The following is a 144179-nucleotide window of genomic DNA, read 5'->3' as shown; positions in this document are numbered from 1 at the left end:
GCCAAAGTTCTTATGTTGGTTGGCAACATATTAGTTGAGACGTGAGCAATACACACATAAAGAAGAAGGTGGACATAGCCTTGATACATACAGTATGTACAATGCACTCTTCTATAAATACATGACATCAGAGTTATTGTGTCTGACTTTGGAAAGCTACTCCACAGACTTTAAGCAGCACCAAACCCCAGGCATCATCTCACTTCTGTAAAATCCAAATAACCATCAGGGTTAGAAGCGTTCCTTGTTTCAGAAGTCTTAATGCTCTTTGATCATCCATTTATTGCATGTATTGTCTGAATGAAGTCCCTCGTGCTTTAGCTGTGCTCTGACTGCGAGAGGAGTTCTGATTAGTCAAGCAGACAGCCCAAAGACGAGGAGAAGAGTGTCAAGAAGAGTGCCAATCTACCCACGCCTGTGTGTTCCCAGCAGGTTCCTGCAGGCCCAGGAGGGAGCACCTAGCGCCTGGACATCACCTGTCCAATCCCAGAGACTGACACTCTTTGATTATCGATGACGCTTAAAACATATGAAGGGGTGATTTGTTAAACCTCGTCCATTGATACATGTATTGAATTGTATGAGAGATGTACTTTGTATACGTCGCTAAAGTTCAGGTTTTTATTATTTTCTGTCTTTTTCTGCTGAATGTGACGATTAAAATGACATTTTTAGTTTTTAAGTTTGACCTGCACGAGATAAACATTCAGATACTTTATCAATGTACTTGGAAACTGCAGTAGAATAATTTAAATTAATTACTGTACCCTTATATTTATTTGTTTGTGTGTTTTCTGTTTTAATTTCCTTATTTTTAAATACATATACGTTGAATCTACAGTATAATGGTGTTAAAAGGAATCACATTTTCATGCTAAAGTTTCTGTACGTTGATTTCTTCAAAAGAAAAGTACTGTACAGTAACTTCGCCTCGAGCCGTGGATCCCACAAGCCAATGTAGCCAAAATCTTAATGAATATGGGCAGAGAGACAAGAAATTGCAGCCAAATAAAAGAATAATAAAGGCATCTAAACCCTAACAAGTCTGCCTTTGTTCTTCCATTCCACCCACCACAAGTTGGCTGCGTGAAAGACGGCATTGTTGCAGCTTTGAGGGCAGCTCTGAGAGTTCCATGCCCATCGGCCCTCAATCACATGGGATGTCTGAGTTTGACAGTATAAAGTCTTTTTTGGAGAACAAAATAAGACCCCTAAGCAAGAGTGGATGAGCTGTTAGTAACCATGCAGTCCACAGGGAGGTAGACCAAGCATGCTAGTACAGTATACACAAAGTGTTGGTTAGGGAAGAGACAATGGACCAGGAAAAGCATTACTGCATGCTGCAACACTTGTACAATTCTAACATTTACCAACACAAGTAAATAGTGTCTGTTTTGTTTTGACTTGATACAAACCAAAACAAAGTTTATGAGCTAATCTGTTAATCGTAGTGTTAGTTAATCCTTTTTTGAGCTCACACAGAAGTTGCAACAGCTCTTGTATTTGTCCTCTTCCTTGCAGCCTCTTGTCATCCCATGCATTTAGCTTTGCCCATCTCTTGTTTGGTTTGACTCTTAGAAAACATCATCATCAACATCATCACTGAGGAAACACCGAGCTCACACAGCAGCAGTGGGGTAGCTATACGGTCGCTGAGGACTACTAGGTAAGATATTCACTCGCAGGCTGCATGTAAGGATTAATTCCAGCTTTACAGGAAGAGGACACAATCGGTTTCTGCCTTGGCTAAATCAATAGGCAACATTCCTTCCAGCACAGCAGTCAATACAGCACACTTAAGGTGTCTGAGGAAACTAAAGAACACCAAGAATTGTTATTAATGCTTTGGTTATCACCAGGCGTTAGAGGTAGTCCACACCTAAGAGACAGTCATCCATTGCATACTGTACATATCCTACAAGAGAGTTTGATGATCATCTGAAGTGTCTGTGAAAACAAGAATGTTAACATACAAGTTAACAAAGAAAAGGGCGACCAATGTGATCGTATATTACACTGGCAATATCCCTGTGGAGTTTACATTATATCTAGCCTATCTAGGTGTATCTAGCCATGCCAATTGCCTGACTCTAAGGTTAGCCTTGTTGCTTGTTCTACCACTTTGGTCCATTGAGAAATATGTGGATAGAAAGCTTTCAAATGTAGTACATTCATGTTGACCTGATGATGCATCCTGCTGATTTGGTGATTCCCTCACTTCTCCTCTGCTGCCAACATGGAGTTGTAGTTTGTGGTTTTCCTGTCACAATACCTTAAATATCTTAATAATTACACTTCTTTTTTGGCTTTTATTTGATAGGACAGCTGAAGATAGACAGGAAGCGTGGGGAGTAGAGAGTGGGGTATGACGTGCACAAAGTGTCCGGCAGACCGGGAGTCAAACCTGCGATCAGTGTGTCGAGAACTGTAAGCCTGCTCTACCAACTGAGCTAAACCAGCACCCCAACTGTAAAACATTTCTTGATACTTTAATAACAAAGTATTTGTCAAATACGTTGGTAATGACAGAATAGCTACCTGTGAAACTAATGACAGTAGCAGCAGCTGTACTTTGGGTTTAATGTAGATTAGAAAATGTTAGCATGCTAACACGCTAAACTAGGGCTGCTTTCCCACTGGTCAAAAAACCTGCTAACACCCGGCTTTTTGGGTTCATGTGAAAGGTTACAATCAGCATTCAGACCTGGGTCAAATGACTCTGGAATAGGCCCGGGTAAGTATCGCCTCAGCTCTTATCGGCAATGATGGGAACACTAACCTGTGTTGACACGCTAATCTCCGCCCCCTTACCAGCGCAATGCTATGCTACGTCGGTAACTCCTTGTCATCTCAGCTACAAATTCCGCCCGTCTCAGTCCAAGCAGCACTCAAACATCGTTCCAAATTTGTCGGTGCCGAGTTTGATTTATAGACTGAATGAGTAATAGATACGATAAAGACCTAACCACCGTAACATCTTCACTGTTTACTAACCCTGTCTCCGGCGCGTTTGTGAAGTCAGACGGTGACGCAGCAGAAAAGAGACTGACAGGAGAATACTCCACTGGCAGTGGGAACAGAGACAATCGGCATCTATTAGCGGGTCTTCCCGGGTCTGAAAAACCTGCGTCAACACGCTAAATGTAGGTGAGAAAGGCGTATAAATGGTGAACATTGGTATACATTCATAAAACATTCAGTGTGAGCATTTTTGCATACTGTAGTTGCATAGTGAGGTTAATTAGTACTATTACCAAAGTACAATTACAATGTTATAATTTCATTTAGCAGACGCTTTTGTCCACGTATCTGAGAGTTAATACAACACAAGCAAGGACTAAGTGTAGACTGTAGACTCTAAACATCTTCTAATACACAGTTTACTTTGTAGAAGGTCGTGATGGTTAAGTCTTGTTATTGGCGATAAACTGGTGGCATAGACAAACTGATTTTGTTACAGCAAGATCAAAGCACATTGTACCCAAAAAAGTGAGGAAAAAAAGGTTTTTGTATCCAAAAAATAGTAATGATTGATTTTACCTCCTAAATAATCTCATTTAACGTTTCCTGAGAAGAAAAGGTAGCATGTTGCAGGGACACAAAGCACACATTTCTGCCCTACACATTGTATACAAAGCCACTCTATCAGCCAAAGCAGTTATCAAGTGAAGGACAGCTAACAACAAGCATATATTGTCTCCAGTTTCCATCAGAAACCACATGTGGGTTCACTACTGGTGAAGGTAGGGGACTAGAGGAGAAGAGGGGGTGTTTTGGGGGGTATAACATTCAAAATTCAATCAAGTGAAGGCCGGCTCCAGCAGGGTAACAGGGAGTGGAGAGAGGGGGGGATGGGGGGATGAGGGGAAACTCAGCTGAAGTTTCCACTGGGCCTGCTGCGCTCCTAATGCAGCCTTGGATGTAATTGGGTCCCAGAAGGCTGTTCATTATCGGGGGTGAGCGAGGCAACACAACAGAAAGGGGTGGAAAGAGAAAGAAAACGTCTCATTCTTTGCTCGGTGCCGCTGTCCCGGCACCATTATGGGACAAGAGTTAATTAAAAGAGCGGTTGATGCCTCTGTTTTTCTCATCAATCTCACTTCTGCTCTTATTAAGTTTGTAATGACAGCGAGCTTGTCCCTGTCTGCCACCAGATGCACAACAAGGGGGGAGAAGGAGAGGAAAGCGGGCGGGCGGGCGGGGCATTTAATGTGAGGGACAGCTCATCTGAACAAATCTCACAGTGGTCAGCAGCTAACATTCAGCGTAATCCCTCCATCAAATCTGAGGATGACGATATGTCGTCGACATGAGGAGAGCTGGAGTCTTCTTTATTTTGGGTGTGGCAGCAGAGCCCATTTAAGAGGCGTGGCTTTGCACCCTAATCCTGCGGCTCCTATCTGCACCGCCTTGGAGGCCATTTTAATTCCCTCCATCATTACAGGGACCTTCCCTGGAAAGCTTTGGTAAAGGTGACTGCTGACACTGTCATTCACAAGGACTATTTCAAAATGTCAGCCCGTAGCTGAGATTTGTCTCATTAAAGTTGGTGGAGTCCATTATAGCCGTCCCCTCCTCCGCCTGCCACACTCAATCAAGACACCTCGGAGGATTGAGGAGGTCGAGGGAACGCTCATAATCACGCGTATTTGCATGAGGGTTACAGTGAGACACACCATCACTGACCAACAAAGGAGAGCTGCACAGGGATTCAGCTTAGAGGGAAACACAGCTAGTTGTTGCACGCTACATTTAAAAAAAAAAAATCACACGCTTCCTTTTTGTCTTTTCTCTCCAAATTGATGCCAGCGAGTGAGAGCGGTTTCAGCTGAGAGACATCAAGAAATGTCAGCCCGAGCGTGATGAAGAACACCATCCAGCTTTTGTTCAACAGTCTTGTGACCTGAGGATTTACATACAGCTTCAATAAAGCCAAACACAAGATCCACCCACATGTAGCCCGGCTCTTCATCTAAAGCGCATCAACATCTTTACAGCTGAGGGGTTTCAAAGCCCGGGGATCACTCATGTAGATGTGTGACATCTGTGGGTGCGAGTGTGTGAGTGTGTGAGTGAGTGAGGGAGGGACGGACCCGGGCTTTTTGTTTCTCTCTGATCACATTCAGTCGCCTCTGTTGCGAATGTGAAGCTGACAGTGAAAACAACAATTCTGTGAGTTGTATTACGACCGTTTCACTTATGTAGCTCACAGGACTGTGCTGTGTTTGGGTTGCTTCATAGTTACATTGACATATTGTGCGACAAAGGCCCATGACCTCGCTGACCTCAAGGTAGTCGGAAGAAAAAGTTCATCATGAGCGCAACAGTCAACTGTTGGGACTGTTAGGATAAGATGAAGTGCTTTCCAAGCAAGTACTCATTGTCTCCATCATCTATCATTATTTTTGTAAGTTTAGTAGTTAATGATATAATCTCGAAGATCTCAGTGTCGTTCTCTTTCACCAATGGCAATAAACGGTGATTGCAGGAGCACACTTCCCAGATATCCAGACAGTGTTGCATGTGTGACGTCCACGGTTGGCTCCGGTTGTAACTCTTGATTTTCCTCGCTGACGGTCGCTTTCCTTTTTAGACTGTTTGCCTTCATCTGAACATCCAATTTGTTTCTTCTTCTTTGGATTTTCACTTATTTTTGAAGTTGTATCTGTAGTCATCCATCTTTTCTTAGTTTGTTCAGCCATAGTAGATTACTGTTTACTCGCAACACTTGCAGAGACCGGAAAAGCAGCCGCTTAGCTCCGCCTACCCTCTCTGGCAGACCAACCACTGCTGGCTGATGGAAAACGCGTCACTAACTGGGCGCCGCTTGTGATTTCTTTCTGCTAATGTTGCCACAGACGGCCAGTCCGTAATACTGCAAATGCAAAGGCTTGCATCAGTGGGCCATAGGCTCAATCACCATTGTGTTACCTCATTCAGCTATTGATAGCAACTTAACAGACATTTATTTAAATAACTTTAAGATGCTAAGTTTATAGAGTCAGTTAAACATGCCAAACATCATGATTCCAGCCTCTAAAATGTGAGGATCTGTTGTTTCTTTGTTACAGTGCAGTTCTTTGTTGAGTGATGTTTTTGGATTTTAGAGTCCAAACAACAATTAAATCCTCTTTTTATATTTTTGATGATTTTTGAAGTTATTGCCACATTTTTGTGATTTCAGTTTTATTAGTTGTGAGGATGTGTCTTCAAGTTTGGGCAGTTGGTCACAAACCAAGAAAATCTTATTTTTGACTTTAGAGCATTTTAACCTTTTTATTATTTCAAACAAAGTATCAATCATCACTGAAAATCCAATAAAAGCAACCCTAACCTCCTTGGGCTCTAAGAATTTTCCAGTTTCTGAAATGTTTTGGAGGGAACAATTAATCTAGAAATGCCTTGCAGAAAATTATAATTACTTGCACCCCTGAAGTGTTGTCACCGTCTCAGCCAGCTGTAGAAAACATCTGTTGTAAACATGTACGTGCACAGCTCAGAGCTTCTATAGTTTCCACTTACAAGCGTTTTGTTCTCATAGAAAGACATAAAAAACATTCACTGCTACGTTTAGAGAATTATAGCCTGAACTCATTTGCATCACTTTCACTTCTTCAGCTCTCATTTATGCCGCAGCCAAACTAACTTTAAAAAGTGCTGCTGAATGACATAATTATGTTCGGCACTGACAACACACAAAAAGACACATCAGTTTAAAAAATAGCTAACATTTATTTATTCATTTACAAAAGATGTTGAGAGAAAAAAAAAATCCATTAGCAGTCCTCCTGCTGTCTCAGATCCATGTAGAAAAGACAAAACAGAAGCAGTGTCACCATCCAAACATGGCCTTCATAAACTGTTTTGTTCCAGACAGACCGCTCTATCTGAAGCTGCGTGGTATTCTCATCAGCTGAGAGGGCAGAGGAGGGCGCACAACAACAACAAACAAACTTACTCGTTTAAAAGACACATTTGCAAACGTTTGTTTAGAGGAAAAAAAACCACAAAGGAATCTGCTGAGTGCTATTTTCAACACGAGGACCGTAAAAATAAAACAGCTGATATGTTCAATCCAGCGGGTGCATGTTTCGTATGAAGGAAAGCTGTGGTGCATTACACTGTTGGAACAAGGTTAACACAAGGGAGAGAAAGGTCAATTGCCCGAGCCTGCATGAGTGTGTGCGGATGTGTGTGTATTACAATACAACTCTAGAGGTTGAAGATACTCATGCCACAAGTACAGTTAGAAAGGTGCTTCAGTCTGTAGAGGAGCACTTCATGGTGGCACACACGCTGTTCAAGCCACAACAGTACAAGAAGTAGTAGATGCAATGACACAAAGACAAGTCACACTGATATCTGTTCACTATGTGTACCTCTACTGAGAAAATTAAATGTTTCCAGCTCAGATAAAATGGTTTGAAAGACATTTGTAAAAACAATTTTCAGAAATGACGACCTATAAATACAGAATATACATAAACACATTGTTGTCCTTTTTTTCTACATGATATAATAGTAACTGCTCTTTGCTGATAGAGGGAGACGGAGCCTCTTAGAAGGACCTGGCTTCTATTTGTGCCTTATACAAGTTCTCACTCTAGTGGTCAGTAGAGGAACTGCAGGTGATAGTGGCCATGTTGGTGGGGACAGATGGCAGCTGGAAGGGACACTGTGTTAGCTTGTGTTCTTGTGTTTCAAGTCTGTATATGGTGCGTTTGCGTGACGGCGGTCGCTCTACAGTCCGAATCGAGCCGGGGTGCGTCTGGGTGTCATGGGGGCCTCGTCTTTCCTCCCCGGTGTGCAGATTTTCACTCCCCTGAATCAGACAAACAAAAGAACACAGTTTATTTGCTGTGACAGCCTCATTCCTTATTGCTCAGTTTAGTGAAATGTTTAACATCTCCAACATGAGGCTGAAGGTGAAGGGGAAGCTGAGTGTGAACATGAAAGCAGCAGGACCAGAGCAGAGAGAGAGAACAGGCAGGCCGGTGTCTCTGGGACGAGTGTTGGGAAGTAGAGCCTGACGCCGCTGACAGCAAATCTATCATCTTTAATTACAGCAGCGTGACACCCTGACACTGCCCACACTTCCCTCATCTCTCTCCTTCCTCACACACACCTGCAGCAATTACAACCATCAGGCCATAACCCCTTTCTGTCACTGTGTCCCCCCTCTCTCCGTTTCTGTGTTCACTTCAGGAAATATTGTTGCTCTACCCTTCAAACACAAGCTGCTGTTTCATAACCGATTTGGTGGATTTAAACACAGATTTGCCTCTACGGGGTCCATTCATTACAAGGTAGGTGTAATTTACATTACAGCAAACAGTGAAGAGCATCACAGTGCTGTGTTTTATAGAGGAGAATCCAGGGATCAGGTGGTTTTCATTCATGTCTGCTCAAACTAGCTTGAGTTTTGTTATCCACAGTTTATATCAGTAACACTGGCACTCCAGACACAGACAAGTTTATCTGCAGCTCAACTACATTACTACACAACATTATTGTCACTTTGACAGAAAAATGATGCATACATGATGTACACGGTGATGAATAAAATAACAAGCATGTTCAGTGTCTCTGCTTATTGTTCTTTTCTGTACGAGTTGTAAAATCTATCTACTGTATGATATGCACCCATAAAACTGCACCTGTATAGCCTGCTTTTGTTTTGAGCTCTTTGTTAAAGATTCAATCTCGAAGATTTCATTTACGTTCTCGATGGCGGCACCTTTGGTGAATTTTGCGGTGGACAAAATTTTGCGGGAGTAAACTTCCCAATTTAACCAGACGTCCACCATTGGCTCCCTTTGTCACGGTTGTAACTCTTGATTTTCCTCGCTGACGGTCGTTTTCCTTTTTAGACTGTTTGCCTTCATCTGAGCGGCGAATTTGTTTCTTTTTCTTTGGATTTTCACTTATTGTTGAAGTTGTATCTGTAGTCATCCATCTTTTCTTTGTTTGTTCAGCCATAGTAGATTACTGTTTACTCGCAACACTTGCAGAGACCGGAAAAGCAGCCGCTTAGCTCCGCCTACCCTCTCTGGCAGACCAACCACTGCTGGGTGATGGAAAACGCGTCACTAACAGGGCACTGCTGTTTTTTCCCGCAAATGTCGCCACAGACACCCAGTCCGTAATCATACTATATACTGCAAATGCAAAGGCTTTCATCAGTGGGCCATAGGCTCAATCACCATTGTGTTACCTCATTCGGCGATAGATATTGACTTAACTGACATTTATTTAAGTGAAAATCTAAGAGATTATACCTTTAATAATGCTAAAACAGTTATCTTTAATAAACCTTACTTCATGGTTCAACATTTAAGCATTTTAGTCAGACTTCTCAAACACAAGCAGAACTGTCTAAATGAATTACTGTCAAAGTACAAGAAGTATAATTCAATCAAAAAGTCAATACACAGAATATATTTTAAAAAAATAGTAGAAACCTGATCAAGCATTCAGTATAAGCTGTTAGTACTTAATCGTTTTCTTTATCAATTATTCTGCAGATTATTCTCTCGATTAATCGACTAATTGTTTGATCAGTACAATGTCAGGAAATAGTGAGTAGTGAGTAAATAATGGCCTCAACACTTTGCTAGCCAAAATATCTTTTTTTCCAACCAACCGTCACAATGCAAAAAAACACAGTATGACAAATATGTCATGTAAGACCAAGAAACAAAACAAATCTTAACAAATAATGAGCTGAAATCAGAGTAAGTTTGGCACTTCTGTGCTCGTCAACTTGATATTTTCGGCCCTACATAAAAGAAAAGTCCTGCAGTTTGATACACAGAAAACAGAGAACACATGACGGTACTTAGAGAGCTGAAACTTGTCCTTTAAGTGCGTCACATGGAACCACACAGGTCCCCACTTGTAGCTCTAACCACTGATGTGGCTCCAACAAACACTCACTTGTTGTTCCACTTTCATAAACAAAACACCTGACTTGGCTGTTGACTAATTCACACCACTGATCTGTGCTGGTGAGCGGGGAGTCAGGTGCTAAGCGTCCCTGATGAAATATTCCATCCTGGTCACAGTGAGCTCGTAGAGGAGACACTTTAAGGCCTGCCGGAGGACAAAGGCAGCCGAGAGCCCAGGAGAGCCGACGCCTTTTATTATCACACATCCAGCTTCCTCCGCTTAAATCTAATTCTTAATCCTATACCTCGAGTGTGATTATTTTCAACAGATCTGTTACAGACCTGCTCACACAAACTCAGAGAGATAAACCAGCCGATTAATTAACAATAAAAGTCCTTTTTTTAAGTCTGTCTTTATAACCTTATTTCTCTCTATAAAGCTGGCGGATGGGTGTGAAATTAATTTTTTGGTCTAATTTGAAATTGAACGTTCCCCTCCTTTCTCTGCTCTGCTATGGCACAATTTAAATTGCTGCAGTAATGGGGGTCAGCCAGGAGTCAATATTATTTCTTTTTGTCTCGTCTGCGGGGACCAGAGGTGAGAAAAGCTCATCATGAAGAGTGAGAGAGGTGGAGTAGAGAGAGTGGGAGTGGGGGGGGGAGAGAAGGAGGGAGGGGTGGAGATATGGATTGGCAGCGAGGTAGGTAAATTAAACGTTTCTATCTCGGCTGTGTATGGAAAATGAGGGCCATGGGGGAACTATTGTTGGAGGAGGCTCGGGTGCGATGAGGAGGCACAAAGAAGAGAGTTTCTGGGTGACTTACTTAACAGTGCCAGTGTTGCTCTTCTTGTCCTGCTCCTCTCGACGCGCTCGCAGCTGCTCCTCAGCCATGGACATCTCCTCCTCCATGTTGGTGATCTCCTCCTTGGCCCGCCGGCGGTTCTCCTGGAAGAGAAAATAAACAGAAGAGGAATAGTTATAGGAAAATACAAAAAAGAGTAGGGGTGTGTTTGAGTCAATACAGCAGGTGAGGGTGTACAAACACACAGTAAAATATTTGACCAAAAGTATGTTGAGATGCAAACTTTACACCCATATACACTGTCTAACATCTGGCTCCACTATAACAGCTTAAACTCCTCCTGAAGGCTGAACACATGAACACTTTGGAACCTGACTGCAGAGATTTCCTCCCATTTAGCCACAAAAGCAACTTGTCACGGAAATTGGGCAATAAGGCCCGACAGACACATCCAAGTTCATCTTCAAAGAGCAGGCCAGACAAGTTAGACCACACTAAACTGAGAAACAGTTCTTCATAGACTAGGTCTCTCTGCATGAGGGCATTGTTATGTTGAGGAGCATGAAAGGACTATTGCCACCACACTAAAAGTCTGTTACTGTCTCAAACAGCCGCCCACACTGAAAGTCATGAAGAGAAATCTTAGGGTCATCGAAGAAATGTCTAATGTGAATTGCTAAACAATTTACCCGCCTCATGCTTCAAAAACTATAATCTCATAAAACACAGGAACAAAATGTTTACTTAAAGTGGTCAAAAACAGTGGACATATGCAGCCATTGAGTAGGTGTAGCAGGTAGCCCTTCTTGACTCTAAAAACTCACAGGCCAAAATGTTTTGGAACCACAGATATCAGATCAGCTATAGTCTGTTGACAGTATAGCCTCTGGGGACAACGGTGAACATGCTGGGGTGTGAAGCCAGCGGTTAGTGATAAACGACTTCCAGTCAAGACGTCCTTTTCCGCGTGCTGCATTGTTTACAGAAAAATAACCAGTTTGTCTTGTGATTTACTGTAACAGGTCTCACCTTTGCCAAAATTTCAACATCATGATGCAGATTAGTAAGAAGTAAAAATGAAGCTTAGTCAGGTCTGTCCTCAAGAGGAGGAAAAAAACTACTTTTAAAATGCTCCTTTGTCGAACGGAGGTCGGATCGATCCTTTCTGATGCATTCGAGGAAGTCGGGAAATCTGAACTCTGAACGGCTTTTGTGGCACAGCGTTAGGGAATTTATCTCAAGTTGAATTTTAGATCTAGAACAGGTTGTTAGCTGTTAGCATGCAGATGTCTGTTTATAGAGATTACTAAGAAGCTAAATCGTCGTCAGATAGCCGCTGATGGGAGCCGGGATGTCATTACAGCGCATTACGTTCCGCCTGCTTTTTCTCTCCACATGGACTGTTGATACGTGATTGGTCAATATTACGCAGACTACAAGCGTACTACAAACAGAGCACTTGCTGTCCATCAAATCCACATCCCTGTAAATAAAGATTAGGGAACCACTTATCTGAGAGACAACCCCAAATTCAGCCCCAGACCCAGTATACACATAAAGATATGACATCATTCCTACCCTCATAGTTTTGGCTGTTTTCAGAATAACTTAAAATACATTAAACAAGTAGCAGCCTTGTCTTATCTTACCATTCTGCTTCTTCCTGCATGTTTGATGCTGTAAAACATCGGCCCCAGCTCTGCCAGCCACTCTCCATCCACTGCCGTCACACACTGCATGTACTCCTACAACACAGAGCACAAGTTTAACGTTAAAACAACATGTTTCATTATGCGTTTTGATGCAGGCCACCTTCACTGGACAGACTTCTTACCTTGGTGGTCATGACGAGCTCGTGGTAAATGATGTAGTCCGGGGTGTAGCCCATACCAAACAGGGAGCTGGTAGGATGGAGGTGACATGGCATGCCTGTCCTCACGTTCACATATTCACCGATGCCCTGGGAGCAAACACAGACATAAATAACAAATTAAATGTATGACTCTGAATTCCTGGACAGGAAAATGGGACCCTGTGTGTAGTGCGCTGAAGTTTGACTGTGTGTGTTTGTTTCAGTGTGTGTGTTTGTGCATGTTAAGGTCAGAGCAGAGCAGGTCCTCTGGGTTAATTTGCTTCTCCACCTGGCTTAGACAGCAGGAAAATAAATTTGAAGTATATCCAACACTGCTACGATTGCTTGGGTTAGCCGGCTCCCCATAAGTCAAACGGAGAGCCCTGATTATATAGTCATGATTTCAAATTCCCTTTCAGATTTTAGCGCTGTATTAATGTGAGGCCAGGAGGGATATTTCACCGCTCTGTAATTATGCTGCTATAAATCTGCCACAACCAGTTGCCACTAGGCGTAGCATATTAACTGAGGGAAACCCAGAGTGCACAAAGTACCTTGAGCTTGGCAGCCTGGTGGAAGTAAGCAGCACAGATGCACTTTCTGATGATGTCCCAGTCTGACCCGCAGGAAATCAGGTTCATCCTCTGCTGCACCATGATGTCCTTTAACTGGGAACGCACCTCACGCACCTGCACAGAAACAATACGTGTTAGAAAAATCTCCAAGAAAAAGAACTGAATGACAGGTTTCCATCCAGAGGGTGCTGACAGAGAGAACAGCTGAAGCAGTGGGAGTCTGACCTTGCGCATGGCCTTAGTGTGGATGAAGTGCTCGTTGCACCACACGCTGGAGTAGTTGTTGTTCTTCCACTGCATGTAGACGTTCAGGTACGTGAGGTGGTCACTCTCTGGGACTGAGAACTTCTCCCTCACCTGGTCACTCTCCTCCTCTCGACCCTGCAGAGACAAACAGTTTGAGTTTCCATAAATCAATGGAATTTTGCAAGCATTAAAAGTGTGAATTATCTAATAGAGGATTTTAAAAATGTAACGAAAAACAAGCTGTGAACACAACATAGACAGACATTAAGGTACCTGTTTAATTTAACCAGACGTCTACGACTGGCTCCCTTTGATTTTCCTCGCTGATGGTCGCTTTCCTTTTTAGACTGTTTGCCTTCATCTGATCGTCGAATTTGTTTATTTTTACTTTGGATTTTCACTTATTTTTGATATTTTTTATGTAGATTACCGTTTACTCGCAACACTTTCAGAGACGGGAAAAGCAGCCACTTAGCTCCGCCTACCCTCTCTGGCAGACCAACCACTGCTGGCTGATGGAAAACGCGTCACTAACTGGGCGCCGCTTGTGATTTTTTCCGGGAATGTCGCCACAGACGCCCAGTCTGTAATACTGCAAATGCAAAGGCTTTCATCAGTAAGCGATAGGCTCAGTCACCATTGTGTCACCTCATTCTGTGATAGACAGTTAACAGACATTTATTGAAATGAAAAAGTTCGAGATTATTGCTTTTAGTAAAAGTACTGATTCTCCAGGTCAGGGAAAGGGTTGCTATGACACATCATGATTAAATTAACCTACGTGTCATAGCAATCCCTTTGAATGTCATGGAACAGTAATGGAGCAACTTTATCATTCATCTGGAGTTCACTTTCTGGTTACCTGCCTGGCACAGTTTTTGTTCCCTTACAACGCCTCAAGGATATTCAATAGCTCCACTGTGATCACAATCTAGTTGCTAACGCCGTCTGTTTGTTGTTTTGTGCTGGACAAGAAGCATTCAGTGGGTTATTGGAGCTTTTTTTTTTTTACTAAAATCAGCTGCAAAAAAATATATTATTAGAGTGAAAAAGAAGAGTCAATATGCGAAAAACTGAAAACCACATCAGTGCTCCAAAAATGCTCCATAGAGCTGAGCTGCAGGAGCTGCAGAGTTTGATGATAATTCTGTGAGGTCCCTTTATAAGAATATGGACTAAAGTTACTTTATAATTGCATAACACATGATTACAAAAGGGCTCTCTTCCATCTACTTTGCACTGAAACTTGACAAAAGCTTGATATCAGACGGTAGGCGTACCTTAGGTCTGTAGAAGATGGCCGGCACAGACAGCATGGACACAATAATAAGAATGTCAGCACTGCAGCCCATGTCGCAGGACACAATCAGCATCTTAGAGAGGGCGGGGTCGAGGGGAAACTCCACCATCAGACGTCCTGTTGGTGTCAAAGCACCTGAGAGGACAAAAAAAAACACAATTAAAAGGTTACACATGAAGCACTTCAGAGCACATGAGATGTGAAGAACGTAAGAGGAACAAGCACAAGACATGTGATAAGCTTCTTTTCCATCAAAAGCCTGCTGGCGTGATGGAGAATCCGGCATACAGTGACACTTATTTGTCTAACACCGTGAGAGAGGAGGATGAACTGCTGACAGCTGAGAATACTTGTAGAGAAAAAAGGGAGAGTGAGATCAAAAACTTTGCCGGTTCTGATTTAAATGATTAGACGACAGAGTCTAAGAAGCTTATGAGGAGGAAAAGCAGAGAAGCAGAGCAGCCAGTTTGGGGCAGGTAAGCCTTAATCAGAGATAATCTGCTGTTAACACACCATACAGGGAATCATCAAAAGTCCCCCCTTATCCCCAAATCCTTAAATCCCCTGGAATCTGGCTAAGGATGAGACAGAAATGAGACTCGGCCAGTCAAATCAAACACAGGATCAGTTACTAGGCAATTACTCCACTGGCTAAACCTCGCAACTCCGTCCTCCGGGCCTGTTTGCAGCGTCTGCATCAGCGCCGCAGCATCCTCTAAACAGCTAGTCTCCTGCCTGTGTTTGTGGTGTCAGCATCACTGTGTATGGAGCAGTTCAAAGCAGCGCTGAGGGGGAAATACAACCCTTAAATACCCCATATTCTCTGTCACTGCTTCATCTTCATCTCAAAAGGAGGAAGATTTATGTTGTTTGGTCCTACTTAAGAAAAAGATTAGTTTAGGACTTGAGAGGCTACTAGAGGCGGTGGAAAGAAAGCTGATGAGACTTAGCAGAATATTATTGCTACACGATGGAATAGTCGATAAACGAGGGAACTTCTTTTCTGCTAAAATGGCAGAATATCTGTGGTTCCACCTTCATGAATGGCTTTTGCTTTTTTATTTTCTCCTATGATGGTAAACACACTGTTGGTCAAACAAAAAAAGAGACACTTTATGACATGTTAGATGATATTTCACAGAGCAAACAATGAATATTTTTGTTTCCTAAAAATAATACAATAATTGATCATGACAACAGTCGCTGGTTGCAGCCCTGGTATAAATGTACACTGAATTATATGTGCCGAGGACTGACTCTGTAGACCTTATAACGATAACACAGTCACACTGTTAAGATAAGATGATAATAATGACAGATTTTAGCATCTTCAATTTTGCAGAAATTAAAGATAAAGGTGAATTAACCACCTCAAGTGAAGCTATATGTATGTATGTAACTATATGTATTAATTAGGGATAGACCGATTATCGGCTAGGCCGATATTCAGTATTTTGACGCATATCGGCCTGCCTTTTTTTTTAAAAATTGTTCTTCTTTTTTTTTAATCTGACGGCCGATAAGAGTTCATTTCTTTGCTACTTTTATTTAACTTTGTTTTATTTACTTTATAAAACTTCTAAAACTAAAAGTTATTTATTTATTTATTAAAATTTTCAGTTAACTTTATAAGAGATGCTGCTGACCCTGGGAACTCCCTGCGCTTTTTGTTTGTTTGTTTAATAAACATATGCTTAAAGGCATTTAAACAAAGTTAAGTGTTGGAGTTTGTATTATTCGAAATTTTGACGCCAATATTTTAACTTTTACTGCAAATGAATATCGGCTCCAAATATCGGTTATTGGCCTCCTTGACTACTAATCGGTATCAGTATCGGCCCTGAAAAAACCATATCGGTCCATCTCTAGTATTAATCAGATGTATTATGACATTACATTAATCATGTTGCCATTTATTAAATTAAGCATATTTTCTTTTTATTTGCATAAATTAATCACTTTTCATCTACCAATAAATTAACTTAAATTAAGATACTCTGAATCTCACATATTTAAAGTTTATAAAAAATGCTATATTATACATGTAAAGGAAGTTAATATTATATTATGCTGCCTCTGTTAACGAGCACTGTTCACTTCCCACCTGTGTTGTCTAAAGCACCCAGGATCCAGAGCTGGTACATGGAGTTGAGCATGTTGTCCTCCGGAGGTGGATCCATGAAGTGGAACAGGAGCAAATCCTGAACACCCAGAGACTTCAGCAGCAGGACCACGTTGGCCAGGTTGGTCCTCTGGATCTCTGGTATGGTGGTTGTAAGCATCTCGTTCTTATAGGCGCTCTGAGTGTAGAGCCTGGACAGAAGGAGGGCACAGCGAGAGTTTGATATTTAAGGCGTTACACTAGAAACAGATGTTTGTACATTCTTTATTATCCTTACGCTTCTCCGGGCCATAATGTGACACTTCAATTTAATTAGAGAAACATCCATCAAAGGTTCTGACTTAACAAAGCTCTCCCTTCAATTACAACTGTCTGACTTGGGGGTTTATAATTACAAAATTAGTTGAATGTATATGCAGATACATGCAGGTTTTGAGCTTTTGAGTGAGCGCCTGCAGTCACAGCTAAAAGGGGCTTTGAGAGGGGAATTCTCCATGCAAACTGAGCAAACCAGCGTGACCCACTCCTTCTGCTCTCTAGCACATACACACATTATCAGCTACTTGAACACCTCGGCTGTCCTCAGTGAAAGCTGTGCCAAAACTGATTCTTTGTAGATTTGTGTGAGCTGCTGTGGACAGGATTCATTCTGAAACATGTGGGCTTTCATAAGTATCCTAGTTAATTAGCAATGATATGACCCTGTGTGTCTTTGCTTAAAGTTCATGTGGCAAAAAGGAAGGGTCGAGTAAAGACTCTGACAGGGTCTTTTGTGGCACATTTCCCTTCCATAAACTGCATGAAATCCTCTGGAGACTACAGTTCTGGCTCTCTCTGTCTTCCTGCCTCTGTCTGTCTTAAAAGCACGGTCATGTCATGTATTCAAAAGGCTGAGAAAACCATCTGAGGACAGCACCGATCTCAGACGACTGAAGGGAGGAAACACACTTTTATAACAGTGACGCGAAATTCTAAAGAAAAAAAAAAACACCATCTTCAGTTAGTTTATTTTTGATTGTGTACCAAGATTGGGAACACCAATGTGTGGGAGTGGGAAATAATTGTATATTACTGCACTCTAGAGACTGTAAAAAGAATGCCAAGGTTATAAGAAGCCTTACAGCTGAACATGTAACTATTAACCATGCAACAATTCCAGTTAAACACCCCTTTTTGTTGTGTGCATATGTCGGCAGAGAGATGACAACAGCCTGTACCAACCTGTAACACTGCCCTGGTCCTGTACGTCCTGCTCGGCCAGAACGCTGGTTGGCATTGGCCTGGCTGATGGGATAAACCTGTAGAGCATCCATTCCAATGCGAGGATTGAACACCTGTTGCCCGGGGGGAAAAAAAGAGCCACATTAGTTTAAACTTGTACAAAGTGAAAGGCTTTAAAGAACTTCATCATTAAAAGATATAGAGAGAATTTGACGTAAGCCATGGAGTACCTTGAGTTTGCAGTATCCTGAATCTACGACAAACATGATTCCATCCACAGTAAGAGAGGTCTCAGCGATGTTTGTAGCAACAATGCATTTCCTCACACCGTCTGGAGCCTAGAGGAGGAGAAGGTAAAGACAGTCAGCTTTGTTTTCTCACTTGTATCATATTTATTACAAGAAATAAACACGTCGAAATATGAGCAAAAATATTGGCAGCTATAAATCCAGACCTTCTGGAAGATCTTTGCTTGGAGGTCAGAAGGCAGCTGGGAGTAGATGGGCAGCACTGCCAGAGGAGGAGCATTCTCCAAGTCCTCTAACCGCTCAATGATCTGATCAGACGTCACCTGCAAGGACAAAGATGTTCTTTTCATCAATTTGGATTAAAACCATTGACAGTATGTGGCCAGCCGGGTAGATATTCACAAAATACGTTCTGTCTTTTCATAGCTATAACTAATGGTATAGTATGTGACTAATCTTCATAGGGAGTGTTTTACGTTTTAATGTGAATTATTACAAAGCAGCCATGTCTCACCTCAATGTCCTCCTGCCCAGGCATAAAGATGAGGATGTCTCCGATCAACCCGCTGAGGTGGATCTGCAGAGCCTGCTTCACTGCTGCCTCCACGTAGTCCTCCTGAGGAGTCTACACAACACAAAACACACACACAACACATCAGTCCAAAACAAACCCACCGAAATTACCCTGCAACAAACTAAATATCTTTCTTAAAATTCTGACAGAACAGCAGAGACAGTTTTTTATGTTCTACGTCAAAATTAAGGTCACGTGTCTCTTTCTGTTTGTTTCAGAGAGAATATGAATAAATGTGATGCATAATTTGACTGTGCTCATGTCTGTCATATATAATTTTTTTAATGTTAAATACATATCTATAGATTAAGATTATTTACAATGTTTAAATATAAGAGTGTACTTTTTTAAAGAAAATAAATGTTTTACGTGTTATTGAGGAAGTCAAAATGTGACGGAAACACAACGTACCTTGCTAAACAAGATGTCTACTGGAAACGTTCTTCCCGGAATGTGGAATATGGGTACGTTGCCAAAAAATGCAGCAAACTTGTCTGAATCCATAGTCGCAGAAGTAACTATGAGTTTCAGATCAGTTCGGCGAGACACAACCTGACGGGGACGAACAGAAGAGAGAAAATTTAACGTTATCAGGGTTGTTTTCACACTGAAATCAGAAAGAAGGTAATTTATCATTTAGACACACAACAGATGTCACTGTGTGTATGTCCTGAAGATTACAATCTGTAAAGGTTGTTTTGTAGTTGTGTACCGACCTCACGGAGCAGTCCAAACAACACGTCAGTATTCAGGGAGCGTTCGTGAGCCTCGTCCATGATAACAGCACTGTAGTGGTCCAGGTCTGACTCCCTCAGTGACTCCCTGAGCAGGATACCGTCTGTCATGTACTTAATCAAGGTTTTCTCAGACGTGCAGTCCTCAAAACGGATTGCGTAGCCCACCTGCACGAAACAATATTAGAATAAACATTTCAAGATAATATATTACATGAAGTTTAACCTATTTGCTTATACAAATAAAACTAGAGTTTGAGTTAAACTGGTAAAGAAACTCAGTGTTTGCAGCAACACGTCAATGTGTGAAGAGAGATGCTTAATATATAAGTGGTTTCAGTGTTTCTGGCTGCTGTTGCACCTCAGTTCAGACTCTGTTAAACCCCAGGCCAGCAGCACACATACAATTTTCATTTTGTCCACTAGATGGCAGTGTCAGCATTCTGTAAGGGAGCCCTCAGACTAAGGGCCTTTCCCAAACCACTCCCTACACCCTCTCCCTACACACGTCCACTCTGTTTGCACGCTCACGTGGCAGGTCCGCCACATTGAGTGCTGTCCCAAACCTCTGAGTGTGGAGTGGGAGTCGGTTGTTAAACCCTCCACCAGCGAGTCTGCACCGACGCTGACTTACTGATCAGGTGCAACGCTGTGTTATGTTCGTCATGATGAGAGACGTAAATTAAAGTTCCGTGTTATCACCCGTACAAACGAGAACTGCTTTAGGATAAACATGAACTGAATATACTGACCTGAAGTGTTTTATATCAACAGGGACGGCTGTAAAAACTCAGCAGGTCATTTACATGTTTAAAAAATATTTTTAGGCTACAAATAAGAAAAGCCACCAAGGAAGTTTATTTTCCTCATAATGTGGAGTGATTTTAATGACTCTGCCTCACTGGTATTTACATAGCTTTTGTTATTTGTATGACATGAAACCATGGTTACACACATTTCCTGTTTGTCTCAAAGCTCCGTGCTGCATTTAATCCCTTTACCTAAAAATCTCTGCGTCTCTACTCAGAAGTGATGGAGCAACTACATGAGCCATCATACAGAATATCAAAAAGTTCTCATTTTTAGAACATAAAAAAGTATTTAAAATGAAGCCTTTGTTCTCAATTTCAAACTACTCTGACTTAAATTTAAAATATCATTCCTTCTGCAGTTTTACACACAAGCACTTTACTATTTTCTGCCTGATCATTAATACCCAGGACGTCACAGTATTCCCAAATGTAGTGACTGTGTGCTCGAGCAGCAGACGGCTTTCTCACCTCTTCTCCGAGGTTGGTCCCAATCTCTTCACTGACTCTCTTGGCCACGCTCATGGCTGCCACTCTTCGGGGCTGCGTACAACCCACCATGCCGTAGCTCGTGTAGCCGTCCTCATGCAGGTACTGAGTCAGCTGGGTGGTCTTCCCACTGCCCGTCTCTCCAACAACAATCACAATGCTGTTGTCCCTGCAGATGCCAAAAAAAAACACATTAAATAAAGACTAAAGATATAACTCAAACAAAGAATAACTCATCACAGTATGAATGTGATTCTAAAACAGTGTAAATACCTTATGATGTTTAGAAGTTGTTGTCTGACAGCGAAAATAGGCAGGTACTGCCTCTGCTCCAGAAGAGTCTTCTTCTTAGCAAACTCGCTGCTAGCCTCCGTCTTTTCTTTCATGTGGTCAGCAAACTTCTGCTCTGCTCTGTAAGAGAGAAGACAACACCAAAAATTTATATTGCAGGGCAGACAAACTGACATTACAGGTTTACAAGTAAAGGCTGCAGATTATTAAAAAAGAAAACGTGAAATGTCATCTCCATCCAAACTTTGCATAGACAGTCTGGTCACCTGTAGTCCACTTTGCCGTCCTCACCGACCGGTTGGCCCCCAGAGACGTCTGCTTCCTCTTTCTTCTTGATCCCCATGATATCCCCCAACTTAGTGCCTGCCAGTTCCCAGTGTTTGTGCTGTGCCTAAAAAACACAAGTAATCCAATAGTAACATATGAATATGAGGATTCAGTCTCCAAGTTCATACATAGATCGTATTATAATGCACATTCAACACACAAGGAGATGGTGTTGCATTTGTCATGTTATTTCACATCACAGATGGTGGTTTGCAGTTTAAATGTCATCGACTGACCAAGGTAAAGTGATCATGAATAAATCATTTACTCTAGTGATAAAGCTAGACATAGCATTGGCATTTTCAAACAGACAGCTGCACACCATCAAACCTAAGATCATCTCAGCAGGATTTCAGGAAGATCACATCTGCTTTGTAAATGTTGCTTCACTACAACTCTCCAGAATCTTCTCATTTTGAATCCTTGCTTTTCTATCTTTAAAAGTATATATATCGTGTTTTAAATGGGTGTAGATACATTTGAAATGTTTGGGAATACCAGCTATATTTGTTGTTTGGTTGACTTATTAACGTATTATGTGCCAATTTATGGGCAAAAAGATATAAGTTATTTCTTTATACGAGATCAAGGAATGATCTCAGTAATGGATGTTCTAAAGCAATTCTATTGTAAACCTATATCAATCATTAATATATATTATAGAGAAATTGTGGTAACCCTTTTAAACTGCAATGTCAGGCCCCCATTAAACCCCGGTCAGGATCAGGATCAGAAAGGAAGGTTGTATCTATTCACTGAGTGTCTGCTAAGAGTGGCACTCTTAGTTTTAGCTATTAATCCAGCCTACCTTCTTGCGTTCTTTCTGCTCACGATGTTTACGGACAAGCTGGCTGCCTTTGCGAGAGATGATGGCCATGTCAGAGGTAGCATCCTTCACAGGAATGATAGGCTCTGGCTGCAGCAGGAAAAATACACAAATACATGCATTAAGATCAAAATCAAACTCTTTAAGTACAGTCCTGACAAAAATGTGACTTCAACTGTTCAGGTCACCTGCTTAGTGAAGACTATTCTTCCATCCAGAAAGGGAGGAACCAGGTTATGAACAAGCAGGTGAACCTTGGCAGCATTGTCCTCCTCAAAGTCCTCATCCACCTCCAACCTCTGCACCACACCACTGGTGAGCATACGGTTTGTCTCCCACCGCTCGTTATCCTGAGACACGAAACACAGTCTGTTACACAGATATACCAACACAGAGGGATGCACTAACAAGGCAAATACTCAAACAAGACACATAAGTAGTTAATGCCTGTGCATGCAGACACAGTTCTGATCGGGCTGATATGAGGCAATGTGGCGGTACCTCATTGATCTGTCGCTTCTGAGCAGAAATTCTTTTTTGAGTCTGCTTCTGAAGAATCTGCTCTCTCTTCTTGACATACTCTTCAGAGGTGGTGGTGAAAGGGTTGTGGAACTCATCATAGCCTTCATCCATCATGTACCAGTCTCTGTCAGCTTGCTGCAAAACGGTGTGATGAATAGAGATGTCAAAAAAAACTCACCACTAAAAAGTAGTTAACAGCTTCCGTAAGCCATTGATCAGTGATAACTTTTCCACTCACCTTCTGATCCTCCTGCCACTGTTCTTTCTCGTCCTCATTATCAAACATAATTCCTCCCTCACCGTCTTCTTTCCTACCTGAAGCACGGACAGAATAAGAAATGTTATGCGACACACGATATTTAAATCTTACATGATAGCACCACATGGCTTGTTTTTGGATAGTACCTTTTCCTTGAGATAAGCGAGGTGTAGATCCCAAATGCTTTCTGTCATTCGCCCACTCGTTGTACTTGTATGATGGGGTGGGCAGGGGTGTGTCGTCAGGGTAACGGCCTCTGACTGACCTAAGCACACAGACAGAGGGACCGTTTTATGTAAGCATTAGTAACTTAGCAACTCATGTCAAAAGTGAAAAGTATAACTGACAGCAAGGATGTAAAAAGCCTGATATGTGACAATACATTATAGGGGTGTTTGACAACAGTTTAGGTGAAAGGTGTGACTATATGCATCATGGAGCAGAAAATGTGGCAATATAAAATACAAATACCCATGTTGTTAAACACTATTAAACCCATGGCTGTCATTCCATTACATTGGGCATTGGATTTATCGACAAATAATGTGTAATAATACATGTACAATGAAAATAAAATACTGTTTTTACACGTTATGGCAACTATGGCAAGTACATTTTTCAAATAATTATGGCTTTGAGGCCTGTGGCATAAAAATGTTCACAAATGACAGTTCTTTACCTGTCCCTCCTCTCGCTCTCTCGGACAGAGCGATGGCTTCTCTCCGAGCGATCTGACTCTCTGTGTGACAGGGCAGGAGACGGAGACTCCCACTGGGAGTGCCGTGAACTGGCATACCCACTGTCATCCTCTTCCCAGTTGGAGCGTGAGGGTGTGAAAGAATCTATGAAAAACAAAATAAGTTAAGTCAACCACAGAAGTATAAGGTTTTAGATACAATCACAAATAATTAAATTAAGAAGAAAGCACAATGATAAAATAACTTTACCTCTGGGGCGATTCTGTGGTGACTGGGGTTCATCTCTCTTAGTCCCCCGGCTGATGCGATCAGCGGACCAGCCCTCTCTCTGTGAGCGCTCACTCCTCTCACCTCGCTCCGAACGCTCCGCCCGGCTGCTGCTGCTGCCGCGGCTACGGCTGCCCTCTCGCTCATCTGACAGACAAGTGAAAGTTACTCTCAACATCCCAACGGATTGAATATTTTCTTTCCTTATTTTATAAAATACTTTTTACATTTTACAAAGATGAAAACTTTGTTGTTAAATACATAATGAACCCGTGGTCCAATTGCCTGAATGTTCCCAAAACAGAAATGCTTGTTGTTGCTATAACAGCCCAAAAAAACCTAAATGTATACAATTAATAATATCACACTAAAAAGGTAAGCAGATCCTCTCATCTGAATAGCCACCACCAGCAAATGTTTCAATTTATTACTTGATAATTAATGATGACAAAGAAAAGTCTAGTAGCATTAAGTTACAGGTATCATGACATGAATAGGTAACCTGAGAAATCTTTAGAATCACCTCTTTCACTTCTTCGGTCTCTTCCTTTGTCCCTGCTCCTTTCTCTTTCTCTGTTCTTGTCCTCTTTGGAGGAGGCGTAGACTCCATGCTCACGTCTGTCTTTCTCTCTCTGCTGGTGTCTGCGTCGGAACTCTTCACTGACCCCTCCAGGGTTTGAAGGAGTCTCCGAACCAGTCACACGATACTTCCTGCTGGAAAGACTAGAAAGAATATTGTGGTTTTTTACTGACTTTTTTCAATTTCATGTCTTTTTTATTGAATATTGACCACTATGACTCTCTATAAACACGAGTAATTGGTGTTGCATGTCTTGCATTTGTTGTTTTTAACAATATATTCTTCAATCACTTACCTCTCCTTCTTTTCATCTTGGTTCTTATCGTCTTCTTCTTCTTCATCAGACCCAGAGTCACTTTTGCCTTCCTCCCAGTCCTTGTAGGAGGAAACCTTTGACTTCTTTGTATTTTTCTCATCCCCGCTACCATCAGCCTGTTCCTTACTCTCACGTTCCTTTCTTTTCTGGGCTGCAAGCAGATCCAAGCCTAGCAAGGAGGTGCGTGGAGTGGGTGCTCGAAAAACATGGGGCTCTGCTGCAGCACTCTTTTTCTTTACTATCAGTCCACCAACTTGAGCAGTTGGATCAGTCCCTTCCAGCCTATGCATGGACACATCCTCATCCATTATCTGTGAAGTAATAATGAAAAGTGCAAAAGGTGAAAATGTGTAAAGCTACTCACCTTTTGCTCGTGTTTCTAACTTAATAGTTAAGCACACTAGGACTACATCTCACCATTATTATTGATAAATCTGTCAGTTTTATCTATAGGAGTTTAGAAATTGTGATAAATGCTCATCAAAAGGTCCCAGAGTCAGAAGTAACATATTCCTGTTGTTTGCTTGGTTAAACTGTCAAACACAAACCCAAAGGGATCCCAGCTTGAATAATAAATCATTCTTAATAAATCGCTCAAACAAGTAAGGGGTTATCTGTTCGTTGTCGATTGATTTTCTGTTTGTCTATAAACGCCAAGAATCGTGCCAGTTTCTTGACATAAAGTAGCTGTGGATAAAATGTTCTTCTTTCCATAAATCTTACTTTCAGGTTAAAGGGCTGGCGTCTTGAAATCTAAAAAACTCAGAAATAACCCAACAATACACTGACAACTTGGTTATAAATTCCTAATTCTTTTATACATGACATTTGAAAATCTTTCACTGCCAATAGAAGCTACTTTAGTAACCAGCATTTCGTATGTAACTCCAAGAACACAAGTTAGGCAAGGCTTATAAGTAAAACATAAATTAAGTTTTTCTTGTTTAAAACACATAGGTGAAATTAAATTAATGAAACCGTTACGTACGTGAGATAGAGAAGCTAGCGTTAGCTAGCCTGCGAGCTATCAGGTTCTGTCCTGACAACAAGGCCAGGCGGCGAGCTGCGGAAAACTGCCGCGTGTTTGTTTGGGTCTATCAAACAGAAACTCTCATTTGAAGTTCAAGATATGAGATCAAATTATGGACGGGAAGGTAGTTCAGAAGATGAGCCACCCGTGGCTGTCACTGGAAAATAATTAAACCGCAGCTTTCGTAAATACAACGCGTTTGTTTACAGACAAGGGAGCAGCCATTGCAATCCCACAATTCTTAGAGGCAGGCGGCAGAAGAAAAAAAAAACACATCTTAAACTTTATTCAAACAGGACGTGTTGACAGAGGGCAGGCAACATATAACAATAAGTATGATACATAAAGTCGGAAAATGGATGAAATTCAATTCTTCTTAAAATAAAGAGGGGAAATAAAGAAGGAAAATGGAACAGTGTACCAAACATTGTAATCAATCAATTCAAAAATGAAAAATCCCTTAAATGCCTAAAATGCATTCAATGTTTCCATTAAATAGGCAAAGTGCTCCAATTGAGATGCCAGGGCTTTAAGGAGTTAACCATCTTAAAATGTTTGTTTGTTTGCTTGGTTGACAAAAACAGGCATGTAAATTCACAGGCAATTATGTTGTAATTGATGGTTTGTTTGCATGTTTAATCCGGGTTGTGTCACCGAGTTCACTCATTGACGCAGAAGTTAAGACTGTCACATGAGAGGTCAAGGCTAGGCAAAGCATACCTTTAGACTTTAGTGTGGGGTATTAAGGCACTCTGTTCGGATGGGAGTGGGGGGTTGTGAAAGGATCTAAACCTTATACAGCCAACAATTGTTTTTTGCTGCTGTTGCATGAGTAGAGATATTTTATCTTGTGGATTATTGTACTAAAAGTTGCTGCTGAAAAAAGTGTGTTTTCTTTTCAAGTCTCCCTAGACAATTCTTCTATTTTGCCAATAATTTACCTGCATGTGGCAGCAGAGAATAAAACCCAGACTTTACAGGGTAAGTATATGGTTAGCCCTTGCGAAGTACATATTTGCCACTATCGTTTTGTGGTTAACTCTGATCTATCAGTAGCGTACATCTGCTTCACTGGCCCCCTATCAGCACACACCATAGACTGTATGTCATTGGCACACACAGACACATCTGTATTTGTAGTACATAAATAGCTATTCCTGTGTAAAAAAAAAAGAAGCTAAAATTGTTACATTTTATGTAATGCATTTGTCCAACTAGAATTCTGAAAAAAAGATGCCTTGGGCTTTAGGCCAACAAAAGAAGTAATTTTATACTTTTCACTGGATTCAGTTTTCATGTTTGTAGAAAGAGTCTATGTAACCTATGTAACCTCCAAGAAATGTTAATGAAAATGTTGTATAAAATTATTTGATTATTTCTAATAAGTATACTAGATAGGCTATTTTTTTCCTGATTTCTCTTGGTTTTACAGTTTTGTTTACAAATTATTCCACTATTCTACAAATGCAGTTTATATCTGCAATATATTTACAGATAATATAACAGATACTATTGAATTAATTACTTAATTCTGTAGTCGGATAGTGTTACTGTTACTTAAGCCTACATAAAAGTCAAGTTTTGTTTTTTTTCGTCTTTTTTTATCTTCTTTTTTATTATTATTAAACACAAAGAAATTTACAAAACAAGTTAGGGAAGATTAGTACAAATATTTACAGTGTGTCAATTGATAAATTAATTAAGACAAATATCTATTACAAAATAGAGAAGACCTTAAACAAATCATCATCAAATCAACATCAAATATCACCATCAGGGGTAAACAGACGAGAACACAAAAAGGCAAGATAAGAGACATTAAAACAGCAAAGATTTCGATATAGATGAATAGAGTTTTTTTAGCCTTTCATTCATTTTTTCCAAGCATTTCATCAACTTATAGTAGTTGGCAAAAAAAATTAAGAACACTGAAAAAGAGGGGTTACAATTTTTCCACAACAATTGTGAATATGGTATTTTCCAAAATAATTATAAAATGAACAATATCAGAAATGTTTGTATCCAAATTTCATAAAATAAACAATATAAAAGATAAAAAGAAAAGGAGTGTTTCCTCAAGGTGACCTCTGTATTACCCTGTTTAAGCCCCCATGATTATCTGTTCAAAGAATCGACCATAAAAGTCAAGTTGCCTCATTGGAGTGCAACAACATCGTATGCGCATAAACAGCGCATAGTTAACAACCATTGCACACTTCCTTGTCTCATGATCATCAAGTGGTCGATTCTGATTGGTCCTCACTCTGAAAGACGCAGTTTCATTGGTCAGTTGTCGTGTTGGTGCTGAATCGTGAAACTACATGCATGTGATTGGTCTGTTTCACATGTCTGCTGATGTGCCGGGTTTGGTTGGTTTTTGATTTCGTAACCAACATTATTCAGCATTTGTATAATAATACTGTTGTGTATGTCAGAGCGTCTCTACGGTGACATAAGGGGGCTTTTGAGGCAAACTAACCTCATTCAAACCGGGTGGAAAACGGATCTAGACGAAGCTAGTTAGCCTCACATCAATACCTGGCTAGCGGAAGCTAACGTGAGCTAGCTGCTCAGTGCATTAGCGTTAGAATGGGTGAAGAAATCAACGATAATCCTTTAAACACAGGTAGTGAACCTGCTAAAACCACTGGTGTTGAGGAAATCTGCGAAACCGTAGACGGTAGTGTAAAATATTACACATTGGAAGATATAAGAGTACATAATCTGAGCACTGACACATGGCTCATCATCCACGATAAAATATATGACATCACAAGTTTCCTAGAAGAGGTAAGCCATTATTTCTGTCAACTACTAGAAACTACCTGGCGTTAATGCTGTAATAATTTTAAGTTTTGGCTTTAAGCTTTTGGTTAAAAATATCGTTACTTAATTTCTTATAAGATCAACGCTCCTTCCTCAAACAGTTCTTATTATACTGACGTGTAATGTTTGCTAAATGTCATCGCTTTATCACACATGAAATCCTTGCTGGTTTGTAATCCCGTGGTTAAACAAGGTAACGCTTCCGCAATACTCTGCTTCTGTTTCTCCTGCTAACAGCACAACTGTGATAACTTCTAGCAACATTAATTATCAGCTAACGTTAGCTAATGTGGCTAACAGAACTTAAAGCTTCTGTGAGCAGTTTTTTGCTGATTATTAAACAAACTGAAATTAATTCTGATTACTCTATATGAGTTACAAAAGCAAACCAGACCATCAGCGACAAGATTGATTATTTCTATTTATTAGAATTTTTAATGCCTGAAACTGCTGGTGGGGGGTAGGTGTCAGACAAAGTGATTTACCGCACACTGCCTTTGTTTACATTTTCCAGGGCAATAATTTAAAGTGACTGATTTTTTTTATTAAAAACACCACTTAAGCATGTTCAGGACAAAATAAGAAAAGAGGTTAGAGCTGTACGGCTTTGTCCACCGGGGTCGCCAAAGTCAACACAAACCAAAAGTTCCTCACAGCCGCTTTAAGCTGTGGCCCACTGTTTTCATAACATTTTTGGTTCCTTGAAGTAAGTTAGAGATGCATCAATATAACACAGAGTTATTATTTTAATCATAACAGCAACATAGTTGTCAATCCAGTATTAATAGTAGCTAATATAATTGCAGTAACAGTCGCTTCTTGTGAAACTTGTTTTCCAGTGATCCTATCACATTTGAGTGTGACACTTCACCTAATACAGCTGTAAGATAAGGATAAGCAGCAGTGTAAATAAGTGACGTGGTCATGAGAAATAGCTGGAGCTCATATGTGTAGCGGAGAGTGAAGCTCTGCAACTTTTACTTTAAACAAAATAAGTTGTACTCATTATGACAAATGGCCTTTTTCAGAGTCTTGGCATTACTATAAATGATGTGATTTGATCAATATTGTAGAAGCTTTAATATTTTAGCAGTATTTTATTGCTGTAGCTACTTTTGTTGAACTACTTAAAATACTGGGTTGGGTTTGTTTTTTTTACATTGCATTACATGAGTGCATTGCATTTCAGATGCTTATTCTATGCTTTTATGTAACCTTAAAAAGTCACCATCTGCAAAGTTACTTATAACATGGTCATTAAAAGCACAATATTTACAGTACATACAGTAAGTACAATTCTTGAGTAAATGTACTAACTTTCTCACAGCTGAATGACCATATTGTTTTGTTTCACTAATTTGCTTGTGATCTCAAGTAGTAGAGTTATTTGTAGGGCTAAACTTAATAAAGCATAGAAATTAGCTGTATGATATTCAACATGTGGTGCAATTAAGGAAATTAAGTAGCTCAAAAAAAACTGTGTTGACCCACTTTGTGCTTTACAGCATCCGGGGGGTGAGGAGGTTTTGTTGGAGCAGGCGGGTGCAGATGCCACAGAGAGCTTTGAAGATGTGGGTCATTCCACAGATGCCAGGGAGATGCTCCAGCAGTACTACATTGGGGAGCTTCACGTGGTAAGATGTTAGCTCAGAAAGATCGGATTTCCTGCCTGTAGTGTCTTTACAATTTCAACTTCTAACAAATCAGTTGCTTAAATCTAAACACTCGTATAAAGCAGAATAAGTAATAAGGGTGAACAGATCTCTTTTTGAAATAAGTTGCTATTGTACATTGTTACACACACAACAAAAAGTAAGCTACGGGTCACCAGATGATGCTATGCAGTAATTCTGGTTTAACATGCCTATTAGCAAATTGGGGGAGATGACCTCAAACAAAATGGAAATTGGCTTCATTCATTATAGAAGGGTAACATGTGAGCATTATATCCGTATCCAGGGAGAAAGTATTAAATTGAGCCAGTATGGTTATTTATTTATTTTTTGCTTACTGGCTCCCCTATGTCCAATTTAGTCTTAGCTTTCAATTTTAGTTTTTTCATGGCTTTCATCCATCCATCATCAAGAAATTGTATGGAAATATTTATAGATAACTAACCCCTCAATCTGAGGAAAAATGCTTACTGCACTCACAAGTAGTCTTTCGCTCATTTCACTGCATCTCAGCAGGACTTAAGCTTTGAAAGATGTACAGTTCATTTTCCTAATTCACAATGGACTCATTTTCTTCAGCTTAACTTTATACTGCTTTTACATAAAACATGATGGTTGGCGAGGTTTGATTTTGTTTCCCATCACATACTGTGAACGAAAACCAGAAGAAATGAACAAATGCTATGCCATTCTCAGCTTTCTTGTGCGTTTAGCAGTCCTTCCTTTTCTTATATTTCTTACAATTTAAAAAAAAAAAAACTTGTTATAGTGATCATAATGTGTGATTTTTTTTTAATTGATCATTTGTAGCTAAACTGCTTCATAATTAGATTTTGCTCAGCAGTAATAAATGATAACTTGGCATTTGATATGAGTACACCTGTGAACCTGTGTAATTTTCATTCATTAATTCTAATGTATGTTACTAAAATACTATTTTATTGATTTTCTTTGTAGGACGACTGTAGGAAGAATGAAAAGGTAAAATAAGCAACTTTGTCTGAACTGCAACAAAAACGTCAATGAAAAAGAATCAACAATGACGATATAAAGTTTTTGTTTTGTTGCTAAATCGTACAATATCTCTTTTCCCCAGGAGACAGATGATGCAACTTCGGGAGAGTCCAGGTGAGTCAGAATGATGAACACTGTGTGCCAGTCTCACTGCCTCGTGCCTTCTGTTTCCATTTTCTTTGTATGTATTGTATTTGTATTGTTTGTATGCACCAATACTTGAGTTTCTTTCTGAAAGTGAAACATCATCTCTGTAGTCTGAAGTTAAAGAAGTCATTCTGAAAATTTCCAATTTTCCATTTTTTACCTCCATGTGAATGAATCCCTTTGAACATTAAAAAAAGTTATTAAATAGTGTTTATTTTTCTGCAAATTTTAAGAAATTAGATTTTCACTAATTTGCATATTATTGATTTAAGGTTTGCACTCACTTTCTACAGTTTAAGTTAATAATGTAAAAACTGGTGCCTTATAAAGTACTAACAAAATGGAGTCACACCTGTATTTAACTCACGTCTTAGCTTATTGATGACAAAACATTTCAAAACATTTCTATTTGATATTTAATGTTTTCCCAGCACTTCCTGGACCACATGGTTGATACCAGCTGTTATTGCAACCGTTGTCGGCATCATGTATCGCTACTACATGTTGGAACACAAGTCCTCCTGAGTGCTGGCTTCCTGTTTTCATCCCATTCTTTTCATCTGGAGGCCTTGAAATGTTTGACCAAAACCTCCTCACTATGTACGCACACAGTTAGGAGTGAGTGCATCCTCTGCAACGAGAAAAGGAGGGGAGCAGTTTGATAAAGTACTTTGGTCCTCGTCCGTCTACATAAAGTGCGCAAAATAGACCGTTGGGCAGAGACTTTATTAAATTGTCTGCCTTCAGTTTCTGAGCGTTTCATTGTCACTATGCCTGTTGTCATGTTAATGTTCTTTAACTTAAACTTTCATATGCATTTGACCCAGTTTGGTCTCTATTTTTTCATTACCCATTTGTCTGCTCAGAGAGTTTTTATGCACACACCATTGTCACACACAAAGCCACAATAGAAACATTGAGGGAGAGTTAGCATGCAAACTGGTCATGTAATCAGGGTAAATGTAAACAGTGACCAGTAATTTAACACTGAATTACAACGACTTAGTTTTAATAAAGCAAGAAACATTACTGCTGCCTAACTCTCATTAAGAATCATGACTTGACTCGCTGCACTCCTTACTGCACAGCCCTGGTGTTGAGCAATGCTTGATCATATTTATCACTTAGTTGTGAATGCAAAATTATTCCAATTATGTAACTGCAGTGTCATGTCTTTGTGTCTTCTCCTTTTTAAAAGTAGTGGTAAATTATATTTTATCAGTGATAAGTTAATACATTCTGACTTATTCCCCTTTTCTACAGTTACATCATCAGAAAATTGTCTAAAGGCTCAAAATTCCTGATCAGTAGAGTAACATAAATTTATGTACAATGTAATAAAACAATATTTAATTATCCAGATGTAATATCTTTAACATGATTGCTGTGTGAGTACCCTTAAAAGACGTGTTTGTTATTTAATTTCTCTGTCTTTCAACTGCATTATTCATCACTATGCCTTTTTTTTATTTAACTGATGCTTTTTCAAACGTTCATTGCAGAGCATCTTACTTAAATGTTTCTGCTGAATGGTACTGGTGAGTGGAGGGTTTAAATTATGTTGAAAGGGGTCATCCAGTTGTTATTAAAGCCATAGGTGGGTGTCTTTCGGGCCACAGTTGGTTACCATCCATATTCACAACATTGTTTTTAATTGTCTGAGTTGCTGTTCAGGTTTTGACTCTGTTAAGGTATAAGTTGGTTTAGGTAAGCTTTGCAAATCACTTTTTAAATGACTCATGTTGAATATTCTGAAAGATAATTTTATTTTATTTCATTATTAAAGATTTTCAACTAAAAAGATTAGTAATTTGATTTAACTTATCACATGTCAGTTCTCAAAGTTTCTGAATATAACTTGCTGCTATTTTTACATGTGACTACGATATTTCATGGCAGGCGTCAACATTGAATTGGTTCTCTCTTAAGATAACTCTGTGTCATCTCTTTGCTTTTCAACTGCCATCTCCTGTAATTACAAAGATTAATAATGAATAAAATGTATCTTTCAAAAACTGTATGTGGCCAGTCATTGATATCCTGTGTGAAATACTTAGATATATATTATGTCTGTTATATGCTTTTATATATTTGTAACAACAGATTGTTTTGTGCTCCACCAACTCAACTAGTTCCACTACTTAACTAAAACTGGATTGTTGTTGCCAAGCAACCTAAATATTCTCCTGCACTCTGTGTCTACAGGTTACCACAGATCAGCTACTTTGTGTGATGTATGATTTATCTGTTTGATTTAATTTATAAAGCAACCAGTGAAATAAGAGTCTGCTGTGTGATTCAGAGGTACCAGCTTGATCAATGCAAACGTACACGGTCTGCTGTAATGTTAATTAACAGTATTCAGAACACCTGGCTGAGGCGGAGTGATACACAGAGTGGAAAACCCCAGTGATGTTGTCCTCTATATCGCCACTCATGGAACGCCTCTTGTCCAATCAGATTACTTGGTCAGAACTAACTGTTGTATAATTAACATTACAGCAGACCATGTATGTCTACATTAATCAAGCTGGTACCTCTGGATCACACAGCAGACTCTTATTTCACTGGTTGATGATAAATTAAAACAAACAGATAAATGTACAGCTGATCTGTGGTAACCTGTAGACACAGTGCAAGAGAAGGTTTGGGTTGCTTGGCAACAAAAGTCCAGTTTCAGTTAAGTTGTGGAACTAGTTGGGTTGGTGGAGCAAAAACAATCTGTTGATTATTACTGTTTACTGCTATTTGCTGCTTGTGCAACTCTTGTATTAAAGCAATATCGCACTACATGTGATATGCTTAAATATATTATGAAGATGATCATTACCTCACTCTGTACCTGTGGAAATTTTCAAACAGAAGCAAGATTTTTTAAATAGATTTGATAGATACATTGTGTTAAATTTGACAGTTTTAGCTTGAAGGTGTAAGGATCACAACAGGAGAACAAAAAAAGGACACTAACCTAGTTTTTTGTGTGGCAAAAAGCACAGAAATACACCAACTGCTGCTCCCAACATACCTGGAATTACTTGGAACCAGTTTTTTAAGTATGCAAACATGGGAAGAAGGTTGTTGGGGCAACAACTGCAGCCTGGAGCTTTAATTCAACACCTTTAATGGAGGCAGCCCAAGAAACACACACTCTGCGCTTTGTCATTAGATGAGGCGGCTAACCTGAAGAGGCCGCCTCTCATTGTGTCACAGCCTTGTGTCACAATGTGTTACATTAGCACATTGTTCTATAAACATCTGACTGCTCCTGTTTAAATACTGCCAGGACTAATTGTTTGTATTGATACCTTTTCAAGGATGGTTCTCCTTCGACCTTTAACAGAAACACAGTAATGGATAGCAAGGAATGACAGTGCTGTGCTAAGGATAGGAAAAATGAAACTGCTGGGTTAAATTTCACTCTGTCGGAACAGTGAAAATGGCGTAACAACCTTTAATGCTGATAGTGGTGGGAGGCTACATGTTCATAATATCAAGAAGAACGCCAGTCCATTTTAATGCTTTAAAAGGATTAAATTGTGAGTGTGAGTGAAACTAATGGGTTACTTTCATACTCTTGTATCCTTATGGTAAGAATGTAATCCCTGCACCATTAGGATTTATGGTACAACTGCATTGAGGTAGCCCGTAATGAGGTAGTGCACTAATACTTTTATCTCTTATACTTATAAACCATTTGTTTTACTTAGGTAACCATTCCATAATGTGACACCAGCACAAAGTGAGTAATATTCGAGTCCTGCATATGCTTGCTCCACTCAGATACTCCTCCTGTGGAGAGGAGCAGTAAGCAGTGATTGAAATTAAAGCCTTTCCATCTGCGAACCTCCACAAGAGCCCTCACAGTGCAGAGTGCCCATGGGCTGCACGGCACAGAGAGCACAAATCAACACCCATTGATTCATCCTCTTTAATCAGAAGGGACATGACAAGAACTGGATGCCCTCTTGTTACATAAATTGATGAATTGTGTGAAAAGAATAGAGCATGTTTATCTGCATTAGCACTGAGAAACCCTGAATCAACCAAAAACTGTATCAACAGCATAAAATAGCAGAAATTTATTATATCAAGAACGACCACAACCTCTTAGAAATTACTATGAATTTATTGACGTTTAAAAGGTTCCGTTTTGCCATGCAATACTTATTACAAACACAAGGTGGCACTACAACCTCAAGCTGTGTACATGTCAGTTCTTTCATTTGATTGGCCTAAACCGGAAACATTGGAAATATATAAATTAAGATGTCTAATCTGACTTGTGCACCCACTCAGATATATTCATCACAGGATTCAGCAGTGTTTCGCTCCAGGTTTTCATGGGCATGAAGCAGCAGTAAGCTCAACAAACACAACGCTGTCACACGTGGTGGAAAAGACATTATGCAACAATAAAAACCACCTGAATCACTGTTACTGCGATGGTGTGATATTGATGAAGACGGTGTGCAATGAGATGGTTTCAAATAACATCTAGAGACAAAATACTGACATTGGGCTGGTTTTCTCACACATCTGGACTGTTGTTGCTCTCCTTCCTTTGTCTAAAACAACTCAGCACTTGTTTAGAAGTAACGTACATGAACAGACATTATTTTTAAGTAGAAGCTTTTACATCCATGTTAGTCATGATGTTGTAGCAGCAGTGACACTAATAGACAGACAGGATGATGAGCTCTCTTATAAGACAGCTTCTTGTTTGTATGAGAGTATATGAAGCCCTCAAATGGACACCCTTCCCCATGACTGAATTGCCTGTCATTTCTACCAGAAGTGATCCTCAAGGAGAGCTGAGGCTGCTAATGCACATCACTCCAGCGTCCTGGGAGACCTGCGAGGCAGAAATCTCAGACGGCTGGAAAAACACTTACGGACACTGCAGGAATAAACATGATCTCTGAAAAGTAGTTTGATTAAAGGGTCACCTATTCATGGGGAAAATGTGCAGTACAGTTTGCGTTTAGTGGCACGATATTAAAAATCGTATTCCTTCCTCTCTTGTTTTGAGTCGTGCAGTGTAATATGAGAGCAGAGAAACAACCGCATTCAGAGAACCCATGTCAGGATTTCTGTCTGCAGAGGGAATCCCGGGAGGCATTTGTAGCTTTGACAACTGCCTAAAAGGTTCAATAAAACACTCACCCCTCACAATAAAAACATTCCCAACTTTACTTTTTTCCTGAAGGACTTGAACCCATTAAAAGATTAGATTCAGGAAAGAAACAACGTCATACTTTATTTTCCTTCCTGCTGAGTCACGTTTCTGACCAGAGGAAACTAAATTGCAAACCATATAGTCCCATCACATCACATGTATCAAGGAAATATGTCGGTTTCTTCCTCAAACTACATTCTTTTCAATGCAGTTTTGTGAAACTATAAACCTATAAAAGTCCTCATTTGTATATATGAATAATTGTTCTGTTGCTTCCTTGGTAAGCAGAAACACAATCGATTGAATTTGTACCCATCCATTATTCAGAGGCAGAAGCATGTTATTCTAATCCCATGATTATTTTCAATAAATGTCCTTTTGACCCATAACCCTGACTCAACCTGTTTAATTAGCATTGATCGTAATTAACATAATCTAATTCAAATTATTCACCGTTCAGACACTTTCAGATGTGAAACTGAAGAAAATAAACACAGAAGAAAACGTGACCAAAACACGTTGAATTGTTTTGCAAAGAATGACTCACTGTCATGCCAAACCCAGGTTTACAATCAAACATGTGCTCCTCTGCCCTCTTTAATGCTAATTTACAAGTTTGCCAACACCTACAACTTTCAAAACTTTATCACAATAGTTTTGTTTAACTCTTAACTGTGCCAGTTGGAGCACCCTACACAGCCAGGGTCTTTGAGTTGTTCCACTATCTTGTGGGTTATCTAATATCTGTGATGTTTTTAATGTACTGTTTTCAGTTATGAAATGCCTGCAGTGTAATACAAAAGAAAACTAGGCAATAAACTTCATTAAAATCCTTTTTTTACCCCACAAACATACACATTCTGTAGCCTACTATAAAACGGGAAGGGGAATGTAAACTGAATGTAAATGTAAAAATTAGTGCAATGAAAAGCCCCAACATTAAATTTTAACACACTTTGTGTTGAGGAAATGTTGCAAGTTGTTTTTCCTTTAACTGGTCTTTAGTAACCTGGAAATGCAGCTGGAGATCTTCAAATGACAGAAAATTAGAATAAACCCTAATTAGTGAACACTTCAACATCATGCCATACAACCATGTGATGTTTGTTTGTTGATACCAAACTACCGAGTGAAGACACAATCAAAGGCATGATGCTTTATTTCATAGATTATCCATAAACCAATAATTATCAAACATTATTTGTTCACTCTTTTAAAATTTAGGATTTAGAAATATAACAAAACATTTACATTATTAAGTCGGACCTTACATTATATCGTGGCAGACCTCATGATGCTCAACACATTTAGGTTACGTTTAAAAGTTTGTGAGAAGGCCAGCATTTGTCAATGCACAAGCTTTAACGATGTTGTCTCCAAGCAGCATCTCAACAATAAAATAAGTGCACTTTGCCAAGTTAAATCCATACTGTAGTAAAAAGATACTGAGGGGAATATCATGGGCTTGATATCTCAAAATAAACAACCACAGCTGCAGAAGTTACCCAAGTTATCTCTTGCCGGCATAAATGTGGTGACCTTTCTACAGTGTAGCCGCTTAATTACTTTCCTCCTTGCATACACTGAAACGCTGTGACTTAAAGGTTAACTTCTCCCAGCTGTTATATGCCAAGGTCTTTGACGCATAGCTTAAATTGAAGACGAGGAAGATATCCTCCATCCTTCAAAGTGCTTTTAATCAGATAGTGATAGTTAGTTCACAAATGTCTCGTTTGAAAGAAGTATGAATATCAATTTCCTGCAACTAACCTCGACTGTTTGAAGTAAAATACTTTGACTTAAGCAACAAGTCTAAACACTCAAAAGCTGACACTATTAAAAGACTGATTCTAAAGCTGTGTGCAGAAAAATGGTACGCATTTCTGGGGCACAGACAAGGTTGATGGCTGATTATAAAACAACTAAAATGGTGGTTTAAGAGGCCGTCTCTGACAGTTTGCAACGTTGTGTGCATAAGTAAAACAAAAGAAAATCAGAATAAGTTATAAATGAAGCCAGTGTTCCCGTCAACTGAACACTACTGCAGACTGAAAATAGATTAAAAAAATAAAAGAAAAATACTTTATCTTTATAACTTAAATTATAATGATGTAGACTGCACAGTGGTTGTTTCAAATACTTGCCATCATAACCTATCTCTGTATCAACCAATTAGCATTGTAACCCATTACTCCTCGACAGCTAATGCAGGTGTATGTAAATAACTTGCCTTCATTGAACAGCCCAGCAGACAATACAAACAGCCCAGAGGTCGCCGACCTTGTCTTTTACCATGCCAGCGGATCTTAAGCCATGCTCAACAGGGTGCAGGTTGATGATACACTGGAGGACCTCTCATGGACACTGTTGTTGTTGTTAAATCCTGACACAAACTCAGTCTTTGAAGGGCTGCAGCACCCAAGGGAGTCTACAAGTTCAGGGCAGACGGCCAGAGCCATCCTTAGAACGACGAGTCTGAATTTCCTTCGGAAGCTTCGGTTTATCCAGAAGTAGAAGATGCAGTTGAGGAAACCATTGGATGTTGGCAGCCAGACCACGACAAACTCGACCCACTCTGGTACGTCGCTTCCCGAGACTGCTGTGGGGCACAAATCAGGACATCAGTTTAAGCAGCTTCTGAATGAGAAAAGCGGTTGACCTTTGGGTGACCTTTTTTATGAACAGGGTGAAACAGTCTAGCTTTGATTGGTTTATGATCATGTATGGGCTATAAACTGATTCATTTATTTTTAAAACCATAGATGAACATAAAATGCACCAATGGATAATGAAACATGAAAAGTCACCCTTGAGATGTGAGCCCTTCCCCTGAGAGCAATGATATAAAGCCACCAGCTTAACATTTATAGTCTGGATATAAAAGCACTAAATTAACTGATAGATGTGGCAGAGTGGCACAAACCACTTTACACTGAGGCTCACTAGCGTTTGGACAGCGGCACACTTTGAAGTTTCAGTTCAGAAAGCCAGCTTCATTTTGTAGGGATTTTCAGCCATATCAGATGAATTACAGCCCTCTTTAGAAAAGGTCCTCACTTCTAAAAATATTCAGCTGTGACTTCACTTTCATTCTTGATTACTCCAAGACAGTACACGCTCGGGGTAAATGAGGAAAAGTCAAAGAAGGTCTGAGTCATACAACTGGCCTAGAATCAATGTATTCATGCCCAGATTCACATAAATAACTCTGACAGCTATTTCTGTCAGCAAGTCAAAGTGGAAAAGACATTAAACCTACATTCGTAAATCAACTTAATTCAAGCATTAATGCAAGCATGAATGATTGCAGTATCGTCAAAGCACTGATTGATTTTTGACTTACTTTGTTATTTAGATTAAAAACTTCTGACCCCAAGCTGCCTAAAGCTAAACATCCTAACTAAGATGACATTTAGTATATGATGAACGTAGCCATTGAACAGTAACTTTGCACTTCTGTAGTTGTTTGTAAGGTCATCTGGGTCCACGTCAGGGGCTTCAGGTCTAAAACCCTGAACTCTATTATTAGTACATTTTCATATATTTCTCAACAGTTTTAGTTAAGGCATGCATCAACAGGATGCATCAGCTGTGAATATTCTGGTGAATATTGTGTAGAGGAGTCTGTGGTAAATGTGCAGATTGGAGCCAAACAAGATGTTTTTACTATGACGTGCAGGTAAATTTAAACTTTTACCATGATGCTGGGGATGCTGTGGTCTGTAGGACCGTTTTAGACATCCATCCCCTTTTCCCACTGATAGATACTTTCATAAACAGGGTACTGTATGTTAGACGTTTCAATATTAGAGTCGTGGGTACACTTGGGGAAGAATTATGGAGTGAAATAAGGGATTTATAAGCAGGCCCTACCCCATATTTTTTATCTTTCTCCATTCAGCAGACTTTTTAAAGCTTTATTCCCACAGATTTATTGCTTACCATTGTAGATCATAGCTGCCATGCAGGGTGTCCAACAGGTGTAGTATGCTGCCATCACAGGCACGAGCACCCTGGATGCCACATTGTGCCTGCTGCGACGCGCACAGTCGAATTTGCGTAGTTTTAGCCTCTGCCTCTTTGCAGCACACCACACTCGCAGATTGGCGTATGTCATGATGATGGAGCAGGGGAAAAATATTACACATGTCAGGCTTAGGGAGTATCCAGCGTTTGTAGAGTAGGACGGATTGCAGACCAGTGAAGCAGTAGAAAAATGAACCTCGATAATGCCATCTGGGATTGAAATTGGCGAGAGCAAAAATGGAGGGAAGCACCAGGCGAAGGCAATCAGAAGCAGAACCCTTTTTCTGGTCATCAGAGAGGAGTATTGCAGCGGGTAAAACACCGCAATGTATCTCTCCAGGCTTATCGTGGCCAGTGTGTACATGCAGGTGGAGTAGACGGTGGCGTTGCAAAAGGCCACGACATGACAAAGAGCATCTGGGCCCTCAGTGTAATCCTTTAGCAGACTCACCCACAGATTCAGGGGCATGACCAACAGTCCAAACGCAGAGTCTGCAGCAGTGAGAGAGAGCAAAAAGTACCGAGAGTTTCTGGACCAACCAGCCACCGAGGAAGTAATAACCAGGAGAACTGCAATGTTTCCCACAGTGATCATCACGCCCAGGACGATGATTAGGCTTACTTTGACGGACCGGTGAGTGAGCTCGTGCAGTCTCTGGTGGTCAACATCTGACAGGTTGGAGTCGCCATAAGTTGAGTAGTTTGAATACATTTTTCCTTTAAAGTGACATGAGTGCAACCAAAACACACGGCACGTGAGGAAAAAGTTATTTGGAAGACATATAAAGTCAGCAAAACGTCGCCCATAAGCGGAGATGTGGGGTTACATTTAGAAGCAGCGCGGCAGCTGCTTGTAGCTTTTTAGCCAAACAATTAGCAGCACACCTGGTGCAATTAGTGCCGTGTAGTCTCCATATGCAGGCCTTTCACTGGTGTTAGAATAATTGTCAGTTTAAATGTATGATTTTGTAAATGGTGTAATATGCTTTATGGTATATTTACACAATGCTGATAAAATAAAATCAAAAGAAATAAATAATCCTCCAAAACACAGGTAACTTTTAGCACAATCTTCTTTTTATATAGGTAATTTAATAATATTATACTTCTTTTTAACACGTTTTAAACATTGTAACCAAAAAGTAGAACAGAACATGATTTTGAAATGGTAGATATAATATTTTATTAGTCCAGAATATCACATACTTGCTTTACTTTATCCCCGCTTTCAGATACTGACTATGCCCATGCTGCAAATGTATGGATAAATGCATATGGATGCATGTGACTTATTCACATTGTGAGTTTGAAATACAAGTGATACAAGATATTTGTTCTGCAACTTTAGGGCAAAGTATCAGCAAACAGCTTTTGTATTAAACAATAGGTGCTCATGTATAAGACATGAGAGATAAAGTCAAACCCAAAGCAAATAAGACATTTCAGCAGTGTGGCATGTAAGAAATGTGGTGAGTTAGACCAAATAGATCATAAACTTAAAGGCATATTTAGGCTCTATTGGATTTTGTTCCTCTGAAACACTATTACACACTTGTCTGAAGGGATCAGGGTTTTTAGATAGAATAAGAATTTGCTGAATCTATCAGTGAGGTTTTATCCATTAGCACATTATCTGAGGGGGCTGGGTTAACCACACTTTAGTAATAAAATGTAGAAGCCGATCTGTATGCTCTCTCTGAGGCATTATTAATTACAATTAGCAAGACAGTTTCAGGCCTGCAGGGCTTTCTTCACATTCAGTTATATCACTAACTGGAATTAATAAAGATGCATGTTAGGTGTGAGTGTAAAGTGGGGCCTCTATATACGTAGTATTAAGGATTAATGTTCCCGTGTATTATTTATGTGACAGAAACATTGTGGCATGAAAAAGAATTTGAAAACATGCATTTTTATTTTTACAAAAAGCATAGCTACCGGATTTTTCAAATGTTTTTTTTTCCCATTTACTTGGTGGAAGCAGATAAAAAAGCTACTATTGACTGTGTTCACATCAACCGATTCCATTCAAGCTCCAAGTTGCAGGGTAGTCCAACTTGGCAGGTTTCATCACCAACAACAACAATGAGTCAGTCAACAATTCATCACTTTTAAGGTCCCACAGAAGATGTATGCTCTGTCACAGCCTTGGAGGCCTGGTATCTCACAACCAATCATGGTCCAATTTTCCAAGATCACACACCATCACTGTCAGACTTTCCTCCTCCTCCTGTTCCAGCGACACACTTAAGTGTTTTTGTCTGCACCGCTGAGTGCTAGCTGCCAACTTCCCTTCTTCAAGAAAAACTGCATGACGCAAGGGCAAAGAAAAGGGCAGGGAAGATTGTCACTGACCTTTCTCACTCAGGTAACCATCTGTTTCAGACGTATTCTTCTGTGTGACAGTCAGGCCACTTAACAGAGCGCACCTCACACGCTTTCCAGGCACATTCAACTACTTTCCTGCATCCCCAGGGAGGCATCCCCTTTGATTTATGATATCCCCGGCAGACAATCAAAAACTGTTACACATCTTTAATCTTTGTCCATTTATACCAAGAATAGGAGGATTTTATCTCCTAATATGACCGTGAATGCCTCCGGTGACCTTGAAAAACAGCCTTTGTGGAATTGAATTGGACATTACTTAAAATGTACATCACCAGAGTGAAAACATTTGCACTGCAGAATTCACGTAATTAAATGATATTTTTAACTCTATGATGACCTCTCCTTGCAGACTCCTACAGTAGCTTCAAAGCCATCAATCTTCCATCTCTCCCAAGAATCCTCTGCTAATTATATACATGTATATAATGAATTAACAGCAACGAAGCTGCTGCTAGAGTCTGCCATGGGAGAAAATGTTCCCATTAAAGCTATAAAGCACAAACAGGATGGACTGTAAATATACATAAACATACAGCTTCTCTGCTCTGCTAGCATGGCGGGATCTCCCAGAGGAAAACTGACAGCTATCGGCGTTTGATATATGTGTTTCTCTCTGTCCTAATGAGCGGATTTCTCTTGGTGATATCCAACATGAGGCCTGGAGGAGGGGATGGACTCAAGCTCTCGGGTTAATAAAAAGCCGTCCTCCTCCCCCAGATTCAGTCCTTCATGTTCATTGCACAGACAATTTCATGCTTCTTACCTGATTCTGTCTCATTTTGAAAGGCTGCGAAAGCACCAGACGGTCACAGATATAGCACAAGATCCTACATGTATTACAAAGTGCAATTTACGGTGGCCTATTTTTTTCAGGATGTTAACACCAGATCCATTTATTTCTTCCCTTACTGCTCTGTTTTGCTCCATTTAGCAGGGAAATATTTACTGCCTGCCCACATTAAGCAACATAATTGACTCAAGACGATTTAAGTCAGAACTATTCAGTTGGTTAGCCGTAGAACAAATCAGGCCCTTTAATCATTTATAACATCATCATCATTTCTAACTGAATATGGTGATCATAAAAGCAGTATCATTGTGTTTATTTTAAATAACCTGCTAAAATTTTGAGTTAATTGCATTCAAATTGTTTCAGATCATTCATTTATTACTCGGCTTAATAGGCCATTAATTAGTTATGTCTTTAATTAAGCACAGAAATACATATTTTAATAACGGCGTACTTCATTCACGGATTAAAAAGGTGCATGGTTAAGGCATTTAAATCCTTAGCTTCACAGGTCAGAGATAGGAGATGTAAATGTTCGGCCCCGTGGCACTACTTTTTCATATGTGGCCCCACTTGAATAGTACTTGAGTAGGCCTGGTTTAAGTGGTTTGCCAACCACTGTAAAGCCAAAGTGGCCCAACATGCGTGGGTATTTTTTAAGAGTTACCTTAAAGCACATTTTTGGAAGAAGAAGAGAGTGCACCCTGTGCCATTTTCCTCTCCTCTCAGTTCATTCATAAATCCAGCTACATTTAGAGTATTTCTGTGTCGCTCGAGTCTAATAAGATGTTTTTATGTGACAGAGAGTGGGGGTTTGTCTCTGTTCGGTCTACATGTGTGGGCGTGCACACACACAAGCAGTACTTGCTCAAAGGTGCATGTGTAAATGCGGTTGATCCCATGTGGACATGTGTGAGATAGAGAGAGAGGACGAATCCGTACATGTTCCTATTGAATATCCTGCGAGTGGGTGGAATCCTCCATTGGCCACCTACTGTACAGCACTTCCTGATGTGGAGGAAGATGGCCATTGATTCGATCTGTCTGTGCATGTGTGCTTGTATGTGTGTGAGTGTTTGTGTGGGCAGCAATGCTATCTAATTCTTGCAGCGAGGGTTGAAGCATGATGTTTGGAGAGATAGTATAGCGGGGCGGCTTGATGGGCGATTGTGTGAGAAGTTGATGTCTGTCCTGACAGTCTGTCTCACAGATAACAGGGCTCTGCCAGCACAGACAAAACCCACCTGGCAGGTTGGAAGTTATTAAAGCGCTGTCTAAGATAGATCCTCTTTGTGCCTGCACACCAATGAGCACCCTGTAGACCCGAATATGGAAGACCATCCCATGCCGTTTGCAGAGATAAGTGCAGAGACTGAATGGAGAAAGTCCTGTTAGTGGACTGCTTATACATAATCATGCATTGCATATCAAAGACAGAACAAATATAGGATTCACACTCTGAATAATTCCATACAACCAATGTCCATATGGCTCGGCTGCTCCCATTCTTGGTCTGAGCTTTTTAATCTAAAAAGTGACTCCATCCCTATTTTACATTTTTCTGCAGATAATGGACACAGCATGTATGGCGTCCCCTTTGCGTTCCATGAACCCTTTGAAAGACGATATATCAGAGGTGAGACACGAGCAACACCACAACTGTGGGTGTGTATTGATCAAGTTCAGTCAATGCTTAACTCAGGGGTTTGCAGAGGAACATTTTCTTAAACACTGTGGACAGAAAGACGGCAATCTGGTGCTCCACATTCCTAAAAAAACATCCTGGGTAATTTAAGCTGCTCATATTGACCCTGTTACACAATGTTTGTATGTCATAGTGCCTCTGCCTCTCTCCCTGGTACAAAAATACCCACACTGAGGCTAGAATTTCAGCCTTGCATAACAGCTATTCCCCTTTCATTTAAAAGCCTTGGTATTGAATATCATTGAGGGACTTTTTAGTGTTTTTCAGAGAATCTGCATTGAATTCAGCTAATGTGTCTTATGAAATGTTTCCCCTTGAAAAGACTTTCTGCTGAAGCCCTGTTTTCCTTTATTCAATGTTTAACAAAGACTCTGTGATTTATGTGGCATGTCTGTGTGTGGTAAACTGTTTAACTTCAAAGATTCTGCATTGCAAAACAAACTGCTAGAATAGCTTGAACATTTCATTTGACCTTTATTTTTTTGCACAGTCGTTGCAATTTAAACAACCACGCAATCCTTTGGTGGCCTTGCTGGTCAACAGAACAGCAGCCTTATTTTCAAGCCAGCCTGCTCCCCACTGACCTGTGCGGATTGCAATCTGTCGTGTAGAGATTCAAGGTTTTTCACCTTGATTTTTACACTGAAACTTTTACCAACAATTTATCATACTGTGATTGTCTCATGGTTATGGCATACAGTACAATGAAGGAGACATTGAAACATTTAAATCATTTCAACTTCAATTTAAGTCATTTATGCATTCATCCATTTTCTTCTGCTTATCCGGGATCGGGTCGCGGTGGCAGTAGGATAAGGAAGTGAGCATTTTCATTCATATTTAACCTGGCTACATTTGACTTAAACACTGCGATTTCATCATTTCAAGATGCACGGGCTTCAATCCTTGCAGCAAGTCAAATCCACCCAAAAGTGTTAATAACCTGTACCTCAATTATTGTTGTCTTTTCTGCTTGGGTTTGACATTCTAATGTGCTATCCATAAAAGACAAAATAAAATCTAGTGCAGGAACTTAGTCTACAACATTTATTAACATCTCCGGCTTTAAAACACATTTTATTTACACTACCATTTTTGCGCTTGAGTTTTCACCTCCACATGTAGCTCCATTCACTTGTATAGGCATTTGAACTTTGCCATTGCTTGTTCTGAGCAACACTTAACACTGCAGTTAACGAGTCAAGAAGAAGTCAACAAGAACAAACAGAAATTCAAAGTATATCAGTGAGGGATATGTACAGTATGTTTTGTGCCCATATAATCTGTACAGTCTGCTGATGCACAGTGATGTTATAGGTCACTGAAATGCAAACATTTATGCCCCCAGAAGCACATTGCAGGCTGAGATGATTATTCTCTGTGTGCTAGCAGAGGTCACTACTCCTCCACAGTCTGATGCTGTAATGCCTCATGAACCCAGCCCTGTCTGGTTCACCCCACTGTGGAGAAAACACTGATAACATTTACTGTTGTGTAACAATAATAATACCTTGTGTGTGAATTGTTGTTAAAGCTGAAACAGTCACAGAAAGTAAGCTGTGTGCTTGTATATTTAGATACTGTATTTCTTTGGCCATTTTACATAATAAAATATGACTCATGTGTTCATAGATGGACTGTTTCTTTCTAAAAATGGAAAGGGGTAAAAACAGGAGCGAGGGTTTGCCTTCGTCAAATTGTCTGGTGTCTGAATATGTTTGCACCAGACACCACCACCCAGACCACTTTCATCCAGTCGGGGTGGCAAAGAGTTCAGGCAGGAGAGCCGAGACAAACAGCGAGCAGAGCTGCTGACTTTATCTCATTTATTGCTTCCTGTTGATTGTGAAAAGAGGAATCTTTATTTTCTGACGTCATCCATGTGTGCGTCAGTCCCTGCTGAGTAACACGAACTGAATGACAATGAGCCAATGAGGGAAAATTGTGGCGGAAATAGCTTCCTATTACAGTTATGGAAATAAGTTTCTCCTCCACAGATGTAATTAACTGAAGAAATGCAGGTTTTATTTACAACCTTATGAGCAGACTTCAGGGGCAATGAGAGAGCAATCCTCAAATACTTGTGTTAAAAATTCAAAATGACGCTGTTGGATGTGGAGTATAAATTTAATGTAGCTACGAAATCCATTTGTAAGAAACAAGTGTTTTTAAGATTATCCACATAGTCTAATGTTGCTTTGAGGGCCACATTTTCTCAGCTCACCACCCTGTACACTATTTGCTTGTAATCAATCATCATCAACAGTATAATAGCATGACTTAGCAACACAAACGCAATACAGGGAAGGCCCATCCTTTCAAAGACGTGACTGATACAAATGCATATTTAAATGGTATGTTTATATCAACCGCATCTTGCAAATCCCATATGCGCTGTGTTTATGGTTACGCTGTGAGAGTTTCCCCCACAAAACACACAGTCGCAATTAGCGTGAAACCAGCGAAACACATAATCGTCCTTTTAACATGTGTCCTGCTTTTACATCAATCCTCCCTAAAATGCATATGCAATGAAGAGACACATGCAGCTTACAAACAGTGTTTGTGTCTTGTGTGTCTGCTTGATAAATGCAGCACGTTTGAGGTAGAATGAAAAACACTTGCTGCAAATGCTACTGCTCATCTGCTCCTCAATGTCTTAATGGATTTTACCACCACACCACAGGGGTTTACCCCCATTACAATTCCTATGAGGAGACAAGTAGGTTAAAAACTTAGCTTAGAGAAACTAAGAAAAAAACCTAGAGAAAAATAAATGATGGCCTCCAAAAAAAAAGTTTCACTCTTGTGCTGAGAAATACAGATGGGTCATTCTTACAGCACTTTGAGGCTGACTTTAAGCTAAATGCTAAGTCAGCATGACAACTTGCTCGATATAAAAATGCTAACATGTTGATTTTAAGCAGGTTCATTACATGGCTGTGTTAAATACTTGATTCTGATTGGTTAATTGCGGCATTGCTATGAAGAACAGACCGTTGCTAGGGATGCGGCTCTAATCACAGAATCTGGAGGACTAACAGTAATCATCCAATCAATCCTGCGAAGGAAGTCCAGTAAATCTCACATCGGTCTTTTTACAGTAGGGAAAAATAAAAGCAACAAACACAGCGCATAGAAAGCAATAAAGGTTAAGAGACACAAAAACTGTTGGCTACAACAGAGAGATCTACAAAACTCAAGACAGCACATGAAGCAAACATTAAACGGAACACAGCATTGATGGTGCCAGCGGTGATGGTTTATGGAAAAGAAAATGACAGACTGACAGTGACGAGACAGAAAACCTCCATTAGGTGCTGCGTTGATTCATGTGGTTCCGTTCACCTTGTTTTCCTCCATTAGTGGAAATGTTCCATTTAATGTGGGTAATAACGGCTCGTTAGATCATTTTAATGTGCCTAATAACAGCTAGATTAGCTCATGTTAATGTGAGTAATAACAGCTAGGTTAGCTCATGTTAATGTGAGTAATAACAGCTAGATTAGCCCATTTTAATGTGCCTAACAGCTGGGTTAGCTCAAGTAATGTGAGTAATTACAGCTAGGTTAGCTCATTTTAATATGAGTAATAACAGCTAGGTTAGCTCATGCTAATGTGAGTAATAACAGCTAGGTTTGCGCATGTTAGTGTGAGTAAAAACAGCTAGGGGAGCTAATTTAAATGTGAGTAATAACAGCTAGGTTAGCTCATGCTAATGTGAGTAAAAACAGCTAGGTGAGCTCATGCTAATGTGAGTAAAAACAGCTAGGTGAGCTCATTTTAATGTGAGTAATAACAGCTAGGTTAGCTCATGTTAGTGTGAGTAAAAACAGCTTGGTTAGCTCATTTTAAGAACGCTACAGAGTTAACCGTTGCTATGGATGCAGCTCTTACTGTGAGTGTAACGGTCTGTTTTTAAACAGAAATATAATCTTTTTTTTTTGTAAAAGTTTTGATAGCCATGTAATGAGTGATCCCTTCAGGGTGAGACCAGACCTCCCCCTCACGACGTTCAATTCGTCTATAACAACCCGCTCACTCTCATTATCCCTTACATAATGATTCACTATCTGAGGTTTGCATGTTAGCAATTTAGCTGTCACTAACTAGGACAAAAAAAGTCCAGCTGAGGTTATGTCATGCTGTAAGTGTGGCTTAAGTGGGTTTCATACTCAAATTAAAGTAATTATAAAACTAATTAACACTATTGACAAGTCCATTGTTTACAATACAGTATACATACTGTATAATCACTATGTTTAGATGGTACAATACTAATTGTGCTTCTTGTATGCTTCCATAATATTTCCCCCTGAGAAAAGCCCCCCTACACACATAAACACACACGCATACAAACACACACACATCAGTTTCCAGTCATCTCTGCACATGAAGTATGTTGAAGTGACAGATACAAGATGCTTTATTTTGCATTTTGAAGACCAAATAAAAAGATCAAAAGAAGGATCAATGTATCGCTCACACACATCTTTTACCTCCAGCCTCAGGACTGCTGTCAAGCTAACTAATGAGCACTTATAAATCCGTCTGTTGGATAAAATCACTTTGTTTAGCATGCAAACAGACCATTGCGATTGTTAACGCCACAGATGAAATCTTCCTGCAGAAAACAAAAACACATTTAAAAGACAACTGAATGAACAGAAGACAGCTCATCTTGTGCCCGAGTCTGCAGCACCAGACCGTGATAACAGATATCTTCTGGCTTCGTCTGCAGGCTTCAGAGACGAAATGTTATTTGCTATATTTCCTGATAGTGTGGTCTCAGTTGTTGTCAAGACTCAATAATGGTGTTGTCAGATAATACGGATTTTATTGCACATAATATAGCATCACAAAGATTTTTCCAGGTGTTGCCATCAGAGTGGATATATTGTCTGTTGTAATAGCATAATTGCATAACGGCATTGGTTTCTACACATAGAAACTTCTGCAAAGTTGATTAAACAGTTTGAAAAATATAACTAAACAAGGAGGCTTTCTTATTCTAACTTAAAATACTGTGTGGTGTAAGGGTGGGGGAATAAGAGATGCAGTTAACATTTCTGTAGTGGCCATACCTTTGAAAAATGAACAAGCTACCTTTGGAGCTTATTCACCTACTCAAGTCTGCAAGGTTGTATCAGGTCTAGGAAGAGGTCGGGAGGAGGTCAACACACTTTCATTTTCCAAGCTTGCATCGTTATTCATGTGAGGAAGTGAAAGAAAAATATGCCTGTGCATCATCTAATTAAGCACCTTAGAGGAAAATACAGAACCATTATTAGAGCAACTGAAGTTATAGCTATATGTGTTTGTAAATTTGACAGTAATTAGTGTTAAATAGCAAGTCAAAGCGATTACAGCTATGCTAGCAGATTTGAGAGGCTGTACTTCGGCAAATTGGTGCTTTGGGCTAAATATAAATGTCAGCAGTAGAGAGACTGAGGGGTTATGAAGAGGGATGCCATCCTCCTTTTCAGCAATGATAAATCCCATCCTTCTTTTAAACCTTCCACAGGCGCCACCTGCTAGCCAAACATCTGACTACTCATGATAGTTGACCAGCAATCTCTATTTACAGATTCTACATGTATTTACAGTATTCTGGTTTCCGTTTGTAGTACGCTTGTAGTCGTATTGGCCAATCGCATATCAGCAGGCTGCGGCTTATGCAGCACAACCGTCCGTGTGAAGAGCAAAAGTAGCTCAGTGGTCATCTGACAGTGATTTACCTTCTTATTTATTTCTATAAACAGATGTCTGCATGCAAGTTGAGCTAAAAATCTGTTGATCAAAAATTTCAACTTGAGACAAATTCTCTTGACGGTGCTGTGGTGCCAAAGCCGTTAAGCGATTTGATTTCTCTACTTTCCTTGAATGCATCAGAAGTGATTGATCCTACCTCCATTCAACCAACAAGCATTTTAAAAGTTGTTTTCTTCTCCTCTTGAGGACAGACCTGACAAAGCTTAATTTTTATGTTTTTCAAATCTACATCATTATGTTGTTATTTCACCAAACTTTAGACCTGTTAATCACAAGAAGGAGGGTTTCTTTGAGGTTCATACCACTGTAGTAAACCATAGTGAAGTCTCTGTGTAACTGACATTAGCAGTGAAACTGAGACACACATGAACAGGCGCTCCTCCAGGGGATTTAATGAACCATGAAATGATGCCGTTTATTTTGCAGACATATCTGGAGGGGTGGACTTTGCTTCTCTTTTGATCTGAACACATGGCCGCTTTTCAAGTTGCTTACTGGACTGTAAACAATGCAGTGCATGGAAAAGGAAGTCTTGGCTAGAAGTCCTTATCGCTAAACGCTGGCTGAACCGGAAAGCCCACAAAATTCAGGGTCACTCCCAGAGGCTATATCATTGTCAGACGATAGCTGATGAGTTCCGAGATTGACTGACCGGCTACTTTAATATTTGGATACAAAGCTAGCCTTAATTCAGTGGAAAATGCCTGTCTGTCTGTCTGAGTGGTTTTGTATTGACCTGAAGAGAGCCGAAAATCCCCTTCAGTATTTGACAAATACTATTGATGACAAAACATAAGAAGAATTGCATTGATTGCACAGACAGTAGACATCCTCAACATCTTCTAATGTCATCAGGCTGACATTGAATTCGCCCCTCTTCTTTCTGCGGGTTGATTTGATTGGAAGTGCTCCACCAGAGTCTGTGCTCACAACTGTGTCTGTAACATAGAATGCAAACAGTAGTTGCCCTAACTGACCAATCAGAATCAAGTATATTAGCACCTAACTGCAGCCATTCAGTGCACATTCCTACTATTCCAGGATCTGATGTTGAGCTCTATGTACAGCATACATCCCTCCCTATTCTCCCTCCCCTCCCCCTCCATCTGCATCCCCTCCTGTTCTGGATTCTGTGCTGTTTATCTAAGTAGGAGCAGGTGCTTGCTCAAGAATCCCCCAGGATTTCATCTTCATATGGGGCTTGTTTGCCATTCACATAATCGTGTCCCGTTCACTGTCAGGGTGTAGCAGCAGCCCTCAGTGTGTAGTTTGTAAATAGGGAAAGATTGATTTTTGATATCAAACATTATGAAACGCAGCATTTTCTATCACTGAACACGGAATGACAGGAGGACTGACACTGGCCCGTTATCACGTGGCTGCTGACAGTTAATATTATGGAGTTGTCAGCTGCTTATTGAGAGGTTGCTTGTCAGTATGATACAGGTTTTGCCATATCTGCCTTGTTGCTTGATAAATGAGACAGTGCCTATTGAGTTTTTTTCCCCAGCCTTCCATAACCACTATCTTTTTACTTTCAGGATGCACAAAAGCAGAAGTACAGGACGTGTTTGTCTGACCTTTTTAAGGAACAGTGTGTCCTGTGTTTGCCGGGATCCTGCTGAGTCACAAATCACAGAAGGACCCTCTGTTCCTTTCAGAAAACCATTGGTAAAGAACAGATTTTAGAGATTGCATAAATTTATATGAGGAGGTTACATAGGTTTTTATATGAATTGCAATGGATTATATTTCCCCCGCTGTTCGAAATTTCTTTGTGTACATCATTCTATCCCTAAGAAAAAACATTTCAGTGGAGCTCCAAGAGAAACTTTTAGAATATAAATATTTTTCCTGTTAAATTGAGAGAAACATGAGGATATTTGGTCCTCAAAACCATTTAGAAAAATACACAGAAGTGTGGAGTTAGTCTTCTTTAATTTAATCAAAGACATTAAGGGACTAAGGGACTGTCAGGCTCTTTGTGCTGATCACTTGAAGGCCTAAAATGTGTCCAAAGCACCACTGCATAAAAAGCTGCTTTTAATTCATTGTGATTCATTCAGTTTTTTTAACACACTGTACCAAGACTTTGGAACAATGAACATTTATTTAGGTAATTTTTAATCTTTGATAGTCAAATAAAATGAAGTCTGAAAAGTCAACGAGCGTGGCAGATGAAGAACAGGTGGACAAAGAACAACCTGATAAGGCAGCAGGGCAAAACGTTTTTAAGTCAAGCAGACACTTGCATCTTGATTTAAGTCCTCTGCTCCAATTCAGATAACATTAGAACCAACTGAACTGTAGACAAAGGTTTATCCTTTATTTAGCGTGTAGGGGAATTGATTACAACATCTCTTGTTGCGTGCTGCTGCATCAATTACCTCTCTTTACGCCTGTTAGCTGTGCACCTGTCTGATCGTTTTCTCTCAGTATGCTCGGAGTGAATCACCAATGCATCAGAATCAGACCCTGTAGGGTGCCTACTTTGATCGAAAAAAAAAAAGAGGTTTAATCAAAAGTTGGCATAAATAAATCTGCTCTTAAATCTAAATATGTGCATAACAGTGCCTGGCTAATTGATGCAAAACTGTTAATTTATATAGATTTTCACTACACAAGCGATGAGGTCAGGATAAGTACTGCTCAATAAGAGTAACAGTGAAACTAAACTGCGTGCATTTGCAAAAGGACATGAAACACAGGAATCAATACCTGTGTCAGGATAAAGATTAGGAGTGTAGATAAATATTGAGGCAGAGCTCCTTTCTTTTTTCTTATTAAGCCCCCTGGGTTCACATAGACCTCAATATAGGATCATTATTCAGCATTAGTTTTGTTGGGAACAAGATGTATTATTCAGGTAGGATGCTCAATAAAGAGATGCACGTTATATATTTACAGCACTGTATTGGGTGTTATTACAATGAAGCTAATATAATTAATAATGAACAATAGAAATGTTTAGTGTCTTTACTATATAGGCTTTAGTCCCTGTGAGCACAAAATGTATGAACAATAAAGTGAATAAAAACTGAGAGACTCTCGCTGCTGTTTCCTTACAACGTACTGGTAACTTATGTATGCAGATTTTTCAGCAATGAGTCCATTAATGAATCATTACCGCAGCAGTACGGTGGCAGCCGTGGTGATAATGAATATGGATGTTGGCAGCATTACTTCTCTCAGACGAGGGCTTCAGTACGGGCACGCTTGGCAAAGAGGGAGAAATGTGTTTTTTGGCTGCGGCTGCATCCCATGTGTCACGTACTTGACAACTCTCTTTCATCCACTCCATTTACTGTCATTTGCACCCGTCGCTGCCAAAAAGAATATTAGATCAAATACATGTTGTGTGCGTTAGTTTACATGCATGTGCTGATTTAGGAGAAGAGGAAGGGGAGCTATACAAAATAAAAGTTTTATCATGATGCAAAGCCCGCTATAATAACACAAATTACTTCAATACAATGATGCAGACTACAGGAGAACCATTGTATTATAGCCACTCCACATTTCTTTCACTATGCCCTTCATCAGACTGAGACGTGTAACATAACAGAAGTAGCTACAAATACTCACAACTACCTTTAACTGTTGATAGCATTGTGTGGCTATGTAATACCAGACAGAGAGGGTCATCAGTGTGCAGGATGTGGACAACCATGTCTGATGTTGCAAAATAAGAAGGAATACAACTTTATCATAGTGATCATTTTGAATAATGATCAATGAATAATTATCCTAATGGCTGAAATCCATCATCTGGGGCAGCTCCAGGGGCCTGGTAATGAGCCTGTTAGCTCACTGGTTTGGCTTGGTCGAAATGTAACATTAAATAAAACTGATTATGAGATATTAAAAGTCTAAAATATCTGCAACACAAAAGTTTTTATCAGTGTAATATTAACGTCATGATGTTGCCATGTTACTACTACAGGTTGGTTTTTTTTTAAGATTATATTTTTGGCTTTTTATGCCTTTATTTCAGAGAGAGGACAGTGGATGGTGGCGGAAATGGGGGAGGAGATAGTGGGGACGACACACGGCAAAGGGGCGAGGGCGGGAGTTGAACCCCGGGCCACCGCATCGAGGACTATAGCTTCTGTATTTAACTGCTGAGCCAAACCGGTGCCACTTCTACAGTTTTTAAGAGCTTAAGTCAGTCTGAAAAGTTTCATGTAGAGAAACTCAATCAGTTACAGTGGGGCAAAAAAGTATTTAGTCAGCCACCAATTGTGCAAGTTCTCCCACTTAAAAAGATGAGAGATGCCTGTAATTTTCATCATAGGTACACTTCAACTATGAGAGACAGAATGGGGGGAAAGAATCCAGGAAATCACATTGTAGGATTTTTAATGAATTAATTGGTAAATTCCTCGGTAAAATAAGTATTTGGTCACCTACAAACAAGCAAGATTTCTGGCTCTCACAGACCTGTAACTTCTTCTTTAAGAGGCTCCTCTGTCCTCCACTCGTTACCTGTATTAATGGCACTTGTTTGAACTCGTTATCAGTATAAAAGACACCTGTCCACAACCTCAAACAGTCACACTCCAAACTCCACTATGGCCAAGACCAAAGAGCTGTCAAAGGACACCAGAAACAAAATTGTAGACCTGCACCAGGCTGGGAAGACTGAATCTGCAATAGGTAAGCAGCTTGGTGTGAAGAAATCAACTGTGGGAGCAATTATTAGAAAATGGAAGACATACAAGACCACTGATAATTTCCCTCGATCTGGGGCTCCACGCAAGATCTCACCCCGTGGGGTCAAAATGATCACAAGAACGGTGAACAAAAATCCCAGAACCACACGGGGGGACCTAGTGAATGACCTGCAGAGAGCTGGGACCAAAGTAACAAAGGCTACCATCAGTAACACACTACGCCGCCAGGGATCAAATCCTGCAGTGCCAGACGTGTCCCCCTGCTTAAGCCAGTACATGTCCAGGCCCGTCTGAAGTTTGCTAGAGAGCATTTGGATGATCCAAAAGAGGATTGGGAGAATGTCATATGGTCAGATGAAAACCAAAATAGAACTTTTTGGTAAAAACTCAACTCGTCGTGTTTGGAGGAGAAAGAATGCCGAGTTGCATCCAAAGAACACCATACCTACTGTGAAGCATGGGGGTGGAAACATCATGCTTTGGGGCTGTTTTTCTGCAAGGGGACCAGGACGACTGATCCGTGTAAAGGAAAGAATGAATGGGGCCATGTATCGTGAGATTTTGAGTGAAAACCTCCTTCCATCAGCAAGGGCATTGAAGATGAAACGTGGCTGGGTCTTTCAGCATGACAATGATCCCAAACACACCGCCCGGGCAATGAAGGAGTGGCTTCCTAAGCATTTCAAGGTCCTGGAGTGGCCTAGCCAGTCTCCAGATCTCAACCCCATAGAAAATCTGTGGAGGGAGTTGAAAGTCCGTGTTGCCCAGCGACAGGCCCAAAACATCACTGCTCTAGAGGAGATCTGCATGGAGGAATGGGCCAAAATACCAGCAACAGTGTGTGAAAACCTTGTGAAGACTTACAGAAAATGTTTGACCTCTCTTATTGCCATCAAAGGGTATATAACAAAGTATTGAGATGAACTTTTGTTATTGACCAAATACTTATTTTCCACCATCATTTGCAAATAAATTCTTTAAAAATCAGACAATGAGATTTTCTGGATTTTTTTTTTCTCATTTTGTCTCTCATAGTTGAGGTATACCTATGATGAAAATTACAGGCCTCTCTCATCTTTTTAAGTGGGAGAACTTGCACAATTGGTGGCTGACTAAATACTCTTTTGCCCCACTGTACATACTCTAGTGACAGCCCATCCTGACTCATTTCCCATCATGCCTTGTGTTGGACTGAATGTCAAGTTTGTTGAGTTGTTTCATGTGTTTTGAACAAGTTAATGTTGTTATTGATGTCTGTTTTTAGAGGATGTTGTTTTATGTAGTTAGATGTTAAATTTTGTGGAAGTCTGTGTTAGTTTTGACCATAACTGAGAGGGCTGTTACAATTCATCACCTCAGCTGTACTTCAGATGATGATATACATGATATTGTGAATCATTAAAGGGTTGACATAGTTGGAAACTTCATGTCTCTTATCCTGAACAAGTTGCTGCAACACATACACATCTATAAGCTGCCCAATACAACCCGAATACGATTCTGTCCTTTATGTTGTTACTGAGTGAGGGGATGAGATTCATTAGTTCACTAGTCTTACAGTCAGAAAACCCACTTTTCTAAACCATATTCTCTAAACAGCCATATTTTTATTTATATATTTTAGGAAATAATAATTATTAGTCTCAGCGTAGTTGTCTCCTAAGGCGATCCTCGGTCCACTGAGCTCGTTTCCACTGTTTATTCAGGTTTTCAATGACAACATTTTTCTATGTGTTAGCTCTGCATGCTAATTTGAATGAAGGCTTAGAAAAGAGACAGTTATATTATCATGAAGAAAACTCAACAAGTGTTCTCATGCACATGATGGCTGCCCCCGCGTGTCCTGCGTCTGTTTGGAGCATCAGTTGTGCACGTCCTCAAAATTTAACGCTACGCGTGCGCGAGATGCAGTGTGCACATGCACAACAGTAGGGGCAGTGTAGAGGCAGAGGGGATGTGACAGGGTCAACACAGCAGCAGGGACAACAAGGGCAGAAAGTTCTGAAGACAAGTTGATAAATTAAGTCTGCAATGTCCACATCTCTATGGTGCGTCATTACCACTGCACAGTGACAAACATGCCTGTGTCAGAAGAGCTGGCAACAGATGAGCTACATTTTAGAAGTCGACGTGGAAACCTGCAAAACTAAATGGAAACAAGTCTGGGACCGTTACGTCCTTGCATGGAGGATGTTCGAGAAACGGAGTGGGGACGGTGCTGAGGGTGTGTTCTGTCCACCAAACACACAAAAGCTTTATTTGCCATGATCTCTTAACATCACAGTAACCACCTCGAGTGTCGCCATGTCTGTTGTTTACATCCCTCACATACAGTAGTTGCATACGGCCTGAGCTCATATTAACGGACAACTACCAACACTGAGATTCCAATTTATTCTTATTGGCAGAAGCAATTATAACTGCACTGTTTTGTTTTTACAAAATTACACATTTGTCTTTAAAAATACATTTCCAAGCTTTGCTGTGAGCTCAGGAAACAACACTGCAAAGGAGATTGAAAAATCTCATCAATAATCAAAAGGGATTTAAAAGCATCTGCAGCCAAAAGTTATTAAATGTTGTTGAATATTTCTCCTTATTCTCCTTAACTATTATTTTAAAAACATTATTTTTATATCAGCTATGTCAGTAAGTAAGATTTAAAGGTCTTACTGATGCAGAGAAAAGAGTTGAAAGCTCGTCCTTTGGAAAATTACCTTGTGTTTTCTCAGTCACTTTAATTCCCCTCACACGTTAGGCAGGACAAACTCTGTCTGCAGGGGAAAGTATTGAGTGTTCACTTATTTAAACTGAACTCAGACTACTGTGGTTTATTACCCAACTATTGGGCAAATAATCTTATTTAAAGCCGGGGAAAAAACAGCAACATCCTTGACTTTGTGCATCTTGAGGCGTTGCTGCCTGAATCCTAAAGTGATGATTAGATTGAGAGAGAGAGCAGCTCTATAAATCTGTGCTCTCAGTGCACTCAAAGTCCTGTTGTGTTTTTTTGCAGTCCCATTTATTCATTTGGACTCATCTTTCACTGCCCAGAGATGCCACTTCCTATTACACTACGTAAGCAGGAATAAATACCAAACTAATTGAACTTTCTTTGGTCCTGTATTTCTCAGATTTGTCCCTGCATTACTTTTAGTTGTTGTTGCCTCTCTCTCTCTTACTCTTAACACAAAAACAACAACAGTGCAAACAAGGTTATATTTGCTTTTTCAAAGAGTGTGAATATAATTTAGTCCTGTTTACAGCTTTTATTGTGTTTTCCACAGCTTACTTATGTTTGTTTATCCTTGCTTTTCAAAGGTTTTATAAAGTAATTGATGTAGCTATTGTTGCTTCTGGAAGGACAAGTGAGAGATGACTTGTTTACTGGATATATGAAGGCTAAGAAGCTCCCACTTTAGATGCTATTTGAATCAATTATTGTGCAGCAATGCCGCTACCAAGAAATCTTTTGTTGAATCAACAGCATGGCCTCAAAGCTAAAAGGTCCATGCTTCGAAGTGGGCCTTTCTGTGTGGAGTTTGCATGTTCTCCCTGTGCATGCGTGGGTTTTTCCGGGTACTCCGGCTTCCTCCCACAGTCCAAAGACATGCTCGTTAGGTTCATTGGTGACTCTAAAATTGCATAGGTGTGAGCCTGAGGAGATGTTTTCCAGTCCAAGGGCTGCAGCCTTCTAAGGGCGTATTTGATGGCCGATTGCATCACAGAAGCGCGTCAAAGGTGCAGGTGCACCCTTCGCGGCCCAACATATCCTGAGTTTCATTGCACGAATAGTTAGGGTTACACATGTTTACAAAAACAAACGGGCCCTTGAAACAAATTCTCTTTAAAATAATAGGTTAACTTACTCGACGTTACTTATGCTAGCTAGTTAGCTCGCGTGCTACCGGATGCTAGGCGACAGGAGCAGCGTTTGGTGATGCAAGGGTAAAGGCAAGAACAGCTGGTGATGCAAGGTGGAAATCCTCTGTAGACTGGACCGTCTCATTTCAGTTTGGCTTTAACGGTGTACACAGGCGATGAGTGGCACATCCTCCATAGTCCGACTCCTTCGAAGGCTGCAGCCCCTGGACTGGGACACAGTCATTGTCTGTCTCTATGTGTCAGCCCTGTGATTGACTGGCGATCAGTCCAGGTGTCACCCCACCTCTCGCCCAAAGACAGCTAGATAGGCTCCAGTATCTTCAGAGGAAAAACAATATCTATTCTCAATCAAAGTTGTAATTAATTAGGGTTTTGTTGTTGACTATAGTCTCCAAAGAAGTGTCTGACATCACTGCCTAAAAAGAAACTCCAATAGAGGTCACTGACGTCAAATAAACTAAGTGATTGAGTTGTTTCTCAGTTGGACAACACCACCTTTTCAGCTCTCTAAATTGCTGATCATTGGAGCATATGGAAATAAATCAACTCGGATATTGTGACAGAAGATGCTGAGATTAAACTTCGATAGAAAAATAAAGCGAAGGTTTGAGTGAAAGTGGAAGCAGACTTGAATGAATGAGACGGGGGAAGTGAGAGATGGAGCTGTCTGCCACTGACCAACGACTGCATGATGATGCAGGAGGTCTAATTATCAGACGACTCATTTAGTCTGACAGAATGATCCACAGCCTCTGGAAAATGTGCTGTATCCATGGCGAAACTCAGTAACACACACACAGGCATGAACAAGCACTGCTATATTAGACTATATTGGAAACTGCTACTATATTGATCCTTCAGCATGATTGTTTGTATATAAAATGGAGAAAACGCAAAATTTCTCTGGAAACCAATTAGGATCCATAACTTTTTATTCTTCTTTAATTTGTTCTTATTGCATCATCCCTTCTTTATTCATAAAATTATTCTATTTTGTAAAAAAAAAAAAAAAAAGTAGCCAAATTTGCTACAAGCCTTTGTTGCACATTGTTCCCATCCCCCCTTCATTTTCCTGTTGTCTTTATACGACGATCTTATAAAGGCATTAAAAAGACAAAATAGAAACCTGATCAAAATATGAGTTGGTTACAGATCGCACAGTCACTGCAAAATACTGCAAGGGTCTTTTAATCACTTTATTTGTAACACAAAAATGACATGAGACAAAAGACATATAATAGATGGATTTAAGGAAAGGTCACTATCTTACCTTTGTACTTCATGCTGTATTTTTGCAAGCAGTTAGTAACTGCATGGTAATGATCATGGTTGGAAGTTTCAGACTTTAAGAAAACACTTAAAAATCCATTTGAATTGATTTGAAAAACTTTGACTTACCTGAAAGTGACACAGCGCTTTTTAACATAAAATCAGAACTGTCATATTTGCATGAGAGAAAAGTAAAGAGCAGGATTATACTTCCCCAGCGTACCTGAGTGCCTTGCAGAATTCAGACCCATTCAAGACCGAGGCTCTACTTTCTGTTAGTTTTCATACACTGAACAAAAATATAAACCCAACTCTTTTGTTTTTGGAAAACCCAAACACAGAAATTAACGTTGTTAGCTTAAAAGAAATTACAATTCATACCTCTTTTTTCAGCCCATGGCAACTCCATTATGCTAATTTCCAAAACACAGTTTTAGCTCTTGCAGTGATAATGGCTATTCCCATATGCTGTTTGTGTCCTTAATTATTCTAACAAAGAGTTTAGGACTTCACAAGATTAAACTTATGTTATGTGTATGTGTGGACACATGTTCAAAAGGCAGTCATCCAATCTCTCTGTTATAGCTGCCTAAATTTAACTCCATTTTAATACACCCTTTAAAAAACACCCTAGTGGCAAAAACGTCCTCGCAAAGCTTTCTTGTTTCACTGTTTAATTAAGGTATGAAAATAAGGTTTATATTCATCATCGTACAACTGAACATCTACAAAGACTTATTTTAAAAGGAGATGATGCCTCTGTGTGAAGATTATAAAGAATGAAAATAAGTGCTTTACAACAAACCAGCTCAAACTGATATGAACATTGTTTCTAATAAATAGATAAACAGTTTTCTCGCCTCTCAGTCCAAACATATTCCACGTCTCAGAGTCCTGACTCGATATGGAAATTGGCATAATCTTGACGCCATCCCTTCAGACAAAATCTGTGGCAGTGATAAAGCGTCAGTCAAACGTTTTAAAATGTCAGGCACATGGATATGAGGCGAGGCGTAGGTGGAAGTCTGTTTGTGCCAGAGGGAGTGAAAAAATAGAGACAACTTCATGGATGGATTTTTTAACTGCTGGAGACACATCACAACAGCTTTAAACACAGAGCCATGGCCTGAATATCTGCAACACAATGAAGCGGTATAAAGAGCTTGCTGTTATTACCATTCCCCACGTTCTCTGCTGTCAGTGCTTCATCTGCACATCTGTTATCTAATATAAATGCCATATAAGCTGCAGACATTTATCCACGCATAGATGGAAACCAGAGTTTGGGGTGTTTATAAATGTATTTTAATTAAGAATGTAGGCTTGTATTAGTCGTATTTACAGTATACTGGGTAACTTATTCATCATTCTCAGAATCTTTTGTGAACATTTGGATCACCTCTGGGCTGCACGCTGGTGCGGTGGTTAGCGCTGTATCCTCACAGCTAGAAGGATCAAATCCCGATTCGGACGTAGGAGGCCTTTTTGTGTGGATGTTCTCCCCGCCCATCTTTCCTGGGTTCCTCTGGGTACTCCGGCTTCCTCCCACAGTCCAAAGACATGCTTGTTAGGTTCATTGGTGACTCTAAAATTACCCGTAGGTGCGAATGTGAGTGTGAAAGGTTGTCTGTCTCTATGCGTCAGCCCTGTGAGTGTACCCCGCACTGTGAGTGTACCCCGCCTCTCGCCCAGTGACGGCAGCCCATGACCCTGAACAGGATAATGATGATCATGGATGGATGGATCACCTGTGTGCCTAAAACATGATGTATATGACTGATGGATCAGGTAGAAAAACAGGTTTGTGGACCCTCCCGATCACATCCTCAGTCAGACTAATCCGCCTCTGCTTCTAGCAATCAAAAGTTATAATCCGCACAACAACAGGAAGTTCAATGTAAACACAGATCATTTGAACAAATGTGCAGAAATGACAGATGGTGATTTAGTTTTCTGCAGATCACAGTTTTGTTTGGGATGTTGAGGCATCTGGACTCCTGCTATTTCTCCTTCTCATCATGAAATTGCTTTATTTTTTTTTTCTGCCTTTCAGCTCTCAACTTCTTAAGCAACCAAAAGTCTTGCGACAAACTTTTTCTACATTTCATTTTGTCTCCCTCTCAAGTTCCCTTTGTGCCTCGAGCTTTGTGTTTTACTTCTGTTTGTTTGCTTTGTCGTCTGGAGGCTCTGTTCTAACCTTCACTTTGCTCCAGGTGTCGGTTGTTGCAGGAATCTGTCAGCTTTGTGATTTCTTCCTTGAGATTTGTCACCTCTTCATTTTAGAAAATACACTTAGACTAACTTGTCTTTCCACATATTCTCATTATCATCCCCGGGCCTCTCGGGCCTGTCTTCTCCTGGAGCGTATTTTCCATGAGACGATGCTTAAGTGCCTCCTTCTTCCTCCAGGGATTCTGCACTCTGTCTCTCTTCTGCCTCGTCCGGGTCTCTTACTGGTTCTTGTTATTCAAATGATCCACCTCAGAGACCGCAGCTCTTCTCCCCCGCCCCTCCAGCTCAGTGACAAACTCTTCTTTTCCGCACAGACGCTGTCCTTCTCAGTAACTTTCAGTTCTCTTCTTTGGCCATCTTTTCTCTTTACAGTTCTTCAGTGTTCTGGCCAACTATTAGACACCCAAGGACCTCTGGCTATCAGCCTTGTCCATCATGTCCTCCATGTTTGGCTGGATGACTCAGTCTATAATAAATGTTTCTAAGGTTGGCGTCTGCAGTGGTCTGCCTCTGATGAAAGCTATGTCTGCCTTTAAAAGAGACTGTAATAAACATCAAATGGAGGAAAATACGTTTCAAAGCTGTTTGCTTATTTAACTCACTAATACACACTAATGCTCTCTTTTTAAGCAATCATTTTAACTTTTACCTGTTGCACCCGCTTTGAATGTTATCAGAACATTATATAAGCAAGTTATCAGTTGTTATAACTACAATAACAACACTTTACACAGGGCCAACTGCACCTACCACAAGGCGAAAAGGTGCAAAATCCTGTATTAAGCCGCTTTCCCACTGGTCAAAAAACCCGCTAACACTCAGCTTATTTGCTTACAGGAAAGGTTACAATCTGCATTCAGACCCGGGTCAAATGACTCTGCAGTAGACTCGGGTAATTAACGCCTTGGCTCCGATCGGCAGTGATGGGAACACAAAGCCCACGTCGACATGCTAATATCCACCCCCCTTTCCAGGGCGATGCTATGCTCTGTCGGTAATTCATCAGCACTGAGTTTAATAAACAGACTGAATGAGTTATTGATACAATAAAGACCTAACCACGTAACATCTTCCCTGTTTACTAACCCTGTCTCTGGCTTGTTTGTGACTTCAGACGGTGACGTGGCTGAAAAGAGACCGAAAGGAGTATTCTCCACTGGCAATGGGAAAAGAGACGGTGGGAAAGGGTATTATTAGCAACGCAACAGTGCCCGCAGCATTGTCTGCAGCAACAGTAACATATTGTGAATGGACCTTTGTCTTCTCGGTGACAGTCAAAAAGTTGGGTTTAATGTTGAGAAATGCTCCAGTTTTAACTGGTATAGGCGCCTAAACTACTTCGTAAGGTTTAGAAAAAAGATTGTGGTGTGAGTTAAAATAGAAAGAAACTATAAAAGAGAAACAATCAAAGAAGTCATTTTATGTAACTTAAGTAACTTACATCCGTTAAAATAAGTCATCTTTGAAGGTTTTACAGAGGAAACAATCCCCACTGGGTAAAAGTCTGCTGTTTGTTCGACTCATCCATCCAACCCAATCACAACCTTCAAGAGGAGAAAAAAACAAGGAAAAAGGTGACAAAGCTTTTATTTAATTGGGTATTTTATCATGAAATACTAAAAATAATATTTTAAAGATGAAATAACCTTGTTTTTTTTTACCTTTTGGCTTTCTGTTCCCCTCCAAAGAGCACCTTCATAACACCTGGATTGAACTTCCAAGCAACCAGACTCATCACAGGTCTTCACATCACAACCTGATCAGACTGTCTCACTCTTTTACTCCTGACTTCCTCTTACACTTTGCTTTCTTATAATCACAGCCACAAGGTACCTTAAAGTAAATATGGATCGTTCCACCTTGAATAATAACGGCCTACCTAGGAGGTATAGCAGGGCTCTACCACCTCATATCTACACCCTGATGACAGCTGATAATGGCCATTTAATGTGCTGATAACACCTGAACCGGCTGGCTGTAACCTCCGCCATTAAAGAAGCTGCAGAGACCTGTGGGCTCCGGCTGAGGGGTTTAAGATATTATCTCATCACTCCACAAATTTCTGCTGGGAGTGATGAGGTCGGAGCCTAGACGCCAAAGTCCAACTATGTTTTGCTGCCGCAGTAAACAGTTCGGTTATGTTTTTCTTTTTTGTTTAATTAAGAATGTATGTAATGTAATGTAATTTATTTAAATAAAATATCATGATACCAACATTTAGGGCTGCACAATAAATCAAATATTGATCCCGATCAACGATCAGAACATTATGATTGGCGGCCATATTGACGCTTAAAATGGTGCTCCACCCATTGAAAACTCTGCTGCATATTAAATCAAGCGCTCCCTAAACTAACAGCCACTCAGGCGGCGATCGAGAGGTTTTGGCTTCACTTTTTGGGGAGCTGGCGTATCACGTCATGAAGCCTACCTTGCAGCAGCATTTTAGAGTGGAAGAGTAAACGACAGAGATTATTCGAGAGAAACAAAAGACAAATGTCTGGAACACAAGATGAAGAGCTGGTCCCCTGAAACGGCTCGTCATCAGTTGTTTTGGAGATATTTCAGGTTTAAGGCAAGTGATGTGAAGCAAGAAACAATAATACAATCATGCAAAGAGTGCATGAAACCTGTGTCTTCGCCGCAAAGCAACACATCTCACTTTTTCAACCACATGAAAAAGGCTGCAGTTCCCGAAACGACTGACGGTGTCGCTAGGAATGAGGATTTTCTGAAAGTTACATAACACCTTTAAAGTGTTGCTCTGTTTATTTAAATGTGAAAGTACATTAAAAATATAAGATAGATAAACTAGTGCCTCACTAGCCTCACCCTCCTACTGCTGAATGCACACAGATTAAATCCATATCAATCCTGTGATCGAACTTAAAGCAGCGTATTTCCCCAAAATGTCAGAGTGCCTTTAAGACTCTTTCATCCAATCATGATGGGAGAGAACTGTGATAGCAACTCTGAGGAAGATCTTCATATAGAAACTTTATTAATTTCACCACATAAGATTTACAAACAGAAATGTTACTCTTTACTGTACTACTGAATAATCTTTAAAAATTGAAGTTTCCTTTCATGAGTTCAAACATTTCTCAGCAGGACGGCTCTTTGATGGCAGGATGGTAAACCTCGCTGCGAGTCACTGAAGATCAAAGGTTTCATTTCAAGGTTTTACTTCTTCCTCACTTACGGAAATGACATCCTGGAGGATGTGGACATATGTATTTTGACTTTGTACATGATGGTGAAAAAGGGAAAGAGTGTAAAATATGATAGTTGTGCAGCCATGTTGGATTGCTTGACATAAAATAGATCCATACCATCTGATGAGTTGAGCCTCAAAATCAGCAAAGTTCATCAGGCAAAATCAGCCACACGTCTTTAGAAAACTTTCCATCGTGACGTTTTATTATTCACGGCCGGTTACCGAGTGTTTATTCTGCTGATCTTTCCGACCGAGGGTCAACCTCGTCCCAGCTGGCTTCTGCTTTGTCACCCTGACTCCTCCCTGACCTCACGCAACCTGCCTGTCAGACAGCAGCAACAACAAAAGATACATCACATACCGAGTGTTAGGGGAATATTAATCTGTAAGAGGTGCAGAAAGTGTGTACACCAATCACATTGACACTTTAACAGAAAATTACTGATCCTTTGTTATTCCTGCAGCTTTCTGCGCATATATCTCCATCTGCAGAGGGGCCAGGCTGTAACTGATTTCCTTCTTTCCACAGAGCCATTATCCATTTCAACACACTAAACCAATTTGCAGAGACATGAGACCTGCTTGAGATATACACAATCATCCATCACTGTGAACAATTTGTTGCTTTTAGTCTTTTGTTGTATTACCAGTGAGCAGCAAAGCAGCAGCGGGCTTTGAAAGCCGGGCTGTTAAATCTGTTGTCCAAATGCACAGAGACGATTTCGGTTGCACAAACCATCTTGGGTTTTCTTTTGCATTAAAATAACCATGGGACACAGGATTTGGTTTGAATATTTAACTAACAGGAAGCATTTTGTTGCTCAAATGAAATAGAAGATCAACAGATTTGTAATACATATGCAGTGGGTGATGCTGGGATGTAGTTGACCTTTCAAAAGTACAAAACACCATTGTGCTGCTAAACAAAACACGTCGAAGACATTTTTATATAAGAGTTATAAAAGATGTGGGCTGATTAGAGATTTTTACCTAAGGTTTTCAAACATGGCTCAGCCAATCAGAGACGAGGAATGAATCGCAGTATCAGTCATATCATCATTTTAATAAAGCACTTTATTGTTTTCGGGGGAATCGGCTGCATGATTTCATTGAGCTGTGTAATTTCCTGCCTGTAGCTCCGAACACGGACCAATAAAAAGGGCAATCTCTCAAAACAAATCATCAATGTCCCACGTAATGGAGATGATTGATGCACAAATGCTTTCTTATACACAACCTGGATGTGTCTCGAGTTTTCAGGGAGCGAACTGGAGGTCATCATCCACTCAGACTCCTGAGGACACTGTGTGTTTGCAGACTGTAGCGTCACCAATCTGTGTGACAAAAGATGTCTGATGTGCTTTACTTACTTAGTGATGTTGAATATTTCCTCGGTGTCGATGCTGTTCAAACACAGAGCAGTTTTTCCTCAGTCACGGTCCATTATCATCCCAGCTTTTGGGTTGGATTTCAGCTGTTTACTCAGATTCAGTGTGCTTGTGTCCTGGCAAACAGCTCAATACAAACAACAAGAACAAATATGTGTAGTTGTATCAGATAGTCTGTTTGGACAGCGCCGTATAAATGTGGCTCTACTCCCTCACACTTGCAAAGAATTGCATGTCTGTCCGCTAAAAGCGACACCTTATCTGCCAAGCGGTGAGTGAGTCAGGGGAATTAGTGAGAGCAGAGACAGACAGGAAAAGGCATATTGAGCTCCACATCTGATCTTCACCACACAGTGGACCTCTGTACGATCAATGGGATTGATCACGGCATTATTGTGCAGAGCTGGAGGTACAGGGAGAGGCAAGAACTGGACCAATACAGTCTCTGCTGACTGCCAAAAACACAGATTATTTAGCGATTAAGGCTGCTTTTTTAAAGACTGTGGGTGTGGAGGAGGCAGAACCAACATCACTGTTAATCAGGGGCTCTGTAAGCTAAGTGGAGCAATAGCTGGTTATTCTGCCGGCCTGTTTAACCACTGAGAGAAAGCCTTAGTCGATGAAAATGTCCCTCCTTTTAGCACTTTGCAGTTACCTTAAAATCACATTCATTTGCATATTTTGTCATCTAAACCCTTTCTTTGAGATTATGTTTCACTTTACCTGCACAAAGCAGCTGTTTCATGAAAAGGAAATGAGAGCTTTGAAAATTCAATTTAAAAAACAGTAGGATACGGTGGAAGGTCGGAGGCCTGTCGAGCTAGTTGTCATTCATCCGTGCGGTCAGTCGGGGGGTAAGTACCAAAGCACTGAGGCTTAATGCAGGAAGTGAAGAGCTGCAGAAATCTCACACCTCCTCCATCAGCAATTCAGTGCTCTGACTGGTTTACTGTCCTTTTTTTTTGTTCATCTCCTGGCATGCAGAGGTAAGAGGACATCCCTCACAACTGCTGCAGAAAGAAATTGTATCCATAAATTAGACAAAGCCCAGCAGCAGCGACTGAAGGCAGGAGAGTGACAGTAGAAGTTGGTGTACCACCAAAACACAAGGGAAACCCTTGAATGACGTACTTGCATCACATCGGGATCACACCTTGAGAAGCTGCAGGGAGTTTTTCTCTTTTTCTCACTTGTCGCAATCCTGCTAGTCTAGTGTGCCGCAGGAAGTAGTGGAGGAAATAATGTGATGCTGTTGTAGAGGGACAAAGTCTGCAGACTTGTTTCGTGCAAACTAAAAATTGGTTTCTTTTCAGATCGTGATCATTTTAAACCTTATCAAACAAAGTAACCACAATCCTTTTAAAGCCTGAGCCAAGCACTTATTTGACCTGTAAGATTACAGCTTTAAGAACTAAAATCACCATCTGCAGCTTCAATCTTTTCACTTTTAAATGCTTGGTCAATTTTATGTGAATTCAGAGACAGCAAAGCTGTGTTTGGTTCTCAACTGCACCAACAAAACATTTTGCATCTGCTCCCGCTCTGATTCACGCCCTGATTGGCTTCTTCTGCGTGGCAGCATTGGCTGAGGCCCATGGGTAAATTACTACTTAGGGCTTTTCACTATGCCAAAATGATAAACACAACATGATTCCTGTGATACAAAGCTGAAATAATGACAACTGGTGGACATAACAAAAACCTATTTGGCGTTATTGTGATCTGGACAGTCCCGTATTTATATGTTAAGTAATATAGGATATAGTGTCAGGATGATGAGGGGTAGGATGCAATTGTGGACCAGGTGTGTCTTAAAGTTATCCCATAGGAATAACCACAAAAATCACAAGCGATCAGATGGGAGAGGGGAAAACCAAAATAATAAGCTAAAAAACAAAAAGCTGCCTTCACATAATAACGATTTGATAAGGGGAAACTAAACCACTGCTGCCGAGCAGCTGGCAAGAAGCTAAACTTTCAAGGAGACCATGGAAAAACTTTTAAGCCAAAACACAAGTGATGCCTTAAAGGACAAACACAAAAGGTTGGGGTACAAGAGACCAACCAAGCACCAACAAACTACTCGAGGGAAGACTAGAAATGGTGAGCAAATCACACAGAAAGGGAAAGCACAGAGAGAACCTCTCACTACCTCTGATGGTGAGATAATGAGTCAGCACAGAGCGCTGGAACACAAGGGCATATGTAGGCTTCCCACACCTGGTCTTAATCAGGAGCAATAAGACACACACACCTGACCCTGCATTGAGAAGATACCCTCACCAAACTCAATGAGCGGCAAGCGAGTGCCCCTCACATATAGTTTTAATACATTTCATTAATTAAGGTCAAAGGGGAATACAGAATTGGGAAACATGCAGTCACTCTTAGTTCACTACTCTCTCACCATCTGACTTTAGCATTTAGCATGCTGACATTTGCTAATTTGTACCATCTAGAACAGCTGAGGCTGAACGGACCATTATTATCATAGTATTTAGTCACATACTAAGACCCAAGGGTAGCATTCAATGAAAACGTGTGGGAAATGTAATGTCAGTAGGATTCTCCTCATGTGCACCAGAAATATCAGAATCAGAGCAAAGTTTTGGACCGACTGACGACCATGGCCTTCCCTAAAGAGCCTTCCCTAAAGAGCCGTACCACGAGCGTGACTGAAAAGTTCAGTCTAAAAAGTTTAAATTTATTCATGCACGTCTGCATATTTGGAACAGCCCAACTGGAGAAAGTAAGCTGAGTATACAATGTGCTACTGATTGTTGAGTAGTAATCTCTCGTGGGTACTGATGAAAACACGGCACCAAATCAATCTCTGCCAGGTGTTCAAAAACAGATTTGGGGGGATTTAAATCACAGCCAACAACTGTGGTCTACCAACTCTGTTTGACTGTTTGTCTCTGCCTCTCCACTCTTCTTAAAACTTACTCAGAGTTAGTGTGAACTTATGTGTGTGCGTGTGGAATAGAATAGGCCTTGGCAATTAAAATATTGTGAATTACCACTACTCAGTATTTGTGCAATCAAAGCAGTGGCAATTAAAGCTGCAACATTTATAGCCCATGCAACCGTGGGTGAAGAGAAATTGGGTTTTGTTTGTTGACACAAAGCATATTAATTTCTCCTTATGGCCTCCAGATTAATCTATAATTAAAATGGGACTCGGACCCCTAAACTCCCATCAGGACATTGCGTGCTTGTAAAACTGTGAGACAGCATGTCTGTGGCAATGAGTGCTAATGTGGGATGGTATATGGACAATGGCATTATATCACAACAGACATTGAGTCCCAAATGAAGCTTTGACTTTTTCTGCATATACATCGGCGAACATTTAATGGACCAAGAGAACCATTAACAAGCTCCTCATGGACAATAAACTGTGTCCGTGCATCACCCACTCCTCCCCGGATAACTCATAGCTATTAGCATTATAAATCCGTGTCACTGCTAATGCTGAGGGTTAACTTTCAGTTTAAGAAGTGGCCCAGTTTAATTAAAGACATGCTGTGGCTGTACTTATAAAAAGAGCATGATATAACATTTTTCTCATATAACTCAGTTCATCTTATTTTAGGTTAATGTATCATAAAGTGGCAGGAGTGAATGATGAAGAAAAATCTATTTAGCTATTTCCTGCTCCCAGCTGGTCCCCTTCAAAAAATCGAAAGGACACAAGCCAAACTGCCCACGTTGCATGCTGGTAGATGTTGCCTCTATAGTTTCAGTCAATGACACCACATGATACCGTCTGCAGACATACACATCAGATCCCTGTACAAGTGAAACACAACCCCATTCACATGTAAAGAGTGCACACGGTGTTGTTGTTGGTTTAAGTAAGGGCAGATATTTCTTGTGTTGAGTTTTCTTTATTTTACACTGAAAAAAACCTAAATCTAAAATGTTTTAAAAATGTCAACATTTCTATGATGCTCGGTGCTCATGTTAAAGAATGTTTCGTCCTATCATCAGGCCTTGCAGTGGGTATCAAGCGGTGGACGCTTTACAACATTCTCTAGCCCTTCACTGACAGGTTTCCTTAAAGCCTCTGGAAATGTGGCTTAAAATAAAAATATCAAATTTAAGAGTCAAATAAATCTGAATGAAAATAAATGTTTGAAAACGTCGATCAAACACCAGCACATTTAACCATTTATCAAGACTGTGTAGGCGTGACAGATCACATGTTTGAGTCGTCTGAGTCGATATCAGAAGCTCTGCCATCTGAAACTTTCAATTCATTTCAATTGTCCATTGAATGGTCAGTTACAAATTGCCTTGCTATCCATATAATAGTTCATAAACATGCAATGTTAGCTAGTGATGCCCTCATTTGTTCTCAAAGCTAAGAATGCACTGCTAAATGATAGCTGTAGCGTTAGCTAGTGCCTTACAGCTACATAGCTAAATTCCTCACCACCAAAGCTCAACACATGCTAAAAATAGATCATAGATAGCCTGACGTTATTCTCGCAGCTGAAAATAGAAAACCACGGTCGACACTCAACACCTGCAGCCATCAACAATCACCTGTGACTGACGCTAACGCTGCATGTAAACTGCTGAGTAGCTAGCAGAGCAGATACTTGGTATGCCGCCCAATGATGTTTATTTACTTCTTTGCACAGACACAGTGGAACTACAAATACAAACATAGAAAACAATTCAGTTCGTACATCCATTCCCTAATTAACAAGCAGCTTACATGACTGGCACTGTAAATTAGCTAGCTTAATACAGACAATAGCAAAAAGCTAATTAACGTTACCACCTTAACCTGCTTGTAAACAATGGCGGGGGTAGCTTGGGTCTTCTTGGAGGTCTTCTGAGTCCAAAATACTTGCTTAGACACAGTCCTTGCCATCTTGTTTTATCTTAAACTTAGTATGCACTCTTGTGAAATGAAAGGGGAAATGCTTAACACGACGTGACAACCAGACCAACTAGCACTTTTCATCTCTGCGTTGCGCTCTACATTCCTGCCTCAAGTTAGTGGCAATAAGCAGGGCATTAAAGCTAAACTATTGCAATAGACTTTCATTGATGGATTGTTTATTTTCAGTTGAAGTAATTCAAGTTTTGCCAAGGATCACTTTAGACTGTAAGAAAACAAGAACTGACACATTATTGCCTCCAAATTCTTTTTCCAAATATCCTTCATTGTTTTGTCGCTGCAGTAACTGTTAGCATCCCCTGCGATGGTGTGAGTGATGCGATGAATAGAGACACAAGCATGTGGTCTGCTCACAGAAAAATAGCGACAGATGTATTTATCCACATTGTCAGCTGTGATAGATTGCACCTCTGTCATGGGTTTGCAGTTCGAGGCAGATACCATCAGTGGCCATTAAAACCAATTGTCTTGTTTCCAAGTTCCACTCACACATTGCACAGAAACATTAAGAGGAAAAATGTTAGCAATGCATTACTCCCACAATGGATGTGCTTGGTGAGGACACACAGCTCTGTCTTGTGGACAGGGCAAAATAAATATTACTAGCTGTCTGTCTGGAGACATTCATCTCTCAAACGTTTCACTGATGGCCTTCTAATTGTGAGTTTTGGAAAGTGCAGAACTGACAAAACCATCAGATGACTGACAAAGCCAAACAAAGGGAAATACATTGACATAAATCCATATAAATGTCAACCCATCACGCACTCAGTCTGTCTGTCTTTACTGCAGCAGCCAGCGCTCTTCCTCTCAGTTGCAAAAGGATGATGCCCAGCCGTGATTAACCATTTTGTTGTCTGCTATTTGTAACATGCTTTCTGCTTAATCTTTTACAGTCTGACTCATTGACTGTATATAAAGAGGGAGGATGCATCTCCACCTTCCCTCGTTGTACAAAAGTGAAGCCAAAATCCCCCCAGAGGCCAGCGCTGCCATCTTGAACTGACATATTTTGGAGCCGGTGTCTGCGCAGTCGGGACCGTCTAGCGGAGCCGTGGTATTGAAGTCCTGCCTTTACTGCTACCCAAAGCACACAGTTAACTTACCGACAAAATGGCAGCTTCTTGTGTTGGTCTGAAGCTAATATTCATGGTTATGGAAAGTTTACTGACTGTATCGTTAATGTTGGCTACATTTCCTCTCGACATTCCACTTCTACTCTGCTAATCTGGAAACAGACTGGCTGCAGGAGCTGTACTTGTCAACAGAGCTGTCAATAATGATGTTACACCATATTTTTATAGCATTAAATAACTAATAAAAACTAAACTTGTCAAAAAAAAATAAACACTTAGACTTCAACCTTATAATAACCAACTGTAAGGACTGAAACCATGTTCGAGAAATATGTATTTGATGTGTATTTTGATTTAATAGTTTGACTCATGTCCCATCTGTTAACATGGAGGAGGCGGGGTTTTCGACACATACTGCAGCCAGTCAGCAGGGGGCGCTAGAGATGTTTTGGCTTCACTTTTGGGGAGATGTCAAGTCGTCCACCTTATTATACAGTCTATGGTCTGAGTACAGACAACATAGCATATGGCATTCCATCTAAATGTAACTATTTATAATTATCATGTACAAACCTCTTTAGCATTGTTTAAATGGCCTCCGGGGCCTCCAGAACTGCAGTGCCAAAAACTGCAGTTCCTCAGCTGGCCACTGGAAGCTGCCTCCAAAGGTGAGTAAATCCTCATAGAGGCCCATTCTAAAATGCCCAACTTCACAGCTGAATTAAACATGTTTACATCTGGTACAAAATGCAGTTTAGTCCTTTATAGCTCATTGACCATTTCATGACAACTGTATGAGGGTTGAATATTTATATTACTCTACCATTTAAATTAAATTAGAATTAAAGTTATAAACAGTAGGGGAATGGCAGCATTGGGTGAGAGGTGGGTGTTGCTAGGTGTCACCTGGGCTAATTCAAGTCACTGAACGTAACCTTACGGTCGTGCTCGTTGTTCTCGTGACTGGAGGATTTTTCCAACAAATACTGGATATATGGCTTCTTCGCTAACAGACTGTCAAAAAGTTTGAGTCTAATACTTGCACCACTTACTTATACAGCACAAGTTATTGTAATATATATATATATATATATATATATATATATGTATATATATTGTATATGACTTTCATTTTCTTATTTACTTTTTTTTTTTATCATCAGGTTTTCAGTCTTTCCCTGTGCTGCTGTAAACCCTTTCATTTCCTCCAGGGGATCAATAAACTCATATCAGAAGGATCTTATTTTATTTACCTAGCATTATGAAATTCTCCTACTTTTTAATTAAACAGAGCGCCCCACATGTTTGTTGTAAAAGTTTAAAAACTCAAGTTATGAAACCTCCTCAGTACAATAAGTGACAAAAGGACAAAAGGTTGATTAAACCTGCACAAAAGCTGCCCGTAAAAGAGAATGCAGTCATAATTCCAATCATAAAAGGTCACAGAACAATGAAGAACCTCTGTCCGTACTCATAATAACGTTCAATTACATTTTCACTCTTATGACAAAGATCAAGCCTGGTCTTTAATAGAGTTTTCCTTTTCATGTGATTGGATGGAGACTGGCCACAGATCCTTTTTTCCTCTTTGTCACATACCTATTATCTGTGTTGTCCCCTTAGTTGGAACAAGATTCAGGCCTTGTAGTAGAAATCTATATATTTTGTGGGAACCTGATTCAGTGAACAAATATGGAAATGACATCTTGCTTTATAGCCTGCGATCATCTAACCAGTAGAATTTGTGACAAAACAATTCAGGTCAGAATTCCTGCCTCAAGCTGTAGCAGAAACTCTTTTAACTTTGCAAACGATTTGATCCGTCATCCTGTCTCTTGTATTTCCTGCCACATTGCACTAAATCCAACTTTCTGGGGATGTGTTTGCCTGAAATGTTTACATTTATTCATATTTTGCCTCATAATTTCCTTCAAAAGCCCTTTCAGACAACCATTAATGTCAGAAAATAAATGCACTATTGCAATTGAAAGCTGCAGGCTACATGGACCCAACTCCAGGTAAACTCAGTTTGAGGTAAACATGTCAGAATGATTTGACAGTCTAATGTCTCCTCCGGGGTTAAACCTGGGGCCACTCCCCTCCGGGCCTGAATGAGGGAAGTGACTTCTCCCTTTTCTCTGTGATTTTATCTTCTGTTCACGTCTCTATGTGACTTTTTTGAACTACAGAAATTAACCAAGCTATGGATGTCCTTCGTTGTCCAGTTGCCTTTCTTGCCATGTACCTGCCTTTATTGGTTTTAAATGAACAAAGTCTTCTTATTGATTTCTACCAAGGTTGATAATAAAGGCTCTTTAACTATTTATGGCTCTGGATTATTCCCCTGATCATTATTCATCTGAAGCTGCGCTGAAGGATGCCTAATCTCTGTAAATTCACATATGTTCACCACTTTGAGCCGATGCAGCTGAATATACATTGTTAATAAAGGAATTCTGACTGATGGCTTCAAAGTGGTGAAAGGGAAATTTCTGGTCTCCATTTGCACCTTCCAGGCATCCATAGAGATCCTGTGTCCTCGTAGTTCGAGCGTTTCTTGTGTCGGTTTGGCATCGGAGCCATGCAGGCAGAGCGCTGGACAAAATTAAGTCAATTTATCTCCTGCAGAGACAGAGAGCCACTGGAGGCTGTAAATTGGTGCCTCACAATGTTGGCTTATTCAAACACAGACACAACGGGCTGCAACACATTAGGGTTATTTTATCTGTTCATTTCTCTCACTGGCTCAAATAAGGCAACGGCGAAATGAAAAAACCCTCCCTGTCCTTTTTGTCATTGTTAAAGCCCTGAAGATACAGATCACAGAACTGCACAAACACAATGTCAGCGATGACATCACAGATCCCCTGATCCCTTTTAAAAGCCTGAATTCATCGACAGCTTTCAGTGTTTTAAAGTGCGGCTTAAGGAATTGATCAGGTTGATTGAGTGATTGATGGAGAAAGGCGCTGAGTTTTAAGTCGCTGATCCTCCTTTAGTTCGTCACCTTAACTGTTTATGTCTGTCTACCAAACGCATCAACAGGCTTGCGGCTCAATGGTAGAGTCGGTCGTCTCTCAATCGGAAGGTTGGTGGTTCGATCCCTGACTGCTATAGTCCTTGGGCAAGACACTGAATGCCAAATTGCTTCCTTTGGTGTGTGCATGTCCATACCTCCTGATCGGAGATTGGCACTTAGGCCTTTGTATGTGATCGTAAAGTGATAATCTCGCAGATCTCAGTTTCGTTCTCTTAGGCGGCACCTATGGCGATAAACGGTAATTGCAGGAGCACACTTCCCAGATATCCATACAGTGTTGCATGTGTGACGTCCACGGTTGGCTCCGGTTGTAACTCTTGATTTTCCTCGCTGATGGTCGCTTTCCTTTTTAGACTGTTTGCCTTCATCTGAGCGTCGAATTTGTTTCTTTTTCTTTGTATTTTCACTTATTTTTGAAGTTGTATCTGTAGTCATCGATCTTTTCTTTGTTTGTTCAGCCATAGTAGATTACTGTTTACTCGCAACACTTGAAGAGAGCGGAAAAGCAGCCGCTTAGCTCCGCCTACCCTCTATGGCAGACCAACCTCTGCTGGCTGATGGAAAACGCGTCACTAACTGGGCGCCGCTTGTGATTTTTTTCCACGAAAGTCGCACCAGACACCCAGTACATAATAATGCAAATGCAAAGTCTTCATCAGTGGGCCATAGGCTCCATCAATATTGTGTTACCTCATTCAGCGATAGATAGTGACTTAACAGACATTTATTTAAATGAAAATCTTTGAGATTATCACTTAAACATCCTAACCCTTTAAAAAGCGCTATATAAGTACAGTCCATTTATAACCATTAGACATGATTTCCTCCTCTTACAACAAAGCATCCTGCTCCCATCAGTGGCCAAAATTAATGGAAATACAGTCATCTTGTGTGTACAGGAGATCACATTTAACAGTGAGTTTCAGATGACACAAATTATTTTTAAAAATGCAAACAAAGAAAAAAATAACAGATCTTTCACAATAAGGAAGGACAGGAGGTCATTAATAAGTAGAAATCTTAATAAGTAGAAATCAATCAGTCAGTGGTAAGTGCTTCAGTAGTATTGAACCCTCGCTTCAGTTCAATGGGCTGTCACACATGTGAAGGCAAATTTAAGATTACAATTAAGTTTACAATAAACATCCAAGCAGGAAAAGAGAGGGCGCCTCTTTAAAGACATCGCTGATCAATAGGTAGCTCTCTCAGGATTAAGACACCTCATATGCTGATGCAAGCAACGAGTAATGACGATACTAATCGAAGGAAAACTGTCTCCTGAGTCCACCGAGATAACCAACGTTTAGACTCATCATCAGGAAACATGCACTCACACAATTCAATAAAAGAGACAAACCTGATTAGATTTATGTTTGAATGATATCAGCAGTTCATATAAAACCTTCACAAATCCATTTTAAACACAACATTGGTATTCCCCTAATGAACACGACTACCTCTCCTTTTGTAAACACAACATGGGATCGATGAACAGGAAGATGTTGCATCGCATTGTGACCTGATCAATACAGCCCATCAGGAGAGGGACACGCCTGAAGAACCAACCAACGTATGAAAATGTTGTTGTTGCTGCATTAAATACCGAATGATTCATTCACTTATCCTTAACAGGAATCAAATTTTCTGTCAGTGGCAGATTTATGCTGAATCACAGATGCACGCTGCCCTTTATCTCCAGCTGAAGCTCCATTATAGCATTTAGTCTGTAACAGATGTCATTTTCTGATGAGACGGCACACAGTTATGACCTCTGTATTTTTGGAGTCGACTCGCAACATCACGGCTATATTTGACGCAGACACATCAATTCCCCATCTGTCTCTACAGACAGACTTTGACTGTACTGCAGAGGAAACGGCACACGTATAAAATTATTCATGCAGTGTGTGAATTTGTCACTTCTGTCTCTGCTAACAGAAAAATAATGTCTGCCTCCTACAATGTTATCTCCCATTTAAGTCCAAAGGAAGCATATTGTGATGCAGTGTTGAGATTCGCTTTCTTTTGTCCGCGTCATTTTTGCCAAATCCATTTTGAGTCTTGATGAAGAAACGGGTGTTTCTCACTCCTCCACAACAGATTAGTCTCTGTAAGACAGTTAAATGCCAGCGCAAATAGGAAGAAGCCATTCTCTTTCATTCAAAGGACCTGACACTGGTGACATTTTATGTGGCTGGAAGATTAACTCATCCCCAGTGTGGCTGGAAACGTCTGAACACGAGGTCACATTATCTGTAGAAATGAGACAAATTAATAAGCAGACAAAGAAGAAAAGAAGATACAAACCCTGTCTTTAAATTCATTATTTCAGCTCAATGTTGCAGCATTTGAGTGAAAACTTCAGTGACTTCTAATCACGAATCTTGAACTGCACCACCAACTCACTGTTCCATTAAATGAATCATAATAACTGTGAAAATTTGCACACATGTACAATGGTGATGCCCACTCCCACGACTAACATTAGCGTGTACAGAAAGAAGCCCATTTAACCTGGTTAACACGTAATTGCCAATCATCGTGATGGAGCAGAAGTTCAGCAAAGTCCCATTATTGCCTTCCTCTTGCTTCATCCTTTAGCATCCCCCGAAGCAGCTGCCGCGTTAAACACACACATATTACACAACAGTTACATGCCTCTTTCATTCAGTGCTGAATTATTCCTGTTATATACAGTATGATTTGTTGATACCTGCCAGCGCTGGGAGAATTTACCAAGAGTCATCCCTCTCTGCTCCTCACGCTTTGTGTTTCTGTTGTTCTGGTTCACTGATTCATGCAGCAGGTGCTGCTTCTTCAACGCTCCTATGTTGACATGTTTGACTCACGACAGTTTAACACTAATATTACTAATCACCAACCAACAGGCGCTAAATGGCACAAAAAACAATATTTATTACGTTATACTGTCATTTTGTTACCTTTAAAGTTGCTATGATTTATATTTTCTTAGTAACAGAGTATCAGATGTAATAACATTGTGAAAACAAGGGTCCTCCTTAGTATTAAACCCGCAGATAATTATCACCTGAATCTGCAGCTCCAATCAGCTTTGCTGTGCTCTATGACTGGTTTCAGCTAACATGCTAACAGAACATTTCAAGCTAACATCTTTATGGATTGGTTACACCCAAAAGACTCTCGATATGTTGTTTGGTCCCTCAAAATTCACTCTACACTCTACAAGAACAAAACAGGACACAGAAAAAATGTGCTACTCGCTGGATCACATCCAAATGGAAGCATTAAACAGAGCATTTAGCAGCTAAAGAGTTGGTAGAGACTAAAAACAGTTAAAAAAAAGTGTACATACAATCACCAGGTGATAGATAGATAGATAGACAGGCAGACAGGCAGATAGATAGTTGTATCAAAGCCAATACAGCACAGGAGAATATAAATGCCAGCAACCAGCAACTTATTCTTTTTTAATCTGTACAATCACACACACAAGCAGCATCAGAAGAGATGATTTGGCTCCACTGAATGACAAAATGGGAAGTGGAGACGAGTGGGAGCTTCTGTCAGACGCTACAGTCGAAGTTTTGCACATGAAGACAGAAAACACTTGGACTGAGGTCAGACTGAGGTACAGTCACTGAGCCTCATCTGAATGTCCTGCAAAGGCTTCTGCTAAAAGGTAGGCCCGCTTCCAGAGGAGGGTGGGTTTCTATTCATTCTTCTGATTCATGGACAATCGAAACCTGCCGATTACATGCCAAGTTTGCTCAGTTTAACAGCCTCAACAGCTGGATCATTTCATCAGTCTCAGCAGAAATCATCAGCCTCAACCTCCATCACCACTGTCTGGACTTTAGGGGGGGATATATCTCTCTGCTGTTCAGAGCAGACACCCTTGTAAGACAAAGTCTCCTTGAAGAGTCTGTGTGCCAAAGACTATTTATCCATGCTAGTGTGGCTGCTCACTTACTCAGCCAATTTAGCACTTTGGTGCAGACTGAAATTATCTCACAACTTCGGGATGGATTGTCATGGAATCAATGACAATCCTGGTCTCCCCTTATCATGAATCTTACAGCTTTAAGTGACCCCTGACCTTTTGTCTTCAGATTGTTTTTTTAAGTTGAATTTCTCAACTATCTGCGGGATTTCCAACAAATTGTTTTCTTGTCCTTCCCAGAAAAACTGTAATAACTTTGGTGATCCCATGACTTTTAATACTTTTGTTAATAACCAGATACCTGCAAACGAATAAGATTCCCATCATCCTCAGCCTTATGCTCTGGTATTATGAACACATAAACATCCTCACTCTTTGTCTTGTTTCCTCCAGCGTTCTTAAATACCGATGTTATGGGAAAGCTCATATAGAATGCTAATAGAGAGGGGGTGTTTTTTTGTTTCCTCACACAATGACCAAGTTGAATCACAAAATGAATGTGAAAATTGAAATGTGTGTGTGTGTGTCAGAAAGAGGAGCGAGACTGTGAATAGAGTGTATGAGGCAGCAGCAGAGTGAGGCAGAAAGTGAGACACAATACACGGGTATAATGGCAACGCTTGATGGTGCAAAATTTCTCCAGAGGGTGATTTTAACTCATCTAAAAATCACAACTGCAGTCCCTTCTGTGCAGCTGTAACTTCACTTTAATTTCTTCGCCGTGTGTGTGTGTGTGTGTGTGTGAATCTAGATGACTCATCTATTGACGTGCTTCAATAGACTCACTTTGATCAAGCTTCCTGCGTGCACCAGGGACCAAGGACACTATAAGAATGCTGCTGACAACTTTGAACACAGTATAAATTGAAAATAATAGAATAATAATTGGTAGCAATATATATTTAAAGTAACATATTTCCATTTTTATAATGCACTGCATATGTAACAATGTGCATCTGCTACAGTTCGTGCACAAAAGCATCCTTTATCATTATGTTTGGATTTATTCACAACTCGCCCTTCATTCTTCAAAGTGTATGTGTATGTAGGTGTGTAATAATATACACGCATGTGCTGTACAGTTAATGCACAAAGTGACGGGGGGGATTGAGAGCGTGTGAGAGACGACATCAGAGGAGCTAGCTGGAAGCATTTCAAAGGTGCGTTCTGCTCCCTCGGGGAAGGAGGAGACAGCTAATTACAACTGAGATTTCCCATTCTCCATCTCTTATTAGCCATTTCCTCATTACAGACAGGCGTACAGCATCCAGCTACCGAGAACACAACTAATCAATCCTTTGTCTTTGCTGTTTTTATAGTGCCTCTGGCTAGACCTCCTAGGCCTGAGCTGCTGCAGTGATAGGGAAGCCCAGTTGTGTTGAACGGCATTGAAGGTAATCTGATAACACAGAGGGAATGGGCTGATTACACTAAACAACAGCAGCCCGGTCCCAGGGTGCAAGCCTGCTGTTGATTTTATTGCCAGTGAATGTTAAGCAGTGGTGAGCCTTCTTTAATTGTGGCCATAAATCAGACGGCTGGCCACAAAAAGGGTTAGATGAGAGAGAGGAAACGCAGAGCTCACCTGAGGCACACAGCCCCGCCGGACGCTCGTCGGCCTTGGGAGGGAGGGAGAGCGGCAATCACAATCAAAGCCTCCTCTTTTTCATAATAATGTGCGGATGGCCTCCTCCCAGAGCCCCCTCAGCACATCCTGCATCTTTGTCCCTGAATCTGACAAAAAAATGAAGGTCTACGTCTCCCCACAAGTAGGTGTCACCATGGAAACAAGCGTTATTCAGCGCTCTCAACAATAGCGGCTAAATGAAAGGAGCTGTCTGATGGAATTAAAGAGTAGGCTCAGTCCCTCTTCCCATGCAATAAGTGCCCACAAAATCAGCAGCCGACGCCACACAGGGCATATGTGTACACGATAGCATAACCTACATTTCACCAACCTCATTTCTATTCATCCCCCATGTACAGCTGAGAGGAGTGGGAAATGATCGCTGACACGAGTAAGGAGGACCGGAGGAAACAGGAAGCAGACAGATATAATATTTCACTTTTGACTACATTTGGCAACAAAATCACAGAGACAGTTTCCGTTAAATGACGAGATTTATTTACCTCACTGCAAGACAGAGAGCGTCAACTACAAGAACATAGGTTTGTGCAAATGCAGGCTTGCATATTAGCATATCATAAGACCCAAAGGAATAACTGCACAGCACAGCTTAACAATAAAAGTAAGCATGCAATAAATCCCGTTCTTCCTGTCGAAGAAATATATACTAATGATGCGTTGGTTGCTTCTCACCCACATGGCCTGAAGTTACACCAGTTGCATATTAAGGTTATGGGCTGTAAACTTTGTTCTCATTAAAGGTGGATGGGAGAGAAAGAGAGAATAAGAGTATAAAACCACTTGATCATTTTGTCTGACGATGGTGTACGTAGAGATAAGAGGAAATAAGCAGCTCAGTGAATTCTTCTAATCTGCATTGCAAGATGGCCACAAGAACTCTGGTCTTATTGTCTCCAGTGATTCGGCTCATTGTTGTTTGTCACACTGAGGCACAATTGATGGTTTCCCATTAAGACATGAATGTAAAATCTTTTTTTAAGCTGTTGAAAGTGATGAAAAATGGCAAAATGGCTCTGGGGTTGAGCTGGCTCTTGCACACAAGCGCACAATGATGTTCTTTGAATACTTGAGCGTTTCACACATGATGGATCGCTATGAAATGTGTCACTTAATGAAAAAGATGAAGAATGTGAGATAATTTTCAAAAGAGAAGAGTTAATAGTTTGGGGGAGATCCGGCAAGGCATTAAAAACCCATGCATCACTGTTGAACAGGAATTACCATAATGCTCCTAATACAGTTAGTGGTTCAGGTAAGGCTAGGAGGGCATGAAACATGTGTATGGCTCATTGTGTTGATAAACCGAGATGCATTAATGTACTTTACTAAAATTAGATAAGAACCTATAAACAGAAAGTACTTTTAACTTACTAGTTGTATGTCATTGTATCACATCTGTAAATATAAATGTGAAGACTGAGTCGAAATCACCATTTGAGCTCATGCAGCTCATATCCTGAGGCCAAGCAATAAGGTGGTACTTGAAATACGGGACAAAGGGTAGATTGCCATGTAAGGCACGACTCACAGAAGTGCTGATGCCTTTTAGATATTAATTTATGAGCCGGTTTGCCCTCAAGGAACAAAAGGATTGGTTGATTTGTTTGTACTTTAAGCATATTTAGTTAGAAAAGTAGCATACATAGCTGACAGGAAAGCACAAAGCTGTTTCACAGGCGAAAGTTTTCAAAAACACTTTTTTTTGTGCTGTGAGTCTCCCTCTTTCTTACAATGACATGCCGCACTTTTCAGAATAAAAGACTCTGAAATGTACGTGAAAATAACCCCTTTAACTTCAAATGCAGTTCATCCCACCAGAGTGTTTGTAAGGTTTTGCATCCATTCCCTCCCTGTTGTACACTAGTTACATGTAGCAGCGCTTCAATCGTGAGACCAAACTCCCTCCAGGATCATTTACATTCAAGAAACTGAGTATGGCTGCAAACCTGAATCAATTGGCCTCATCCTGTGATCCACAGTAACTGCAGGATCCTCAATACTTGAGGTCTTCAAAGGGGTTCAGAGAGCAGCCCACAGCGGCGCTCGCTGTGTTTAGGTGCATTCAGGAGAAGTCAATAGTCTGTATCATGGGAGGGCTGCTGAAGCTCTAGGGGACAAATCAAAGTGGGATTAATATTTGCAGCTTGGGGGCGGATGTTTGTGTGTTAGAATAGCTGTGAAGATATTCTTCCAGTGCGCTTAATGGCAGGGACAGCTCGGTGTTTTTCCAAGCGAATTAGTCACCATTCAGAATCGGTCAGAGAGCAAGTACAGCGTGGAAAATAAATGCAAAAACACTTTGCAAATATACAAAGTAAAGAGTCATTACTGGAACGGCCAAAACATTATTAAAAATCAGGCCAAAGCAAACAGTATTAAGGTGTATACTGTATCATTAACAGGTGTAATTAAAACAGGTGCTTCTCAGTCAGACTGCTGGTGTGGGCCAACATTTTTTAGCTTTATTCAAAACGTGTTCCACTCATAGGGAATGTTATACTATTAAATATCAAGTAGGTCTTCATTGTTCTTTAAAACAGTGGAGGGTTAGTTTGCAGACGCAATCAACAGCCGAGTGAAGGACAAGAAAATAATACATTACAGTAGAGAGTGTGTTTATCTCTGAGGGAGACTATGTGGGATCAAATTCTTACTTTGAATTCATGCACTCAATGTTTCAATCACCAACATTTAAGGTGATGTTTCGTTAGGAGGTTCATGTTTCCATGCATTAGTGATGAAAATGTTTAAATGCAAGGAGGATGCATTTTGGATCCTGTGAAAACATTCGCACTTTTACTTGTTCAGTTTACTTTTTTGAAATCACTTGAAAACATAATTACATGTGACTTGAACGCATCACTCCTCTGATTTTTCTGCTTTAAAGAGTCGGTTTCACAGAGAAAGGATTTTCAGCTTCTGCAGCGTTCACATGTTTCTTTGGCCACTGATTTTTCTGACTTATTACAAACTATAATCAATAAACTATGATCACAATCTGCCACAGGCCAGAGAGAGGTCAGTGACTGTGAAGGTTAGAGCTGAACATGTTGATCATTGTAAAGCTCAATAAAGTTGCCGAAAAATCAAACGCAGACTTCCAAGAAAAGAGTGATTGTTCAGACAAGAGTTAGTAGAAATGAATGGATTCACCGAACAGTTAATACTGGTTTTATAGTAACAGAGAACATGTGATAATAATTGATCATGTATTTTAATTTCTATTATTCCGATGTAAATGTAACTTCTATAACACATTCAAAAGCTGGTTTCATGAACATTAACAGCACTCACTGTGATCGGCTTTGTGCTTTCATTTGATCTGAACTGTGTGCTCACTAGTCAAATTCCTCATGAAACATGGAGTATTATTGTTTTTCATATAAAAAAGCAGCAGAAAGAAAATAATGAGACATAAAGCAGAAGCTTGAAGAATGCTACCTGTCTGACAGCTGGCTCAGAGGTGACAACAATAACAGAAAGATTCAAAGGGGAAAAGGTTCACCTGACATGCAGCATGATTTCACAGCTTGTACCGCAGCCACCTTACAAAAGACCAAAATGAGGGTGCGATCATTCACAACTCTAGGAGAAAAAACGTTATTTAGACTTTTTCACCGCTAACCTCGGAAAAGGCAGAACTTTGAATCTGAAAAGCAACCTAAAAACATGTCCTACGTCAACCTGCCAGCTCATGACCTGGCTGTGTCTCCTGTCGTAACTGAAAAAAAGCACACAAAGACCGAAAGCTATAGCAAATGTAGTTATGTCCCTTTCAGTTTCACAGATGTACAACGTGAACAGAAGTTTCACTGAAATTAGGTACCCTTATGTGCTGTTTTCTCTCCTGTCATTTTAGAAGGCCCTAATACTCAAGGTTTAGCTTATTATCACATCACATAATATACCAACTTGGCACCCTGCACCTGCCAAACACACGCAGCATTGCTTGCTTTCATATTTGCTGTATAGGAGTGGTGTCACTTGTAGTTTATACTGTTGCAGACGGGGGATTTTTGGGTTTGTTGAGAATGACTGGTGCACTTTGGAACCAAGCTTTTAATTTCAACACTAACTTATAATAGTTAATATATTTATTTTACTATAAATATTCTAGTCTCTTTAAATGTACCTGTTTTAAAATATTTAAGGCCAATCCTGCAGCCAGATATACACAAGGAAAACTCAATGTAATAACAGCTCAAATTGCCCCATGTCTTCTTTATACTTCCTGAAACATCTGGATTAAATACTGTAGGAATGTTCAAGTTAAGCAGTGTTATTCTGGTTGTGACAGACGGTACTGTACAATGCATCTTTAAAACTGTCTTAAAAGTTGTAATAGACGAATTGAGGTGCTTAATTTCTTGAGCAGTGGGGAATAATAACCCTGCACTGAATTGACTCATCAGCACTGAGGGGTTTGTCCTGCATGCATTAAAATTAGGGTTAAAAACACAATTCTCCATGACCCATGATGCTGAAACATCTGGATCTTCATTCTGCACAGCCAGTAAGAAGTACTGGTTCATCACTTAGCAGACAAATAAAAACCACAGTCTCTCTCGTCCTGTCCTTGTGTAAACACTTTGTCAGCAGTGAAATATGAAATAAATGAGTAATAACACATTTATAAAGGTTTCTCTCCGGTCCCTGTCCAAAATCCCGAGGCATGCGTCCTTTCTTCCTCTCAGATTTCCGGACTGGCGCTGTGGTCAAAGCTTGGTCCCAGGAGCAGGGTGGCAGGTTATTCTGTCGGGGTGGTGGCGAGTGGGGTGAGGATGGGTGTCGGTAAGTCCCTCTGAGGACACATAGGGGAGATGGCCTTATGGCTGTAGTACTCCACAACTTGCTTGGGCACCTCGGCAAGGACGCATTTGGCCAGGGCTGCAGGTGAAGCCTGTAAAAGAGACAGAGAAAGTGTGAAATACGGCTTTAATCTGAACGTTTTCCTGTGGATGACGTGAGGGCTACTGTCTTTGTCTCACACAAATTGAAACAGGTTTGTCAATGTCAGATGAGGTATTTGAAGTCATCTTGAGATACCAAGTCATTATCCTGAGATACCAAGTCATTATCTTGAGATACTAAGTCATTATCCTGAGATACTAAGTTATTATCCTGAGATACTGAGTCGAAATATTGAGATACTAAGTCGTTATTTTGAGATACTAAGTCATCTTCAGATACTAAGTCATCTTCAGATACCAAGTCATTATTTTCAGATAGTAAGTCATTATCTTGAGATACTGAGTCGAAATATTAACATAATAAGTTGAAATATTGAGATACTAAGTCATTATCTTGAGATACTATGTCACTATCTTGAGATACTATGTCACTATCTTGAGATACTATGTCACTATTTTGAGATACTAAGTCATCTTGAAATACTAAGTCGAAATATTGAGATACTAAGTCATTATCTTGAGATACTAAGTCATTATCTTGAGATACTATGTCACTATCTTGAGATACTATGTCACTATTTTGAGATACTAAGTCATCTTGAAATACTAAGTCGAAATATTGAGATACTAAGTCATTATCTTGAGATACTAAGTCATTATCTTGAGATACTATGTCACTATTTTGAGATACTAAGTCATCTTGAAATACTAAGTCGAAATATTGAGATACTAAGTCATTATTTTGAGATACAAAGTCAAACTTTCAGATACTAAGTTGAAATTTTGAGATACTAAGTCAAAATATTGAGATACGAAGTCATCTTGAGATACTAAGTCATTATTTTGAGATACTAAGTCAATATTATGAGATACAAAGTCATCTTGAAATACTAAGTCGAAATATTGAGATACTAAGTCGAAATTTTTAGATACTAAGTCATTATCTTGAGATACTAGGTCATTATTTTGAGATACTAAGTAGAAATATTGAGAATGTTTCTCAATATAATGGCCTACAGGATAGTTGTTTTTTCATCCAAGTGGAGGAAACAGGCTTCCATATTGTAGATTGTCTGAAGGGGTGAGAAAAGGAAGAAATAGACATGAAGTGGCTTAATAAGATGTCGGGCAAACGTGGCTTTTAGAACATTAGCATGCTCCTTGCATAGATTCTCCAAGCTTGTCTAAATACACTGGATGAACACGATTGTTCCAAAATGTATTCCCTTATTCTGTTTTGACAATGTTGATGGAGAGCTTTGAGCAATGCATCAGTTAAAATCTCTAATGGTTTTTTAACTACTGTAGTTTGAGATCTGTTTATTTGAAGGCCGCAGCATAGGATTCATTCATCATTTTAATCCTCGCGTCCTCATATACTCCTTGTTCCTTGTATCCAAGCCTCTGTAAGGTTCCTACACTCATTTATTCAGCTTTCCTTTTTTTGCTACCCGTCTGGATAGTAAATATATGCTGTAACACAAATTTGGGGAGATGTTTCTGTTTTGCATTTAAGACATCTAGTACAACTGCAGAGCTGAAATGTTGCATTTAACTTCACTGAGAATACAGTCTTGTTTGAATAAATTTCTGGATCACCTCCAGTACATGATGTCCATCTGTAGCTCTGACAGAGCCAGCATGAGCCTCCTGTTTGCTCTTTTAAATAACATGAAGGGTGGCGTTGTATAAAAAAACACGTTCATGAGCATCACCAGCACAGGAAACAGAGGAGTAAGGGTTAAACTGAACGTCTGCGAATGAGCACTGACAGAAGAAGTAAAGAAACTGACCGTTTTGAAGTCTCTGAAGGGCACAAACTGCACAATGTCCCTCAGGACCGGCTCGCCTTTCGGTGAGCGTAGGACGCCATCATCACCATCCAAAATCTGCATGTCTGTGAAGTCTGCATTGCCCACACCAACAATTATTATGGAAAGAGGCTGGTAGGAGGCTCGTACAATGGCTTCACGGGTGTCTGCCATGTCTGTCACCACCCCATCCGTGAGGATGAGCAGGATGTGGTATCGCTGTTGAAAGATAAGAGCTCTCAGTTTGAATCAATCCATGCTAACATTAACTCATTTTAACAGCGACGTGTGGTTTTGAGCAAGGACACCTCTCAGTGTGTGTTGTGGTCTGAAGTAGGCTCTTCATGCTGTCTTGGGTAATTTTACAGCCTCTGCTCAGTAGATAAGTACGTATGTGTATGGCACTTGGTTAAATTGTTACACAGAAAAGAAGTAGATCAAGAAAAGAGAAAAAAAACAGAACAACTTTATCACAAACTTCAGCAGAGACGTTTTATGTGAGAGCACGCACGTATGTGTGAAATTACTTTCACATGTCCACTGACCAGGATAATACAAGTAGTACAGTAAAAGAATATTACGTGGCACAGTATATTGTAATGATTTTTGACTGTCTACATGATAGAGGTTATTTTCTTGGTTTCCTGACCGTGTTTGTGTTACTGACTGTCCCCAGTGTGTGTACTTCTAATGCATGCCCTGAAAGCCCTGTTGTTTACTGCAGCTCATTTACTGGCATTGAGGAGTAAATAATTACATGCAGGTCAGCACAATAACAGGGGTCTAACACAATGTTGGTGCAGCCGTAGGTAATTTAAGATTGTAATAAAATAAAAGACTTTACTCCCAGTTGGATATTAAGGAAAGATAAGAAGCACAATAACTCTATTAGCCATGTTTGTTAAATCACATTTTAAGTGCAGTTTATGAGATAATTTCTTTAACAAAAAAAGGGTCAATGATATAGAAATATGTCAAAAAAAATACACGATTAATTAAGTTCTGTACGATTTCAATTCATAATTCAGAGAAAACTAATTTGTTCTGTTATAGTTCCCTTCTACTTCTGCACCGTAGGGCATCATCGCTGTAAACACTGAGGTGAACCAGAGGCTACTCACTCTGGGATCTCAGCGGGACGCAAAACAACAAAGCCTATATTACAGCCATTTATTTTTTTAAAGAGCATAAAGGGACACTCACAGAAGCATCTTTAATGTTGCCATCGCCTGCTGCCAGCTTTGCTATCCTGTTAATGATGGGAGAAACATTTGTCGGGCCATACAGTTGGATCTTAGGAAGGCAGTTCTGGTAGGCCTCAACCACTCCTTGGATCTCTGATCAAAGAGAGCACAGGGAGAAGTGAAGGGATCATCGATGCACTTGTCAGTAAACAAGCAAAGTACACTAAAGGGTACAGTCTTATAAACCATTCGATGCATCCAGGAAAGAATCATAAGTGGCCTGAATATCACCTCTGTCTCATACAAGTTAAAGACGTCAAATTGTATAGAAGCAGATTTAGATTGATACTTTTTGGTGTGTATTTCAACAACTCATTGTGATCCCTCTTTGATCCATACACCAAAAACTTGTGATTGAGAGTTACTATACATGTTTTAGCAGCTGTGTTGTCAGATTACAGATATAAATTCTAGTATCATCTGCATAGAGGTGCACTTTTTAGGGTGTAACTGGTATACAAAGACTTTCCTTACCTTCACATTCATCATCTTCTGGGTTGAAATTAATGGCAAAGTCATGAGACACCTGTGGATGGAGAAAGAAGACATTTGGTGAAGGCAATTGGCTCCAATGTTTTTTATCACTAAAGGCCTACATTTCCGACTTCAATTGTATTGAGTACATTTTAAAATGTATAATTGATGATGTTATGGGATTGAAGATCAGTATCACAACACTTGGGTCGTGTCCACAGGTTTAACGTTTTGTGTGTCGTTTAGAGGCGTTGCATTTTATGAGATTTAGACATGCCGGAAAGGTTGAAGACATGTGACCTTTTATCGTCAGTAATAAACACATTTTTATCATTTTGAAAATGTCCAAGCTTTTCAAGGCTTATGCAAAAAACTACACAGTTAGGTATCTTTGTTCAGTCAGTTAAATTACATCAACACTGACTGTTAGTCCTGTGTTTATATAACCTTTCTACCCATACCAACCTCCTAAACTGACGTTTCTTTCTCTATGACATTCACATGTAAAATGACACACCATCTCAATATAACAATATATAAATCAACATTGATTCAATGACAAAGAATGACACACAAAAAGCATAAATTGCTTTGTGATAATATGCTAAATTACTTTAGACATTGGTGTGTTATTCACAAGACATTTGGTGACACAAGTTGAGTAAAACCAAGGATACAAAAAGATTGCAGATACTGAAACTGATCATTTGGATCAGTTGTGATTCCCTCAAGAAAACTGGAAATCCTGTAAGTACAAGTTGACGGTATGAAATAATTTCTGCTAATATCTATACCAGCATATCTAAACACATCAAAGATAGCATTTTTTCTATATTACAAGCACATAAATATAACACTTTAATGAATAAATATCTCAGGCATTAACCACATTTTAAAGCTACATAATTAAGTAAGAGAGGGTATTTAAATCCGGCTGATACATTAAGCAGATGACTAAAGCTGGGGAGAGTATTTGCTAACACAAGAGAAAAAAAAACAGGAATTAATAGCAAAGATATCTTAACTGTATTGAGGTTTTGCATATAATTTTGGCTAATTAAGTGAAAATCAAATGATCAATTTCAATCTCGAGATAAACGTAGCTCACATTTATTTGCAGGGGTGATAATTTGTTGTGTGATGTCCTGATCTGATCCTGCTATTAATATCTGTATATCATGCACTGTTTGCTCAAAGCTGGTTTCCTTATACCTTCACTCGCAAGTAAACTTATTCATCCACAAGCACCAACTGTCAGCCAGATCAGCTGTCTCCTCTCCAGCTGGCTCATTTTTAAGTAACATTTTTAATGTGATTAAAAGCCTGAATATGAGGAGAGATTAAACATAGAGAATACAGTTTATTATTTACACTGGGCCACTGCAAGAGAATAGATCTTGTTTTCTGATTGAATGGGCTTGTTTCATGGCCGACCCCTTGATATGATAGAGCAGGAAACACACAGGTGTAACTAATAACATTAATTATGGCTCTCCTTCAATCAGCAGTAAGGCCTGGGTATTGTGCAGCGGTTCACTTGAATGGCTGATAGAGGCTCTTATGCAGCGTTAAGCTTCTGTAATGTGATTAGTCACACCTGTGCTTTTTCTGCTACTGTACCACAGTGAGTCAATATTATAACATTAATTTAAGCTTCCCTGTTTGTCTGAGTGCATCAAACTCTTTGGGTTGAACAGCAGCACCATTGCTTAAGTGGGAAAAACTATAAGGGGCGAACATCAGATTTTCTGCCAAAATTGTAAGTCAGTTTAGAGACATCCATTATGATGTTCATGCTGCATTTTAATGCTTCTAATGTGTTTTTTTCCTCAGGCATCACACAGCTCTCACAAGGAAATAACTGATTTGCTGTACTATTAGTATTTTCCTGCAAATGGTTGCATGTTATGAAAAACAAGTAGAACCATGACAAAAATGATTTAAAAGGTGTCACACACCTTTAAATCGACTGAATCTTTTTTTGAATGAATGAACTGACAAAGCCCACAGCATTACACAAAATAGTTTTAACACCTTTTAGCCGTCAGAATGATCCTGAAAACTCCAGCTCTTACATGCTGATGTTCATATTTGTTACCAGGGTTACCAAAGGATTTGCATACAGCTGAACTGTTTGAAGATGAGTCAGCAGATGAGTTTTATAGCACTTTGGTTTTAAGTCATGCTTAAAAAGGGGTAATGTTACAATGTTGGATGTCAAGACTAAACGTGGGTGAAGTTTCAAATCTGTAGGTAAAAGTATGTTGGAGTAATCCCCAGGCTTTAAAGCTCAGTCTGCAGGCTGCTGTGAACGCCAGGTTTCACACAGTTTTTTCTACACGTTGCACTTTGTGATGTCACAAAGTGCAGCCTCAGCAGGGACAGAGCCTTCTTAAAGGGTCAGAGCTGACTGAGTGCTTCAGGCAGAGGCTGTATGAGGGCCTGCACAGAGCACCAGTGTAAGAAAAATGAGGAGTTTTTTAACTGTAACTTATGCTAAGCTACTCCACAGGTATCACAGAGTGAAATACGAAGCTTGAAATTAGCATAATACCCTCCATTTAAATCAAATATCATTAAAATCGTCTAGGTTGTCTGTATGGTTTCAGACGACAAACAAACCACACCCGAGTCAGCTTGGAAGAAAACGAGCAATTTGATGACAGTTTTTCAGAACAGCATTTACTTAGTGTATACTAAACAGATTTGTTTTAAACAACATGGTTTAACAGCACCCACAGACTCTTGATAATACATTGGGATGTTCTATCCTAAACTTAAACTATAGGGAGAAGACCTTAAATCAAACTTGAAATTCTTGGCTCTTCTAATCACACTTGGTATGGATGTCACGTAAACAGCATGCAAACAGGTGTGGCCTATGAGTTCATTGAGGCAGATCATAATTAGTCTAAAGACTTAATTAGCATTTCCTCTGCACCACCGACCATAATGTGGAGACAGGATGCAGTAAAATAAATCTGACTCCTGCACGGACCTCTCCATCCTAACTTCAGAAATTAATAGTTTGTGTTTACTGAGACGGAAAACTTTGCATGACTGAAATGTTGATTATCGGCGTTTCAAATCGGCACAAAGCACAGAACAATCCCACATCAAACATAGGACGTTCTGGTTTAATAGACGTGTGTGTGTGCATGTGTGTGCGCGTGTGTGCACTCATTCTTCACACGTCAGACGTCCCCCCAGGGCTCTATTCAGAATCACTTAAAGCTTTTTGTTCTGAAAGTCCAATTTGGTTAAACAAATGCTCTCAAACTCATGAATTCTTATGCAAATGAAGCATGAGCACTACGGGGCTTTTATGTCATGGGAACATGTTATTTTCTCAAGACAAGTTGATATTTTAAGACGAGGGGCTTATGAATAAAAATATACTCAGTAATTAGTTTTAAATGTGAGATTTTGACAGAATGACAAATTGTGTCATAAAGCAGGTAATGGAAATCAGCCCGCTTAGCCCAACATCCCAGGGTGCTGCTGGGAAATACCAGGATTTGATAAGAGCACATGAATATCCATTTTGCATAACACTGTTCTTGCACAACAACAAGGAGATAGGAACAGAGATACTCACCTCATAATTTGGAGGAATTCTGGCACCAAATCCCAAAGCTGAGAATCTTTTGTCACTGAAATGAGAAGCAGATGAACCAGTCAAACATTCACAGTATAACTGCAGTTTAATCTTGGATACCATTTGACAGTGATATGAACAGTATTGATGGCTTATCCATGTGTGTTCACGTTTCCAAGGGCAGCCCCCCTGCTTGTTTGCATTTCATAAATGTTGAAAGCTCAAATTACAATTTGAAATGCGTCCCACGGTGCCTGCAGCCAGTGTTTGCACCTGTTCAAAGAGCTTCTAACAGTCTTCATCCTCTCTATTTTCATCCCGTCGTTTGTATTGGCAGATTTTACTCTAAGAGGCTCTGCGGTGCTGGATAGTACTTTTCCTCGTCACAGGCAAGGCAAAGAAACCACTCCCTTTATTACCAGAGAAGCTCTATACTCTATGAACCTTCTGCTATTTCAGTTTTCTTTCTTAAACGTGAGCATGAAGTTTATCCACTGTAGTGCCCCACAGAATTCCCACAATAGCAATAGCAACTCATGGACATCGACAGATCATGCAATAATTTTCCTCCAAAGAGAGGGTTAACATTAAATGGTCGCAATTGGTTAGATTTAGGCACCACTTGATTAAATTTAGTCTGGTTTCAGTTCAAATACCAAGCTTTATGCCTTTTCTGAAAGAAGTAGTTTAGCATGACTAAACTTAAGTGAGTTCAATCCAGAGAGAGTTCATCATGACTAAACAGATATTCTACATGCACAAAAATAAAGATGAGAAATGTGAAGAGTCTATGACAATTAGACCTCATTGTGGCATTATCATACTGTATACAGTGAAGCCTCGAGTCGTATATAACACCCCTGATAAAGTGTTGACACTGGTGGTTGTGGTCTATGAAGGATGCAATTTGATGAAGTGAAGTCAGGTGATGTAGTAAGAGGAGCCTAAAACAGGAAGTAGTTGGGATGGATGGATGGATGGATGGATGGATGGGTAAAAAACAAAGGACCTTAACCAGGTGACAGGGTGTCAAGGCTGAGTTGCTTCAAAATAAAGCTCAGCTTAAGTTTAAGCAGGAAAACCATCTTTGTGATGAAGGGAAGTTGAATCAGATGGCGGGAGCGTGCAACAGAAGACAAATAGCAGGGGTAGAATTATTGGTTGATGAAGCTCATGGCAATAGCTGGTTGGTTCAACCAAAAAAAAAACACTCTTAGTCAGCTGTCTAGTAAATCACAGGTGAGAGAGGGGCGAGAGAGGGAGGACTAATGTAAATAAAGGTGAACTAAAGATGGTCTTCCTGCTTTAACTTACACTGACCTTTATTTTGAAGTAACTCAGCTTTGACACCCAGTCACCTTATTAAGGTTTTTTTTTTAACCCATTCACCATCTGCACATCCACCCCACAACTACTTCCTGTTTTGGACTTTCTCGCTCCTCTTACTACATCACCTGACTTCCTCCTTGCTCCCGTCATTATTACTACGGCCACTAGGTGTCTCTGTTTTAAGTTAAATTGGCATTGGCATTCCGCCTTACCAATGAACGATAGATGTCAGGCCCCAGTACCTGATATCTACACTCCTGGTGACATTAAAATTGATGGAGTACCCCTTTAATGCTATGTAGTTCAAGGACACACTGTTTACGGAGTCCATATTTAACAGATAAAACTGTGTTTACTGTAACAAAGACAAATTTGTTGCGTTTTGGATTAGAGCTGCCACAGCTTGTTTCACATCAGTGGTTGTTTGCATACTCCAATGGCTGCCTGCCTTATCTGAACATTTACTCCACATGCCTTCATCACTGACAAAACATCCCCTAAATATAAGTGATAAACTGGACGTGGTGTGGGAGCATCAAAGGGGATAGAGCGTTTGCAGCATTACTAAGTGTTGATTTATTGGGTGTGTTGACAAGTGGTGGCTGGGGAGTTGTGTGTCCACCCGTGAAGCTTATATGGCTTAGAGGCAGCTTTTCAGAGCCATCACAAGTGTTTAATTAACTTTGATGGGTGTGGATTTCTATAAATGCTGGCAGAGTGATGATTTGTACACTCTCCGAGGAAGTAATATACTGTGAAATCTTTACTGAAGCAGCTTTTTTTGGGCAAGATTTAGTTGTTCTATTATAATAATTACAAATGTTGTAGCATTATTCCTAATACACAAACATTCAAGGAAAGAGTCAAATTATTCTTCCTCCTCAGGGAGGCTCAAGGAGAGATATGATTATGTGCATCTGTTCCCTTAACCTTGCAGTATTGTATTTACGGTGGCTGCAAACGGCAACAGACACAGCCTGTAGGCTCCGGAGGATTTCAGCTCATATTTGGTTACAATCATTATCCTCTGTTCCAAGAAGAAAAAAAAAAAGATAAACATGTGAATGTGTCCAACTCTTATTCTCTGAAATGCAACCTCTCCACATGCTCTGGATAATGTGCTGTTCTGTGTCCAGATATAAAAACACTCCAGTAACAATGCTCCAAACAAATTAATGGGCTTCTGCAGCCAACACGGTTGTGCAGCGGATACGGAAGCATAAAAAGAAGTCTTTGCAGCAAACTCACCTACACCATTTATATGTTTTCAACTAGTTTTTAATAATACCTCATCAAAAAAAACTCCCATGCACTGAATACAGGCCTAACTCCCACTGTTGTGACCTTTCAAACACACTGAGGCATGTTCAATCGGAAGCTAAATAATAGAAAGTAGATTGTGTTTTAGTTTTGTGTTTGGTTTTACCAGCTTAACTAATGTGGAGAAGCATTTATAAAGAACATGTTGAATGTGGAAGGACGTATTCTTGCTGATATGTGGTGCATTCTCATTATATAGCCCTCAGTATCTGCCGAATAGATTCTTTCCATTCTTTAATAAGCTCGTCCTTGGAGCATTATTGAATGAGTTCTATATGCACAACCATCGTAAGAGATCACCCTTAGGTGTAGAGATAGAACAAAGCACCTTCAGCCTTGACAGGAGGATAAATAAGGCTACTGGTTGGTAATTTTCATCATTCAATTCTGCTGTAAAGCGTACGGTGGTCCTTGTTTTCCTCAATTTGTCTGCCCATGTGAGGAGCCGTGGGGAAATGTGCCCTTATAATAGCCCTCTCAGCAAGGTAAACGAGCCTCTGCCCACACAGACAAAAGCTCGTCATTCCATCTCCGTAATGCACTCCTCTGCAAGGACTCTAAAATCCCACATCACCTTTATCCACTAAAGGCTAAAAGGTTTGCTTGCCCACATGTTACACCTCACTAATAATTCCAGCTTAAGAGGAGAGGGCTGCCCACACTCACAGGCATGTTTGGAGCATGATGGAGCTACGAGGACGAGCTGCAAAATTTACAGGCAGCTTCTGCTATCTGTGGGATGCTATAATTAGCCAGACAGTGTTCCCCTGATATTCAATAGGAGGATCTGCATAAATCAGATGTGTTAATCCTCATCTGGCTTAGTTTTGACAGACGAGAGGGTCTTTCTCTGAAATATATCGTATTATCAATAGTTTCAGATTAATTAGCACGCACCTGCAGGTAATATCTCGTAGTATTTTGCTCATTGTGTAAGATTTGTTTTTAATTAGACAATCAGTATGAAAAAATAGAAGTGTGTGTGACTGCAGCCAAAAACCTGATAATATGACATCAGCCAGTATTTACAGTTGCAGAAACAACAATTCAAAGCGCTCAGTGTCTGTAATGATTCCTCAAACAGGCTTTACTCTGCATCTCCTCTGTCTTAACATCTGATTCCACACCACGCTGTTATTTCTACAGCCACAGAGTCTCCCACTTGTTTCTGAAGTGCCTGCTATACTGGTGTCAGCCCTCGATCTCTGCATGTGTGCGTCTTTAGTTCAGGGTAATGAGCCTGTACGAGCTAAGAAGGGGGACCTGTAGCGGCAGCAGATGCTGAGAGGAAACCGTACTGTGGAGTTAACCACAGGAGAAACACAAGCAGCCACACTGTGAACAAAGAGGCCGGAAGTACACGCACCACAGTTAGCTGTGTACAAACAGGCAAAGGCCTGTGCAATAAAGTTTGTGTGTTTAGAGGCACAACTTTCCTTTTTGAGTCTCTGAATTAGTTCTTTATAATTATATGGTGATAGCAGTAAGTAGCCCGGTGTATCGCCAGATGGTGGGAAATATTCTTAATATTGTACATATAAGGATTAAGATAACAAAAAGATGGAAAAAAAAAGATGTCTTTCAGACTTCAAATAATGCTAAGAAAACAACCAGATTCAGAAATGACATTGTCTTTTGGTGTACATTTTTTTCACATAGGCCACAAGAATGTCCACATCTACTTTCTACTCATACTGATGGTAGTGAGACAAGGTACACGACTTCTAAACCACACCAGGATGTAATGTTACAAAAACTAAAGATTTGCCAGACCACCTATATCGTAACATGTTAAAAAACAACAAAATTGCAACATCAAAAAGTCTGATAAAAGCTTTGATTCCCACCAAGTGCTCCTTGAGTCACGGCCCTTTCCATCAAATTTCCACTTAATTTCTTTGAAATGTTTTAAAAAGGAAAAATAAAAAGCTATAATCCATGCGTACGGCATACAAAATTAAATTTGTGGGATTTTTTACTCCCTTGTATATTTTCAAACATCTAGTTTAGCAGCTATTTTCCATGCGACACCGCCATGAATTTTTCCATCTTTAATGTAATTTCTTTTCTACTCCGAGAGCACCAGAAGTTTAACGGGACACCCCGGGTTCCCATTTATTCTTCTATAAACCTCTTCAAGGTTTTTTAAATGTCATGAGAACTAACAGAGACACAAACAGACAAACTGGACCAATTTGCAATGGATTGTGGATGTAAAACATGTGCAGGATATGTCAAGCAAGATTAAAAAAATACATTTAAGCCATCTAGCTTAAGATCTAGCCTAGAGATTTGTTCATAATTAAACAAACACATTCAGTGTTGCCAAAGAGAAAACTAAAGTAAAAGGAACAGGACAGAGAAACGTGATTTTTCTTGCAAACTGTTGTGTGAAATCTCTGCCAAAGAGCTGTCACTCACAAAACTGATGTCAGGATTTAAATGCCCGTGTCTGATCTAAAAGGTCAACATGTCATCTTCCTGATCGGCTGTTAAAAGCTGCAATTTAATGCATGCTTTGAATCTTGAAGGAAGGTGTCAGAATATGTGCCTGTGTCCTTGACTGCTGCTACCCGACGACATCTTCAGTCCCAGTTTAGCTTCATGCATAAGTAATGCTAGTAGAGGCCAAATTAGTTTGCTCTAATTTTCAGGTACAAACAGCGTCACTGAGCTTAAAGCAGATTTAAATTGACTTGCAAATGTGAACAAGATGTGGACAGTAAACAAAATTGCTTTTGTGCAGCATGTGAGCGGCTGCTTTGTTGACGAGGCGTGTAACTCACGAGAGAGGATTCAAAATGCAAAATACATTTCTGTGAGGAGTTATTGAAGGAGCTGGTGGTCCAGTCACATTATTTCTATAACAAACTGGTGAGCAGAAATGTAATAACCTGCTGGATTCTGCTACAATCCTGTTCCAGTGCTCCATGATTTCCATTACAACCCTTTTCACTGTGTTTATGATGGAGTGGCTCGTTTCGGTGCTAGAGATCCCACAGAAACGGCGAGTAAGGAGCACTCTGCAGCTCTATTTCACCACAGGGGGCACGGACAAATCCCCGCAGGCACCAAAGAGCCTTTACTGAGAAACAAAAGAGTGACAAACCTATCATAGTCTTGACAGATCTCTCCCACTGCTATCAGAGCCTTCAGGTACTCGTTGGGCTGGTAAGGGTTGATGTAGTGCAACGAGCAGCTGTTTCTGGGGTCTCCATTGGAGGCTGTGAAGTCGATGGCAACCTAGGAGAAAGTATTAGAGTGCAACATGAACAATACGACAAAAATCTATTTAGTTTTTCTGCAAATACTTTTATTTGGCTGGTTTTATTTGACTTGTGTGAGCGAGCCCAAAATATTCCAAATGGCAGCATAAATTATCTTATCAGCGGTAAGAATTTGCACTTTTTACACCCACACGCAGTAGATTGAAGCGGCTACAGCTCCCGTACACTGTAGATACAAGCAGGCAGCAATTTCAACAGGGGAGCAACTGCATGTACCACAGCAGTCCTCATGATTAATATTCACTGCTTCAGTAATCCAGCCACAGAGTGAGAGGTAGCAGCGAGAGCAGACCAAAGGGCGAGAGTTAAAGGAGGGTGAATTTATTCCATCGGGCTGCCTACAACAAGAAAACTAACTGAGCTTACACGGACACCATCGGGGGATGTTTCGAGGATGAAAAGATATTTTAATACTTTCAGTGGTGAGGGGAGTAATCAGATCATTTATTACAGTAAATGTGCCAGAACCACACTGTAGCAACACTTAATCACAAGTATAAGTAAGTATAATCATGAAAACTACCTAAGCATTAAAAGTAAAGGTATTGATGGGACGATAATGGGTACTGTTTAACTTTTATATGTTATAAAATTTCATTAAAACATTCATGTAAAAGCAGGATTTGTTCTAGTTTGATTTTGTGTTCGGTCTGTTTCATTGTTCACATTGTTTGTGATGTTCCACTTCCTGCCTTTGTGTGTATTCCCGCTTGTTAGATTGTGTGCCCCGCCCTTATTGTTCTCACCTGTTCCTTGATTGTCTCACCTGTGTCTGATTAGCCTCACCTCCCAAGCATATTTAGTCTTTTTTTGTCTTCCCCTGTCCCTGTGCCAGTTCGTCATTTGTCAAACCTTTTGTCCAATCACCCGTGTATACGACTGTGGACGTTTAATTTGGACCTGTGGGTTTTGATTTACCTGGATACTTTAAAAGTAAGCCTTTTGTTTTTTTAAACTATTTGCATTGGAGTGCAACTGAAGACTGTGTAAGGGATAATGTATGGAGCAGGTTTATATTGCGGAATGTTCCTCTGTAAGCACACCAACATCAAAGGCGGATTGATATGATTACCGTTAGTCCTCTGCATCCCTAGCAACGGTCAAGAAAGCCTCGGGATGTCGTGATTAAGCAACCAGAATCAAGTATGTAACACAGCCGTGTAATCGTTTTAGTTAGATTAATGCGCTCATTTAACGATCTGATTTAATATCGTTGGTTTGTAAAAATTCTGAATATAGTGAGAAATGCTTTAACAATTACAGACAAAATCTTTATAAATCCAATTAAATCAAACCATGAAATATTTATTCATGAAAAATTATCAAACATAGTTGCCAAGTAATTTTTTTGCCGATCCAGTAATAGTTTCAGCTTTTTCCCTCTCAAATGTGGCACAGTAAAATTATTAAGCGGCCTACGATTAAAGTACAACTACCTCCAATTTGGCCTTAAGTACAGTAAGTACTACTTACTTCTCACAAGTATTGTAAGAAGTATTGGTTAAAGTACTAGGAAATGCATGTAAGGTAATGACAGTGGCTCTTTATGAAACACAAAGTGCTCAGTTTACCGTAAAGTGGATCTGGCATCCTCCCATGATGTAGTCCAAGAAGGAGTACACTCTGTGGAGCTGAGAGAAAATACACATTTGTTTCAGGCAAAACCTCAGAAGGGACGTCTGGGTGGGAGAGTTAATACTCAGTGATGTTGTTGGAAGCATCTGGTCATTAAAGCAGAATTAACTCAACAAATCTGTTGACTGTAAAATGTGATGTGCATCGTTTTAAAGCAATGAAAACTAAAGATGTCCTTGGTGCAGATAGCAGAGATGTTCTCATTAAGATGTACAGTGAGAGGATTATTACTTATTCATATGTACACTGCGTATTCTGCAGGTGATTCCTACCTTAAGGTCGCTGAGGATGACGACTCCTGAATTTTTATAGTTTCTCTTCTTCTGTTTGTACTTGGGATTCACACAGTCCCACGTCACCTTACAGAGAGAGAGTTGGAGACAGAAGAATCAACTTATAGCCACATATCTTAAGCCACTGTTTCATGTGTAATAGAGTCAGGAGAGTAAAAAAAAAGAAGAAAGCGTGTATGAAACTGTAACACAGCTGTCTCTCCTCCTGTCGCCCTGCTTTGCCTCTTCTTTCACTGACCTTATTTCCGCTGGAAATTTTCTGCATTTCCCTGAAAGTGGCGTAGAACTCGCCGATGAAGTCGTGCTTCCCCCTGGAGTCGTAATCCCACACTAGGCACTGAAGTAGACACAGAAATCTGTTTACAAGCTGCTCTCTGCAGATCTGGTAGCATACACTCATGCATGCGATATTTGTTTATTATTTAGTATGTACAGTATATAAAATGTTCTTCAGTTTCGCCCGGATTATTGATTCCAGCCAACTGGACATCCACTCTCTGAATCCCTGATCCCTGGTGGCTTTCCCCAGTGTGGACTTAAGGTGCCTTACCTTGAGCTTCCGGTCCTCATCACAGCTGCACAGGGATATGAGAGACACTTTGAAAGGCTCCCACACGGGATTCAGGTTGTTTTTAATCACCTGTTTAAAGGAGGAACACATTACGTATGAGGCAAAGAAGCACACACAGCTGCTGAAAGTAAACAGGGGATATGATCGTATTTACCTCGGTTCTGTGCACAAGCTGTTCGGTTTCGTCGTCATTGATTCGGTAAATTTCCAAGAATGGGTCCGACTTACTGAAGAGATCCTGCAGAGAGAAACAGGACATCAAAACAAATGGCCCACTCATTCTTAATGTTAGCACAGGACACTGTAACAGGTCGACCAAATGGAAGATAAGAAAGTGTTTCTCTGTAGAAAGGAGAGGTAGGTTAAAATAGACAGTTCTAGTTTTAGCTTTATAATAAAGGAAGTCAGAAAGACATAAAACATGACATTTAACATTGATTTATGATTACCAGTGTTTTTCTTGAAGCTAATGAGTCAGATAATGTTTGCCAACCTTCATGAAAGATTGAAAAATTACACAAAAGGATCTGCACTAAACGCAGCGTTCAGTGTTTGGTTATTTCACCGTGTATCTTTGGTTCTTCAGATTGTTTGCATGACAGGAAAACGAAATGAATACACATGGCCACTGACTCTGATTAATCACGGCTGATTGAAGAAGCAGAGGTAATTGTCTCCGTGATTTAAGGTCAGAGAGAAGCAGGCGTAACATTTACGGCGCAGCATGGTGCCTCTCTACATCAATGTGGTGGAGTAAAAATGATTTAATTTTTCTAACTTTTTGGTCAGAAGAGAAAACACTCATGCCCTTCTCTAATTATTCTGACTCTCTAACTTAATCATAGTACTTTTTTTTTTGATGGATGCCTGCTGTTTCCTTTATTACAGCCGTCCTCACAGCTCTGATGCATCTTTATTGGTTTCAGAGCCAGCGGACAATTTACACTTTTATTTTGCACTCCATTACTTCCTGTGTGCAGAAGGTCATCTAAAATATCCCAGTAATGGGTTGTTATTAACGGCATGCATCTGAATTAACTCAACAGTTGCTGTGTCCATAACCAGTGTGAGTAACAATCTTGCTAAATTGAAAACATATGCAAGATTTTGCATCCTTTGGGCTTGTCTGCGGGAGCCTTAAAGGATCCCCTGTGTCTCAAGCACACGTGTCTGAGAGCAGAACAAGCTGGTTATTTACGTCAATTGATTCTTCAGCGAGGAAAACAAATAATTAGTGTGTGTGAGAGAGAGGGAGAGATTGTGTGTGTACTGGCTAAGGGGGTGGGGTTAGTGAGGGGTGTTTGTGTACACCGAATGAGACAGTTAATTCTGCATTTCCCGCCACATTAGCCGGATACATCTCCTGAGGGACGACAGCAGAAAGAGCTGTAGCAGTTGCTCTTTGTTGCTAGCCAGGGGCATCGGCAGCCTGCGCTGATCAGACACATGTCAAAATTTAATCCCAGGCTAACAATAACAGTAATGTTAATCAGTGCCCATTACCTTAATTTACGATATATCATCATTAATCCTCCTTCATTAGCGCCTATACTGGGATGCTTCGATATTTACCACAGGTTGAGAGGTGAGGCAGCTGACAGGAGGCTAATTACACACAGTTTGCTGCTTCGCTTATCGTGTGTGTGTATGTGAGATAAATTGTTACACCCAAGAGATCCATCGCAGCTAATTAGCATTGTGAAGCTAATGTGTGAGTGTCTGATACACCTGATCGCTGATGGAACCTTTTTCTAAACGGAAAATTAAAATAATCATGCTTAGCTGTATGGCATGAGCTAAAAGTGTCTTTCTCTGACCTGTTGCCTCACAGAATATGCCTTACTTATAATACATTAGTTTACATGTATTCACAAGTTAAAGCTGCACTATGCCAATAATTGATAAATACAGCAAGAATTAATGGACTTTTTAAGCATCTGTTAGCTGGTGGTTTGATTTTAAAGGCAGTTTTGTTCAAGTTACTGACTAGCATAGGAAAAAACGTAGCATTTAAGCAGCTAAACATTGTGTGAGTTGGTGAAGATCATAGACTGTATAAAAGATGGACGACATGACAGCTCCCTAAAAGTGAAGCCGCAACATTTCGAGCGCCCCCTGCTGACTGGCTGCAGTATAGGTCATAAAGCCCGCCTCCTCCATGTTAACAGATGGGACATGAGTCAAACTATAAAATCAAAATACACAGCAAATACATTTTTCTCAAACATGGTTTCTGTCATTTTAGTTAGTTATTATCATACTAATTTACATCCAAGTGTTCATTTTTCTGAAAAGTTTAGTTTTAATTAGTTATTTGATGCTGTCAAAAGGATGATTGACAGCTCTGTTGACAATTACGGCTCCTGCAGCCGGTCTGTTCCAGATTAACAGAGTAGAGGAGGAGCAGTGAGAGGAAAGTTTCCATATCTGTGAATGTTAACCTCAGACCAACACAAGAAGCTGTTCTGCTGTTAAATACGCCAACGTGCAGGATCCTTGCTATTTTTTTGGGTAATTTAAGTGTGTGTTTTGGTTAGCGGAAGTGGCTACAGCAGCACCCCCCGCCCATCTGTACTGCGCAGACTCTGGCTCCAAATGACATTGCAAGATAGCAGGGCCTATCACGGGGCTGTTTTGGCTTACAATTCCTTACAATGAGAGCAGATGGAGATGCGTCGTCCATCTATATATACAGTCATGGGTGGAGACCAAAACTTGGATAAAAGGTGTTCTTGTTTACTCAGTTATTTATTGATTAGTTTTCATTTCCTGTTTTATTTTGTCAGTCACCCTCTTCTTGTCCTACTTCCTGCCTTTGTGTATTTTCCCGCTCGTGTGATTGTGCCCCGCCCCCTTATTGTTTTCATCTGCTCCTTGATTGCTCACATCTGTGCCTGATTACCCTCACCTTCCCAGTGTATTTAGTCTTTCCTTGACTTTGTGCCAGTTTGTCTTTCGTCAAACTAAATTATCCTTGTTCCCATTGTGTATTTACTTGGCTCCTTCTGTGTTTTACACCTGTGTTTAGTTCGACTTTCAGTTGGACCTTGCTGTTGCTTTTGGATATTGATTTTCCTCGACGTTATAGAAGTAAGCCTTTGTCTTTGTGTCCATTAAATTCTGCTTAAAATTCTGCTCTTGGGTCCACTCCTTTTGTGATTAAAACAACCGTGACAAAGTGACTTGAATTTGAATTGAGTTTACATGCATCAAGTGGTTGCAACACGACTTTAAATAAAGGCTCTTTTATGTATCTGCTGTTTTTTTACATAGACGACTGTTAGCTTACCAGATTTGGGGAACTTACTCATCAAGTCATTAAGGTAACATTACTCGTGACTTTGATTACTCAGACAAGCTCCAGCAGTGCATTTAAACAACTTCAAACACATGTCGAAATATATATGATTTGTAGAAAAGTAAAATGAAATGTTTTAATGAGCTTATAGTTTAGAAGTATTTACTGACTATGTACAGCTAGTTCAATATTTGAGCCTCACTGACTGCATGAGGTCCCATTCTCACAGCTGAGACCCAGGGTAAGCACACATCTGCAGCCACTCCCATAACTCTCTATTGTGTTTATTCAAAGTGTAAACATGTACACTTTTGTGTCCCAGTGGCTCATGACTAAAAAACATTGCCCCGGGGCGTCGGTTTAGCTCAGCAGTTACATCGCACGTCCCATATACTGTACAGAGGCTACATTCCTCAATGCGGCGGCCCCAGGTTCAACCCCAGCCCTCGCCGCTTGTCTGTCCCACTCTCTCCTCCCCTGTGTCTGACACTGTCCACTGTCCTCTTCATCTCAATAAAGGCCCAACAAATAATCTTAAAATAAGAACACGTTGCTCTGCAGTAATGCACCCACAGGTGAAACTTCTGAAATGTAACAGTGATTCATTTGAATGCGCCGAAATCTCAGTTTAAACAAAGCAAGAAGGTGGATTCACCTGGATGTTAGCAGAAACTCGTTTTTTATAGCAGACATGGCATGCAGGGGTGATGACGCACATTATAGCAAGGATTTCTTTTTCATCGCTGCCCTTGTGTAAGAATCAGGTTTAGTTTGCAAACTCAAATAAAAAATAAATAAATGCACATGCTGTATAAAATTCAAATTGAACACGACTGGGAATCAAGGTCGACCTCTGAGTTTGTCGTCCCAAGGTTTTCTCCTAAGAACATGGGCGAGTTCAGATCATCAGAGTTGTAATTGGATGAAAGCTCCCGCTGTCTTTTTGATTGAAATATGCCTTCAGCAAACTTTGACAGAGGGAGAGCAGGAGCAGCTATAAGGTCAGTCATATGCAGCCTTAAAGGGGCCGCAGGAAGTCAGCCATCGAAACCACACAACTCACACGGGATACGATTTGCTGTCATGTGAGACTAGTATGTTCACAAGTCAGTGATGTATCTTTAAGATCCCTCACATGTGCATAACTTCAAGTCTACTAATCCATATCATATTACTTCTCCTACTGTCCCTGTATAGTGCTACCAAACCCTATCTAATAACAAACGAACTGTGTTTCTGTTTCCATCCAAAGCGTGTCCTCCCCTCACCTTATCATCAAGCTTCTTGGCACAGAAGGACAGCTCCAAATATCCGTTGTTGCCTGATATTTCCTCAGCGTGCACCTGAAAGGATACAAGATATGAAATATTATTTGACAAATTATATATTTAGTGGCGGATTAAGTGTCATAAAATTAACCAGTGTTTAAAGAATGTCCTTTACGTGCAGCACAATTGTACAAATGACCTTTTTTTAATTTCAGCAATGCCTATGGGTTATGAAATTATAAAATCTGTCACTCTGACGCATGAAATCCCCTCCTCTAAAAATAACCGTAAAGACTCTGCACACAGACATAATCCATCCATCCTGTTCAACACAGGCCTTTTGCTCAAGTTTCTATGTGAGAGCGTATACAACATTTTTTCCTTTCCATTGCAAAAAAGTAACTTCTACTTTTGCAGCAGTTGCACTGTGGTGAGCACTTAACAGACTGAAGTGGCTTTTACTTAACACAGAACTGCTTACCATTAAAACCGGTCCCAGTATAAAGCCCCATTAGCTGCTAACCAACAGGCCTCAGCTGTTAAAGGTTTCTTTCTCAACTAGAACAATTAGGCTCCCTCTTTATGGTTGTAAAAGTTCCCAATTGTTAGTTAAAAAGAAACTGCAGAGAATCAGCACACAGTCTGCAGCTCCCACTGGCCTGCCCGGGCCCTCTCACTGAATGCACGTTTGCTCTCTCTTCATTTGAACCTGACAGAAACGCACATCAAACTGCCAGAGCAGCGGCTGTAGAGCTCGCACAGCCAGGGCCTGACAATGCTGACAGTAATGATTAGCAAAGTAGGAAACTTGTGCTTTTTATCATTCAGCTTGCTCTGACAGGTTCCAGGTGAAAAAGAAAAATCTTTATGAAAGGTCTGGGCAGTCTCTGGCGCAGTGTATCTCTGGTAGCACTTGTTTTCTCACTTGTCCCTGAAATGTGTTGAGTCCTGTTGAGTTCACATGATCTCTTTTAGGAGGAGCTGTGTTTTTGTTTTTTTTAAAGCATGCAAGAGAACAATAAAGAATACGTAAAACAACACATACAGAAGCAACTCTCACAAGGGTTGGGTGTTTAAAGGTAAATATTTGATTTGGCCTGTTATGTTTAAGGTGCAGTTATAGTTGTTACAGTTAAGGTCAAGAAGGCACCAAGTGTGGGCTTTCAGAGTTTAAGTCTTTGTCCTTGACAAAAGTCCCAGAACACAGAAGGTCATAACAGATTGTTCCTGGTAATCAAGATAACGTAGTGTTGACGTCTCTCCCTGCCTGATTTGAGCCCGACCTGAGCCTCACTCAACCACTCCCCTGTACAACAACAACGAATGCCAACAACTTTTTCAAAGCTTTCAGGGCACCTTGTATAGGGTATGGTAAGGGTTTAGGAAATGCATTGTGTCAATAGCAGTCCTCACAAATATACAGTATAAATATACAGTATTGGTGCAATGTTCTTTTGTGTTTGTTCCTCTCTCACAAATAGAATCTGTATTCAGACTATTATATCTCTGCACACAATATATCCCCGTCTGTATTCATGGATATAATAAAATATATACACACATTCTATAAGGGTACAGCAAGCAAAACAGAAGCAAATGGTACAATATTATAAATGCAGAGAAACAAACAGACACATTTTAGTGTGAGCATGTGTGGGTAGCTGCTACATGCTGCATGAGGGTTTAACATTATGATGCACTGAATGGAGCGCTGAATCTCTTGAAAAGAAATGGTCAAAAATCCCCTTGTGTGTGAATCCTCACTGTTATCTCACAGACCTCATGAAAGGTCTTTGCTGTAGGCTCTGGCTGGAATAAACTCAAACTGTGGCGGGAGATGAAAAGACAAATATTATAAATGGATGGATTTGTATTTAACTTCTCCCTCCCAGCAGAGAGATGCTGGGTTCAGATCTCAGGCCAGGTCCTCACTGGATTTAGTGAGTGAGAAGGAAGAGAGGGAGAAAGCATCCTACGACTTGTAAGGGGTCGCATTATACTGTGCACATCATGTTATCATGACCACATGCTGTACATACTGTACCTTACAGACCTGACAGCAGCTACTGTAGTCTGCCTGTGTGTACCCAAACACAGTACAGCCATTACTCTGCAGAGTACTCTGTAATGTGGGGGTTAATGAACCAACATCGCCCCTCTTCTGTATGCGATTTCTTCTATATGGATCATTTTGTATGGATTCACTTCCTGGGGTGTATTTACATGCTTAGCAGAAATGCAACTTTAAAGGACATTATAGGATTTAGAAAGTTCGCTGAGCATATGTTCACTTTGAACAAAAAATAATCATTATCTTCAAAAAGGATCTGAAAATTGTCTGAAATGTTAGAGCTACAGAAGGTTGGCTTATTTTGAAACAAAAACAGACATCCAGATTTTTATACAAGATAAGAAAAACAGAATTCAAGTCCAAAATGATGCCAGAGGCTGAACAGATGTAAGACTGGAGAAAAAAAATCAAGGGAGACAGAAATCCTTCTGCTAATACCCATCAATTTGCCATCCATTATTTCACTCAGGCTTCGTGGCCATTAGCGGCTACCATCCGCTTTCTTTAGGTCTGGCAATTCAGATAATTTCACTCACCCGAGAAGTAAGGTTAAAAGCACGATAATATGAGGAACCTACCGTGATGGTGGATTTGCCCGCATATTTCCCATACTTCAGCAACAAAGGTTTCATCATCTTCTTTTGGGCCACGATCTGCAAAGAGCAACATAAACACAATGTCGACCTTGAGACCTCAGCAATAAGAGCAGTGTGCGGTAACCTGAGTCATCAGCAACCATGATAAGTATCCATCGCTTACTCTGCATCTCTATGAGGAAATTACACAGCATTGGGTATGTTTACTACGAGCATCAAAGAGGGGATTTAGGTCAGACTAAAAACAGTTTTTAGGCCACAAAAGTGACAGCCTATACATGTAGAGATCCCATGATAGAGGTCCACAAACTGGGGCTTAGTAAGACGGTAGCATCTGCCTACCTGGCCCAGAGTGCACTCCACCCCGCCCAGGAAGTCATCATCGCGGGTCCCGATGCTGTGAGTGCCATGGATGTCATAGACTTCGAATCGCAGCTTCTGCACCTCCTCAAAGTAATAGTCCAAAGAGAATACCTTGGCAAAGACCGGGTGCAGGTTGCTCTTGATCACTTCCGTCCTGTCCAACTGAGAGAGAACACAATATAAAAGATTTTTAACCTTCACACACTTACATCTTATTTATTTAAACACTGTGATTTTTATTGAGAAGTCTTTCTTTGATAAAATCATAGCACTCTTACAGATTGTATCTTTTATCATTTTACAGCAAGACGCAACTAAAATAGGACTGAAAAACATAACACATCTGTCTTATTTCAAGGAGCACCAGAGTGTATACGAAGCAAATGTTCCTATGTTCTGTCAAGAGGATTATATAAAAGAAGATTGGAAGATTCGGACATTTGATCTCGGCGTCCATGCTTGTCTTTCAGAGGCTGACAGGGAAAAGCTGAGCTCTGTGAGGCCCCATCAGCTCATCATGTGGGATTTAGCTCCCACACAGACCCATGGACAAGTCTACGGCCGACTATTTGTCACAAGGACAAATTACCATCCAAAATGATATCTGAGTGTACAGAAGTTATTTTTGTCATTCAATAAAGATGAATCCACACACAATTTTAATGGCGAACTGTGGTTATGATGAAGTGAAATGTACATTTTTGGACTTAAACCTCGGTCTATGAAAATTAAACACCACAGATGAGAGCAGAGTCATCACAAGGAAAAGTTTGACAATAAATTCAAGATTCAGTTGTCAACCTAAACAAGGCAATACATTTAGAGACACTTTTGTCTGTCACAGTGAAAGTGTGATTGCTACACACACACACACACACACAGACACAGCGTGACATAATTACCAATCTATAGATGGGGGACTTATAGAGAACTTGAGTGTTTTGGTAGGCTTTAAGTCTGAACGATTTTGAAAAAGTATCTAATTGCGATGACTTTCTTTGTATTGTGATTTCGATATGATTTGAGACATTAAAGCAAATGATAATTTTTACATCATTATTATTTCAGCTATTGTCAGCATCTGAAATGCCCTCCCCCAAACACCTGGTAATGAAAGGGTTTCAGAATACTTTCAGAGTATGAGAATGCAATATCCTGAACTTCTTCCAGCTGTGATTGGCCAGATTTGGAGACGTGAGAAAGCACGCTGTGTGTTTCCTGTCTTTTGTCTGAAAAAGCGCACCATTATTTCCATTTTCAAACGAATGTTTCGTCTCCATTTATTTCCACGGCAGCCTTCCTTCAACAGCTCTTCTGACTACCTTGTAAAAAACAGTTTTATTTCAACCTTTTCCCTAAGGAATAGTTTCACCACGAGCTACCAGAACATACGCAGTGCTTCGTGGAATTGATTTCTACAAGTCTCTGAACACCATTCTTCCAAAACATATTCCCTCATTAGGTGTTTTGCTGTCTAACAGGTCGCTCTAAAAGCTGCCATAGGTGAGATGTGTGGACTGTGAATGCTATAAAACATGATTAACATCATTTCATCAAACCGCTCAATGACCCCTTGTTCTCTTTGAGCAGGAGCATCTTTCATCCTGCTGAAAGAGACCACTCCTGTCAGGAAAGAGATGTTTCATCGCAGGATAAAAGAGATGAGTCAGATTCTATTGATTTGCAGAGAGCATCCGGTCTAATGGGACAAGTTTACCCAAACTGTGCCAAGAACACGAGACCGGTTTTCATCATCTTTTACTTACACTGACTTACGCTTTCCCTTTATTGTTTTTCCTTTACATCCTCATTAATTGTAATTCTGTGCTTTTTGTCCTGGTTTCACGCTGTTGCTTTTTTGCATGCTGAGGACGGATGTCTGCCCAAAACATTCATGCATGAATAAACATTTTAATTGGACTGCTGTCCTGCTCCTGTTGTTTTGAATTGAGCTTTTAAGCATTCAGCACAGCAGGGTTGAAACTGTTGAGTCATTATCCATTTTTTTCTTTTGTCTGATTATCAATATGCAAGTCAATTTGTTGTTTGGTTACTTGTAAAACACGTCATATTTATATTTGCCCGAACTAAAAAATAAACAGTACAGTGTTGAAAATAACCAGAGTTTGGTTCCTGTAATGGTTGATGATTTAACTAGTTTTCTAAGCGCTTGCCTCTAAGGTTTTATACAATAATAAAAAAAAGAAAATGTGCTCTAGTGTCTTTTTGCTTCAGGCAAAAATCACAAACAAGGTAAAGAACTTCCAGCTATAGGATGCAGCTCCCTCTTCATTCAGTCCCACCTCTCATTATTGTCTTCGCTCTCCTTCTCCTCCTCCATTTGTGCCATCTGGATGGACAGATTTGGGATGAGTCTGAAGAGTCTGTTTGTTGATGAAAGCTTATCAGAGCTACGGAGGATAGGTGCTGCTGAAGTCTGTGATGCCTGTTTGTTGTTGGTGTGGGGCCAGAGCTACAGAGAGTTCCCTGACATGGAAAATTAAAGCTTTCTCTCATCAGTTCTGCCAGGTTTGTAAAGCCTTATCTGTCATTTCAAGCTCCTGTAGCCCGGGTCAGATATCAACAGCTAGATCGGGGTTTGAATGAACTCGAGTCCAGTTCCCACAAAAAGAGAAAATCTGCTGTAGGAGAAAGAGTGACGATTTATCTCCACCTTCCTTCTGCGTCTGTCCTTGGAAGAGATAAAGTCGTGTAATGAGGCAAGAAAGTCATAAAAGCAGCTCAACAAATAGCAGCGGGGCCAAACAGTGTGAGCTCTGAACACAGAGAGAGGGCGGCGCTGATATGAGTGGGCTCAGCCTCTTACTCAGTTGTTGACGTAAGTAAACAATTTGCACAAGAAACGGTGCCTCCCAGTGCTGAGGGATTTGACAGCGGAGGATTGGACAACTTGTGTGCACTGCCAGTATAGTGAAGGCTCAGAGAGGTAGATGGAGGTAGAGGTGGAAGAAGTGAAGATCCATTTAATTAAAAGTAGCAATACTAGATTTTTAATATGCTGTTTTGCCTGTATGTCAATGACATTTTGACTGACATCATCCTGGCTCTGCAATGGCGCCCTGACAGCCCTTAACCGTATGTTTGAGTTTGAATGAATCAGAGAAGGAAACAGCAGCCATGCTTTCTGAACGTTATTCACATCAATGATGTTTTACTAAATGCTTTGTTATCTATGTCATCATTAGCTGTTAGCATACACATGCAACGTTAGCTAAGATGCCCCTATTTGTTCTCAAAGGAGTGGATGCAATGCTAAATGATAGCTCTGTAACGTTAGCGCTGTTTTATTACTGAGGATATCTGTATAAAAAATGTGGAATCTGTAGACGCGGGCTGCACGGTGGTGCAATGGTAAGCGCTGTTGCCTCACAGCTAGAAGGTCACCGGTTCAAACCCCGGTTTTTCGCAAGGTGGGCCTTTCTGTGCGGAGTTTGCATGTTCTCCTCGTGCATGCGTGGGTTCCCTCTGGGGTCTCCGGCTTCCTCCCACAGTCCAAAGACATGCTTGTAAGGTTAATAGGTGACTCTAAATTGCCCATAGGTGTGGGTGCGAAAGGTTGTCTGTCTCTATGTGTCGGCCCAGTGATTTACTGGCGACCAGTCCAGGGTGTACCCCGCCCTTCGCTCAAATGACAGCTGGGATAGGCTCCAGCCCCCCGGGACCCTGAACAGGATAAGCGGTATAGATAATGCATGGAATCTGTAGACGCAGGACCGGATTTTGGTATCAGAAGTGTTCTGGTTTAAGTTTGTAGAGCGTGTAGTCGAAGTAAAATCACGTATTAGCAGGCTTTGGTTGCAGATAAAACAGTCTGTGTGGAGAACAAAAGCAATCCACAGAAATGCCATCCAAGGCTCCCATCAATGATACAGCTCATTATCAATCACTACACAGATATCTGCATGCAAGTGCAGCTAAAAATCCATTCTTAGACGTCGTATCTCAACTCCCTTCCTGTTTCTAAAGGTGCTAGTCAGACTGTAAATAATGCGGATAATGCAATAATACAGGAAAGTTAGCTGTTGCTCCCACTCAACACCCGCTGTTGAAAATAGATCATTAACGGCCAAAACTAAATGTGTGAGTTTTTTCCTTAGATTGTTTGGTTGAATTAATTGTGTTGTCGATTTAACATGATTTCTCTTGTCCACAGAAACTCTAAATAACACTGTTAGAGGGCTTATTTGGGTTATCTGGGGCTTTAATTGGAGGTATAAAAGTAAAAGTAAGGGAAAGCACAAAAGTAACAGTACCTCAGAGTTGATCTTAGTATAGGACTAAGATAGACCGACAGAGAGATAGACAGAAAGATAGATAGATAGATAGATAGATAGATAGAGAGCCCTTGACATCATCACATGTACCTGCTTCAGTTAGCAGTGCTGAAAATAGCCACTCATATATATGTTACGTTGAACCCGGGTCAGTCCTCTCATGTAACAACCTACTTACAACCAAGAAAAATCCATAACTGCTGTGTGCTCAACACTGTCGGCTGAGAGCTGTTATCATCACATGCCACAAAATAGTATCTTAGTGTTCCACATTCACGCAGCCCAAACATTATAGTGAGCTTATTCAACAAATGGCTCCCAGGTGGCAGGAATTGTTCGAGTTTTACAGGTAATCATTACCTCCCATTTCAATAATAGAGAGGTTTTTTGTTGGATGAATCGGTGTGGGGAAATAAATCTATATAATTAGATATTCTCTGCCACGTTTGAACAAATCCTCCTCATAATGGAGACCTGTGCTTTGGCTCTCCCTCGTGAACTAAACGGCTTAATTAACAGGGAAGTGAGAGACCTGCTGCCTGCGCTCCAAATCAGCTTGGGACCCATCCAAGAAAGTAAACATTTACAGCTGGAACACAAATCTACACACTCCATTTACCAGCCTGTTGTCTGTCCTCGCAAAGAGACCAGCAAATTATATACATATATACACTACCAGTCAAAAGTTTGGACACACTTTCCCATTCACTTGTATGAGAAAATGTGTCCAAACTTTTGACTGGTAGTGTATAATGCTATACAATCTGAACCCTACAGAGCAGACAGCACTATCTGTCAGACAGCTGCAGTGTGAGCCTTGATCCTTTCCGAGAGTGAAAAACAGCTGCAAGTTCACCAAACCATTCACAGATTTATGTGGTTGATCTTGTATAACAACACAGGTGGGACCAATGTAGAATATTTCACACATCATCGCTGCTTCAGCTCAGATTCTGAGCTTTCCTGGATTTGTGATAATGGACTATAGAGGAAGGATAAGCCAACTGTGCATTCCCATATGCCTTGCTGGGTAACCATTAAGAAAACATGTGGCTCAGATCACCTCGGGAAACCGTAATTTGAATAATTTGAACTCCTACACATGTGATTCTTGGGTGGATTTTTTAATATTAAATAATGCGGTTAATGACTCCGATAGGGAGATAAACAAAAGATGGTGGATACATTTTTAAAAGGCTCATGTTGCTGTCTATAGAATTAATAGCCTCACACTTTTCCCATGAGGTCCAACAAGCATTTGTCAGATTTAAGAAAAAAAAGAGAGGGCTCACCTCTGTCCACTGTCCATTGGTCTGCACCATGAGTATGACACAGGGGTCTGATTTATTCAGCGTGTCTCGGTCCAGCAGGGCTTTGCAAGACACCCGCAGCTCCACTTTGGAGACACAGGTAGCCGGGCCGCTGAGGCTGGTCGCAGGGGAGGTGGCCTCCTGAACGTCATTCATCCTGGCTCAGGGCGAGAGGAGCTGCCAACCAGCGGAGCAGTGTGAGCGGTGTGAGGCTGTTGGTAGTAGCTCCGAGGGGATGGGTAAATATAGTGGTGGGTCGAGGGAGCTCAGTAAAGACGTGGCACGCTCACAGGAGACTGGCTCTTTTGACTTTTGATGTCACAGAAAGAAGAGAGATTCCTGTTGAGTCCCAGGGGAGCAAAGCAAACTCAAGCTGTTATCACTGCCTGTCTGAGATATCCCCTTGCGAGGGGTATCATCTCACCTCGGTAATGATGAGAGACAGGACATGAAGGTATGGGGGAGTGCTTTTACAAGTCTAGATCAGATCACTGGAACGATTCAATATACATCTTTTTAAACTCTGTTGCTCTTAACTCCAGTATGATAAAGACGAAGGAGGTTAATTGAGATTTACAACATCAACCACCAGTACAAAAAATTGACTTATCCTTGTCGATGTTTCCATTCATAAAATAAAACAGTTTTATCGGGGGTGTTTTTCCTGCTTCTCAACAGTAGGTAAACAAATTAAAGTGGCTGATCAAATAAGAATCTTAAAGACACATGGATTGGTGTCTTTTTTTGCCAAGAAGATAGAATGAAACAAGGAAAATGACTTTGCTTCAATGTGGGGAGCATCCACCCAGCTGAAGTGTCCTTAAGCAAAGGGTTTCTGACCCCCCCTTGAGTGTTTCAAAGGGGAAGAAAGTATGAGGGCGTGGGTGGAGGGTGGGATGGAAATGTTGAAATTCTCTACCAGCATTATTGACTCTAAGTGTCGCATTCTTAGGAGACAAATGAACGAGCGCGCTGTGCGTTTTGCTTTCAGCACCACGGACAGCGCCCGCGGTTTGTACACCAGCTGCGGGTCTGGAGACCAGATGTGACCCAAAAACATCAATCTCCCATTTAACCAGCTGCCCGAAATATATTGAGACTCAGGGGCTAAAATACATGAACCAAGCAAAAGTTATGTTGTTAAAAAAAAAGAGAAAAAGAAACTCTCGGTAAAGCAACACGTCCGCTAAAGAGCGAAAAGCTGCCAATTCCATCCAACTACTTAAAGACGGCGATACAGGAAATGCTCCTGAACGATGTTATTCTTTCACTTCAATAAATTAACTCCGCTAAAAATCTGGAACCACTCGAATCAGTCATCATTTTTCCTAATTAGACTATGGCAAAGCCTAGCACAAATAATGCTACTTTGAAAACATCGTTTGTCATTGACAATCTGCGCTGAATCCGCTCGTCACAAACAATAAAACAATCAACTCTGCTGACGGTCAAGTTTAAAAACCAGAAACTCACTTCCTACCTGTCGTTGTTCCTTACTCTCAAATACACTTGTTTAATCCTCTCCCATAATAACACACTGCTTGATTCTTTTTTTTCTTCCACAGAAACTCATTGGTTAGGCTGCTGAGGAGGGAGTAGGCTCGGCGTGTAGAGATGGGGAGTGGAGAGAGTCCAGCTGCTGATGTAAGGATGGAGGGGGGGGACTCGATTATTGGGAGTTTGACTCAAAGATCGAGCCTTAAAAAGAAACAATAGACTATGAAGATGCATGAGTATGGCAGCCTATATCTGGCATGAAAGCTTGAGATACATTGAAGATATAATATATTTTTGTGTGATTTGCTTAGATCAAGTATTTAAAGGAGGAACTTGTGGGGGGAAAATGTGAACATAAAAGGTTATAGCAGATGCTGAGATGATAGTTGCCTCCATAGTTTGCTAATTTGTACTCAGAAAAGAAGATAATTCATGCCTGTGTCAAGGGGTCCCGGCTGCCTGAGTCTCACCTGGATATTAAAAAAGCAAAGGACGCATGGGAGACGTTTCAAAACAAACACAGGGGCATAAAAGGATGGATCTTCCAGCAGCAGCACATCTGAACCAAAGCTCCATGTGGGAGCTCCAAACAGCTGAGGACCCGTGACTCTCTGCTCTCTTTCTGCGATAAAAACACACATGTCTAAGCTGTCTAAGCACATACACATACTTAAGTCGAATGTCACCCACATTAAAACGGTCATGGGCTGATTCATAGTGTAGGTTTTCAATCATTTCCCAGCAATGTATGTTATGTAACGTATTGTTTAAACAACGTTTATGCTTGAATCTTTTCACAGTCCGCCCACTAATGTATTATTTTCATGAATGTATTTCCAGACATTGCATAACATTTATAGATTTTTAGATTGCACCGACAAAACAGCAGCTCTTTGCAGTGTTTCTGCTTAACAGAGGAGAAGGCCATGAAAGACAAAGCAGCTCAAAGAATAGACTATATCACCTTGGCTTCATCAAAATACACTTTGAATGGGGGAATAAAAGCTCTGGTTTAACTGTTTAAAAGCACCTTGTGGGGTTTAGTGACAGAGCACTTTGTCATAATAGAAACGTATAGGCTTTAGTAACATTTTGTTCCTGAAGGCTTGAAATCTCAGCACTCTGAAGTGTCCTTCAGACAGAAAGAACATCTTTCAGGTGGAGCCTCGCAGCATTACAACTTTGTCTTTGATTTCAAGGGGACATGACTGATTCTTTGAGAGTTGTGACTCCAGAAGCTTTCAGCTGGTAAAATGATGTGTGCAGCAAACAGGCAGGTCAAACGCTTATAACAGCAGGAAAATGAAGCATTTGGCTCCCTGTTATTTAATTATCTGCTTGGTTAAGCTAATAAAAGTTGTCACCAAACAACAAAAAGACAACACAATTTTCCCTTATTCGTGATATTCTTTAAACCAAAGTGACAAACCCTGGCCCGGAGGAGCTAACACTGTTTTTAACATGGACACTGGCTGCTTTCTGACATCACCTCAAGTCACTTTTCCTGCAGTTTTCACTCCCACTGCCTCTTCTTCCACGAGTAGTCAGCGTCGGTCTGCTGTGGGGCTCACACCTGAGCCCTGTTACGCCACAGCTCAGAACAACGGCCATCTGCTGCTGCTGCTGGATCCGTCCAACACCTCACAGGATGTTCCCTGCATTTACACACGGATAACATGGAAGATATACAGACTGCCCATGCACTCACATTCAGTGCTCGACTTGGTGCTGCTGACCACATTTCATGCACGAACAATAATAACCCCAATAACCAGATCTCCTCACATGTCCTAATGCACTCACACATTCAGTCTAACTAGCTCTGGTGTGTTGGTGTAATATCATCCACCATTTTCCACCAGCAGCTCCCAGGAGAAGAGGTATTTTTGTACGGAGGAAGGTTTTTTGGAAAATTTCGAGCATACTTGTGATTCAGGTCTTCCTTATTGGTGTTGGGAGCTGCAGCATGTCTTTTAATGGTAATCAATCACTCTGCTTGTGTTACAGCTCTACCTCACAGCTAACTGATGAGAAACATTATCTCCCCTGTCATCATTATATTTGCCTTACTGACCTACAATTACTGTCAAATAGATATCAGTTTCCCTTTATGTTACAACATGATACACACAGAACTAAGAAGGGTGAAGGTGACACTGTAGGAGACAAGCACACAGGAAAAGTCTTTCATTTCAGGTGGATAGATGTAGTCGCGCAATTAGGTGTGGGGAACCTCAGGTAGAAGATGAGGAGAGCAACTGTTGAAAAACAAGATGTTTACACTGTGCACAGAGGTCAAATATTAAGTTAATATTCACTTTAATATTCAAATCTACAAATTGTAATGAAGGCAGCAGGGGTGTGACCAGAGTGTGGCATGGGCATGTGATGGGCCACCCTAGATGCAAATTGGTTATCCTAAACTTCAATTGGTTCTCTGCCCAACCAGTGGCCAGACCTAAACAGAAATGGTGGTGTGTAACACATTGTGTTGCACATTGTGTTTCACAAGCCCTCTGTCTTTATAACACGATCATATACATGTTACTGCTGATTAGGCTAAACCTACCAAATGAAGGAGTACATTACGGAAGCCTGAAGAGGACATGCATCTATACATTTTATTACTCCGTTTTCACAACTTATTTATCACGTTATCTGGAGATAACATCGCTGCACCGCCATAACGTTCGATGCCAAAACAAACATAGAAAGAGGCAAAACTTACCCCCTATGTGCAATGGCAGCATGGCATGTCAGGGTCTGTATTATAACAGTGACCAGCCTATTGTTTTGTTTTCTAGATCGCCAAAAAATTATCCCGTTATCACAAGAAAACCAGCTTTGTTTATCACGAGGTAACGAGATAAATGAATCCCTTACAATGTGAAAACCAGCTTTGTTATCACGAGCCAACGAGAACAATAAGTCGAGATCTCGAGAAAAACATCCGGAAATTAGTCGTTATCACGGGAAAGCGGAGTAAATAAAATGTTTCCGTAGTAATTACCTAAATGCCTGTTGCCACTTGGTCCATCCCAGTCACTAAAGTCTGGACACACAACTGCAGAGCAGGAATTTCACAGTACTGTCCTTTATAATCATTCATGTCCTTTTCCATTTAAATTCAGTTATCATAATAACCATTAGTGCACAATACATCCAAAAATGGTGAAAACTTGAACCCCAAACTCCCCATAATATACCTTGTAAAATTATATATCAGTAGACAAATGGAAGAAATCGGAGCAAAGATGTGAGATAAGTTTGCTGGTTTTTGTTTGGTGATAAAAGACTTAAATGACAGATTGATTTTCTGTCAATAAACCGATCTAATTATCTTAGCTCTGGATCCATCTCGGATCATATTGACATAAAACATAATCCCCTCTTCCTGCTTATCAGAGCTGAAGAGTGAAGACACTTTCATCACAAGTGATGTATTGATTTGGCAATGCTTTCACATAGTTTAAATCTTGACTAAATGTTTCTGTACTTAGTCACCCGAGAGCATTTCATTCACTTTAAACACCGGTCCCAGACCCATTTAGGAGAGATAAGAGGAAATGGTTCTTGTAATCGTAGTGTCTGGTTCCATATGTGTTTTAGTGAATAGGTTATAGTGCAGTACCCTTTCTTAAAGATAAATACCACCATCCATTTGAGTTCCCTCTCAGCCGTATCAATCACCTCTGGTCCAAAATGACTTGACGGTCCACTCACCTCCATTAACTGAATTATTTATCTGCGTTCAGACAGTTGGAACAGAGCGAGACACTGAAGGAGACACAGACAAGGACATTTTAGTCTCACCTCATCCTCATTTCTTCAGTCTACACATGCTGTAGTGGGCATTTTCTAACAGCTATAACAAATGCCTTACAAATAGGCAGTCTCTTTCTGTAGGGGGTTTCTCTGCACCAGTGAGCAACTTTTTACATAATTTCACCTCATCAAAACTACACAGCACACTCAACGCAAATAGTTAAGAAACATTCAGAGATTCAGTTGTCATAGCAATGTTCCATTTTAGCAGTCTGTTTTGGTTCATGTCTGCCAGCACATAACCTTCTGTAAGAAAATTAAATTTTACTTTGCCCCCCTGCAGAAGAAGACTGTAAAAATGTCCCATTTGAATAAGATTTTTTTCTTTCTTTCAAACCTCTCCTGACCAAAAGCTGGGGTTGTCCTGAACCTTCACTTCCTATAACTTTGTATTATCAGGGTGTAGATAATGTGCAACTCTTTTACATTATCAGTCTTTTATTCTTATTTAACTCTTGTTCAGAATTATTTTCTTTTGACCTGTCTGTAAAAAAAAAGAAGCAAACAGGAGGTTTGAAAGTTTGAATTAACATGCTTTCAGTATCTGTCATGTGCTTCCTTCCTCCAGCTGTTGAATTACTGACATGATGATTCTGGTAATGCAATTTTAATTTGAAATCCAATTACAGGCACATCAGGTTAACAACCTGCTTTTGAAAAAGAAAACATGTTTTTAAATGGTTAACAATTCCTCACTGAAAGTCAGACCCTTCTGTTTAAGGCTTTCATATCTCTATTAATGAGCTACATTTTGTGCCTCTGGTGCCACCTACTGCCGCAATTATATGGCTAATGTACCATAATATAGTTCCAGGTTTGATTTACAGCCTCAACACTTTAGACTGATGTCAATTTATAGTATTAAGTGTGGTAAATATAAACAGTCTTCAATACTATGAATACATTCTTTGGTTATCTACTATATATGCACATAGGTCTCTCTTTACAGTAGGAAAAGCAGTTATAATTATGAATAATGATGGGTTCCATTCTGCTACTTTAGTTTAAGGCCTCCCGAGTGAACACGCCTCATCACCATAGTTCACAGGGTCCCTTTAATTTAATGGAGCAGTTATTTCTTTAAAACGTCGGCTGCAATAAAGGTCGATTCATATTAATAGGCTTATATTGTAATGTTTTTAAGTGATCAGGTTCTTCATTAACCTCGCATTTGTTTCTTTATCACCTGGTTCAAAAGAAATGTTTGAAAAAAAAAAATACTATTTTAATGTTATTTCTATAGGACAGACAAGTGTGTCCATGGCCATACTCATCTGCTCCGTTTCTCTATACATCCAGCCCTCATGTCAGACTACACCATAAAAATAGTAATCTAAAGATCACAATCACGACATTCTCACATTGATCTTTTTAAACACTTTATTTTGCAAAGTTCGATAGTGACTATTTTCACTTCTTCTTTTCCACGTCCTGCTCGGCAGCCTCCTTGGCTCTCTTGGCACGGATGCCAAAAAGACGAGCATTGGCGCGAGCCATACGCAGGCTGGCGAAAGCCTTGAAGTTCTTCTCATCCTCAGAGATAACCCGGGCCTTCTCCTTCTTGTGCACCTGTTAGAGGAAGAAGACAATTGTGAACACAAAATAACATTTCACGCATCGATTGCCCATCTTCGCCTGAAAACAAAACCTGGCCAATTTAACTTTGAGATGCAAATAGAAGACAGATTTATGGCTTCAATATTTTGGGACCATTAAAATCTCATTTCCATAAGTTTTAAAAAAAGCAGTCATCAGAAAAAGGGTTCAAAGTTTCATCAAAGAAGTGCAGAGATTCCGGAGATTTGTCATCATCTGACTGCTGCTGCAAAACAGATCCATTTTATGTCATTCTGAAAAGCTATCGCTGTGACACGATGGCCCTTGTGCCAATGGCCAAATCCAGCCAGTTCAAGGTCAAGTGCTGTGCAATTGTAGCCAATTATGTTTTGGAATATGAATGTGTTGGGTTCTTGTGTACTCTTGAAGGAGCTGACACTTACGGTTTTGATGGGCATGACTGGACCAGCGAGCTGAGTGGCCATCTTGAGTTCCTCCTCCTGAAAATATAACAAAGTGTTACTTCAAGGTTCAATAGTACATCTCCAGTTCCATCAGCTTACCTCAAATCCAGTGTAATCTAAAACAAACCATCACAACTTATTTAATTAAAAAATAAAATGTGCTTTACAATGAGTGTCATGCAGATATTTCAGTCCAAATACAAACAGGACACTGTTTAATCTTGGGGCTCCCTCAAGCACAGAACTCTAACCTTTACTTAAAAACGTATCATTACAAAGAAGTTATATTCAGGCGGTTTCATCATTTCATTTATAAGACCCAGAACACTGAAGAGAGCTCTCAAAGTGTACCGATTCAGTTTTCACTTTTTCAAGTCAATTTGAGGATGACTCACTCCCACTGACCACATGTCTTTGTTGAATGTTTTAACACTTCTTTCTCAGGAAAATGAGCCAGACATTTTAAACAGGAAACAACCACACAACAGTCTAGCACAGGCATAAGATATGAAGTTCCATTTTTAATTAACGTAAGATGAAACTTACAGTGCTGTCTCCCTTCTTAGGAGCAGAAGCCTTCCTGGGGAACAGGATGAGCTTGGAGCGGTACTCCTTCAGGCGCTGCACGTTGGCCTGAAGAGATTCTGTGGATCGGTTACGTCTGCGAGAGTCAACAGAGATGCCAATGGTGCGGGCTGTCTTTTTGTGGATGCCAGCAGCCTGCAGGAAAGAGCATGTCACATTAAGGCTTTGAATAAAAACTTTCGATGTAGTTAAATACATAAGACAGTAGTGTCCAATTCATGACAATGTTTTATATTAAGTTAGAAAAAGCAGTCATCAGAAAAAGGGTTCAAGTATTCATCAAGCAAATACAGAGATTCCGGAGATTTGTCATCATCCGACTGCTGCAACAAAACGCACGAGATATTTCTTATACTTTGTTTGTCCATGATGACACAGCAGCACATGTACGCCTTGTGCAACTCTAAATAATGTGCCTTCTCTGAAGTGTTAGCCTGGATATTGATTATCCGGTCTAGCAATACAATGTACAAAAATAGTAATTCACCTATCCTGCTTAAAATTGACCCAAAAAAAATGGACTGACTACACACCACTAATATCAATTCACATATCCAAGCAAATAAGTTAGGGCACATCGCTCTCCGTTTCCTCCAACAGTGTTTCAGTGGCCTGGGATGACTCATGTGCCCAATTTAAAAAAGCAAACATTTAACATTAATTTTATGTATAATTTTCTCACTGAAAGTCTGACTGATGTTGAGAATTATACTGCAGGATGTGACTCCTGATTGCACCATCTATTGGGATTTTTCCCCCTCTATAACTCTAAAAGCAACTGGGGGTTGAAATTAAGAGTCTAATTACAGTTTAAGTAAATCACACAGTTTACTGCTCTCGGCTTAACCCTGTTTGAGCCTACTTCTTGTAAAGGAAAAACAACATTAGTCAACTTGTTCTGGGTTGATGCACATCAGTCTTTGAGCCTTCCTCCCACAGCGGGAAAGAACATGGGAGGAAAGGCGAGGTACACATTGCCAAGTACATCAAGTCTTTGAGCAGTTCTTTGTGTTCTACAGATAGTTTTTTGGGTGGGATGCATGATTCATCACAGAAAAGTTATGTCCATTTCGCTGTGCATCCACTGAAGTCGTCAATAGCATTTCTAACATGGTCATCACCTTGATAAATGCTCGGTTTAAGGGTCTCCTACTTGCTGGCATACAAATAACCCAACAAATCAATGAACTAGCAACATTCAACATCAGTTGGTTTGCTCTCATCTCCCCTTTTAGTGTCAAAAGTTTCAATTGACAATTTTAAAGAATTACTAGTTATTATTGGACATAATTTAGAGTTTGCAAATGCATGTAAAATACTGCATATAGAAAACTTCACACCAAAAGAAAATTACCTTGAGCTCCTCCAGAGTGAAGCCACGTCCGGCACGGACCTTGGTGTGGTACCTGATAGTGGGACACCTGACTTGTGGCCTCAGTGGTCCAGCGACAGGGCGGGGAGCAATGAGACGGGCCTTAGCCTGACGAGCCTTTCGCCTAAAGAGACAAACAGTCAAACTTGAGTAACCAAAGCTCTTTTCATGTCCCATGAACTCAAAAACTATACAAGTCTAATTGTGTGTCCCGATTATGTTTCCCCCACATCTCAGCCATACTGAAAACTTGTCCTTCATGCTGGGACTGTAGGCAAAAAGGTTGCAATCTGCAAGTCATACACTGCAGTCACACACTACACGTTTATCTTAGAATTGATCATTAGAACCATGTCTGTTTACACACATTCCCACTTCCAGTATATCCAGCCCTGATACTTATTCAAAACACTATCCTCCCATCAGAAATGCACATGCAGGTATGTCAATGCAGGTCCATCAATAGAAAACATCCCTACCTACACATTTTAAACTGCCTAGAATACATTAACAAATGTGCTTAGAAGTGCAATGTAAAAACACATAGCTGTTTTAACAACAGGTTTTACTATTGTTGAGCACATCAGGTTCCCAACAGTTTTTACCCACACATGCAATTGTGGCAAAACTTAATTACCATTACCTTAAATTTCTACATACACCCACATAGATATAATCCAACTGAGGTAACACTGAGAAGCTAACTGACTGTGCTTATAATGTGTAGATTTTCATAATCTCTGCAAATGTTAAACCAATCAACCATCTGTTTCTTCTAATTTAAAACATTGGCTTGGTTATTTTTGCAGTGTCTTGTAGCAATCTGAAGTTACGTGCTACTTTTCTACGTTCACGCCACTCATTCACGCTGCGACAGGGACGTGTTAGCGTACGCTAGCATCACTGCCTGGAGGAAAAGCTAGTTCTCACCTGCGGATCTTCCTGGCTGGCTGGTTAAACCAGGTACGCACTCGTTTCTGCCAGTCTTTGTGGAAGTGAGGGTTCAAGATCATTCCATTCCGGCTGGGGGCCATGGCTGCCTACTTCCCTGAAAAGACAGCATGGCACACGGACATGAGCAGGCTGTCATGCCGGCACATCATTCAGCACGGAGCGACGTAGCTAGCCAAGTTAGCAGGCTAATGCGGTCACCGGCTGTTTTGATAGCCAGTATACGTTAACGGCTGATTTATAGAGTTATTATAAGTCAGTACTACTGCAGCACTTTGGTACGCGTACTTGGTTTAATTATAATGGACATTATTAATACATTAAGCTACAAAAGTAGGCCTGTTTAGGCAATGTGGACAGTAGCACACAAGCAACACTTCTCACGGTGATACACGAACACATATGCTGCTTAATAGATTAAGAAGAACATCAGTAATAACAATAATCACCGTATTGCAAAGCTGACAAAACAGACTATTTGAGACTGTAAGTGAAAGTAACAAATATAGAATAAAACACAAGGATTAAGATAGATTCTTTGAAATATTGTAGAGGAAAATTTCTGATACCTACGAGGGAGGAAAATGGCCGAAAGGAAAAAGGAAGTTGTCGTGCGGTGGATTGTGGGATATGTGTCTTCCAGCCAATGGCAGAACAGCTATCACAGAGGCTAGAGGGCTAGAGGAGCACAATCCCCACATGAACAAACCGAGAAAATGTGGAAAAAAAAGAAAATGTATTTATAACAAATTAGTCATATTAAATAAAATCATACGTAAGATATGACTTAAATGTTATGAGCAAATAGCGATTTAAAAAACATTTAATAAGACACTTTGGTGTCTGTTCAATAAGTCCCGCAATAGTAGTAATGCTATTTAATAATATTATTATCATTATTTACTTATTGTTAAACCAGCCAAACTCGTTTGGCGATTCATAAAAATTTTTTTTTTTCAAACTGTACGTATTTGTTGTTATCTGTTACTGGGATTGTTTGTTGTTTTATATTGTTGTCCCCTTTAAACAGTGTTATTTTTGTATTTTTCACTAAAAGTAAGTAAATAGCCCATGTACAGCCCTGAAAATATAAATATAAATAATATCACAGCAATTAATAGGGCTGTAATTATGTTTGGAAATATTTTACCATTGTGTTTTGAAGTAGGCTAGAACATGTCAATCCAATGATCTGCTGCACTGGACAACTTACCTGGCAACTTACTGTTTACAACCACTTTATACCCCAGTATAAATATGTATTACTAGGCTACCTGTTTGTACCATAGTTTATATATTGCTATGCATAAATGTCTGCAATCTAATCTCCTTACAAATGCCTATAGAGAACATTACTGCACAAACCAGCAAAGCATAAGAAGTTTTGCTACACAATCTATTTTTCATGTTGTTTTATTGTAATAATTATATTGAAATTATTTTTTGATATCATGTGATGATGTCATTTGATGTTTGAAGTTCAATTCAGAATTGGTACAATTAGAGATTGAAGTTTTTACTTTGGCCACTAGATGTAGGCCAAGCACCTTTCATCATTAGTCAGAAACCGGCTACATATTGTTAGATCTCCTTATAATCAGACTTCAACCGGAACAATTATTTTCTTCAAGTTAGTCAGCATACATAGACAGTTACCATATGACAGGAAGGCATAGCTGTTATTATGTGGCTGAATGTGCATACACAACCATCCAACTGGTTATTTTTTACGTGTCTTCAAAGGCTGTCAGGAACAATGTGTGTTTAACACTTTTTTTCTAACATATGAGCTTAATAAAAAAAATCACATAACTGCAGCATTTTATAGACCAGGGCACCCCTTAGCCCGAATCTCTGTTTGAAGTGTCTGACATTATCATTACCAGTTGAAGAGTCAAAGGTTACGGTAAACTGTAGGGATGACCTGATCAAGTTGAACTGAGTCCTGTGACATTGCAAAATAAATCATTGTACTACTAATTGTTTTAGAGGTGCATTTACAAGTCTGTATCCGGGGGCTCATTGTTATTATCCACCCTGAAGCAGCAGTAAATAAAAAAATCAAATCATGATTTAGTATCATTTATAATCACATTAATTGCGCTTGGGTCAGGATGGCCCCTTGAATCAAAATGAAAAAGACACAAGATAAAATTAAAAGAAAGTGGGCAGCCTCGGCTCTATGACTCTTTCATATCACTGATGAATGAGTGGATTTTCTGTTTACTCCTCTTGTTGGAGACCTCTGACAAAGTCTGAATTAACACCTAAGCAGGATCAAACTCAAACCATTCTCACCTCGCGGTTGGCAGATGAAGTAACATATTACAACTACATTGCAAAGAGCTTCATGTTTTATTTTACAGCAAGTTGAGAGTTCAAATGTAGAAAACTGTCAGTATGGAGAAATATGCAGCTTTAACATTGGAGACTTGTAAGGCACAAAAAAATGGGAATGTTGTATGATGTAATGGAGGAGAAAGTACATTTTTATTCTCAGTGACTGGCGACAGTGTGTCATTAAGTTACAGCCACGAATACCAGTTTGTGCCTCTAATTTTCCATTATCAGCCTGGGAGTGCTGTTTTTTGTTCAGTCGCTGATTTTAAAAGGCACTGCTTCATTAATCATTGATCAAAGAGATTCTGCAATCTCTGCCTATCTTCACCTGGAGGCAAAGGTCAAGGTGTGTGGAACAATAATGAGCAAAAGAAAGCAGCACACTCTGTCAGTGCCTGTACAGTGACATGATATCAGCAGGTCTACAACTTATCACACATCATACACTGAGCAGATTTCTTTTTGTACTGTACTTGCTGCTGTGGGAATTAGTGCTATCTCGCACAAACCATCACAACCATAGACCGTGATAACAAACATTCCTCCATGTTTTGTAGCTGCCAAGAATGCAAGAAATGTAATTTTGCCCAATTTTAAAGATGCAAGATAGTTCACAGATATAAGCAAACTTATTGGATTGTGGAAAAATACAACCGATGGGTTGAATGACCCAATTTTATTGAATGAATGTGATGCTTACAATCACTTTCCAGGCTTTTACCACATCTGTGCACATTTAAATATGGAGCAAAGCACCAGAAAAAAAGACACCCAATAATTCTTGCAGATCATGAGATTAAGAGCACTTTTATGTTGGCTAGTATCTTAATAATATTCTAACCTTCTAAATGGAAGTTGTTAAAGAGGATTTAAAATTATTTTGATAGCAAAATTCCAGTATCAAAATAAATACCACAGATAAGAAAAGGAGTCACACAAGATATTAGTAACCCTGCATACTAATCTTTGATTGAAATTACATTACAAAACAGTACAGTAGAGGGAGTTTATAGGTTTATTCTTCAAGTGACTTAAGGAATTTATCATATGCAGCTTGATCCATGAGGCCCTCGAGTTCTTCGGGCTTTTCAATCTTCATCTTGATTAGCCAGCCTGAAAAGTAATAGTTCATATATTAAAAGCCAAAAATTAACATTCTCATGAACAAACGCTTAGATTATTCTGGTTTTTTGAAACCAGTTATCTGCTTTGTCAACAGATCTGATGGCAGAAATTTTAGGAGATGACAGATCTACTGGAAAAGAACAGTGATTGCGAGGGGTTTACCATCTGCATAGCAGGCTTTATTCACAAGGCCGGGGTTCTCTGCCAGCTCTGTGTTGATCTCAGTCACTTCTCCTGTCAGCGGTGAGTAAAGCTCACTGGCAGCCTTTACGCTCTCCAAGGCCCCAAACTCCTCTACAACAACACACATGACAGATACGTCTTATCCCACTGCTGGACTCAATTACTTACATAAATGTGCAGCATAATTAAGGCTCTTACCCATTTGTTCAAGACTTTGGCCAACCTCAGGGAGTCCACAGTAAACCACATCTCCTAATGCTTCCTAAAATTGTAGAACAAACAATATTAATAATGAATATAGTCCAAGTACATCCTAAATTCTGTGCCACACATGCACTACTCAGTCTCTCACTCGCTCATGACTTCTCAAGCCTGTCTGTGGCTCTCAACCTCAGTAAATCTGTGTTCAACAAAGATATTATTTTCAGATGTGAATTAATACACATTTTGTGCTTAACTTTAACTTTGTATTTCATGTTAAAATATGTTTATTTAGTTGTAACTGAATACAACAACAACAATTTATATTTTGGGCTAATTTACATCGCAGGTTAAATTTAACAGTAAGTTGTAAGTGACCTCTGATGAGTCCTACACATATTAACTATATCACAATGCCTGTGCACAGCAGGACTCATTGACAGCTCCTTATTACCATTTATAGTCAAAAATGATTCCTTAAACTGAAGCTTTAACAGATAGTTAAGATGAGGAAATTATCTGGGACCCTGGGTTTATGTTGGTGACTAAGGGGAGATCTCACCTGAAATACTAAAAGTGCTGCTACATGTACTTTAAATACAAAAAATACTTTTCAAATAAATTTAAAAGTGCAATGAAAGGCCAGCAGACGGACAGTAGCATTGCAAAAAGCTGTCTTTGAGCTCTGTTGAACGGGTTCTCTGCATAAATGCTGCATATGCAAACTCCTACAGCAACACAATGTGCTCCTTGTACAACTTACAATCACAGTCAAAGTGTTACATTTTTTAATTCTTAAGCTGGAGGCCTTGATATCCTTTAACCTTGATTAGAACTCTTATTTGCATCCGTAATTTTTATGGCAAATGCCAGGACCATGACCATACTTTGTACCGCAACCCACTTAATGAGGCACAAAAATTACACTTTTAATTGCAATAGCAACATAAACAGCTGCAAATTACACAACACAAAAGACAGTTTGAAAGCAAGAATGAGAAAAAAAAACATTTTATATACATGCGACATTCATTTAAACTCAGCATGCAAACTTTTGACCTCAAACTGGAGCCCTGAAAACGTTAGCCATGCTTTAGAGCCCCAGCTAACCTTCAGCTACCCTCAGATTAGCCTAACAGGTGTCAAATTGGTGGTGACTGTGAGGTTAGTTAGCATGATGGCTGAGGTAGAAGAGAACTGTGAGGAAAATCTAGTTCAAGATAACCTTGCGGTGACAAAGAATAGTCTGATTTCACCTTTGACCTTTAGGTTATTTATCAGAATAACTGAGACAGACTATGGAGAGCCGAGAAGGTGTTGCACTAAGCCAGACAAACAATCGTGAATGCAAATTATTTTCTCTGCAGATACTACAAGTGCCAAGTTGTTTTTTAAAAAACAGCAAACAAAAAAAGACTGACTTTCTCCTCCACTTCTTCAACTCGAATCATTCTGGTAGCCCCTTGACCGCTCAGCAGAGAGATAAAATCATTCAAAACAAACTTTTCATTTTAGTGGCAGACCTGCTACACGAGCTGTCATGCTCAACATGTGACAACAATACCTCAAACTGTTTCTCTAAAAGCTGTCAAAGCTGTGAAAATCTTCCAAGCCTCTGCCCTTGAGATTTTCTGCACACCACTGCAGTTAGCTAGTAATCAATAGTTTCAAACAATAAAATAGACACCATAAAACAGTAAATTAGCCTGCTACAGAACAGCTGCTGCAGCTGAGGACAAAGTGCAGTACTGAACCGCACAAATTAGCATATCACCATTTCTAGATGGCCATCTTCAAACCTCTGATCCATGTGTGTCATAAATCAAAGATTAGTTAAGAAGACAGACCAACAACCTACCTGAGCATAACTGCTGATACCAACTGTGCCAATTCCACCATCCACCTGAACCCACTCGTGCTTATCTGTGAACTTCAGGGCTGCGGAAAGAACAAAGGAATAAGTTAGTTTAAAATTAATTAATTAGTGATAAAGTAAAATCAATATCATGATTTTAGTTTATCATTATGTAAAAATAAAGTTTGCTGTTATTATAACAGTGAAATGGAAGTCCAAGAGTCTCAAAGGACATAATCTGGATGTTCTTTTTCCGTTACTGTACTATGGACCAAAGCTGAACAGTAGGCTCATGCAGCATATAGTGCTGCCAATTTTAAATAAAAGAAATCTGTACTTTGCTGGTTGCAATAAAGACAACACTTAAAAAACACACATGTCAAAATCTAGAGTTTTCTGCAGGTGCAGTTCTGGATCCTGACCATCTTTTTACCAGAAAAAGGTGCAAAATAGACTCCTGTTCACACAGTTTCTGGTCGAGTCAGATATGCATTAAAAAAAGAAGAGTAGGAGGCTTTTGATATCAAGCTCGTATTGTCATCTTTAATTCCCTGGAAGGAACCACAGCGCCTCAACAATTTCCAGTGTTGCTGTCAGACCATGCAGAAAAATACAGGTTTGAACCAGATTGTGAACTGTGGAGATGCTGATGCATGGCCGAATATTTCTGCTGTGAAGGGCTGGAGAAATGTTTATCTTATTGTGAAAACTAGCTGAGAGCCTTGTAAAAGCCTTTCACAGTGTGTTGTCTGTGAGAAAGAACAACAAAAGAAAGCCTAAACTAAGAGGGCACTACTGAATTGTTGACATATTAAACCACATGTACAAATGTAAATACATTTCTCCAGTTATTTGTGACACCAGGATCATGGGTGACTTTTGTTTAATAGGCTACTACTTGGTGCACGAGACATGGGTAATTTGTTGTTCACGGACATCAATTACATCAAAATTTGAAGCCCATGGTCTCTCAATGACATCCTGTAGCCTAAGGAAAAAATAAGCCTTGTTGTACACTTTAACTAACATAACATGGGGCAGCTAAGTTTCTTTACAAGTTTTTTAACAAAGTTCGCCACCCTCAAGTTAAAACCAAACTTTGAGCGGCTCCGCGGTGGCAAAGTGACACAAACTGCGTGAGATTTTTCGCCCATTTCAGACAGACAGGAATGTGTGACCAGCCCGCATGTAGTAGGTCCAAATGCAGCTACTGTGTGCAGCCTGGGTTTTTTTAAATTTACCTGTGGACAGGGCCGAGGTCGTGCTCAGTGTCCGCGGAGAGCCGCTTCTCCACAGCAGCCGAGCCGCTGAGACCTGCGCTGCCGACGAGAGCTGCGGGAGTCTGGGGGAAAAGTTAGAGGACAGGCACCGCAACGCTGCTCTCATCGCCATCTTCACTCCGTGTGTGTGGACTCTTTAATCGACTGGTGCACATACACTTGACCGCGGGAGCGCGCACCATCCCACTGTTTGCGGGCTCGCGCCGGGCGAGGGTGGGAGGGTGAGGTTAGCAGGTTAGCCTTTGTGTCAAACCATGTGCGTAGCGTCTATGAGTATTTGTTAGTACAGACCGTTTCGGTTGTAAAGCATGATAATATTGTCAGAAGCAATTAGATCTACTTATTAGGCTCAAATTAGTAAAAGTAGCAATACTACAGTGTAGAAATACTAAAGCCGAGAGTCCTTAATTTAAACTAAAAATATACTAAAACGTTTATGAATATAAGCCCTAAGATGTACATACAGATGTGAACTCAAAGCATCAAAAGCAAAATAAATGCTCCTTACAGAGCTTTTTATAATGTTACTTTTTTATTCCAATTAATATCTTTGATGCATAAACATGATAGGGTCATGTTAAAGTTGTAACAGGTCAATTTAAAGTTAATTGTACAGTTGATAATATTTAAATTTTACAACAATGCAACGTTTTACGTGATGATCATATGTATTTTACACAGTCTATTAAATCTAAATGTTTAAACCAACAGATACAAGTTTTCCATATGTTATAAGTAGAGGGGAGTAAAAAGTATAGCCTACAATGTTTTTCTGAAGTGTAGAGAAGTAGAAATATAAAGGAGCAGAATATTAACTAGTATCAATCAATCTTTGTCAATTCACGTGAACTTTAAGTGAAATTAAAACTTCTAGCAAAACAAACATTGATCAACGTGCTTTATAGAGGAAAAACACAGGCATGATCAAATATAAACACAAATGTAAATAAAATGTAATGTATCTGAATTAACAAAAATAATAAATATTTCATAACCCAAACACCATTAAGCGAACAACAAATACAATACAAAATATAAATAACCTTTAAGGGGGAACATCTCTTACCTCAGCTTTTTCTTCTCCAGCTTAAGACCAGCACCTCTCAGATCTGATTACAAACAAAGCTTTTATAAAGGAATTCATCATCAGCTTTGTCTGTATGGAACTTTTTTCGATGTACAGAAAAGTCTTCCTCGAAAAATCACAAAATCCTTGAGGACTGAAAGCGAAACACGAAAGTGAGCAAGGAATTAAGCCAGCCACACAGTCATGCTGGGTGAGGCTCTGTCGAACACCTGGCAGTCTAAAGAGGGGCAGATGGAGGATGCTTTGGTGGCCTGCAGCCTCATAGCTATAGAAATCTTCAACCTTAAGCCCACTGTGAGCTTTTCAGCAGGCACTAAACCTAAACACAAGCCTCCATGTAATATTAACATTCCCATAAAAAGCTGACACTGTGTTTCACTTCATGGGAGCAAAACAGAGTGGTAAGTTACTTTCTACCACTGAGCTAGACCAACGCCCAGGTGTCATGGTGTATGGCACTACGACTTTGGGAACCCAGTGAAGGCTCCACATTTAAACACTTCAAATACATCCAAAATACCAAAAACTACCACTTGGCTGTAGTACAAAACTTTACATCAAAGTTGAAAATACTACTTTCTCTGGAGCTCTCAAAGTCCCAAAGAGTTGATAACATTTTTAGCATGGAAAAAATTGTTTCCCTTACATAAAACTATGTAGAATTTTGTTCAGCACTCAGACCACAAAAATTACAAAAGGATTAACAATGTAGGTTTATATGTACTTTATTCTGATTTTTTTGTTCGAACTTATTGGCAGAGATATATTGAATCAGCAGAGCCCATCTTAAAAAAGCGAGACAAGGATATGGGCAGACCTGGTTAAAATCAGATGAATATTTCGAGAATACAGTGTTTCAGTACAAATATAACAAGTGCTTAAGCTTTGTCATTATATGGTGTATGGTCTTTGTATTTGGTAGCCAGAATATAACACTCCTTGAAGTATCTCAAAAGTATATATGCGTAAATATTTCATCAAGGTCTGCCTCAAACACATGACATCCTGATCATATATCATCCATTTACTGGATGACTCGAGGATGAAAATGTCTCCAAACAAGCAAATATGATCGCAAAAGCGTAAGAAATACAAAAAAAAGTATTTGAGTTTACCAGTCAACCAAGTAATCGACACGATGATTTCCCTTAATGATAGAAAGAATCAAACAGACCAACATTGATAACACTCAAAACTGATAGACTGATGACCACAGTGAGGTAAAGGCTCAAAACTGACTCCTGCACTGATTTGACAGCAGGAGAGGTCAGAGGTCATGTCTTCAGACAGAGGTGCCGTCTGTGGGCGCTGCTGTCTTGTTGTCATCAGGCTTCATGGCAGGGAAGAGCAGCACCTCCTGAGAAAGAAGAAAAACTGTCAGCAGAGGGTTTTGTGCTCTTACAGCATGATCATGAAGGGAGGCCGATCTCTCTTAAGCAGCTCATTTATGCGTGCGAACAATCTGCTCTCTTGACAATGTTATCTCTTCAAGCATTTGTTCTTTGTATCTCTTCAATCATGTGTTCTTCTTTTGTATTTACAAAGCCTGAAGATCTTGGAGACAATGCACTAAGTGAAGGCGTCATGATCACACATACAGCATGAACAGAAACAAGCTGGTTTTGTTTGTTTTAATTCTTATTTTACTGTAATTTGTCACTTTGAAAAGGTTAAACAGGGTTTTAAACTAAATACTATGAAATTGTACATTCCTGCCAAGCCCTAAAGGGAGCCTTGATCACACAGGAAAAATGCTTATTTTGACAAAACTGTTTTGTCATTTTGTTATAAGGACTCAAAAAAATTTGATAGATTTCATCCAACAGCTTTACCTTGATGTTGTTGGAGTCAGTGAGGAACATGGCGACACGATCGATGCCCATTCCCCAGCCGGCAGTCGGTGGCAGTCCGTACTCCAGTGCTGTGCAGAAGGTCTCATCAATGAACATGGCTTCATCATCACCCTCAGCTTTGGCCTGAAAACGATACAAGTCAGTTAATCGACAGTCAATCATAAACACAACCACACAACGAAACTCTAGCGAATAACACATTTACACACCTGGGCTTGCTGCTCGAAAAGCTCCCTCTGTTTCATGGGATCATTCAACTCAGTGTAGGCATTGCAGATTTCCTTCTTCATCACAAAGAGCTCAAAACGCTCAGTGAGCCCTTTCTCTGATCTGTGCCTGAAAGTATTGAGGGAGTGTGTGTAAGAACCTGAACATCAACTTCTTGAATAAATAAGCGGCTGGAACAAGGCGCGTCTCACCATTTGGCCAAAGGACTCATGATCTGAGGGTGATCACAGATGAATGTGGGGTTGATACATGTGACCTCCAGGAAATCTCCAACCAACTGTAGGGGGAAAAGTCTTTAGAAAAAAGCTCAAAGTAAAAGAATAAATAAGAAAAAACAGTAAAACAGATGGTTATGTTACCTTGTCAAGGAGACGGGCAGTGGTTCTGGGTGGAGAACATTCAACTCCTTTCTTTGCACACAGCTCGTCGAAGAATTTGCGTGTCTCTGTAGATGAAAGAATGAAATAGAAGTGTTCAGATAAATCAGAAGATGGATGAAATGGTACTGAGCTATAGGTGATATTTATAGACTACAAAATTAACCATGCGGACAACTGCTTTTCTATAGATTCTTACCATCAGAGTCATAGCTGTCACTAGGAGGGAATTTGACTCCCATGATCTTCTCCAGGTCGTGCGTCATGCTCACTCTTTTGAACGGTGGGGTGAAGTCAATCTCATAGGCCTCTCCCTCTGGACCATCAGGGTGATAAGTCACCTTGTAGCCTCCAGTGATGTGCTTCACCATCCCTGAAGCAAGAACAAATAGAAGAAGAAGAAGAAGAAGAAGCAGAAGAAGCAGAAGAAGAAGGAGGGAGAAGACAGAATCACTGAGTTTGGGAGATCAGTATTTCTATTACAAACTAAACTCCACTTTGGGCTTTCTTTGCTTTCACTGAACCTCAGAGGCCACTTTTGTGGTTGTTTGCTGCCGTTTCAACATCCTCCTCTCAACACATTGAACCTCGACACATTTTTTTTGGTTAATACCGGCTGAGAGCATTTTATTTTACAAACTGGATATTATTAAGAATCACAGAATTCAAAGGAGTAAAATACTAAATCTCAAATGGCTTTTTAAAAGATAAAAATTATTCCTTGTAAGTAGTGCCCCCAACTGGCCAATCACATGTACTTGGAAATACAGAAACTCAAAATATAAAAAGGCATATACTGTACAAATGGGGTGTCACAGCTGAGACGTCACCATATGACGAACACAGTGTGTTTATGTACCTGAGAGTAGTTTCTCTGTGATGTCCATCAAGTCATGGTAATCCGCATATGCCATGTAGAATTCACAGGTGGTGAACTCTGGATTATGAGTGAGGTCGATGCCTTCATTCCTGAACTGCCGACCGATCTCATACACGCGGTCCATTCCACCAACCACAAGCATCTGCATGAGAGATAGGATGTACAGCGTCATAATTAAATGGCTGAAAAATCTTATTAAAACTTGAATTGTAGTCAACTATAAAAAAAGAAATTCAGGATGGACATTTAATTTACAAAATAAAACAAAAATGTGCTTAAATCTTTCTCTGTGAAGTGATGAATTACTGAGAAAGAAGGCTCTTGAAAGTGATAGATTACCTTGTGGTAAAGTTCAGGTGCGATCCTCATGTACAGGTTCATGTCCAGCTCATTGTGGTAAGTAACAAATGGACGGGCCACTGCTCCCCCAGGAATAATGTTCATCATTGGGGTCTCAATCTTAAGTAACAACAAACAGTGAAACAAATGTCAGTATAGAACGAATGTAAAATCAATTATTAGAGAAGTCTTTATAAAATCTCTGTTTCGTGCAAACAAAAACTTAATAACATTTTTCCACTCAGGTAAACAGACTGAAGACATACTGATCAATTGATTAGATGTGTGATAAAGTCAACTTGGCTGACTCAATCCACCAGTTTTTACCTCCAGAAATCCCAGCTGGTCCAGGAAGCTGCGCAGGTATGTGATGATTTTGGCACGAGTGATAAACTTCTGCCTCACATAGTCATTGAGAATCAGATCCAAGTAGCGCTGGCGGAATCGTGTTTCCTTTGAGAGAAAATGACATTTAGGTGAGAAAAAAAAGCTTGAATTTCAGTTCAAATTCATCAAACAGCAAATTCATAAGATATACTTTGTCACTGGTCTTTTCGTATAACAGATGGTGAGACACAATTATTGTGCATCTACTTTGTGCTGTCAAATCACACTTATTAGTTCGGTATTTGCAGAAAGGAAGTGAGGGGCGTCATTCACTTGTACAGAGGGCATTACCTTGTCCTTGAGACCAAAGTGGAGGTGGGGCAACATGTGCAAACATGGTGACAGCAGGGTCAACTCCATGGGAATGATGCTCAACTCCCCTTTTTTGGTCTTCCCTGGGTTTCCACGGACACCAATGATATCTCCTCTGCGCAGTTTGTCGTTGATGGCCACAAACGCTTCCTCTGACTTGTAGTTTCTGAAAGACGATACACATGAATTAACTCACAGCAAAAACTATAAAACCAGAAGAACTAGTTTTTCTTTTCCCCTCTAGAACATGAAATGTTTTGACTTTAGTGCCGACAGCCGTTCAGCACAATTGTTTTTATAATCCTTCATCTGTTTGCATTCACTGTGACTCTAAATATAACATCACATTGTATGGTGTTTAATAAGTGACAGAATTCAACACATTTATGTTATAAATCGGGGTTTGATACCAGGTTAAGGTGTCTTGAAATGTATAGATTGTTTAAAAATATGGTGGGTTTACTGAACAGCGAGGTCACGACATTGAAAACAAAAAACGCAAAGAACTAATTATGTTTTTTGAGGATGGCTGTCACTTCCTACCTGGAGTTTGCCATGACTTGCAACTTGACGCCTTCACCTCGCAGGTCGTAAAAAAGGAGCTTGGCACCAGAAACCCTCTTGGCGTGGACACGGCCTGCCAATCACATATTAAATTTAACAGGGGGTCCACTGCTGAATAACACTCTACATTAAAAATAATAAATAAATCTAAGATCATAAAATATTCCTGGTACCCGACACATTGAGAACAACATCAGTCAGCTGGTCTCCAGGCTGTAGATGATTGTATTTCTCGATGAACTCTGTGAGTGACAAGTCTACATTATACTTGTGTGGGTATGGGTCCTCCGCTGTGCCCTTCAGGTCAGTGATGGCCTGGGAGCGGATCTTGAAGTATTGCTATGTTAGAGAGAAACAGATTATTATATTTTTATGCAAACCCCCAACTAATTCAGATTTTAATAAGTAAGATGCTATGATTGGGGAAAAATCTTACGCTTGGATCAAGCGTCTCCTCATCCACGCCACAGGCATTTTCTTCACCCTGGTCGTCGGTTTGCTTCTTTTGCTCCACCTGCTCTTTGACCTTGGCTTCTTTTTCTGCCGCCTTCTGCTCAGCTTTCAGTCGCCTCTTCAGCTCACTGATAATAAAGAAGGATTAATGAAAGATGAGTCATGGTTCAAGATGGTTATTTATTAATTTTACTGTTAATAATGTACCTACAACTGGCATTAAATAAACACAAAATGGCATCTGTGAACCGAAGTCACCTATGAGTTCCCACTTTTGCTTTTGGTTTCATTATGATGTGTAAAAAAAAAAAAAAAAAAAAAAAAAAAGGCAAGGCCACGATACAATCTTCAAGAGACAAAGCAGCGGAAAAAACAATCATGCAGCAAAAAAAAGTGACGCACATTTGTTCTGATGACAAAAGGTTGGTTGTTTTTCTCACTGGAATGGAAAAGCCACCAACCTTTTGTCACCTCTCCAACGGTTTCCGTAATTTTGAGCAGGGACTGCAGCTGTATATGGGGGGGCACATTTTAACCACTGTCCCTTGACCCCAAAGGCTTGGCACAGCTGCTGCCTGGCTGCCCTTACCAGACACAGCATGCTGAGCTACCACAGTCAGCAGACAGACCTAGGAAAATAGACATATATACAAAGACAGTGTACAGTATGTACAGCAAGGGCTCTCATTGTCCCAGCAGGCAAAATAACACTGTTGAGGTACTACAGCTTTACAGGTCTGCACCAAGGTTCGTAATAAAGCCCAAATCCAGTCAGTAAGGTGAAAAGGGTCAACCGAAATACAAATAACGAGAAACTAAAAATAAACTTGTGTCGCAGTTGATATTAGATTACTTTCACTTTTGGTCGCGCTATGACAGGCGGGTGTATCAGAGGGTTTCAAGGAGCTTGCAAGTAACGAAAAAGAATGTCAACACGAACGAAGGACAACGCAGTTAGCATACCGGTCATTTAAACATTGTTTTGACGCTTTCATGGGCCTCAATACGGCTAAAATATAAAGCCGTTCTAACTCTCTTCCTCTAAGTGCTCTGCTACAAAAAAAAATGGTACCATAGAATATAGGTATACCATACATTTAATATTCTACCTGTCGTAAGAAAAAGAAACCAAACGATTACGCGACCAATGTGTGGCAGATATTTCTTTGAATGCATGTCGGGTTTTGTAGTTCAACTGATGAGTATGAGAAACTACCGAGAATTGCTTTGGATAATGTTCAGGACTACAACTACCAGAGACATAAACGAACTAAATGCTGGGATGTGTAGGCTTGCGGTGTGCCTCCATATGGAACCCTCACTTCGCTAACATCTCAGAAACTGATGCAACATTCAATGAATTAAGCATTGCCAAATTGAAACCGCCATTACTGCTGAAACGGTAACTATTCAAAGAAAATTACAGTGCATTCAGGGTTGAAACTGGTTAAAATGTGATGGAAGTCAAGAATTCTGCTCACTTTTTGCTGATATTCCCCTCGTCCACTGCTGCCTTGTCTGCCATGTTGTAGCCCCTGCGCTCAGAAAGATCAACTGACGTAAACGCGTCTCAAAAACGCAATAGGGTCCGCGAGAACTCGATGGTGTGTTTTTGTGACTGCCGGAAACCGGTGGGTTGTACTTATTTATACAGTCTATGATTGTACTGTACAACCCACTGGTTTCCGGTACACAAATAAGAATAAAAGTTGATCAAAGATCGCGTACAGCAGTTCTTGAGTACAACATCAAAGGTAAAACCTGCAACATAGATCAACAACGAGTAGTTAAAGCAACATTAATACATGATCACACTTGTAAAAGCAAAATGAAAGTAAAAGAATGTCACTTGGTGGGTGGACCCTTGAAGCTGCAGTTTCCAGTATAGCCATTTATTGTGCGTTCCATTAAAGCATGCATGCGGATATAGCAGAAAGGAGAACCATGCAAAAACCAAGCCAGAATTGAATCAGTTTGTTCCATTTTAAGTGCTTTTGCTCTCCACACCTTCAAAAATGAATTTTCAAGTCAATCCCTGTATCTTCAGAAATTAGTCTACAATCAATTCCTTTCCAGTGTGCGTCATAAGACGGATCACAACAACACATTGGTAGCTTTAATTATTTATATTGTGCCTGAAATGTTTTCCCTTCCATATAATTCTAGTTATTGTTTGTCCCATGGTGTAACTTGATTTCAAATAACTGTAATTGGGAAGGTTAACAACCAATATTAAGAGGATGTATTTTTGAAAAAAATGTGTATCCTCATCCCACAGCCAAGTAGTACTCTTGTGCAGTAGATGACATTTAAACATGAAATAACAGCTCAGAGACGTAACTTTTGAAGTATATGTTTAATACAGATAGCAGCAAGTTTACAGAAATATAATTGCAAGAGAATATAAACATCCCAACAAAAGCCTAATATATAGAAAGAATTTTCCCCCAGAGGGTGATTATTTGACAGTTGTTCAAATGGTTAGAAAAGCAAATGCAAAATTTCCCTCTTCTAACTTCCAGAAGCAAAAATAGTACTTATTTATACAGTCTATGATTGTACTGTACAACCCACTGGTTTCCGGTACACAAATAAGAATAAAAGTTGATCAAAGATCGCGTACAGCAGTTCTTGAGTACAACATCAAAGGTAAAACCTGCAACATAGATCAACAACCTGCAACATAGATCAACAACGAGTAGTTAAAGCAACATTAATACATGATCACACTTGTAAAAGCAAAATGAAAGTAAAAGAATGTCACTTGGTGGGTGGACCCTTGAAGCTGCCGTTTCCAGTATAGCCATTTATGGTGCGTTCCATTAAAAAATGAAACTACAGCATGCATGCGGATATAGCAGAAAGGAGAACCATGCAGCCTAATGTTCGTCCTGATGATGGCACTAGAGGAGAGGTACTACAAAACGCTGTTCATTCGCCCTGGAGCATAACTCGTTCAAGTAAAGTTTAAGTCTTGGCAAGTAGTACGTAATGTATCATATTTTTACATATTGTTCTCTGGGACAAGAATTTAAAAAACCAAGCCAGAATTGTATCAGTTTGTTCCATTTTAAGTGCTTTTGCTCTCCACACCTTCAAAAATGAATTTTCAAGTCAATCCCTGTATCTTCAGAAATTAGTCTACAATCAATTCCTTTCCAGTGTGCGTCATAAGACGGATCACAACAACACATTGGTAGCTTTAATTATTTATATCGTACCTGAAATGTTTTCCCTTCCATATAATTCTAGTTATTGTTTGTCCCATGGTGTAAATTGATTTCAAATAACTGTAATTGGGAAGGTTAACAACCAATATTAAGAGGATGTATTTTTGAAAAAAATGTGTATCCTCATCCCACAGCCAAGTAGTACTCTTGTGCAGTAGATGACATTTAAACATGAAATAACAGCTCAGAGACGTAACTTTTGAAGTATATGTTTAATACAGATAGCAGCAAGTTTACAGAAATATAATTGCAAGAGAATATAAACATCCCAACAAAAGCCTAATATATAGAAAGAATTTTCCCCCAGAGGGTGATTATTTGACAGTTGTTCAAATGGTTAGAAAAGCAAATGCAAAATTTCCCTCTTCTAACTTCCAGAAGCAAAAATAGTACTTATTTATACAGTCTATGATTGTACTGTACAACCCACTGGTTTCCGGTACACAAATAAGAATAAAAGTTGATCAAAGATCGCGTACAGCAGTTCTTGAGTACAACATCAAAGGTAAAACCTGCAACATAGATCAACAACGAGTAGTTAAAGCAACATTAATACATGATCACACTTGTAAAAGCAAAATGAAAGTAAAAGAATGTCACTTGGTGGGTGGACCCTTGAAGCTGCAGTTTCCAGTATAGCCATTTATTGTGCGTTCCATTAAAGCATGCATGCGGATATAGCAGAAAGGAGAACCATGCAAAAACCAACCCAGAATTGTATAAGTTTGTTCCATTTTAAGTGCTTTTAAAATTGCTCTCCACACCTTCAAAAATGAATTTTCAAGTCAATCCCTGTATC

At 40.1% G+C, this 144179-nt stretch overlaps 7 protein-coding genes and 2 non-coding genes across 10 annotated transcripts; 1 reads left to right on the top strand and 8 right to left on the bottom strand.

Annotated features, from left to right (window-relative positions):
* Nucleotides 1–6712: 6712 nt before the first annotated feature.
* Nucleotides 6713–26187, bottom strand: dhx38 (DEAH (Asp-Glu-Ala-His) box polypeptide 38). Its single transcript, XM_069657297.1, has 27 exons — nt 25936–26187; nt 24927–25258; nt 24575–24774; nt 24034–24198; nt 23766–23928; nt 23233–23351; nt 23066–23142; nt 22807–22962; nt 22494–22655; nt 22288–22395; nt 21419–21543; nt 21135–21272; nt 20844–21030; nt 19546–19731; nt 19241–19381; nt 18770–18880; nt 18462–18578; nt 18238–18345; nt 18008–18120; nt 16769–16977; nt 14645–14799; nt 13344–13499; nt 13098–13232; nt 12526–12651; nt 12341–12436; nt 10713–10834; nt 6713–7822 (listed from the first exon to the last, which is right to left on the bottom strand). Exons 2-27 carry the CDS (start codon nt 25253–25255, stop codon nt 7741–7743), a joined length of 3786 nt encoding a protein of 1261 aa, XP_069513398.1. The 5' UTR covers nt 25256–25258; nt 25936–26187; the 3' UTR covers nt 6713–7740.
* A 2147-nt stretch (nt 26188–28334) lies between these two features.
* cyb5b (cytochrome b5 type B) lies at nt 28335–33632 on the top strand. Its single transcript, XM_069658628.1, has 5 exons — nt 28335–28767; nt 30309–30437; nt 31434–31457; nt 31573–31604; nt 32069–33632. Exons 1-5 carry the CDS (start codon nt 28567–28569, stop codon nt 32160–32162), a joined length of 480 nt encoding a protein of 159 aa, XP_069514729.1. The 5' UTR covers nt 28335–28566; the 3' UTR covers nt 32163–33632.
* A 5487-nt stretch (nt 33633–39119) lies between these two features.
* On the bottom strand, nt 39120–41551 carry LOC138613298 (histamine H2 receptor). The gene is made up of 2 exons (XM_069687303.1): nt 40756–41551; nt 39120–39412 (listed from the first exon to the last, which is right to left on the bottom strand). The coding sequence occupies exons 1-2, from the start codon at nt 41549–41551 to the stop codon at nt 39120–39122; spliced, it is 1089 nt and encodes a 362-aa protein (XP_069543404.1).
* Nucleotides 41552–83216: 41665 nt separating this feature from the next.
* On the bottom strand, nt 83217–118011 carry cpne7 (copine VII). The gene is made up of 16 exons (XM_069671334.1): nt 117916–118011; nt 116418–116774; nt 110810–110992; nt 110450–110524; nt 107801–107875; nt 103389–103472; nt 103214–103303; nt 102902–103000; nt 102643–102729; nt 102307–102366; nt 100558–100691; nt 94800–94854; nt 91202–91253; nt 90687–90820; nt 89466–89702; nt 83217–87662 (listed from the first exon to the last, which is right to left on the bottom strand). Exons 2-16 carry the CDS (start codon nt 116589–116591, stop codon nt 87510–87512), a joined length of 1692 nt encoding a protein of 563 aa, XP_069527435.1. The 5' UTR covers nt 116592–116774; nt 117916–118011; the 3' UTR covers nt 83217–87509.
* Nucleotides 118012–123125: 5114 nt separating this feature from the next.
* Nucleotides 123126–127298, bottom strand: rpl13 (ribosomal protein L13). Its single transcript, XM_069664074.1, has 6 exons — nt 127256–127298; nt 126666–126783; nt 125718–125859; nt 124325–124498; nt 123758–123814; nt 123126–123326 (listed from the first exon to the last, which is right to left on the bottom strand). The coding sequence occupies exons 2-6, from the start codon at nt 126767–126769 to the stop codon at nt 123168–123170; spliced, it is 636 nt and encodes a 211-aa protein (XP_069520175.1). The 5' UTR covers nt 126770–126783; nt 127256–127298; the 3' UTR covers nt 123126–123167.
* On the bottom strand, nt 123490–123568 carry LOC138593727 (small nucleolar RNA MBII-202). The gene has a single exon (XR_011308329.1). It is a non-coding gene; the product is annotated as a small nucleolar RNA MBII-202 (small nucleolar RNA).
* Nucleotides 124597–124678, bottom strand: LOC138593734 (small nucleolar RNA MBII-202). The gene has a single exon (XR_011308330.1). It is a non-coding gene; the product is annotated as a small nucleolar RNA MBII-202 (small nucleolar RNA).
* A 1746-nt stretch (nt 127299–129044) lies between the features above and the next one.
* On the bottom strand, nt 129045–133782 carry gcshb (glycine cleavage system protein H (aminomethyl carrier), b). The gene is made up of 5 exons (XM_069661588.1): nt 133632–133782; nt 132394–132473; nt 130533–130596; nt 130314–130445; nt 129045–130139 (listed from the first exon to the last, which is right to left on the bottom strand). The coding sequence occupies exons 1-5, from the start codon at nt 133780–133782 to the stop codon at nt 130042–130044; spliced, it is 525 nt and encodes a 174-aa protein (XP_069517689.1). The 3' UTR covers nt 129045–130041.
* Nucleotides 133783–135466: 1684 nt separating this feature from the next.
* kars1 (lysyl-tRNA synthetase 1) lies at nt 135467–141780 on the bottom strand. 2 transcript variants are annotated; one of them, XM_069657956.1, is made up of 15 exons: nt 141632–141744; nt 140612–140779; nt 140134–140278; nt 139871–140036; nt 139677–139770; nt 139113–139299; nt 138762–138887; nt 138435–138554; nt 138075–138237; nt 137415–137588; nt 137198–137283; nt 137030–137115; nt 136820–136946; nt 136590–136733; nt 135467–136114 (listed from the first exon to the last, which is right to left on the bottom strand). In XM_069657956.1, the coding sequence occupies exons 2-15, from the start codon at nt 140749–140751 to the stop codon at nt 136040–136042; spliced, it is 1833 nt and encodes a 610-aa protein (XP_069514057.1). In that variant the 5' UTR covers nt 140752–140779; nt 141632–141744; the 3' UTR covers nt 135467–136039. The 2 variants fall into 2 exon arrangements, with proteins under 2 accessions (XP_069514057.1, XP_069514058.1); XM_069657957.1 differs by lacking the exon at nt 140612–140779 and having other exon boundaries at nt 141632–141780.
* Between the last annotated feature and the right edge of the window lie 2399 nt (nt 141781–144179).

The sequence above is a fragment of the Semicossyphus pulcher genome, unplaced genomic scaffold (assembly GCF_022749685.1).
Source record: "Semicossyphus pulcher isolate SPU_LCO1_2020_fin unplaced genomic scaffold, fSemPul1.0.p SCAF_1, whole genome shotgun sequence".
Classification (NCBI taxonomy): domain Eukaryota; kingdom Metazoa; phylum Chordata; class Actinopteri; order Labriformes; family Labridae; genus Semicossyphus; species Semicossyphus pulcher.
This window is presented reverse-complemented; position numbering and strand designations above follow the sequence as displayed.

Excerpts from the sequence above, each read along its gene's own strand:
- dhx38 (XM_069657297.1), bottom strand. The coding sequence starts at position 25,255 with ATGGATGAGGATGTGTCCATGCATAGGCTGGAAGGGACTGATCCAACT. Across the intron at positions 24,199-24,574 it reads AGACCGAAGAAGTGAAAGAG|ATGAGCGAGAGGGCAGCCGT; the intron begins GTGATTCTAAAG and ends CTTGTCTGTCAG. Across the intron at positions 12,652-13,097 it reads ACCAGGCTGCCAAGCTCAAG|GGCATCGGTGAATATGTGAA; the intron begins GTACTTTGTGCA and ends GTTTGCTCCCAG.
- gcshb (XM_069661588.1), bottom strand. The coding sequence starts at position 133,782 with ATGGCGATGAGAGCAGCGTTGCGGTGCCTGTCCTCTAACTTTTCCCCC. Across the intron at positions 132,474-133,631 it reads GACCTCGGCCCTGTCCACAG|CCCTGAAGTTCACAGATAAG; the intron begins GTAAATTTAAAA and ends TTCTTTCCGCAG. Across the intron at positions 130,597-132,393 it reads GTATCAGCAGTTATGCTCAG|GAAGCATTAGGAGATGTGGT; the intron begins GTAGGTTGTTGG and ends CTACAATTTTAG.
- cpne7 (XM_069671334.1), bottom strand. The coding sequence starts at position 116,591 with ATGAATGACGTTCAGGAGGCCACCTCCCCTGCGACCAGCCTCAGCGGC. Across the intron at positions 103,001-103,213 it reads ATGAGGACCGGAAGCTCAAG|TGCCTAGTGTGGGATTACGA; the intron begins GTAAGGCACCTT and ends TGTCTACTTCAG. Across the intron at positions 100,692-102,306 it reads GATGCCAGATCCACTTTACG|GTTGCCATCGACTTCACAGC; the intron begins GTAAACTGAGCA and ends ACTTTCTCCTAG.
- cyb5b (XM_069658628.1), top strand. The coding sequence starts at position 28,567 with ATGGGTGAAGAAATCAACGATAATCCTTTAAACACAGGTAGTGAACCT. Across the intron at positions 28,768-30,308 it reads TCACAAGTTTCCTAGAAGAG|CATCCGGGGGGTGAGGAGGT; the intron begins GTAAGCCATTAT and ends TGTGCTTTACAG. Across the intron at positions 31,605-32,068 it reads GCAACTTCGGGAGAGTCCAG|CACTTCCTGGACCACATGGT; the intron begins GTGAGTCAGAAT and ends ATGTTTTCCCAG.
- rpl13 (XM_069664074.1), bottom strand. The coding sequence starts at position 126,769 with ATGGCCCCCAGCCGGAATGGAATGATCTTGAACCCTCACTTCCACAAA. Across the intron at positions 125,860-126,665 it reads CCAGCCAGGAAGATCCGCAG|GCGAAAGGCTCGTCAGGCTA; the intron begins GTGAGAACTAGC and ends TTGTCTCTTTAG. Across the intron at positions 124,499-125,717 it reads TCACTCTGGAGGAGCTCAAG|GCTGCTGGCATCCACAAAAA; the intron begins GTAATTTTCTTT and ends TCTTTCCTGCAG.
- LOC138613298 (XM_069687303.1), bottom strand. The coding sequence starts at position 41,551 with ATGTATTCAAACTACTCAACTTATGGCGACTCCAACCTGTCAGATGTT. Across the intron at positions 39,413-40,755 it reads GGCAGCTATGATCTACAATG|CAGTCTCGGGAAGCGACGTA; the intron begins GTAAGCAATAAA and ends TGTGCCCCACAG.
- kars1 (XM_069657956.1), bottom strand. The coding sequence starts at position 140,751 with ATGCTGTGTCTGGTAAGGGCAGCCAGGCAGCAGCTGTGCCAAGCCTTT. Across the intron at positions 138,888-139,112 it reads ACTTTGGTCTCAAGGACAAG|GAAACACGATTCCGCCAGCG; the intron begins GTAATGCCCTCT and ends TTTCTCTCAAAG. Across the intron at positions 136,734-136,819 it reads TTTTCGAGCAGCAAGCCCAG|GCCAAAGCTGAGGGTGATGA; the intron begins GTGTGTAAATGT and ends TATCGTTTTCAG.